A 110,000-nucleotide genomic window follows, 5' to 3' on the forward strand; every position below is an offset into this window, starting at 1 on the left:
AAATAGCCGTGTTTCCAGAGGAATATTTTAATTATTGCATGTTTAGAACTTCATTTAAAACTTTTAGTTTAATATACAGTTGAAAAATACAGTCAGAATTGTAAGCCCCCCTGAGTTATTAGCCCCCTGTATTTTAATCTTAGTTTAACGGAAAGAAGATTTTTCACTTTTCTAAACATAATAGTTTTAATAAATGATTTCTAATAGCTGTTTTCTTTGATCTTTTTTAATAATTATTTTTTTTTAGGGTTTTTCACCTTTATTGACAGGACAGTGGAGATTAACAGACAGGAAAGTAAAAGGAGCAGAGAGAGGGGAAGGATCGGCAAAAGACCTCAAACTGGAATCGAACTCAGGACGCCGCGAGCACATGCTATATGTCGACGCACTAACCACTAGGCTATTGGCGCCAACAGTACATACTATTTTACTAGATATTTTTTAAGATACTAGTATTCAGCCTAAAGTGTCATTTAAAGGCTTAACTAGGTTCATTAGGCAAGCTAGGGTAATTAGGGTAATTAGGCAAACATTTTAATTCTGTCATTAATTACTCGTCAAAGTCATAGCAATCCCCTGAGAGCTTTGTTCATCTTCGGAACACAACTGAAGATATTTTAGATGAGATCCAAGAGCTCTCTCATCCTCCTAGACTGCAAGGGTCCGGAGAAACCAAAAAGCCAATTTTTACATCAAAACTAAAAATGTAAGTTCTTTTCTATAAGTGTATCAATATGATGTGAAGTCTTGTTTGAAACTAAAACAGGAAGTAGCATTGAATACATTTTACTTAAAGAGCACCTATTTTACCTCTTTTTCAAGAATTAATATACGTCTTTTGTGTCTCCAGAATGTGTCTGTAAAGTTTCAGCTCAAAACACCCATCAGATTATTTATTATGCCTTTCTGGATATTGGATTTTCAGCTTTGAACACACTGTAGCTGTTTTTTGTGGCCGGTGACTTTAATGTTAGTTCTCCCCGCCCACCGTTCACATGTACCTGTCAGAGTGGGCCTCAACCATAGTTTCCTGCTGCGTCAGATAAACAGCACAGTGACAGACATGAGGGAAGCAGATCTCACGTAAAGTTTGTGAGAAATACTGCAGTAAGAACTTACCCAACAATTATTTAATGTATTTGTTGTGGAGTTGCAAGGATGTGTCACACACAATGTTGTTACAATGTTCACGTGCACACACATACACACACAGCCCGCGCATTTAACCTTGTACTGGTTTTGCACAGCAAATGTGACAGGATACATGTTAATATCCACTGCTGTATGGATATCTGTTATGTTATTGTACAAAATAAACCTAATCTAACATCCACAAACCAGGATTTAAGTGTCGTCTTTTATAATTGTGCTGACATGCAGCTGTGGTGATGAAGTAAAGACGGTAAAATCGCTGTAATTCATTACAAACATGCACTGTTTTAAAAACATGTTACACTTGTAAAACTCATTCTTGATCACATTTGATAAGGATTGATGATCACAGAGAGTTGAACAGATCTTTTAATCCCAGTTGCTTTGCGCACGTCCTGTCTTGTTGATATGATTATACGAGTTACGATGGTGACATGTTAATCAGCTGTCAATCAATTCAGTGGGCGGGGAAACATCACGTTGCGGTGGGCCTCATAATAAGGGATTTGCGTCCTATTTTAACGTCAGGGAATTTAAAAAAAAGAGACTTACTGTCTTTATATCACGCCAATATGACTGTGGACACACTATACATACACACAGTTCTGTCCAAAGGATGATTTCCCAGCTTCCAAAAGATGACTTTCATCATAGCTGCCCTTTAAGTACATTTTTGAGGCTGTACTTTTTTACTTGAGCATAAAAGTGTAGTCAGTACTTCAACTTTTCAACAGTCATTTTAAGTTTCTGTACTTCTACTTGAGTAAAGGACGTGTGTGCTTTTGCCATCTCTGATCAATGGTAGACAATAATGTCATTTTGAAGGACAAAATTACCATCCAATAGCATTCAGGTTCATCGGAACAAATGAAAACCTTTCATTTTTCACTTACCTCACACACTCAAATAAAATTACGTTTGTTGTTTGTTCAAACTACTTATTTAAAATGAGCTAAAATAAAAATTCTTCAGCTTTTTTTTTGTCTCCACTTAAGTTTGTAAAAACTAATAATTTAACTCAGGGATGTCAAACTCAATTCCTGGAGGGCTGCAGCCCTGCACAGTTTAGTTTAAAGCCTAATTAAACACACCTGATCAAACTAATTAAGTCCTTCAGACTTGTTTGAAACCTACAGGTAAGTGTGTTGGAGCAGGGTTTGAACTGAACTGTGCAGGGCTGCGGCCCTCCAGGAATTGAGTTTGACATCCCCGAGTTAACTTGATTCCTTCATATAAGGATATGGAACCCAGTATTTTGTAAAGTGCAAGTTCCAAACCTGTTTAAGTATCTCTCTTCTGTTCAACACAAAATAAGATATTTTGACCAATGAAAACCATTAATTAATTACTTTCATGGTATTTTTTGTTTTTTTACTAAAGACATCAATGTTCAACATTCTTTAAATTGTCTACTTTGTGTTCAACAGTTCAAAAGTGGCTTTAAACCACTTGAGGTTGAGTAAATGGTTCATATTTGAGGTGAACTTTAGCCTTTAGTTGAACAAATAACAAGATATTTTTGACGAATGAAAACTGGGTAACAGTGACTTTCATAGTATTTTATTAATATATTTTACTAAAAGCATCAAATGGCAACCCATTTTTAACATTCTTCAAAATATCTACTTTGTGTTCAACAGCTCAAAAGTTGTTTAGAATCACTTGAAGTGGAGTAAATTGTTCATTTTTGAGGTAAACTGTCCTTTAAGTTAACAAATAACATAAAAGAAGATATTTTTGATGAATGAAAACCAGGTAACTGTGACTTTCATAGTATTTTATTATTATTTTTTACTAAAGACATGGCTACCGATTTTGAACATTCTTCAAATGATCTACTTTGTGTTCACCGGTTGAAAAGAGGTTTAGAACCACTTGAGGTTGAGAAAATGTTTCATGTTTGAGTTGAACTATCCTTTAACAAAAGACATTTTGATGAATGAAAACCGGGTAACTAATGACTTATTTTATTTTTTTACTAAAGACTTCAATGCCTACTGATTTTGAACATTCTTCAAAATATCTACTGTGTGTTCAACAGTTCAAAAAAGATTTAGAATCACTTGAGGTTAAGTAAATGGTTCATTTTGAGGTGAGCCATTCTTTAAGTGAACAAATAACATGGAAGATGTTTTTGATGAATGAAAACCGGGTAACAGTGGCTTTCCTAGTATGTTATTGAATTTTTTTACTAAAGACATAATTTTGAACATTCTTCAAAATATCTACTTTGTGTTCAACAGTTCAAAAGTGGTTTAGAATCACTTGAGGGTGAGTAAATGGTTCATTTTTTAGGTGAACTGTCCTTCATGTGAACAAATAATAACTAAACCAAAAAACAACCATTTCAAAGCGTAACATATTCAAAGAATCCTTCAGGGTTACAAATGCAGCTTTCATGGTTTTAATCTACACACACCTCTCAGCATGTGGTGTTTCTGTAGGACTGCACGTTACACTTGGTGTCTTCAGGGTGTTTTGGACCTGTTAGCCCTTAATAATTATCCCCCATGTCTTTTGTTCTGTTCCTTCCGGAAACCACAAAGCTTCCAAGTAATTAATAAGGAGAAATCTGAAAAGCTGGTGTCCCGCGGAGAACATATGCATCAAAGAGGGTCTATTTTGTGTTTCCTATTGGTGTTGTCCATCAACACATTTTTCTTTTCCCCCTCCTCCATGTCCCCTTTTTTCTTATATCTCTCAGCAGGACCAGTCATTTTTAAGAGTGTCTGCAATTCTCTACTGTGGGTTCATTATGTATGAGCACGGCTGATGCGCAGAACGTTACGAGATGCTATCTTCCCAGATATAGCTCTGACATGATTATATCACACGTTCCAGATCAAAATCCATTTCCAGCAGCGCTTCTGATGTCACAGCGCTTCTGTACACACCTACAGCAGTGATGGTCGACCAAAACAAGATGATGATTACTTAAATATCACGCAAACGGGGCTTTGAAAATTAGCCAACGCTCTGCTTTTCTTTCAGACTCATCACGGCACAGTTTCAGAATTAAGATGAGTTTGCTCATTAGATGTACTTGCAGTGAAAATAAAGGTGAAGTTCCTTAAAGGGATAGAAATGAATATTCTGTCATCTTTAATCACCATCATGTACTTCCAAATATGAACACACACACGCACACACACCAAGGTTATTATAGTTTTATTCTGATACTATTTTTGAATTTGCTGAACATTTACTTTAGTTTTAGTTCCTTTCATTAACGGTTTTGCTAGTTGTAGTTTAGTTTGTATTTTTGAACACATAATTCTATCTAGTTTTGGTATGTTTTCAGTTTGGGCGACATGGTGGTTCAGTGGGTTGTGCTGTTGATTCACAGCAAGAAGGTTGCTGGTTTGAGCCCCAGCTCGGTCAGCAGGCATTTCTGTGTGGAGTTTGCATGTTCTCCCTGTGTTGCTGTGGGTTTAATGATAGTTACGATAACTTGTGTGCAAATCACTTATTAATAAAACTAAAAGAATAACTTGAACAGGAACCAAAAACCATACAAATGCAACTTATAACATTAAAAACATAATAATAAAAAAAATATATATATATATATATATATATATATATATATTTACTTTTTTGATTAATGAAGAAAATGAAATTGTCTGTAAAAGTGCCATCTACAGGTCTTCTCTAAACTGCAGGTCAGATTTTTCGCTGGTCGGATTATGAAATAATCATTGTTTTTGCAAAATTTTTTTATTTCAGTTTTTACTGACTGTTATTAGTTTCAGTTAGTCATAGTTTTTCATTTATTGGGATTTTTTTATTTCAGTTAAAAATAGTTTTTGGAGTAACCTTGACAAACATACATATATATATATATATACATATATATATATATATAATATATATATATATATATATATATATATATATATATATATATATATATATATACATATATATATATATATATATATATATATATATACATATATACATATATATATATATATATATATATATATATATACACATATATATACACATATATATATATACGCATATATATACACACACACACATACATGTATACACACACAAATATATATACACATATATATACAGTTGAAGTCAGAATTATGAGCCCGCATTTGAATTTTATTTAATTTTTTTAAATATTTCCCAAATTATGTTTAACAGAGCATGGAACGCTGTATTTTCACAGTATGTCTGATAATATTTTTTCTTCTGGAGAAAGTCTTAATTGTTTTATTTCCGCTAGAATAAAAGCAGTTATTAATTTTATAAAAACCATTTTAAGGTCAATATTATTAGCCCCTTTATGCTATATATATTTTTGATAGTCTCCAGAACAAACCATCATTATACGATAACTTGCCTAATTACTCTAACCTGCCTAGTTAACCTAATTAAGCCTTTAAATGTCACTTTAAGCTGTATAGAAGTGTCTTGAAAAATATCAAGTAAAATATAATTTACTGTCATCATGGCAAAGATAAAATAAATCAGTTATTAGAGATGAGTTATTAAAACTAGTATGTTAAGAAATGTTTTGAAAAAAATCTATGTACACATGTAACAACAACTAAGAACATGAATGCAATATTCTGCAAATAACGCAACTTTCCTGCATCTCCAGTACACGCTTTTCACCGTATGTACTGTATTTAGTTGAACATCAATGCTTCAAAACTGCATGAAAGGTCACAACCCCTGTGGTAAAACTCAGATAGAAAAAAAAAAAAAAAAAAGAGATTGTACGTTTATTTACCTTACTGTTGAGATCATTGCCGCTGATGGTGTGTATGGGCCACAAGCCAAACAGTCTGCATCATGATTCCACATCATTTAGTATACTTGCTTTTCCTCATATTTCTTCTCTTTACTTTTATCCGTTCTTAAGCCGGTAAGGCAGCAAAGAAAATGCCACCTTGAAATGCCCATTACAGCTGCTGTCAGTCAGTGTGTGCCCGGCAGCAGCTGCCAGCACGGGTGGAAATGTCACCTGCCCCTTTTGTCCTCAAGAGATGGTCAGTCTGAGAGGAAAAACAGACAGGTACTGAGAGAACGATATAACCAAGCAAGGGTAAATCATACCTTGATTTCATTGTCAATCATTGCAATGTCAAAGCAGAATACTGTTTTTTTAAAAGGAAACTGTTAATAGTTCAAAAATCCCCAAAAAATACACTGTATTATCAAGGCATGTTCTAATTATGTTTTCATAAATTATACTGTATAATAATTCTCTATTTCTTTCATTGCAATTGTAAGATTAAGGGCCCTATCAAACACTAAGTGCAATAAGGGGCAAGACATGTTTGGCACGATTTGTAGCTATTTTCAAACAGCGCAACTGTAATTTTCCCGTTTTGCATCATGTTGCTTAAAAATCAAATCCATTTGCGCCTCTTTGCGCACTCATGGGCGTGGCGGTCTATAAAGGAAGTGTGTAAAGGCGCATTGCTGTTGCGTTGCTATTTTTATGAACTGAAATAGACTGTGGCATTGACCAACTAAACTCCAGCGCAGAGCGTGTTAGTTTTGCACCTTAAACGCGTACACATTGCTTAATACACACAGGGTGTACAGCAATACACAAATATGTTTACAAATGAAAAAAATTAAAGGAGTAAAATGTTACAAAAATAATTTTCACATTATTTTCAGCTTTCTTCAAAGTATCTTCTTTTGTGTTCAAAAGAATAAACTCAAAGGTTTATAACCACTTGAGGCTGAGTAATTAGTAAGTGAATTTTCATTTTCAGTGAACTAACAAGACAAGAACCCTAAAGTATTTATGAAGAGTTTTCCTACTATACATGTAAATACTATGGTCAGTAATATGACTGATTTACAGTTGAAGTCAGAACTATTAGCCCCCTTTGAAATTTCATTTCTTTTTTAAATATTTCCCAAATGATGTTTAACAGAGCAAGGAAATTTTCACAGTATGTCTGATAATATTTTTTCTTCTGGAGAAAGTCTTATTTGTTTTATTTCAGCTAGAATAAAAGCATTTAAAAAAATTTTAAAAACCATTTTAAGGTCAAAATTATGAGCCCCTTTAAGCTATTTTTTTCATATTCTACAGAACAAACCACTGTTATATAATAACTTGCCTAATTACTCTAACCTGCCTAGTTAACCTAATAAACCTAGTTAAGCCTTGTCACTTGTCACTTTAAGCTGTATAGAAGTGTTTTGAAAAATATCTAGTCAAATATTATTTACTGTCATCATGGCAAAGATAAAATAAATCAGTTATTAGAAACAGGGGTGTAGAGGACATTTTAAAAGTGTGTGTGTGTGTGTGTGTGTGGGGGGGGGGGGGGCTGTATGAGATCATAAATTCATATAATTATTAATCCCCTGTTTCTAAATGGTCTGTCTCTAAAAGTGAGGGGGACATATATAATAATTCTGACTTCAACTGTACATCAAAGTTAACATTATAGTAGCACGGTGACATCACAGTGCTTTTTTCTAAAGATACAATACACATCCTTTACCTGCTGACACCTACAGCACTCTGTCGCACTCTCATAGAGTGTGCTATAAATCTTTCTCCTCCTTCTAAAGCTCTGAGCTTTATTATCTGATATCTGAAGGTCCCCTTGAAGCCCTGATGGATGACCACATGTTCTACATCTAGACACTTTAGAAAAGAAAAGCTGGAACGACTTTTAGAGGGGGATGGAGAACACTCTTGGAAAAACCACTAGCTGTTAGCATGTTGTGCTAAAGGCGTGAATGATGCCGTAAATTGTGTGGCTTGTTGAGGAGAGATGTGCTGTTATCTTTTCTAAGTGACAAGGCCTATCATTTTCACCTGGTGGATGATAAAATGACGAATTGAAAAAAGTCAGACAGACAAGGAAAGCGACGATACCAGAGACTTCAGCCTACTAGCATAACTAGCATCTACCCTTCTTAAAAAATAAATATATAGACCAATTTAGGAATCATTCAGGAGTTCTGAATAACAATAAAAACACTCCGACCACCTTAGGAAGTGCTTGACCTTACCATAGTAACACAGTAGCACACCTTACAAACCACATCTAAACATTAAGATGTTTAACACCTTTAAGCAAAACACAGAAACAAAACATCTAACAACATACTAAAAAACCCCATAGCACACGCTGACAAACATACTGTAAATCTAGATTACCCAGAACACCTTTTAACCATTTAACTACATGCTAAACAATGCACACAAACACCATTTGCCTTCCTTGTGTTATAAAGCACTTATGGTGAAAGCTGGCACCATCCAAAAGCTTTTCCCTTGAACTGTTACTTTAAATAATGAATCAAATGTATGCGGATATCAAATAATCTAGTAAACTTCTGTAACACCCAAAACAATGTAGTCAAGGTAAAAACACATGAAAATACTCTAGCAATCACACAGCAACAAAATAGCAAGTGTAAAAATCCAAAATCCAATAAACACTCCAAACAAATAAGCGATGACATAGCAACCCCCTAACCACCACTCAGAATATCAAATAATGCAACAAACATCATAGCAACAACATAGCATAACAACCATCCAGGGGTGCATTTCCAAAAACCATCATTTCTACCAACCAAGGTCGCAAGAACCTTAAACAATGCAACAAACACCCGAACATTTCAGCAATCACATAGCAACACCCTAGCAACCATTTAAAACCGCAAACAATGCAGCAAATACTTCAGCAGTCACATAGCAACACCCTAGCAACCACATAGAACATCAAATACTGAAAAACACTCAGAACACTTACGCAACCACATAGCAACACCCTAGCAACCACCTCAAACAATGCAGCAAACACTTCAGCAAACACATAGCAACACCCTAGCAGCCACCTAAAACCTCAAACAATGCAACAAACACCTGAACATTTCAGCAATCACATAGCAACACCCTAGCAACCACATAGAACATCAAATACTGAAAAACACTCAGAACACTTACGCAACCACATAGCAACACCCTAGCAACCACCTCAAACAATGCAGCAAACACTTCAGCAAACACATAGCAACACCCTAGCAGCCACCTAAAACCTCAAACAATGCAACAAACACCTGAACATTTCAGCAATCACATAGCAACACCCTAGCAACCATCTAAAACCACAAACAATGCAGCAAATACTTCAGCAGTCACATAGCAACACCCTAGCAACCACATAGAACATCAAATACTGAAACAAACACTCAGAACACTTACGCAACCACATAGCAACACCCTAGCAACCACCTCAAACAATGCAGCAAACACTTCAGCAATCACATAGCAACACCCTAGCAACCATATAAAACCGCAAACAATGCAGCAAATACTTCAGCAGTCACATAGCAACACCCTAGCAACCACATAAAACATCAAATACTGAAACAAACACTCAGAACACTTACGCAACCACATAGCAACACCCTAGCAACCACCTCAAACTATGCAGCAAACACTTCAGCAAACACATAGCAACACCCTAGCAGCCACTTAAAACCTCAAACAATGCAACAAACACCCGAACATTTCAGCAATCACATAGCAACACCCTAGCAACCATCTAAAACCGCAAACAATGCAGCAAATACTTTAGCAGTCACATAGCAACACCCTAGCAACCACATAGAACATCAAATACTGAAACAAATACTCAGAACACTTCAGCAACCCCAACAAACTATACAACCAATAATCAATCATTATCCAAGCAAAGCAACACTGTCTATGATTGTGACCTCTGTGTAAAAGCTTTTAGGTCAGAATTGAAGTATCTGTGCAAACACCTCACTCAATGTGGCATTTATACCAAGCACAATCCCTCTAAGCTGGCAGATTTGCCTGGTAGCAATGTGCCGAGACTCTTGGGGGCGTCCCGTAGACCGCCTCAGAGGCTCTGGAGTGCCATCTACGGTGTGCCGAAATACTATTGGCAACAGCATGTGCTTGAGAGGGAGAACAAGGCTAAACCGCACATCAGTATTTCGATATCGTTCCTCCTACACAAACAGCAACATTTGCTTACTCGTGTCGTGAAGCACTTATGGAGAAAGCCTACAGCCTCTGGGGGATCGACGAGTCAGCGATTTAGCCTCTGGAAGAAAGGGAGCCGGTTCCTTATCCTGACACGCTAATCTGATATCAGGTCTGAGGTGCTTTCCCCTGTGTGCTTTCACCCATCTGTCTCCAGCGGAGAGCTTCTGTTTGATCGCTCAGGTCTGAGATGGTGACCTGGATGAGAGCTCCACTCGCTCGTAATCTGGCTCTCACAACCGAATTCTTATTACAAAGGGGTTTTAAGGTCTAATAGAGGCAGGCTGGTCATAATATGGGACGGGTTGGTGTGAGCGCGCAGATGAAAGGGGTGAAGAAGTGGGAAAAGATACAGTAGAGAGAACGGTGAGAAGGTGAAAGGAAAGATAAGAAGATAAAAATAGGCAGTGTGAGGGAGTGAGACAGCCAGAGAATGAGACATCAAGTCAATGAGAAACGGCAATGACAAATGGTTTGATAATGAAGGCAAAAGCTTTAGGAAGGAAATTAACATTTTATCAGGAACACAGACACGTGGAAATTGAGTGCAGCTTTCATCGCTATCACAAGGGCTTCTTCATTATAAACTCCAAGAAATGAATCTGAGGAGGTCTTAGATGGTATCTAGCATAAAATGAAACGTAAACAAAATTCCTAAACATCTGCGGTTTAGAAATAGAGATGTCAAGATAAACTACTCTCAGACCATCAGAATGGGATGACTTACTGTTTGACCAGTCTTTTTGTTTTACTACCAACGAAATCAATCATCATCAGTCATTCTGTGCAATTTATAAAGCCTAATATTGCTGTTTGCCTGTAAAGTTTCATTATTCATAAGATTCATAAAATTCATAAACAATAAATATTAATATATTCACAATAAATATATTACATTTGAACATTTAAAATATCAGCTGTCATTGCTCATGTCAATCATATTAATAGCCTAATACTAAGAGTTTACGATACGGTATTACGATACCTTACAAAGGCAGATGTTTAATAATTTGTGCATCATGTATTGCATGACTATGAACATAAAAGCTATATATATATATATATATATATATATATATATATATATATATATATATATATATATATATATATATATATATATATATATATATATATATATATATATATATATATATATATAGTATAGGTGGGCATAGATATGTTTTTAATCTAGATTAAATGACTCATTTGAATTCTGCTGAAGGCATTCAGAATATGTGCTGCCCAAATAATAAATCTTTGGGAACGGATTTCTCAATCCAGGTTGCGCATTAGACCAGGGGCTCATCTCCTGTTTCCAAAATGCATCACAAACTGCTTGAGAAACTGTTCTACTATGATAATTGGTGATGAAAATAAATGATGTTCAATAAGATGTACTTGTGTTTACTAACTGTTTATTCAGTTAAACATGAATTTTGAGCTGTAGTCCTACATAAACTCCAAACAGTAATTTTTGATTACCTTAATCCCACTAAAGTCACAACTGAACTAAACAAAAATGAAATTAAGACTTGGAGTATGCATTTATTAGTGGCATTATTGAAGTAAACACGGCGATCAAACTATTACCGTCATGTAGGACTTTGCCATATTTTCTGACAAGATCCACACATGCGGCTGTCAGTACAGGACCGCACACGCACGCACACACACAGCGAAATGCGGAAGTTTATTTTCTTTATGTTTGCAGAGCGTTATTAAATTCCATAACACACTCACCAGTCCTTACTCCTTATTTGCGTCTAATACCCCAGTTTGTCACGGGGGCATGAATGAAATGTTCATGAGTTAAAGTGAAACTGCTGAACTGCAGTTAAAGTTAGGCATCCTGCTGATTTGATTCAGAAGGGCACTTTTTTTTTTTTTGTCAGATGGCTCACCGGTCAGGTATACATCCGCGCTAAAATATCAAGGTGAAAGACATCATAGCTTGCGTAGAATAGACCCAGCTCCCAACCCAACTTTGAGAATAGATTAACGGCGATATTTTTTCCGTGCGATAAGAGTTTCGCGTTAACGGCCCACCACTATTATCTACACACACATACCCAGAAAAAGTCAGAAATATTAGATCCCCCTAAATTATTAGCTCCTCTTTTATTTTCTTCTCCCCATTTCTGTTTAACAGAGAGAAGATTTTTTTCAACACATTTCTAAACAGAATAGTTTTAATAACTCATGTCTAATAACTGATTTATTTTATCTTTGCCACGATGACAGTAAATAATATTTTACTTGATATTTTTCAAGATACTATTATTGAAGATGAATACAAAGAATTTTGATGAACTCTGGGAGTCCTGCAAGAACGCTTTCCTTGCCATTCCAGATGACTTTTAATAAGACGAATAATAAGTTATTCGAGTCAGTGCAGAGATGTATGGATGCAGTCCTCCAAGCTCATGGGAGTCATACACAATATTCATTCGTTTTCCACTGCAGCATGACTTTATATTCTATACTGTACATTATTTCTGTTAAGTGACAAGACTTTTGTCTAAGCAAAGTCAGACCTTACTGTCCTAATTAAATAATTAAAAATCAAGGCATGATCATATTTTATTTTGGTAAAATAAGCGTAATCTAGAGGCCTTTGCCTTTTATATAAGCCACTTCTGATACAAAATAATCAACTAGAAGTCAAATTATTATTCAGTGTTCCTAATACTTGGATAGGCGACAAGACTTTTGTCAGGTAGTGTATGTGATATTTAAAAATATATATTTTATTCATATTTTTACGTTCATAGTCATAGTTATGCAGTAAAGCTGTATTTAATTTAGTATTTAATATATTTATAATAGCATGTATATACTTTATAGCTTTAAATACTAATAAAATCACTTGAAAATTGTGCATTTGTTTTGTAAAAGCAAAACTGATTTTGTGTGTGTATTATAAAAATACTACAAACTCCCATTTCGGGGCAGCCAGAAATCCCCCTGGTCTGTATAAACCTCTCAATCGACCGTTAAAAGGTAATTTTGTATCATGGATACGGGTGTTCAGAAAGTAGGAACTTCACCAAGCATCTTCCCGAGGCCATAATTTGCGTGATAACACAGCGTTAGTTATTTTATTCATCACAGTCCTCTCTCGGGGCCTGCCTCTTTGGATCAGACCACGCTCCATCACAGGAGATTAATGTCAAAGCCTCAAACACAAACTCTGCGGAACTAAAACACACTCAAACTTCAATTCTTTCAATTAAAACAGGACCGTCACGAGCGCAGACATGTATAATGCGCTGGTACACGGACAGACAGACAGGCCTGTCAGTCATAATGGCTTGAAAGCTTCACCGCCCAAACGTCTACTGTCTTGTCCTTCTTGAAACGGTGAAAAACTGACATCTGAACGCTCCAAACCCCAACATCAGTCCATCATTCATCTCCATCTTCCTCCTTCCTGATTCCCTGCTGCTGTGGTGAGAGAGAGTGTGTTATGATGGAGTGTAAGCTGATAAATGACAGATTTAGGACAGCCTGTTTCAGATAGTTTGTAATTGGACTGTGCGCACAATGTAAAATATGGCCGGGGAGAGGGACACTTTACTTTAAAAGCTACCTCAGTTTTCTTTGAGCTAATGGTTGGGAGGATCAGAAGCTTAATGTTCACAGTGAAAGCAGTGTAAAATTATCAAATCAAAGAGAATGATAGGGCATGTTTATACCTGGTCATGCATTTTCTCTGATCTGGTTTGTGAAAACGGTCACATTTACATTTGGCTACATAAATGCGCCTCTGATAAATGGATATGATTCAGATCTTCAAATCCAGCGCTTTATGCAAATTTAACTAGGTTACATCAAATAATGTGTAATATATACAGCATTTTATTTAATCAATATTATTATTTACAGAAATGTAAGCTATTTATCTTATTTGGCATACAAATGATCTTGTATGCAGGCTGTAAAACATCATAAGCACAAGGATACCTGCATCATTAGTTTATTCCATCATTTAATGCTCAAAAATAAAACGAAACGGAAAAAAAAGTAAACAAAACAAACATCTGAAATCGTAATCGATGGCCTTCCATTGCTTATGCATTTGCGCTTGTATATCTGATAGCCCACAACACATTTACATGGTGGTTTCAACAACCAGATGCATTTAGACCTGTTGACTTTTACATGGAATGCATCCCAGACCACATCCTGAAGGGATTTATATCAGTCTAGAAGGCATTTCGGAGGGCATTTACCTACACATGTTCTTTTTACAGTCGGATAGCTATCCGATCAGAAAAAACACATGAAGTGACCAGGTGTAAAGAGCTCATACACTCATCAGGAAATAAAAGGACATGTTTTAATGTCTGTTTTAATCTAGTCATTCCTAGTTAGCTTAAGTACTTTTCTCCCAACTGATTTCCATTCATGTGCATGCGAACATGCCAGACTGGAAACATAAGCTCATGCGGCAAGTTTTGCATGTTGCTGTGTACCAAAAGTTCAAGCCAAGTCCTTTTCAAGTAATGTCTGTTCACTTTGTGGCCATTTTTGGGATGCCTCTGGCCAGTTAATCCAAGATCAAGACCTATCTAAACAAATAGGGGAATACAGAAATACTCACTAAACTCCTTGTTAAATTATATATTTCAAATCAACAACACAGTCTGAAGTGTTATTTGCCGGATTGCTCCAGCTAGCGCACAAAGACAATATCAAACTCGATTACAACTTAAAAGAAAAGATTTTAAAGAATCTTGACATTAACAGTCGACCTCCAGTCGTTTTTTCCCCTCAATGGATGTCTGTGGCCACCTGTTTCACTTAAGGAAGAGTAAACGCCAAGCACGTTTTGATTTCTGGATAAATTAAGCCTTTAATTGTGCAAATGTAATGGGAGGGCTTTTTGATGTTTGTTTTCGTTAATAAATGTCTTTCATAACCAATCAGAAGTGATTTTTTAGGGGTTTTCACCTTTATTGTGATAGGACGGTGAAGATTTAGAGACAGGAAAGCATGGGGACCAAAGATAGGGGAAGGGTCGGCAAAGGACCTCAAGCCAGGAATCGAACTCGGGTCGCCGTGAACACCTAGGTGCCATGTGTCGACGCACTAACTACAAGGCTATTAGCACCAACAAGAAGTAATTTTTTAAAATATCATTCATCAAACATGGTCAAACGCAAAAATTGAGTTAAATAATACATTTAAAGTAGGTTAAAATTGTATCTAAGTGGTTGGGTTTGTTCATATTTGACACAAATTTTAGCTAAAAAAAAAAACTGAAGGAATTTTAATTTGTAGCATTTTAAGAGTACAACATGTCTAGCGATACCAAAAAATAACACTGGAAATAGTTGCTTGTATTTATATCATTTATATGGCACTTTTCTGGACACTTGAAGCGCTTTACACATTTTTTTTTGGGGGGGGGGGGGGTCTTCTCATCCACCACCAGTGTGCAGCATCCACTTGGATGACTCAATGGCAGCCATGTTGCGCCACACTGCACACCAGCTGATTGGTGGAGAAGAGACAGAGTGATGAAGCAAATTATGATATAGGGATGGATAGAATGCAGAGGTTAAACCCCTACTGTTTTCGAAAGACATCCAGGGCATTTTAACCACAGAGAGTCAGGACCTCAGTTTAACCTCTCATCTGAAAGATAGCCTTCATAATCCAATGTTGAGTCAGACATGGATAGACCCAACATTGGGTTAATTTTTTTTCAAGTAAATTTGAATAACACCCTTTAACCTAATGTTTGGTTTTGTCCAGTGGTGTAAAGTAACAAATTACAAATACTCATACAAATACCCAACTGTAATTGAGTAGTTTGTCTCAGGAATTGTAGTTTACTAAATGTGTACTTTTACTCCACTACTTTCCTTCAACCTGCAGTCACTACTTTATTATTTCCTGTCTATGGGGATTAGAAAAATCAGTCCTGCAATTCCTGTCCAATAAAATCGCACATAGATAGTAAATCGCATCATACTGAACAACCTTAAGAGATGCAAACTGTTTGGAAGCATTAAAAGTGTCCAAGAAGATACTTTACTTGCAATGACCCAGAGACTGTTTAGACTGAATGTCACTGATGAGAAGATGGCAGACGTTTACTGTATGATGACCGAAATGGCCTTAAACAATAGCTAAATACACTACAGAATGTTACGTTTACATACACACACGCACAAATTACATGTAAATTACATGTAACCTTTCCAGCGTAATACTCACTATTCTTGAGTACTTTAAAAAGGGCTACATTTTACTTATATTTTGAGTAATATTTACTACAGATACTTTAACTCTACTTGCACTTCATTTTTGGGCAAGTAATGGTACTTTTACTTGACTATGATTTTTCAGAACTGTTTGCACCACTGGTTTTGTCCATATTTGACCCACCATAGGGTTACAACAGCTCAGCATTTTAGAGTATACAATAGCGAAAACAACTCATTTATGGTTGTCAAATAGCATTACTAACACCGATCTCTACCAAATTTTCATCTTTTATGCCTAAATTGTGTAAAACCTGTTGACATCGAGGGAATAAAACCAGTGCACAGTTCATTGATCATATTCTTGACTTATTCAACATACTGCTGAATGTCACATTCATGCCATTATGCAATTGCAGTTGTCAAAAGTGATTTTTAAGTCTATGTTTTTTTTTTTCCCCCAAGTAACAGAACATTTCAATTTCTGACAGCCCCGACTTACAATTTTACCTGCGTTTTTTCTGTGTCGACATCAAACGGCGCATCTTGGGACTTGTTTTAAAAGCATCTACAGTGTCACATTGACTCGGGCAAAAACTGTTTTTGGTGACGATGCTGCAACTCTATCATCACTCGTTTTCAAAGCGTGCGCCAACCCAAAGCGTCTGTCTGTCCTGTCGCTTTCCGTCCTCATTAGCGAGCGGATTCGCATTTCTGCCATGTTTTTTTCCCATCTCTCCAAAGTCATTTAGTGTCGTTGGATGCTGTGAAGTCTTCAGACGGTTAATTCGGGTATGTGATTGGAAGGCATCAGTGTCGTGTCGGTGCACTGGAGTGTGGTTGTGAAGCCGCCGTAATGGATTAATGAGCATAGATGACTGTGAATGTTGGGAAGTACAGCGGTGCTTTTGGGAAGCGCACTCGCCAGCACTGGATGCTGTACAAACTTCAGGCTCTTGTGGATTCTGTGGTGTAGCTGAACTTGTTTTGCCCTTGTCTAATTATGCAATCTGTAGCCATAAATATGAGCCAAATAAGTTATGCATCCTCCTCTGGAAAATCAGACATGTTTTCTACTTTCTGACTCTTTGATGTTTATCAAAGTTTGTCTTAGAGGGAGAGATCACTCAATTTTCATTCTGTCATTCTATTATTATTTTGGTTCTGTCACGAATGCATAAATGAGGATTTTTGACAAATTGGGCACACCACTAGACAATACTGGCCACTATATTTTAATGTAATTTAGAACAAAAAGTCATTCATGACCAGAGTTGGGTGTAACGTGTTCCACAGTAATGTGTTATTGTAATCTAATTACAAGATTGCATTACGCAGTAATGTAACGGATTACATTTTACATTTGTGTAATTTGATTACAGTTACTAAAGTCAGTGTAACAGCGTTACTTATGTTACAAATATAATATTTAGAAGAAAAAAATGCTTATTTTAAATAATGTTTTCCACTACAAAGTCAGTTAATGAACATGCGCTTTTGAATTGCTGGAGAACTTGAGCTGAAACAGCTGCTGTCGAGAGTGGATGCTTCTTCAAGTGGAAATACAGACATTAGTTTGAATTGATTGAGCGTAAAAACAAAAATATTGTTTTGAAATGCAGTCTATGTCCAGTCTCTAAAGAACTATGGACTGCTTTTAACTCGACCTGCAACTTGTTCAAGCATTTGAACAGAAATCATTCTAAAGGCTGATTTATACTTCTGTTTCAAGCGGACATACAAACACAAAACACCCAACACGTTTTTTATACAATGGATGTCAATGGTTACAGCTATCCAGTTTTCTTCATGTCCTTCTTTTGTGTTCAAACTTCTTTAGATTTTTTTTGGAGCAAGTGAATGATGAGAGAATTTTAGGTTTTGGCCAAACTATCTCTTTACTTGTTTGAATATGTCAAGCGGCTGTGATCAACCCATTGTTGCAAGCTGTAATGTATTTTGTATTTTTATAGGTATTTTTATATGTTTTAACAGTAACTTCAAAGTAAAGCAATTAGTAATCTGATTACTTTTTACATTAAGTAATTAGTAATGTAATCAGATAAAAATTTTCCAGTAGTAATCAGTAATTTGTAATCGATTACTTTTTAAAAAAAAGTAACTTACCCAACAATGTTCATGAGAGAAACAGGACCTCTTTAACAACAAATAATGTGAAATTGGCACACAAGTTATAACTTTAGCAAAATTATTTAATCAGATATGTAATGTCATTTTAACTGATAAGCTAAAAGAAATACTTACAAAATTATGATGATTACTATTGTTATAAAATACCATTATTATTACTATCATTACACAATGATTACTATTATTTAAGATTACATTTTTAAAAGTTTGCATAGATAAAGCTTAAATAGGTGACAAATCTTTTGTCAGGTAGTGTATAAATGTATTGACACTTATTAGTTCATTTTATATGACTTTTTTGTTTCACTTTGGAGTAACTTTCAGTTAAATATGCTATAATAACCCTGGGAACAACCACTTTTTTGTACTTTTTTTGTTGTTGTTTTTAATGGTGTTAAATAAAAAAGTAAACTGGCTTTGAATGATTAAGATGAGTAAATGATTTAAGTGAATCATTCCTCCAAAAAACGATTTAAAGTGATATTTCACACCAAAATTTAAATCCTGGCATCAATTACTCTCCATCCACTTGTTCCAAAGCTGTTTGAGTTTCTTCAGTTGAACACACATTTTGAAAACCAGCAACCATTGACTTGCATTGACAACCATTGACAGTGACTGCCGGTTTTTGACATTCTTCAAGATAGCTTCTTTTGTGTTCAACAGAAGAAAAAAAAAGCTCACAAAGGTTTGCAATCAGTTGAGTCTGAGTAAACTGTCCCTTTAAGAGCATACTGTACGCTTGTATACAAACACACACTCCTCCTGCAGCAATGTTAATGACTTTCTAGCTTGATGCATCATCAGCCTTTTACCCGCCATCACTGTCTTTTCTCCCATAATCTTCTACGGTTCTTCTCTCTCTCTATCAATCTCTCCTGCTTCTTTCTTGTTCTCCTTCTCTCCCTCTCTCTTGTGTCCTTTGGCTCTGTCATTGGTGTAATCTTCAGTCAGACAGCGCACAGGCCATTAAAATCAGCTCAGCCTCTGTCACTGCTTTGCTCACTTCCTGTCTCTCCTCTGTCTTGTTTCCTTGTCAAATTCCATGACAGCGGCTGAAAATATTTTCATGCAAACACACGCTGATGTTTTATGCATATTACACACACACACACACATTCTGAAGGCCCATGGATAAAACCACACACAGTCACACATACACAGAGAGAGAGAGTGTGTGTGTGAGAGCAGAGTTGGTGGATTTGCTAACAGTTCATTTATTTTAAATTAAAAGCAACTCATCTAAACATCCACACACTCACACACAAACACTATCATATGAGCTCAGAAACATGCAATTACTGTTAATTGAGGAGAAAAGTCTCACTGAGGCAAAATTGATCAATTTCACACTGAGTGGATTCAGAGGAACAGATGCAGCAGGAGAAGGAAAGAAAGAGAGAGAGAGAGAGAGAGAGAGAGAGAGAGAGAGAGAGAGAAAGAGAGAGAGAGAGAGAGAGAGAGAGAGAGAGAGAGAGAGAGAGAGAGAGAGAAAGAAGACAACATAGGGAAGGGAAATACAGACAGTTAATAAATGGAGTAAACAACAAGAGAAACTGTAGATTGTGTCAAGTTTGAACATGAAGTAACATGTTTGAACCAAGCAGCAACCTCCTGCTCTCCCTCGTGAAGCTAATATGGAAGTAACTGAAACTGCAATTCATCAAAATTCCACTAGGTTTGGCTCCAAAATAGAGCACATTTCTATTGAGCCCACTGTTAAAATGGCCAACTTTACAGCAGTAAAAAGGTGTTTACTGCTTGTTACAAAAACTGTTTAGTGTATATACAGTAGCTCAGTGGTTCTCAAACTTTTAAACCAGCGACCCCCAATGTAAGATCGTCAAGAACTCGTGACCCCCCTCTACCAAAGCATATACAAACAATAAAAATAGCTTTAAGCTGTTTACAATGTTTTAACTGTATTTACTATACTATACAAACAGTTACCTGAAAATTCTGTCCCACAGCCTTTAAAGTGAATGCTTTAGTTATTTTCATAGCGGACTTAAAGCCAATGGAAGTCTTATCCACTCGTCAATAAGTGTAGCTGGTGGATTAACATTCACCACATGTTCAGTAATCAGATGTGCTATTATTTGTTGCTTTAGGTGTTTTTAAAACTAAATCTGTCAGTGTTGTTTTCATTCTCTCGTCTTCAGCGCTTTACATTTTCGCGGTTGTAGCTCCTGTCATCTGAGGACAGGTGGCGTTGACTGAGTGATTGACAGCTGATTTTAACCAATCATTCGTGTTCAGTTCTTAGAGCAGTGGGCCAATAAGAAGAACGCGAAGGCGGGGCTAGCCGTTGAAGGCTTTGTTTACTGCGGCAAGTTGACATGACAACAGTTTTAAACTGTTCCTGAGCGCTGCGTTTCAAGTACAAAGATGCATTCTGCATGAATGTGTCCTAAATACTTTATTAATCAGTAATATCTTTAAAAAAAATCAGAAAATATTAGCTTTCATTTGTAATACTGAAAAATATTTATTATAATCACTGAAAATTACACAATTTTTAAATTACTCTCGCGACCCCTTGAAATTATTCTGCAACCCCTGCAGGGGTCACGACCCCCAGTTTGAGAACCACTGCAGTAGCTAATATTATACTTCATGACAACTGTGAGGGGGTGATTTTTTTTAAACTCATTCATTTATATTAAGTTATACTTAGTCTGCATAATTATGGGGCGTGGCCACTTGGGTGACAGCTAGGTGTCACTGGTCACAGTCAAGTCACTTCAGCTGATTCCGACTGATTAGCCACTGAACTTGGCATATATATATATATATATATATATATATATATATATATATATATATATATATATATATATATATATGTGTGTGTGTGTGTGTGTGTGTGTGTGCGTGTGTGTGTGTGTGTGTGTGTGTGGCTTTACACAGTCAAATTCCATTTGGAATTATTTCCTAAAATTATCAGATAATATGGCATGCTGTGCGCAATCATTGTGCTTACAAACCATTAAAAGTGGCCTCCGTGTGGTGAGTGAAATTCTTATATTTGTACCATATCTATAAATATATTTGTTTTATTTAAGATAATTTATCATTTATTCCCCAGTATTAGGTTGCAGTTGGAGGGGCACCGCTCAGTAAAACATATGCTGGATAAGTTGGCGGTTCATTCCGCTGTGGCGTCCCTTGATGATTAAATGGACTAAGCCAAAGTAAAATGAATGAATGAATTTATCATTTATAATTTTCTTTAGACCTATAATGCACTCCAGAATACAGACTGATTAACTATAGAACAGTCGTCTAAAACGTTGTCATACAATGTTATGCCTGGATTTCATAAATAGCCTAGCATTTACTAACACACTATATTTGAAGTATTTGGAAGTAATTAGTGTTTTCCTCCTGTAGAAAAACTTAAGAATTTATACATAAGAACAATGCTTAGTGGCTCAATGTATTACAACAGTGTTTTTAAAAGTCTAAATGCTTTATTGATTTAGTGTACAAGCAAGCACAAGTGGTTAGAACACAAACGAGTCGCAGGTAAATTATTAGGCGTTTCTCCCAAGGAAAAGTCTGCCTAAGCAAAATGCTAGCAGGCATCTGTAACTCCGCTCACGCTCAGCCTCTTTGTGCTTTTTGGGTTACCCCCGGTCGGCACGAACAAAAAGGTGATGGTTGGCCACACCCACTTGTAGCTTAAAAAAAAAAATTATAAATTTTTTTTTGCTTTTTTAAAATTCTCAAGTTCTGCTGGTTGATGCATGTGCCCAATTTTCCTTGCCAATCTTTAGCCAATTGTAATCAATTTGGAATTTCCCTTGCAGAGCTCAGGGGATCAGAGTGACAGCTCCTGCTTGGACCCACCCTGATCCACTTGCAGCTTCCACTTGTGCTTTTCAGAAACCTATGGGTGACGTCACGGATACTACGTCATTATTTTTTTTACAGTCTATGGTTTGAGGACATGCATACATTTTTAAATTTATAGTGGCAAGCAAAATGAAATCAATACAAATAAGAAATGTTTCAGAAAACAAACATTAATAATAATGATAATAACAAAAAATAAATAAATAAATAAATAATAATAATAATAATAATAATAATAAAATAATAATAATATTAATATTATTATTATTATTATTATTATTATTATTATTATTATTCTAAACAACAACAACAACAACAATAATAATAATAGTAATATAAATATTATTATTATTAATAATAATAATAATAATAATAATAATAATAATAATAATAACAAACAACAACAATATTATTATTATCATCATCATGACTGCATGGGGATTTTTTATATGCTTCGATGCTCATATAAAAAGTTCTTGAAGTAATCCTCTATAAAAATGCCTCACAATTTAATACGAAAATGCAATATTAAATATTAATACAGTTAAAACTGATGCAATTGTATAATTTTCTCTTCATTTTTATAGAGATGCGGTCGCTCTAATGACTGAATGACCAGCATTAGAATAGCATGAGCTCAAATTGAATTGAATACTAAATTAGAGAGACTCTTTCATAATCATAACGCAGTTGTTGGACAGCAGTCGCACTACATGGGCCTAATAAAATAAGAGCTGCAATTAAAAATGAATTAAAACACTTGGCATTCAGCGGCATCTAAAATTGCATTATTGTGAGCTATAATAGTGATCATTTGTGCTCAGTAGTTACTCTCCAAAGCAAATCACGAGCACACGTCTAATGCACTGATGAGGTAATTGCTTTAATTGAACACTGCCATCACTGCTCAAGCTCTGGCCTTTAAAGTAGACACGGGCAACACAATGTATATAGAGAGAAATAAATAAAAATGGACCCTTTTAAAGGTCCATTTAAATATACCCTTTTCTTAAGATGCTAAATTAATCTCCGGTGTCTGTCTGTGAAGTTTCAGCTCAAAACACCCCTCATATAATTTATTATAGCTTGTCAAATGTGACCCGATTTCAGTGTAAACAAAAACACATTTTTGTGTGCGTCCCTTTAAAGAGCACCTATTTTACCCCCTTTTCAAGATTTAAGACAAGTCTTTTGTGTCTCCAGAGTGTGTCTGTAAAGTTTCAGCTCAAAATACCCATCAGATTATTTATTATACCTTTCAGAATATTGGAATTTTGAACACAATGTAGCTGTTTTTGTTGCCTCTGCCTTTAATGCAAATGAGTTAGTTCTCCCAGCACACCGTTCCCACATGCCTGTCTGGCAGAGTGTGCCTCAGCCCCCGTTTACACTAATACGTTTTCGTTTTAAAGTGCAAAAGTTTTGCTATGGTTACGCCATCTGTCCACACTACGCCGGAAAACGGAGCATTTTGGAAACACTGGAGAGGCCGTTTTCATTCTAAAATGCTGCTGCTCCGTGTCAATGTGGATGGGGGAAAAACGGAGGCATCTGAAAACGGAGGTGTGGCTGCAGACATATGGAAAACAAACTACCGATGACATGTGGGGTAAATCTTCAAAGGGAACAGTGTATCTTATAACCTTATTCACATTATCCTGGCTACATTGTTTCACTATCTTAACAATAAAATGAAAACATGATTTAAGGAACCGCTATCTTCATTTTGATATTAGCAACTTAACAGACACCAGAAATGCTGAGGCGTTGTGTAGCTACATATTTATACTGAGCGTCATCTTCACTGTATGCATATTTATAACAAAACGGAGCCTGACAGAACTGTGTCCTTTAATTTTCACTGGAAATGCGAAACATACCCTCTCTTTTGCTGAATATCAGTTTTATTAATCAATAATGGCCATTATAAAAGTATAGCGTACAATGAGTTTATACAATATAGGAAATAAAGGCAAACAATCAGTCAAATATGCAGAATCAGTGTACGTGGTTAAATTAATTATTAACTTACTGTATCTTTGCACTCAGCAAAAACACGTTACCTGAGAACAAGTAATAGATTCAAAAGAACACAGTCAAGGAATATGTCTTTAGATATAGACAACAAGATTAATTAAATATCACGTTTAACAAATATAGTGAGGTTAAATCCAGCGGTAGATCCTTGAAGAACAGTCCGACGAGCACAGCTCTCATCTGGGTAGATATGCTGCAGCGCATGCCAGAGTGTGTTTGTGTGTGGTCACGTGATGTGCGTTTTCAGGGGTGTGGTGTAGACAGAGTTGGGTGAAATGCTAGTGTGTACGCGGATCATTTTCATTATAAAACAGTTTTAAAACTAAAACGTACTAGTCTAAATGGCTGCGTCAGATAAACAGCACAGTGACAGACATGAAGGAAGCAGATCTCACATAACGTTTGTGAGAAATACTACAGTACTATCCCAATGATTATTTGATGTATTTGTTGTGGAGTTAATTCAAGCCTTTCTGCAACGATGAGTCATACACATTGTCGTTACAAAGTTCACACACACATAGCATCCGCGTTTAACTTGCACGGCAAATGTAACAGGATACAAGTTAATATCCACTGCTGTATGGATGTCCGTTATGTTAATGTACAAAATAAACCTCATTTAACATCCACAATACAGGAATGAAGAGTCGTCTTTTATAATTGTACTGACATGCGGCTTATATATTACGTAGAGATTTTTCCATCTTTACTTTATTACAAGTTTTAACCTTGTAAATCTCATTGATGATCACATTTGATGATGATTGATGATCACAGTGAGCTGAACAGATATTTTAATCTCAGTTGCTTTGCGCACGTCCTGTCTTGTGCCCTTTAAATGCAAATCAGCTGCTGCTTTCCAGAAGAGGCCAAGCCTTTACACACTATTCTGACAGAAACAACAAAACAAGCAAAACTTATGTAGCAAAACAAGGTGCGGATTAAAGCTTTAAGGTTTTTGCACACCAAATCCAAAATTTTTGGTTATAATTTTTGCACATTAAAAAATCATTTTGACAGGACGTTGTGTCAATTTGAATAGTGTTCGATTTCTTCAGTATTTTTGCACCCAAAAAGCTGCCTTGAGAGATGTTTAGACAGTTCAGGGCTGCTGTACAAGCCGAACAATCTAAAATGTCATCTGAGAAACTAATACAGAAATCGTTTTTTGCATTATATAACATAATAAAAATGTTTGTTTTCTATTTATATTTGTTATTTAGGCTAGTGTAAAAGAAGAGTGTGGGTTTCCTTACCTGAAAAATGGATTCATGTTAAAATAACCCAAAGAAGCAGCATCTATTTGGTCTATTTTAATATGTTACTATGAAATCAAGAGACAATTATTTACCAGGATATCAAGGACTGGTACCATTTATAAAGGAGTGGTACTATTTATACAGTCTTACAGTTATAGCATATTCATTTTCCTTCAGCTTAGTCCCTTTATTTATCAGAGGTCGCTAGAGCGGAATGAACCGTCAACTTATCCAGAAATGTTGTACACAACGGATGCCCTTCCAGCTGCAACCCAGTACTGGGAAACATCCATACACACTCATTTACACACATTTACTATGGCAAAATTTGTTTATTCAATTCACCTATTGCATATCTTTGGACTGTTGGGGAAATCAAAGCACCCAAAGGAAACCCACGCAAACATGGGGAGAACATGCAAACTCCACACAGAAATGCCAACTGACCCAGCTGGTACTTGAAGGTGACAATGCTAACCATTAAGCCACTAAGCTGCCCCTAGCACACATACATATTTATAAAATAACCAACCATTTAGGGGTAGCCATAATGCAACAAGCATTCTTCAAAATATCTTCTTTTGTTGTTTTCTTTTGGTTTAAGCACACGAGGGAGAATAAATAATGAGGTAACTTTAATTTTTATCCTCTTTAAAACACAAGTCAAGTCAGATTTTCCATTATATACATCTTGCGTAAAAGAAGGACGACTCTGGGAGCTTAATAAAGCTGCTCAATATAAGTAGGCCAGGAGGGCTGACTGGCCTCTCTCAGCACACACCTGACATATGGAGACATCCCGTCCGTCTAAACACCCTGCGCTCCCACTGATAATTAGGAGCCTTAATTAGTGTCTAGATGGAATTTGCAATCATCCAAATGACCCACTTACATGGTATAAAGAGCATGTTTTATTTTTGCTCAGTATGCAGTCAGAGTCGCCTGATGAACAGACGGTTAATGAGAAAAGCTCAGCGGCTGACGCGGTTGCGCAATAATAACTCGCAATATTTCGATTTTAGAATTTTGGGATATATCTAATGTATATAATGTGCATTGGAATGATTAGAGTTATGTATTTATATTGTTATTATTGAAACTACATTATTTTACATTGTTACCGAAAAAAGAACATCTAAAATACATTATTTGTTTAACTTTCTATTCAAAGAATGCGTCAAATAAATGTATCACGGTTTCCACAAAAATATTAAGCGTAACTGTTTTTGACATGGCTAGGAAGTTGAATAAATATGATATGAAATAAAAAGTAAACCAGAATAACAAACAACATAAAACATTGAATTACTAATAATACTAATTATTATTACCAATGCTTCTACTATGGGTATTAATTATATTATATTATATTATATTATATTATATTATATTATATTATATTATATTATATTATATTATATTATATTATATTATATTATAATAATAATAATCATAACAAGTATTATTACAAGAAATTATTATTATTATTATTGTTGTTGTTGTTGTTGTTGTTGTTGTTGTTGTTGTTACAATAAGAAATTATTATTATTAATATTATACTTATTGTTGTGATTATTAATATTGTACTTACAATACTACAATACTATTATTATTATTATTATCATTATTATTGGTTCTGATTATTAGTTTTCCTGTAATAAAAACAATATTAATATTATATTATTGATGTACTTATTGCTATTATTGTTGTTATTATTTATTTATTTATATATATTTATTTATATATATATATATATATATATATATATATATATATATATATATATATATATATATATATATATATACACATATACATACATATATATATACATAAATAATAATAATAACAACAACAACAACAACAACAACAATAATAGCAATAAGTACATAAATAATACAATATTAATATTGTTTTTATTACAGAAAAACTAATAATCAGAACCAATAATAATGATGATGATAATAATAATAATAATAATAATAATAATAATAATAATAATAATAATAATGCTTGTTGTAGTTGTTAGTAGTAGTGATACATTTATATTAATCTAAATAATATTTCAGGGTGATAAACTTTTATAATTATAAAGGTTCACCAAATATACTGCAATAATATATATTGATAAAATGTTACTCAACCTTTCCACCTATTCCTCACTCTAAGCATATAAAAATTCTTGGAGAAAATTGGAGAGAAAGAAAGAGCAAGAGAGAGGGGAAAATGAGCGAGAGAGAGATACTATAAACAGACATAAATTGGAGGGAAAGAAGAGCAGTGGGATTTGGAGTGGTGGGACACATGTGGAAGTGTCAATCAGAGAGATTTCACAGCTGGACGCCTCGCTCCTTACCAACACCTACACATATGTCTCTCTCCATATGCGTGTGTGTGTGTGTGTGTGTGTGTGTGTGTGTGTGTGTGTGTGTGTGTGTGTGTGTGTGTGTGTGCGTGTGTGTGTGTGGGGTCACAATATACATTCAAGCAGCTTTATTCACAATCTCCCTGATATGCATATGTCTATGGATCAGTGCATTTGTGTATTTCTGGAAATCCAGCATGCCTTTTGGTTATGTGATTGGTTATTAAGCGGATGTGTCTGCTTGTGTGTTTTCACAGCGGGTACGTTCCTCCTGTGGTATCACAGTATAATGCTGCTGTTCATATTGATATACTTTCTGTATCAGATTAACGTTGAGGACAGATTAGAATAAACCGGTTTGAGTATTTTGAAAATCCATTAGATCTAAAGCCTCTAGATCTGCAAAGCAACATTTATTAAGAGCCTCATATCACAATAGATTATAAAAAGATTATGAATGGAGCAAATCAGATAATGTTTTTAAGCTTCGCTGGTGGGCAGAGGTTTTTTCTGTATTACAGAATCCTTTATTAACTATATTTCGAAGCATCTTCCTTTCAATTAAATTCCACAGAAACAGGAAGTATGTTTTACATGGCTAAAAATGCTTTCCATAAATGTTTTTATGATAACTATTTGACCAATACAGTGAGTTAAAGTCACTGAACTTTATCTACAGGGTGGGCCATTTATATGAATACACCTTAATAAAATGGGAATGGGTGATATTATCGTCCTATTTGTGGCACTTTAGTATATGTGAGGGGGCAAACTTTTCAAGATGGGTGGTGACCATGATGGCCATTTTGAAGTCGGCCATCTTGGATCCAACTTTTGTTTTGAGAGAGTCATGTGACACAAACTTATTGGGAATTTTACAAGAAAAACAATGGTGTAATTGGTTTTAACGTAACTTTATTTCTTTTATGAGGCCCCTCACATATACTAATGTGCCACAAACAGGACGTTAATATCACCAACCAAGTAGTATATATTAGTATAGGGTTAGGCGATGTCGACCAATTTGGCATCGTACAATGTCTAATGTGAAACATTGCGATGGACGATGGCATTGTGAACAAATTATTTATAAATAATTAATTAATTCATAACATATTAAATATTTGTAGCCTACCGTTTCAACTGCCTGACCCGCATGGTCTTTGTTTTACCCATAATCAAATCATAAATTGATAAAGTTGCACAAATTATCACCTGTGAATCACTTTTCCACGGGATGCTGCATGAATCGGCAGAGTGATCTGCGTCAACAAACTTGGGTGGTAAAAAAAAAGTGCAAAAAGGTTTGTGCTAAAATTACTAAGAACAAGCATGAAAGAGAAAGATTAAAGCAGTGTACTGACGCTGTGACGCGTTACCTGATAGATTCAAAAGACCGAAGAGCAGTTAGATAGAGACAAGAGTAATTAAATATCACGTTAAACAACTATAGTGAGACGTGATCCAGTCGTCACGTGCGTATTTAGTAGTATAGTGTGGATGGAGATGTTTTCAGAAATGCTAGATGAAACGCCAGTGTGGACGCCGATCATTTTTGTTCTAAAAGGGCCATTTTAAAACTAAAACGTATTAGTGTAAACAGGGCCTAAGTGTATATTTTTCGTGAACAAGTTGCTGCTGTGGCGGGGTCAGGGCGGAGGATCGAGATGCCAGCTTAGCATCATGTAGTTGTGAAGTCTTCTATTTTATAGTTTTGATGTCTACCGCCAATGGCTGATAGACATCACAACTACACAATAGAAGACTTCACAACTACACACACTGTATACAATGGTAGGTCACATGGCAACAGCAACAACAACAACGACAGCAACAACAACAACAACAACTACTACTACTACTACTATTACTACCATTACTACTGCAACAACAACAACAACAACAACAACATCTACTACTACTACTACAACAATGATTACTACTACAACAACAACAACAACTACTACTACTACTACTATTACAACAACAACTAAAACAACAACTACAACTATTATTACTACAACAACAAAAACAACAACTACTACTATTACTACTGTAACAACAACAACTACTACTACTACAACAACTACTATTACAACAACTGCTACTACAACTACTATTAACAACAACAACAACTACTACTACTACAACAGCATCAACAACTATTATTATTACTACTACAACTACGATTACTACTACAACAACAACAACGTCTACTACTACTACAACAACAACTACTACAACAGCAACAACTATTATTATTACTACTACAACTACGATTACTACTACAACAACAACTACTACTACTATTACTACCATTGCTACAACAACAACAACTACTATTACAACAGCAACAACTATTAATATTACTACTACAACTACGATTACTACTACTACAACAACAACAACTACTACTACTATTACTACCATTACTACAACAACAACAACAACAACAACAACTACTACTACTATTACTACGACAACAACAACAACAACAACAACGTCTACTACTACTACAATGATTACTACTACTACTACAACAACAACAACAACTACAACAACAATAATAAAACTACAACAACAACAACAACAACTGCTACTACTACTACTACTACAACAACAACAACAACAACATCTACTACTACTACTACTACTACTACTACAACAACCGAAATTACACATTATTTGTATTACATACATTCATACTTTCAGGTGGTTTGCAATATCATTAAAGTCAGTATTTTTTTAAGGTTAATTATTTTAAATATTCTAAAACCTTTAAATATTCTTAAACTGACAATAATGCATCTGCTACTAAATATTTGAATTCATTTATCTCATAAAACCTGAAGTGATTTGGGTGATAAAATGACAAGCTATTCTCGGAGCAGTTGATTTCCCTCACAGTTCTCAAATAAGGCCAGCACCACCAAACACACATAGATATGATTCATCCGGTACACTCACAGCGAGGGGAAAAGTACCACCACATTCAGGACATTACACAACATCAAACCATTAACCTTGAGATGGGAACTCAGACTGAACTCCATCACCATCCATTAGCACACTCACGAGGAGAAGAAAAAAAGTTAATCTCTCTTTTCCATTGGTAAACAAACTGGGATCATTCGTAAGACAGTTTCAATGTCGGCCACAGAATGAGTGCAGGAAGCAGGAATGGAGAAGACGGTACAAGAATCACTCGTTACCCAAAGAGTCTTGATACAGTCTCTCAAGAAGCCCCACAGGTGCTGTTGTGGCACTGCATGTGGCCATAAAGTACTCCAATTACACAAGCCTGAAAGCTTGAGGGTCCGCTTGGTTTGGCGGACATCAGCATGATTGACCACTCGAAGTGTCTGGAGAGCAAACATCATGGACAGTCACAGGTACTCTTGTGGAAGTCCCTGTTCATCAAATGCTGGACATATGTTCACTAGGGGTGTTTGCCAGTGCTTAATCTGTAAATTAAAGGTCTCAAACTCGATAGTTTGTGGCCCCCGCCTTAATTTGAAAGTTTAATGTTAGTGCAGCCTGCAGGTTTGATATGCATTGCACTTTACAGTTTTGTGTGTGGAGCTGAACAAACCCACCAATCACAGTGGGGTATATGGCTTTCGGGGGCGGGACATCGGCTGGACTTAACGCAGGCAGAGAAACATTTCCCAATGAGTGAAAGTTACAGCAGTGTTGACATGGAGTGTTTTCCTCCGTGCCTGCTGGCTGCCTCGTTTCTATTGGGCACATGCGGACATTTGTCCCAGCGCGCTTCATTCACAACACTTTAAAAAAAAGTTACTGCCCAGCGGGAAATTAGAAATATATAAATCAGTGCTTAATTTTTAGCAGGATCTTGCCGGATCCTGTTCCGGGAAATATCAGATATTCATGTTTTTCTTTCCAGTATTTATTTTAATAGATTCTGCATTAACTAGTGCGCAGTGAATACCTGCATGTGTGTGAGGGAGAGAGAGAAAGAGAGAGAGCAGTGAATGCTGAGTAGATTGTGCATGCGCGCACACGACGGTAGTCACCATGCGCTAGTTAAAGCAAAATTCACATTTAACTATTGGTCCCAAATAATATTTTCAGCCAATCATCTTTCTTGCGTTTACAATCACTCTCATTGGTTGGTGGTTATTGTTTCGCGCGCAGTGAGCAGAAAAGAAATCAAAGTGATGCGTACACGGCGGGATAAAAGTAAGGAACTCAATGCAGCCTATAATGTAGTCATCTGCAGTCACACATCCACACCTGTCCATCGGCAATAAGAGTCCCCAGTAACCCCGACCAATTATAGAGTCGCACCGTTACTTGTGGGTTGCGTCGCTCTACCTGCATTGTATTTGCATTGCCTCACACAGTAATCATTACATATATTTCTATATGATGTAAAAGTTTAGTTCAGTTCAATGTGATTTAATTTTCACTGCTGAAAGTCCAAACACTAAAAAGAAAATCCATCAATGCACAGCTCCACAAGTCCCAGACCAAGCAAGCCAATGGTGACAGTGGCGAGGAACAAACTTCACCAATTGACGAAAGTGAAGGAAAAAAACTCAGTTGGGCATGACTATTTCTCCTCTAGCCAAACTTCTTATGCAGAGCTGCAGTCTAGGCACCGGAGGCTGGAGAACGCTGGACAACCATCGTGGAGAAGCTACAGGTGTGAGTAGGTCACCGGTGGGTGTTCAGGTTGGCTCACCGGATCAATGCAGAGATTCGTTTGTCACTGGGGTCTTTCAGCAATCAGTCTCATGCTCTCCACTCCTCCATAAGCACCACAGCATCTGTTCAGGATACGGCCTGGTCTAGGATTATGGATACCTCTAGAAGTGCTCGGTGGTTGGCATCATCGTGGTTAAATAAAAAAAACACATACCTTCAAATATAAATCTTATGAAACATCACTATTCAGTTTACTAACACCACTGACATTCAGTTCACTTCACTATTATGGTCACTTTATCTATTATTGAAAAAATAAATAAATTAAAAATAAATAAATGAAAAATAAATAAATAAATAAATAAATAAATACATATAAAAAAAAAAAAAACAAGAGCAGCCCACATTTACCTCCTCCATCATGTTGGTGCAGTTTAAATTTTTCGATATCTCTTTTGATCAGGCTCTTTATCAGATTTATTTGTCGTTTAAAAAATGAAAATATCCTTGACTGCCTCTTTGCTTATATAATATTTAGGTAGGCCACTTTGCCATTTTTTATTTCCGCTGCCCACTGCGCGAGAAACATTAATCACCAACCAGTGAGAGTGATTGTAAACATAAGAAAGCTGATTGGTCAAAGATATTGTTGAGGGCCAATAGTTGAACATGTCCTCTGCTTTAACTTGGGCATGATGGCTAACTTTATGTGTATGTGGGCACACACAATCCACACAGCTTTGATCGCTGTTCTATAAATTACACTTATTCACATTCTCTCTCACATCCACACACACGTAGGTTTTTACCACACACGATAATGTCAATCAATTAAAATAAATTCCGGAACGCACAACATTTACAGGAACAGGATCCGGCAAAAATCTGGCTCAAATTAAGCACTGGTGTTTGCCAAGACAGGAGTCATTATTGATAAAGCTTGTATAACTTTTAATGATTTGATAGAGCTGTGATATTGGGCATGTACTGTACATTGTGATACAGTAACATGGCTCTTGGAGAAAAGTTGTTGAGCTGTTGCTCATTTAAAGTTGGCATGAAATGGAAGTTGCAATAGTATTTTCCCCCCTATAGAGTGTAACAAAACTCCATTGATTTTCTTTATTCACCTTTAAAGACAGACCTGCTGTGAGCGCAGAGGTTGGTAATTGATTGTATATGCTTTTGTTGAGCTCATAATGCAGCAAAGCTGAATGTCTAGAGAAGAAAAAAAACATCACACAATGCTATGAACTCTGCCGAAATTTCAACTTATTATTAAACAACAGATTTTTTACCTTGTCCAAAAATACCATGAAACACCAGAAATCAGGTAATCCAGTGGGCCTTGAAATGCTCTCAAAACGAATATGAATATTTTTCCAATGGTAATACTTCTTTGGTTTTGGATTTACTTCATGTTTGCCGAAAATTCAACTTTGCTTTTACAGGAATAAATTGCAGTTTTAAGTATATTGAAAAGAAAACAGCTAGAGATTTTGTTCAAAAGTGATCGCTGCTACAGTAGATTCAAAACTGCTTTCTTGTAATGGCTCACACTAATCCAGAGAAAGACGTACGCGGCACGTCATAAATCCCAGCATTTACTTTAGGTTTCCGAAAATAAAATACATATACACTATTGGTGAAAAGTTTGAGGTCAGTGGGATTTGTAAATGTTTTAAAAAATAAGCTTCTCCTGCTCACTGAGGCTGCATTTATTTAATCCCAAATACAGTAGAAATTGTAAAATTGTGAAATGTTATTGCTCTATAAAATAACTGTTCAAAAGTAGTTTATCATTTAATTTAATCATTTATTCCAGCCAGTTTAAAGATGAATTGTTAGCTTCATTACTCCAGTCTCCAGACTCACATGATCCTTCAGAAATCACTCTAATATTCATTATTATTATTATTACTATTTTTACTATTATTATATGGTAGCTTTAAACGCAATAATGACTGGAGTAATAATTTCATTTAAAACTATGTACATTAGGTAATAATCAAATATTTAATAAATGTTGCCTTGATGAACAGAATAATTTTCTTAAAGCTTTTGACCGGTAGTGTAAGTGTTAGCAAAACAATATTTATGGTTTGTAAAACAAATGCTGATTTCGCTTCATTATTTCCTCAGTTCTATCATTTACTTTCATGTATTTTGGGAGAAGCTGATGAATTAACATGTTTTAAATCTAGCAGCTTTAATGTCTGGTGGCACCCGATCATATAATTTGATCATTATTATGCAGTTTAAATAATGCAATACATGTTCTGTAGTAGATATTTCCTCAGATATTTCACAATATAATTAGGATGTTTGTCAATATTTGCAGATAATAGAAACTATACATATGCATTAATCACTGGAGCTGTGGTGTGTCATGATATGCTTGACACGACACCATTGTAACTTTAAAATGTGTTTAAGTCACTAAACAACTCAAATGGGGGTACATACTGTATTAAACTTGCGTGTAAAAAGGGTTTAGTGCATGTTTTGTCATTGTAAGCTAATTCAAATGAAATACAATTTATTCATTCATTTTCCTTCGGCTTAGTCTCTTATTTATCAAGAGTCACCACAGAATGAACCGCCAACTACTGTATTTCAGCATGTGTTTTACGCAGCGGATGCCCTTCCAGCTGCAACCCAGTGCTTGGAAACATCCATACACTCTCGTACTCGTACACAACAGGCAATTTTGTTTATCCAATTCACTTAGCTCACGTCTACCCAGTGGAAACCCACATGAACACAGGGAGAACATGCAAACTTCGCACAAAAATGCCAACTGGCTTAGCCAGGACTCGAACCAGCGACCTTCTTGCTTCTTGCCACCCCATTTAACACAATAGTACATTTTTTTAAACCCAGCACAAATCTGATGCATTTTCTCTCCCTCTTTTTATTGGTAGGATGTAACCAGTATCGGAAATGGACTGTTTTTTTACTGATCTGCCATTATAGATTGCTTTTATTATGGTTAATCTCTAAAAAGAGTGGTAAAAATATTTCAGATCACTGCAGTTTACTTTCTTTGAATTTTAAATCATGCATTCATGTGCTCTGTAAACAAACACACCTAGTAACCAGCCAGAACCCCCTAGCGACCACACAGCAACACACTAAAACCACTCAAAGTCATTAACAGTTTTGCCTGTCAGCTCATTCTGCAAATCAAAACCGACTTTGTCCTTTAAAGCAGTTTGCAAGTGAAAAGCATTTCCTGGAAGCAAATCTCCATTGACAGGCTCTTCACAATATAATTGCAGCAATTGTCATAAACATAAGAAAATAATTCCCACAGATGGGATCATTTTGATGGCTTGTCTTAAAGTATTTCTCTAACGCCTCACAGAGAAATGCAGCACCAATGGTTTCTGACACGTTTCACTGATGCACAGTCGAATAATGTTTCTTTTGGGCTCAGGTGACGGATTTGACTTTCAAATACATGCGTTCATTTGCCCAATGATATACTAGCAAAAATCGTGGGATAGCAAGGTGTTAAAATACCTCGCTTATATGCAGTGATAAATATAAGCACGAGCACCTGACCATTGGCAGAAATGTAAGACTAGATGATCCTTGCTGTGACTATGCCTGCTTGAAAGTGTCATTTTTGCCATTTTTTGGGGGGGATGAATGAGTGGTAGAGCTGCTTCACCAGTAATTGGGAAAGTTTTTGAAAGAAATCTTTATTTTTGCTGTATTATTTGGTGCTGTTAATTGCTTGGATGCACTTCACCTTTTGAACATTAGAAGAAATTAATTTTCACTCCTTTTAAAGGTTATTAATATGCTTTTAAATTCCAGAATTATATGCCAGAACATGCCAGTGTCTTTTAAAAACAAACATGCTGTTGTTTAAGAATCCTGATCTGCCCGACAGAAATGGTGTGAATTTGATAGAGCTAGGGCTGCACTATATATAGCTTTAGCATTTAATGTGCGCATCCGCAATAGTCACATCGCGGAGATGCAATTTTGAGTCTAAATTACAGTTGACCAGGAGCTACACAATTGCATTTAATCACTGTATTTATATGGAATTTATATGATTTATTCAAAAATTGTGTCTTGTTTCTGGTCCATATATCTACATTCCAAAGCGAAAACAGTATCACCTTTATTTTGATGGTGCCTTTAACACATTTTGTTGAATTTAAGTTACATAGCATCTACATGCCAACTAATTCTCAATAGATTATATGTAGACTGTTAGGTTGGGGATGGGGTTAGTGTAAGTTGACATGTATTTGCAAAGTTTCTTATAGTCAGTTAAATGTCTGTTGAAGGAGCAGTATCAGCAGATGTTAAGCAGACTCAAATGAGAAGTAATTGGCATGTAGTTGCAGTGCAACTTTTAGTCAATAAAATGTGCAACAGGGAGCGTCAAAATAAAGTGGTACCCTCAAAACAATATTTTTACTTGCTCTAAGAATTTTTGGATATATTTGGACTGGAAATGAGACAAAAAGTAAGAAAAGCATTTTTTGCATTGTGGTTATTCAATATCTGTACCTTAATAATGTTAGACTCTCCAGAAAAACATCAAATAGTGTTATTCTAATCATCTTGTGAAACCCAGCATGACGATAAGTAGTTCAGACCAGCAAAACAATCAGTATGAGACAAAGATGAGCGTCAGGCCTCGTCCAAAATACTCTTGATCACCTTAAAAAAATTGGGGGGATTTTTAAAAATATATCATCCCACATTTAACTAACATTTTTTTGGTTTATGCTAGGTTGTACTATCGCAGATACAGTATATGCAATGTCGAGTCTTAATTATGGTTGACCAGGAGGTACAGAATTGTATTTATATAAAATTTATATGATTTATGCAAAAAGAAAGAAAAACAAAAAATCTTACTTAGACTTTTTGTTTTGTTTCTACTCCAAATATGCAATGTTGAGTCTGAATTCTAGTTGAACAGGAGCTACAGAATTGCATTTAATCATTGTATATTTAGATGATTTATGCAAAAAAAAAAAAAAAAAAATACTTAGCTTGTTTTAAGGAACAACTCTTAATTTTTACTCATTTCTTTTGACGGTGATAACAAAACATGTTACTTGCTGTAAGAATTTCTTGCTATATTTGGACTGGAAATGAGACAAAGTAAGAAAAGCATTTTTTGCATTGTTGTTATTTAATTTCTGTACCTTAATACTGCTAGACTCTCCAGAAAACCATCAAGTAGTGCTATTCAAACCATCTTGTGAAACTGTATTCATATTGCAATATTTATTGCAGAAAAATAGAATATCGCAATATCAGATTTTACCAATATCATGCAGCCCTAGCCAGAGCTATCTGACTGTCTTACCAATGACAGGAAACTGAAATCTTTAGGAAACCTGTCTGATAAATCATTATTTGCAGATCAAATTTACAGAGCTATTTGCTGCTGTTGAAATGAAAATTTCATTCACTTAGCCAAAAACTGAAACCAAAATAAAAAAAATACTTTAATAAAAATAAAAAACTTATTTTTATTATTATATTATAGTTATTTTTCTAATTATTATTATTATTATTATTATTATTATTATTATTATTATTATTATTATTATTATTATTATTATTAAACAATTAAAAATTGTCAATTAACAACATTTAACTTAAATTACACTCAAAGCCAATAAAATAACTACATTTATTGGGAATAAAATTATAAAATCAAACATAATTCATTCTCTGTTCCTCGGTATCAAGTTTTTTTCGCAGGTGTTTTGATTTTACACTGGGAATGCGTGCAATGCTACTTTAACACACTCATCATGGAAAATGGCAAACATTAAACAAAAAAAAGTTAAAACGTTCAACTTTAATCATAAAATAAACACAAAATTATTCACCTCAAGCTCCTCCATGGGACTTGACACTAGTTAAAAGTACTAATGAAATCAAATGTAATCTAAATTTAAAATTTGAAAACGCACTGTTTGTTTTCAGTTAAATTTTCAGATTACATCAGTCTGAGGTATTGAATGAGGCTAAGATACTTAACTACACAGAAATGGTGAGGAAGAGTCTTTCTGAATGAAATGCAAACTTTACTACATCCAATCAGCTCGCAGTAGAAAAACAAGCCACACCCACTGTTCTCATTTAATATAATTCCCAAACATAATTCTTATGTTCTGTACCTCACGATATTGCTGTTTGAGTATCTCAATTGACCTGACAAGAGTTATACTGCACTGTAAAAATGCTGGGTTCCACACAATAGATTTAAGTTAAATAAGGTTAACTTATTCGTTTTTACAAATGTAAGTGGATTGCACTTAAAACAATTAAGTTGTCCCCAAAAAATACTGAAGATTTGTGTTGATGCAGCTCAACTTAAATAAGTAGATTAAACAAACAGCAAGTGTCATTTTTTGATTGTGGCTCAACCAATGGTGTGACTTTAGGTGGGGCTATATGACTGCCTGACCAATGACAGAAGAGCAATGTTCGAAGAAACAGGTTATTTTTGTAAATCAGCATGGCTCCAAAATGACACTTCACCCTTAAAACATGGATCATTTATCATTGTTCCCTTTAAGGCTGGAAAACACACCTGTCCTGCCTCCCGTCGTCTTCCTTTCCTGCATTCTCTCTTTTCTCTCCACACTTTTGTCACTGTTGTCTCTTGATGTACTACACTGACATTTACCTTCTCGTTCACCGCATCATTTTTCAACCCTACACGATTCCCCCTGGCGTATCTGCTTTTTCAGCCGCCTGAACGGACAGACATTCATTCCTGGCTAGGTGCAGGAGCATAAAATTCTTTCCTCCATCTAAATGCCACATTCGTCCAGTTCAGACCAGCAAAACAATCAGTGGGAGACAAGGAAGAGCATCAGGCCTTGTCCAAAATACACTCAATGGCCTTTAAAAAAAATTGGGGGATTTTTTTTAAATATTAAAAACTGATGTAGATTTTGTAGTGTTATGAATGGGTTATATGCACAGAAGTGTTGTTCAGCCACTGGAATCTTCTGGTGAACAATTGATGTGACTATTTTCAATTTCATAAGAGGCTTTTACAGCATTGATAATGTAGATTATATTTAGTTTAACAACAAATTTTAAGTAAATAGCGCTGTTCCGCCTAGCCTGCTTTCCTGAGGTGAAGTTGGTTTTATATTCACATTGGTTTATTTTTGAATATTAACAACCTGTGACTCCCTATATTGTTTATCGTGCTACTCTGAATATTCGCTCAGAATTAGCATGCAAGTATGGCTTAGTAATAAGTATAATTCCTGCACGCCACTGCCCAACCACTAAGCATTCAGTAGTCGCTTCAGGACAAAGCATGTGAGAGAGTGAGACCAGTAATTCTTGCATGTATGAAATAAATTGCACATTATGACAAGTTTTTCTTGCCAACTACATAACTGAAAACGTGCTAGGAAAAAGGGAGCGAGGACTCAAGTGCAGAAATAATATAGGTTTTATTAAACTAAAAGAAAAGTAAACAGTAAAATAAACTACCCCGACGGGGAAAACACCAACGAAATCAATAAACAAACAAGACTGGGCAGGCTGGCAGGGATCAGGGCTGGAACACACAGGACTGGAAAATATTGACAATGAACTGGCCCAGGACAGCAGACATGAGGAGAATATAAGCAGTAGTAAATTAACACACAGGTGAACAGACAGGTGTTAAACGTGAATCTAATAAACTAATAAGGAGTTAACAAGGAGGGTGGGACTAGACGATAGACGGGAGAGCACGACACAGAGACAACACAAGCCATGTGCTCACATAAAACAAGACTAGAACACACAGCCAATGAGAGAACTCATTAAACGCGTGTTCGTATGACAAGACAAACACAACACTGAAGCACACAACAAAAGCATGCGACCACAATGTAAACACAGAGCCACGTGCTTTGACAACAGACGCAAGACACGAGCACACGATAGGTGAAAACACCTTTTCGTGCGCTCACACAAATGCAACGCGCATGTTTCATCTCAGTGCCACCCAAAACCGAAACCAACTGGACGGAGATGCTGAGAACGCTGAGACAACTGAGAATGAAACGCAATGCTGACGGAACAAAACACAAACACGAGTACAAGAGCACGCGTCCCGCACGAATGCATCAAGACAATGACTAAACAAGTGCTCGACCCAAGAAAACTCGAGCAGAGCACTACAGGACAGGAAAAGACAGAGCTAGTGTCCAGACTCTGCCACCAAATCAAGAATTTACAAGACCATAGTGGCAGAACCCTGACAATAATACAGTTTTTTATGCAGAATTGTAGTATTAAAAAGAACTATAAAGTTTTCTAAATGGCGAATGACATGATCTAGTGGGTTGTCCACTGTCATCTTGGAGTCTACTTTCATCTTTTGTGCACGTTCATGATTTCAGGAGGCCTGGTGCATTTATTTTTCAAATATTTCCCAAATAATGTTTAACAGAATAATACATTTTTCAAAGTGTTTCCTATAGTATTTTTTCTTCTGAAGAAAATGTTATGTTTTATTTTGGCTAGAATGAAAGCAGTTCAATAGGGTCAATATTATTAGCTTCCTTAAGCATTTTTTTTTCACGATTGTCCAATTCCGCTGTGTAAAACATATGCTGGAATAGTCAGCAGTTCATTCCGCTGTGGTAACCTCTGAAATGAAGACTAAGCCGAAGGAAAATGAATAAATAAATGATTACCCTAAATAAACTAGTTAAGTCTTTAAATGTTACTGTAAGCTGAATGCTAGTATCTTGAAAAATATCTAGTAAAATATTCTGTACTGTCATCATGGCAAAGATGAAATAAATCAGTTATTAAAAATGAGTTATTAAAACTATTATGCTTAAAAATGTGTTGAAAAAAAATCTTTCCATTAAACAGAAATTAGGGACAAAAATATACGGGAAGGCTAATAATTCAGACTTCAACTATATTTGAGCACAATTGAGCTTCAAGCTTCACATCTTTTGCATGAATTGTTGGACTGTATTCAGGACAGCGTTTTCCCAAGAGCCCCGACTCTCCAGCACGGCCCTACAGCTATCATATAAAACATTGGGCTCGTCATCCCTTCGCTCCGAGAAGAGTGAGATGGGCAGACGGGCTGATACGGGGGCCGTGTTTGGCATGATGCAGCGTTGTGTGTGAGGCTTTGATGTTGGCATGGTGGCGTGGGGTGGGATTGGCCTCAGACACAGCGGATTCGGGGGGATAAGTGTCTATCTCAAAGGTCCAGATCCCTCCTGCTAAAACAAGAGCCGGGGAACGGTCTGAAATGCAGCCCACTATGTTAGACTAGGAAAAAAAAAAAAACAATAGAAACAGCGTTTGTGCTTGCATGTGCAGTTTTGCGTTCTGAATTGCTTGTCAGCAAATCAAAGGTGCCTTTTTTAAAGTGGGACTGAAAGCAGAAAAATAGAGCTGATCAATACAGCTGAAGAAATAACAAGTCTTTCAAAATCTCAAGTCAATATTTATACATCAATGTGCTTTGAAATTGATTAAAGCAGAGGTAGTTTTTTTTTTCTTTCATAGGGGGCAGAAGGAGGCAGGAGCTGTTGCCATATTAAAAAAAGTTTTAGTTACCAATTTTAATGTTATAATTCATTTAAATGTATTATTTTCAACAAATAATACTTTCATGAATTACAGGATCTTAAAAAACATTGTAAAATAAATATAATAAATACTATACACAGTGCTCAGCATAATTGAGTAGACCCTATTTTGACAATGAATATTTTTATCCATTTCTCAGTGAATAAGTATATTTAATCACCAAACATATTTAGAAATTGAAATATAATAATTAAATTCAAGCTAAATATTGCAAAATTTGTATTTAATATTTTTCTATGTCATATACATTTGGATGTACTAGTTTTTGTACCGTGATCATAAGTTGTTCGATTAGCTCCAGATTTGGCTTCAGTACTGACTAATCTAATGTATATGCACAAATATAATATTGTAAAGCTTCCAATTAAAAATATGAATTTAAAAGATTTCTGAGGGGTGTACTTATATATGCTGAGCACTGTATAAATTATTTCAATAATTCATAAATCATTTTTAAAGTACTAATTATTAAATAAATTATAAATAAAATAATACATAAATAACTTGGGACAGTAAAGTACTATAAACCTCCCAAGTCTATTAAAACAAAATAAATAAATAAAAATGTGAATATTTATTAATAATTCAGTAAGAATATGAAATCATACAAGTTATCATATAATCATATATTCAAAAAAAATAATAATAATAGCAATAATATACATTGGGGGAAATAAGTATTTAACACGTCACCATTTTTACATCAGAAAATATATTTCTAAAAGTGCTGTTGACTTGAAATTTTCACCAGATGTTGATAACAACCAAAGAAATCCAGTTTATACAATATTAATTAGTTTACAATTGAAGTTGTGTGTAATAAAATAAAATGACACAAGGAAAAAGTATTGAACACATCAAGAAAAGGAGGTGTAGAAAGGCAGTGAAAGCCCAGACAGCAGCTGAAATCTCTCAGTAGTTCTTCAGCAACCCTCTGCCCCTTCCTCATCGTAAATGAATATTAGCAGCTTCAGTCCAACATCTACAATATCAGGATGATGAAGATTAAACCAGGTTGGACATTCCAGCAAGACAATGATCCAAAACACAGCCAATGCAATTCTCAAATGTTTTCAGAGAAGCTGTAGAATGGCCCAGCCCATCACCTGAGTTGAATTCAATAGAAAATACTAAATAAAGATCAGATTTGATATACGAGACCCACAGAACCATCAAGATATTCACACTCTGTTGAAGTCTGTGAAAAACTCACACCTGAGTAAGTCATGTGACTTCATTCTCCATATGAGAGGCGTCTTTAAGCTGTCATCACCAAAAAAGCTTTTTATACAAAGTACGTATCAGTAGTTCAGTACTTTCATAGTTCATTTCATTGTTATTACATAACTATTTTTTCCAATTTTTTTGTTTTGTTATATTTGTATTGTTTGGGTTTTTATCAAAACCTGGTTCAATTCCATGTCAACAGCTCCTTTAGAAATTCTATTCCCAGAAAAAAAAAAAAAAAAAAAACATGTTCAATACTTATTTCCCCCACTGTAAGTTATTCGAATAATTCATAAATAATGTTTAAACTGCTAATTAGTATATAAATTATAAATAAAATTATACATGAATAACCTACATACAAAATACTAAAATTTGTATGTTCACCAATAACTCAGTAAGAATATGAAATCTTATACATTATCATAAATTCATATAATCATATAATTAAAAAATAATAGTAATAATATACAAACATATATATTAATTATTCATAATAAGAAAGAAACGATCGGATTTATGTATTATTATTTATAATGTAACAATTAAAATACAACTCAATATAAACATCAAAAAGAACTTGAGGCGTTTAATTCCCTTCCTCTATTTATCTGGTAAAAAGATTAAATCAGAGAAGCTATTAAAATCTTTTAATGCTCTCATAGTCATGACACAAGGAGGGGGTTTAAAACTCCCTCACGGCGCAGTCTTTAGAAAACTTAATGGGCAAATAAAAAGCACATTAGGATCGTTACAATATTCGCAACGCTGCTCAGTTTAATATCGCCAAACTCATGTCAAATACCTCGTAAACAGTCAATATATATCACCCAAGCCTGATAGAACAGAGTGCTTCTGATTTATCTTTGGCCCTTTTTTTGCCAAATTTGTCCGCCGCAAACATCAATTTGAGTTGTTTATGCGGGTGTTAAAGTGTGTGTGTGTGTGATGGATGAAGGCTACACACAGAGCTCTGTCCTGATTAGCAGCGTTCAGCTCTGTGAAGTTAATGAATAGACATTACAGCAGGATCAATGGCATCTCCCTCTCAGTCTCCATATGAACAGGCCTAATGAAAAGGAATTACACGCGTCAAACCAAGGCCTCCGTCATCCTCCTGCTCCACTGTTGTCTTTTTAATCACACTTTTCTTTCAGCAAGAACAAAAACTATAGCAGTCCTATAGTCTTAAAATGAAACACTTCACTGGTTTTTTTAATCGTCTAATTTTACAACTTCCCCAAAAGTGAAACAGTTGAGTTTTAGCATTTCTGAATCCATTCAGAAGACCTCCAAGTTTAGCGGGAGCACTTTTAGCTTAGCTTAGCATGATCAATGAATCAGATTAGACCATAAGCTAGAGTTTTATTTTATTTTTCGTATTTAAAGCTTGACTACTCTGTCGTTACATTGTGCACTATTAAGACCTACAGAAAATGAAAAGTTGCTATTTTTGAGGTCGATAAGGCTAGGAACTATGCTTTCATTCTGGCTTAATATTCAAGCAACTTTGTTGTCATATCATGGCTGCAACAGGCGCAATGACTATTACACCAGAATGAGAGTGTACACTACCTGACAAAAGTCTTGTCACCTATCCAAGTTTTAGGAACAGCAAATAATAACTTGACTTCTAGTTGATCATTTGGTATAAGAAGTGGCTTATATGAAAGGCAAAGGCCTCTAGATTACACTTATTTTACCCAAATAAAATATGATCACATCTTAATTTTTAATGATTTAATTTGGACAGTAAGGTCTGACTTTGCTTAGACAAAAGTCTTGTCACTTAACATAAATAATCTACAGTATAGAATATAAAGTCATGCTGCAGTGGAAAAAGAATGAATATTGTGACTCCCATGAGCTTGGAGGACTGCATCCATACATCTCTGCACTGACTCGAATAACTTATTAATCGTCTTATTGAAAGTCATCTGGAATGGCAAAGAAAGCCTTCTTGCAGGACTCCCAGAGTTCATCAAGATTGTTTGTATTCATCTTCAATGCCTCCATCTTACCCCAGACATGCTCAATAATGTTCATGTCTGGTGACTGGGCTAGCCAATCCTGAAGCACCTTGACCTTCTTTGCTTTCAGGAACTTTGATGTGGAGGCTGAAGTATGGGAAGGAGCGCTATCCTGCTGAAGAATTTACCCTCTCCTGTGGTTTGTAATGTAATGGGCAGCACAAATGTCTTGAAACCTCAGGCTGTTGATGTTGTCATCCACTCTGCAGATCTCTTGCACGCTCCGATACTGAATGTAACTCCAAACCATGATTTTTTCTTTCACCAAACTTCACCAAAAGATTTCTCTGAGAATCTATGCGGGTTCCAATACATTTTCTGTAGTATTTGTGATGATTGCGATGCAGTTCGACTTTCTGCCACTTTTCCAAATGATCAACCAGAAGTTATTGTTTGTTGCTCTTAAAACTGGGATCGACAACAAGACTTTTGTCAGGTAGTGTCGTTCCTAGCCATATTAATATAAAAAATAGCACCATTTCATTTTTCATTGGTCTTGGTACACAATAACCGCAGAATAGTCAAGCTTAAATAGGAACATTATCTAAACTCTCTGCTAATAGTTCAATTCAATGATTTATGCTAAGCCAAGCAAAACATGCTCGCACCAGAATGGATTTAAAAATGGTGATACCTGACTGTTTAACCCAAGGGGACTTGTAAAATGGGCCTATTCCAAAAAAATAGTGGAGTGTTTCTTCAAAGAGGTTAGAATATTACAGACTTGCTTTTCTCAGTTACTTATTCTTATGATATAATACTGTGTTTGCAAAGTTGGTCACTAGAAGGTGAAAATCTGATTTAAAATATAAGCAATCCTTGTAAAATCAGCTGTCATTTAAATTGGACAAGGAATTTTTTGTAGCTGGATATGAATGTTCTGCCTTTTGTGAAGCTGTGCATAATTCATCATATCACGAACAAGACGAGCGTTTATCAATGCAAGGATCAAACGCACTTAGTGCTGGCACTTTCTGACTATTTTTAACATTTATTATTATATCATTCTGTGTGGGAGATAAAAATACAAGATTGTAAAATGGCTTGCAGTAACATGAACATCAATCATGGCTGTAGTGTCTCAGGAAATGGATCATGTGAGAAACATGAGTGTTCACTTATTGTGTAAGATAATATCATAATTGTTATTATCGATGTGTGAGCTGACATTAGGTCAAGGTTAATACACAAAAGTGAATTAGTTACAGATGAGAAATCTAGAGCTCTATGCTATGCTATTTATTAAATACACAGTCACCACTTGTTTTATTTTGTAAATGAATCAGCTGCTTTGAACAAATCATTTGAATGTGAGTGATTCAGTGATTCGCTCATTAAGACAGTGATGTCTAATAGTGATTCAGTGAATCACTCAGTAGGATAGGGATGCATGATAATGATTCAATGAATCACTCAAAGTGTCACAGTGACGCAGTGATGATCGCCTCACAGCAAGAAGGTCGCTGGTTTGAGCCTCGGCTGGGTCAGTAGGCATTTCTGTGTGGAGTTTGCATGTTCTCCCCATGTTCGCGTGGGTTTCCTCCAGGTGCTTTGGTTTCCCCCACAAGTACAAAGACATGCGCTATAGGTTAATTGAATAAACTAAATTGGCCGTAGTGTATGTGTGTGAATGAGTGTGTACAGATGTTTCTCAGTGATGGGTTACAGCTGGAAGGGCATCCGCTGTGTAAAATATATGCTGAATGAGTTGGCGGTTCATTCCCCTGTGGCGACCCCAGATTATTAAAGGGGCTAAGCCGAAAACAAAATGAATGAACGACCCATTAAGATAGGAACGTGTAATAGTGATCAGCTGAGTCACTCAAAATAGGGATGTGCTATAATGATTCAGTGAATCATTAGTATAGGGATGACTGATAGTTATTCTGTGACTCACCCATTAAGATACTGTAGGAATGTGTTATAATGATTCAGTGAATCGCTCAAGATATGGATGACATAGTAATTCAGTGAATCATTTATTAAGATAGGGATGTGTAATAGTGATTCAGTAATAGTAGATTGTGTGTAATAGTAGATTGAGTCACTCAAACTAGGGATGTGTTATAATGATCCAGTGAATCACTCATTATTATATGGATGATTGATAGTGATACAGGGAATCACCCATTAAGATAAGGATGTCTGATAGTGATTCAGTGACTCACTATCACACATCCCTATCTTAATGAGTGATTCAGTGAATCACTCATTAAGATAGAGATGTGTGATGGTGGTTCAGTGCGTCACTTATTAAGATAAGGATGTCTGATAGTGATTCAGTAAATCACTCATTAAAATAGAGATGTGTGATGGTGATTCAGTGAATCACTCATTAAGATAAGAATGTCTAATAATGATTCAGTGACTCACTCAATAAGATAGGGATGTCTGATAGTGATTCAGTGACTCACTCATTAAGATAGGGATGTCTGATAGTGATTCAGTGACTCGCTCATTAAGATAGGGATATCTGATGGTGATTCAGTGACTCACTCATTAAAATAGGGATGTCTGATAGTGATTCAGTGACTCCCTCATTAAGATAGGGATGTGTAATAATGATTCGCTGAGTCACTCAATTTAGAAATGTGTTATAATGATTCTGTCAATCACTCATTATCATAAGGATGATTGACAGTAATTCAGTGACTCACCTTAAGATAGGAATGTGTTATATTGATACAGTGAATCACCCAGTAAGATTTGGATGTCTGATAGTGTTTCAATTAATCACTCAAGATAGGGATGTGTAATAATAATTCAGTGAATCACTCATTAAGACAGGGATGTGTAATAGTGATTCAGTGAATCAATCATTAGGATAGGGAAGTGTGATGGTGATTCAGTGAATCACTCATTAAGATAGGAATGTGTTATAATGATTCAATGAATCGCTCATTAAGATAGGGATGTGTGATAGTGATTCAGTGAATCACTCAAGATAGAAATGTGTTATAATGATTTAATTAATCACTCATTAAAAAATAGGGATGTGTAACATTAATTCAGTGAATTATTCATTAAGACAGTGATATGTAATAGTGATTTAGTGAATCACTCAGTAGGATAGGGATGCATGATAGTGATTCAGTGAATCACTCATTAGGATAGGGATGTGTGATAGTGATTCAGTGAATCACTCATAAAGACAGGGATGTGTGATGGTGGTTCAGTGAATCACTCGCTGAGACTGGAATGTGTTGCCACCTACTGGCAGTTTTAATGAGAGATGTATCCATGCACAAAGTTAGCAGCCCAAAACACTCTAAAAATATTCTATAATTATTGTTTTTGAGGAAAAGCTAAACAAATACAGTAGTTTTTTTCTTGGTGTTAAAATGCTTAACTCTTATGAAAAACAAAGCAGACATTGATGAATGTGGGAGTTGAGAAAAGTATAACTATGCAAATGTGACGAAGGAGTTTACGGAAGTGAAGGCACTGCAGGAAAGATGATCCATCATTTGTGAGATAGTGTTGTTTAATGTAGCCAAGATGAAGAAGTTAATAGTAACTGTGAGCAATGACCCACTGGGATATTGTTAAAAAAATGATGCATGGAATACCATGCCAGCAATTGTCAGCAAGTTTGATTCATGCGTTGAAAATAAATCATCATGTGCACGATATGATACATCACGCACAGCTCACTTTCCCTTGCAGAATGTCCTGTTTTATTCATTGTCAAAATGGAATGACATTCTCATTTTTACACCCCATTTATGATCAGATTTTCTAAAGTTCCAGCCATTTGCACAGGCCCTGAAAAACATCAGAGCATCTTGTGCTAGAAATCAGCCAGCAACCGATAATGCAGTGCTAATGGGGATTAAATGTCCATGCTTTCTTTATGATTTGCATGAGGCACACACAAAATGTGATAAAATCTTGTGTGTCTGCATACTGAAAGTTGCTCCTAATTGCTTTTTGATTTTAGTATTTGTAATCTAAATCAATTTTCCTGTGTTAAATGGGCCGTGGATGAAAACGTGAGGATCAGCATGCATGTGTGTGTGCTGCGTCTCTGCTCTGAACGATGCTTGTAAAGACTTAAGCATAAGCCAGTGAGTGCTGAAAGATTTTAGAAGGGTTTTTTTCCACAAATCCATGGACATTTATAACCAGAAGTGTGCTCATAATCCAGCTCTGTGGGCAAACACCAGTGGCCTGTAGTCCATCTTGATGTGGGGCTTGACATCATGAGTTAAGAACGTCAGCTTTATACGGTATGTTGGATTCGCCTCAATGTTATTACTCTGCTTTTACTCTAAAAATACGACACATCGCTTCTTAAAATGATCCAAGCAAAAATGTCATTTCTATGAGCTCAAAAACAAGTTTTAAATCCATTCGTTTTGGTGTCATTTCTTTTTTGAGGTTCATATACGGGTTATTTATTTATTTATTTATAATAAATCCTCCATCATCTTTCACTAAGATGTATAAATGTGTCTGTTGTGACCGCTTTTTTTGTCAAGACCCTTCTGTCTTTCTTCATCACACTCCTACATCATCACAAGAGCATAAATGTGGCATATGAGTTCTGTTGAATGAATGAACCCTTGGACACATCTTAAAAGTGAATGGAAAATTGCAATGAGCAGAATGCGACAATGTGTGTGGCAAATGCAATTCGGCCTGTAATTCATGTTTTCGTACAATGCTGTGAAATATAAATAAAAGGGTTTGGCAAATTAACGCGTTATCCTGTTACGCAATAATTAATACCTGTATTCACATGTTTGCATTGACTTTGATGGAAGTTTACTCATGAGAATATTTAATATTGCTTTTGGTGTGAACCCAGCATATTGTGGTACATACAGGCAGTGGCATTGCACAAGTTTGTGAATGAAAATTCTGAAGGGAAGTAAAGATTTCCTGTGCTCTAGCTAGTAGGGAGCGATGAGCACTAAGGAACCTGTAATTCAGAACACAGTCCATGCATAAAGGTCTCATCTATCGAGAGCAGTGTTGTGCTAGGACAGGAACTGAGAACCGTTGCTACTTAATTATCACTAAATGACCTGGCAGTAGGTAATAGTTTTGGTTTTAGATTGAAATTGATTACATGAATGTTTAAGTTAAAACTGACAAGATATTTTAACTTAAGTATAGAGAATACTGCTATATAAATAGAAACCCAAGATGTTTAAAATATCTAAACTTTTACCAAATAGACCAATTCAATGTGGTGATGGCAGTGGCCCATAAACATTTCCTGTTTATTGTCAAAATATTTCATAACTGTAAAAAAAAGGCTATCCAATCAGAACTTTACATTAAAACAGCTACCATAATATTATTTATCAATATGTCAAGCTTTTTGAATTCCCAGAAGCTATGGAAATTAAAAATATAAAACTGGAAATATGTTAGGACCATTGTTATTGTTTACATCCCTCGAAATGGTCTATATCAGAACTTTTTATCAGAATTTATGATGAATTTCGCCTATAGATATGCAAATAATCACAGAATCACAGGGGGGGGGGGTGCAGGACAATGACAGGGGCTCGCTTGGTGATTTCCAAAAGTCAAATAAATTTTCTTAAACTATTACCATATTTTAACCATAAGCTACAAAAGATAAAAGTAGTTTTTAATAGTAAAAACAACAATATGCAATTTGTTTTTTATAGGATCAGTGTGTTTATGTTAGATTAACAACACAGCAATAGCGGCAGCTACACCAGATTGATTTTATAGCACTAGGTTAAACTTCGACACCTTTATGGCAATCAAACACATTAAAAATAACCACAGGCCACACCTGAACATTGAGAATGATCTCTGATTGGGGGTCTCCAAAAATAAACCAAGAATAGACTTGTGCTGAAAACATTGTGCCCACCAGTCTCATTAGTTGAGATCAATTTTAAATGAAACAAATTAATAAATGAATATAAAAATGATATGGTTGTTAGACTGTTGCACTTTTTTGTATTGTCAATATGCTCCTGTTTATATAGGCCTATTGTTGTGTGCGCAACGTTTGTATATTTATAACCAACTCCCGAGGAATTTGGGGGTTGCGAGTCACTGGCAGTGTTATTTTAGGGGCTGCAGACTGAAAAGTTTGGGAACCGCTGCGTTAAACTTTTGGTTAAGCAACAATTGGTTATAATTATTATTACTATTTTGACTATTTTTTGTAGTACTTCAATAGCAATTTTAAACTACCCCTTCAATATGTACAACAAGAAACAAAAGCTAGAGTTTTGACTACATCTACTGTGTGAAAGAATGATTTAGTGTGTGTCTAATGCTCGGCCACCAATGCCCGCCAGCCACAGATATATTTCAGCAGCTGCATGACACGATAAACATGCCGATTTACATAATCACTGGTGACAGGTATTGCTTGAAATATAAACGACATGTCTGTTGTCCTAAAATGGATCAATTAATTTAGGTTTCCATGCTTTTCGTGTTAAAATGTCCCTCCTATGAATTGTCAGTCACTCCAACGGCCTCCTGCCAGTTTGAGTTTGAGACCCCTGGTTTACACTATATGGCTGTTTACACCTGGTCACTAGCAATGCATTTTGAAAATTTTAGAATCAATGCAGAAGCAATTTCTTGAACAAATTAACCCCACCAACTCTACGGTATGAGACTTATTAGTCTAGTCCAACTAGTTATTCATACAACAAAGACAGAGATGGTTACATTTTCCTAAAACATTATGGATTACCTTTGAGTAGTAGTTTACTATTTAGTCTAGCATTTTAAAACAGATCACAAAGAGACTAAATGACTTTTTATTCATGGGTTCTGTCGTATATTAACTTGACTTATTTTGTGAGCAACACTTGTATCTTCTACTCCATCGATTGCCTAAATTTGAATCAATTCAGATGTGTCCCACAGAGCAGGTCTAGTTTGCTATCAATATGCAGACGATAAAACAATGCGATGATGCTAAAACACTTGCCATAAGCATAAAACACAACTGACTGATAAAGAAACCGACAGCGTCCCACTTCCTGCTGACAGGGGCAGGAAATTGAGTTTGTCCAGAACAAAAGGAGAGAGGGAGTGCGAGAGAGAGAGAAACAGCGAGGTTCAGTATTGCCTCTCATTAAGACAGACAGTCAGTGCTCATAAGCGCTGTCATTGATATGCATGCGATCGCCTCAGCCCGTCCATCTGCAGCGGCACACGGCTGCTCGTCTATTCACTCAGACATGTGGAAAAAAAAAATTAAAGGAGCCTTTATGTTTTATCTGTCTCGCTGCTGAAAGGACGGAAAGACACGTACTGACAGACGAGCGCTGAGGGTCACTAACACACGTCCGCGGCATCGGCCTTTCAATTAGTCTCTCTGCAACAAGACATCAGCTCTTTCACAAGGGTACAAAGCAGAGCTGAAAAAAAAACGACCGTATTAATGCAGTCTCACTTTCTTTGATTTATAATTTACACTTTTTGATATGACCACCTCAATCTTGGAATCAACCTGTATTGTTGAATGTAGAAGTTACTATTGCTAGATGTAGTAGACCCATTCATACACATACTCACAGCATTTGCTGGTTGTTTTCCCCTTCTACCCACTTTGTGTCTGTTTATGTTGCTTGTATACAGACCAGCATTATTTTGTCAGTGCCTTGACCTGAATGGAACTGTGGTTTTTTAAAGGAAGTGTAAGTGTAATAGAGGCCAATAAGTAAACCTCGTCTGACTTGTAGAATTGTTCCAGCAATGACACTAAAGACTGCTGTCTTTAGCATCCTAGTGAGTAAATGTAGCTCCCATGCCAGGGAAAATGGTTTAAATAGTGCTCTGATTAGTATGAGTAGAACTGGTTAAACTGGTGCCGTGACCCGGATGGAAGTGAGGTTTAGGGTTGAATGTAAAGGTGGCCCACTTTAAAGAGCTGTGTGAGCAATCTGCACTTGATTGGTCCGAAAAGCACACTAGCAGAAGTCACTAGAGTTGGGAAAGCCACTTTGAATCCCATTCAAAGTGATAAGAGTAGAACCAGAGGGGTTTCATTGGTGCCATGACCTGGATGTGAGTGAGGTTTGGGGGGGATGGGGGGGGGGGGGGGGGTGGTGAGTATAAAAGTGGCCATACAGTAAAAGCTTTACCTAAACCTCACTCTCTTGGGCTCTAGAAGTGAACCAACAAATGACATTAGAACCTGCACTCTCAGCATCCTTGTGAAAACGTTCATATATCATGACAGAGATGCCAATTAAAATTCCCACTCAGAGTGGAATGAGTGAAACACGATGTTTAAATTGGTGCCAGGACCCGTATGTAAGGTTTAGTGGTGATTATAATGGGGCCAGATATTAGTACTGTAGCTATGCAAGTGAACCTAACTCCCTTGGCCTCTATGCAAATGTTGCAACCTTTAGCATCATTGTGAGTGTGTCAACCTTCCATCTATCCTGACATACTCTGATGATATATGCATGATTAGAGAAATAGTCTTTAGTCTTAAAAGGTTTAAATACATTAGTATTGGTACCCAAGAATATATCCAAATTAGTGTTTAGGCACAGACTCATCCTGGACGAGCCCCCATTTTTTGTTATGCCAGGTTCAACAGCGCAACAAACCAGCAATGTGAAAGATTAGTCTTTCAGTCAACCAATTCAATATTAAATGTAACTGAGTAACAAACCCCAAGTGACAGTTTTGTTCTGCTTAATTTCAAACTGACCTGCCTCCTTCAAAACGTTCAAAGCTGATCTTCTGCACTCCTGCCTGCAAGCCGTTTCAGTTGACCTTTCTCTGGTGTCAATACTGAAAGTGTGGAAGAAAAAAATAAAGTGTCTGCCATTCTACAAGCAGCTGTGCATCACAACGTGTCAAAACTCACTCACTCCCATTATAATCAACAAAGCTGTCAGTCATCAAAAATCAATCGCGCACTTTTGCAGTTTTGCTGATTGTAATAGGAGCGATCTCGTTTCATCGTGTCGCTCACACAGATGGTGTGTGAAAGAAAGAATGAGACAGATAGACAGAAGTGGAGTGCCTTTAAATGGAGGGTCATGAACAGCCTGACAGGCTGCAATATGTGCTTGCACACAGACAAATTTGTTCTCTTTGGCCAATTTTGTTGGACAGGGCTGGCTGAGTCTAGAGATGTTTACTCAATCCATTACAGAGAAGGCACTGCACCAACAGGTCAGGGTTTGTTTGGTTAGCATGGCCAAGTTAACTCCCATTTCCTAAATGCTACATATAACTACAACTTTAACAAAACATTTACAACTTAAAAACTGAAGAATGAACTTGTGTGATGAGATTTTGAACAAAATCAGCCCAACGAGAAATTCATTTGATTTTTTTTTTTTTTTTGTAAAACTCACTACCATTCTCCTTCGAGGCGAACTAGCAAATCACACTAGAGGCTGTGGTCTTTAGTGTCCTTGTGATTGAATCCGCCTCCCATGCCAGAGATCAAATCCTGCAATTCGAATACCACTCAGAGTGGTATGAGTAGAACCGGAAGGATTACATTGGTGCCATGACCTGAATGGTAGTGTGGTTTAGGGGGAAGTGTGGTTCAGTGTAATAGAGACCAGCTAATAAGAGCTGTGCGAGTAAACTCTCTCCTCTGGTCTATAGAGGAGTTCTAACAAATAACACTAAATGCTGCTGTCTTTAGCATCCCAGTGAGTGCATCTAGCTCCCATGCTAGAGATCAAATCCTACAATTCTAATTCCTCTCTCATTGGTATGAGTAGAAATGTTACATTCGTGCATTGACTGAGCAATGAGATTGTGGTTTTAAGCAGGGTGTCCGCGGGGTCTTAAAAAGTCTTAAATTCACTGAAATATTGTGTTGTATGTCTTAAAACATTTTTAAAATGTCAAATATATATTTTTGAGCATTCAAGTAATTGTGTTTATGATAAATATACTTTTAACAATGTTAAACTTGTCATTTAAAAAGAAAAAAGAAACATTATTAAAAAAAAAGTATACCTTTCTTGTTTCAACAAATTAAAATATTTGGCTAAGAAATAACTTATCAAATAACATTAAAAAAGCAACAACACCTGGGCCATTCGGAAAAAAATCCTTAGTGTTTAGCCGTTGAAGTCTACAATTTCATTCAAAGTGGTCTTAAAATGTTCTTAAAAAGTCTTCAATTTGACTTGTTAAAACCTGCAGAAACCCTGTAAAAGGAAGTGTGGTTTAGGGGGTAAGTGTAATGAAGGCCAGCTAATAAGTAAACCACATCTGACTTGTAGAATTGTTCTAGCAAATGACACTAAAGGCTGCTGTCTTTAGCACCCCAGTGAGTAAATCCAGCTCCCATGGCAGGGAATATGGTTTAAATAGTGCTCTGATTTGAATGAGTAGAACTGGTTAAATTGGTGCCGTGACCTGGATGGAAGTGAGGTTTAGGGAGGAATGTAATGGTGGCCCACTTTTAAGAGCTGTGTGAGGTAACTGCACTTGATTGGTCCACTAGCAAAAGACACTAGAGTTGGGAAAGCCACTTTGAATCCCATTTAGAGTGATACGAGTAGTACCAGAGGGGTTTCATTGGTGCCATGACCTGGATGGGAGTGAGGTTTAGGGGGCGAGTATAATGGTGGCCATGCAGTAATAGCTCTGAGTAAACCTCACTCTCTTGGACTCTAGAGATTAACTAGCAAATAACATTAGATGCTGCAGTCTTTAACATCCTAGTGAGAACGTTCATATATCATGACAGAGATGTCAATGAAAATAACACTCAGAGTTGCATAAGTGAAACAAGAGGGGTTAAATTGGTGCCATGACCCAGATGGACGTGAGGTTTATTGGTGATTATAATGGGATCAGATATTAGTACAGTAGTGCAAGTGAACCTATCTCCCTTGGCCTCTAGGCAAATGTTGCAACCTTTAGCATTATTGTGAGTGTGTCAACCTTTCATACACAAGACACTGACTTAAATCCTACCAGGAGAGGTACGAGTAGAGCTAGAGGGGTTACACATAAGTAAATATTCAAATGGGTAGATTTTAAAATCCCATGCATCAACTGAAAATACCCTCATTAAGATAAATGGGAATTCTAGTGCATAGCTTTCTCCACTTATTATAGACCCCCTCGTGTTTTAGTGCTAACAAACACAGACAGATCCTCCTATTGTAATATTCCAATCTTCCCACCGTTTCTCTCTGCTAGTCTGTAGTGCTTTATCTCAGTGTGGATGTTTTTTCTTTGTCATTCTGCACAACATTACCCCCAGCATGTATGTGTCCACTCTCCCCACGCCGTTTATTCAGACTGACACTACTGCCTACACCCACTCACACATTCTTTCAGGCGCAGCTCTATTATATCAACCTCCAGCAGGGTAAACACACACACACACACACACACAATGTTGTTTGATGTAAAGCATGTATAGCAGAATAACATCCATAATGATGCACTTAAGTAGAGGAGGAATACCAAATAAACTGAAACTACACATGGGAATATACTTGATTTTAGATTTGTATGTTTATATAAGTCATTTCATATGCATATTTTGGAGCAAAATCTGAAGCAAGGTATTATTTAGTGTTCCTAAAACTTGGATAAGCAACAAGACTTGTCAGGTAGTGTACACTGTTTATACTACAAAATGGTGCAAATTAGTGCATACGTATGCGATTTGGTATGCACCTAACGTTGTCAAAATGATCCACGTTCACATGCCTCCATGGAAATGACTACAAATACTGCATCATGTATTTTAAAGATAGTAAATTTAAAGATAGTAAAATGTATTAGGGAAAACTGAAAATACTACACCTTCAAGTCAGCATGAAATCAAAATGAGCTTTTCTTATTTTAAATGTATAGTGTTTGTTACAAACAATGTATCTGTGCACTTCATTATTTTGTGAAGACTAATTTTCCCTCATATTTTTTAAATAAATACCATAACCTTCCCTCCTTTCTCGAAACAACTTCACTTCTGGTCATATGGAATGCCTTTAGGGCGGGGCTATCAGTACATGTCTCATTTCTGCCCTGTCTCAGCAGAAATCTAACAAGATCAAAGCTATCATTCCGGCAATAAAATTTAGCTCCTCATTCTCATCATCATTGGCCATCTCAAAACATTCTGCACCAGAGGGTGCTGATGGTGATTCTGGTGGACAGTAATGAGTGCAAACTAGCATTTAAAATGTTTGCCCATCTTCCAGCAATGCCAATTGGTTCCCAAAGGACAAAATCAAACACTGACCTACATAATTTTTTTAATCGTATGTACTTTACGAAAGGGGAAAAAAAAAAAAAAAAAGCACAATCTTCTGTTTCACGCCGACTTTAAAAACACATTGTGCATCTTTACAAAGTGGCATCACCAACTACTGACCTGGCATACATAATGCAGTATTTGTAGTCATTTCCATGGAGGCATGTGAAGGTGGATCACTGACAACGTCAGGTGCATACCAAATCGCATACGTGTACACCATTCTGTGCCATTTTGTAGTATAAACAGTGTACACTACCTGACAAAAGTCTTGTCACCTATCCAAGTTTTAGGAACACTAATTAATACCTTGACTTCTTGTTGATCATTTGGTATCAGAAGTGACTTATATGAAAGGCAAAGGCCTCTAGATTACGCTTTTCACAAAAATAAAATGACCATGCCTTGATTTTTTTTATTTAATGAGGACAGAAAGGTCAGAGTAAGGTCTGGTCACTTAACAGAAATAATGTACAGTAAAGAATATTAAAAAAAAAAATCAATATTGTGTATGACTCCCATGAACTCGGAGGACTGCATCCATACATCTCTGCAATGACTCAAATAACTTCTCAAAGAAAGCGTTCTTGCAGGACTCCCAGAGTTCATCAAGATTCTTTGTATTCATCTTCAATGCCGCCTCCTCCATCTTACCCCAGACATGCTCAATAATGTTCATGTCTGGTGGCTGGGCTGGCCAATCCTGGGTCTTCTGTAATATTTGTGATGATTGGGATGCAGTTCAACAGATGATTCATAAGAAAAATCTACCTTCTGCCACTTTTCCAAATGATCAACTAGAAGTTTTTATTTGTTGCTCTTAAAACTGGGATCAACGACTAAATTTTGTCAGGTAGTGTATGTATTGCATTCACACTGAAGTATTATTTTCATTCTAAAAATAATAAGTGCGCTTTAAATACCCGGATGATGCACTTATTCAACCATTAAAAAAATAAGAGGAGTGTTGAACACTTCATGCACTCAATGGCCACTTATTTTACTTATTGTGGGTTATGAAAGCAAAATTCTCTTACAGCACGTGAGTGAATTCACTGCCTCCAGTTGGTTAGTGCAGTTATACTGATAGCAGGTATTATTTGGTAGTTTGGTCATTTATTTCATTGATTTGGAACCCTCTGGGAAATTCTGTTTGAATTTCTGTTCAGTAAAAAAGCATTAGTGTTCCATTTGGGACAACACTAAATTCATATACTACGCTGTAAGGTGTGTAAGTGCATAAGTACATAATGTATAGTGTGCCATTAGGGACGCAGCGATCATTATAAAACAAAAAGCAAATGTAAATATACGCATGTTAACACTGCCATGTAAACATTTCCGTTAGAGACAAAAACCGCCTTCAAAACAACGCCAAGATTATTGGTTTGCCTCGGCGGAGTCTAGCAGAGTTACATGAACAGTAAATGATAAGGAAAATTCAAAGTGTGCACTGTAAAAAATGGTCATGATTTGAAAAGCTGTAAAAATGCTACAGTAAAAATCCATAACCTGGTTAATGGTATGTTTCCTTAATATATATGGTGGATAACTATAAATTGACCTCCCAGAATTCCCTGCATGGCACATCACTTTATGCTTTTTGTTGACATTACTGTGGAACTTTTTAGTTGTTTCCTCATCAGTTATGTACATTAGAGATTTATGGTACATCTAATGTTGATAAACAATGTTTATTTCATGACTTTAATTTTATGTGTGTTACACTGGTGTTTAGTAGCTGTGTAAATGACACTGAGCACCTTCTATACACTGATACACTTTTCTGCTTGTGGGAAAAGTTGTTTGTGATGAGCTTTGGTTCATTATGTATCTTTCTCATCACCACCTGCTTATGGCTGTGCTAACGTGTCTAACTGTGTAACAAAAGATGTGTAGATGTTAGTTATTAAAAATACAGACATATTACATCTATAAATTAATAAAATACAGTAGCTTACTGTAAAAATGAGAAATTACTTTTACAGTTGATACCGTATTTTTAACAGTAAAATACTCAACCACAGCTGCCGTTTTTACCGTAAATTTTACAGATTTATTTTTTACAGTGTGATATGAGATGATTCCCATCCTCTGAAGCCTTTTGTTGTACTGTTGCCCTCTGGAAGAAGGTTTAGAAGCATCAAATGCTCTTCTAACAGATATAAATTACTCTTTGTTCCAGAGGCAATAAGGCTTTATAACCTTACAAGTTTGACATTTTTTATGTATGGGTCCTTTTTTTTTGTATTATTTATGAAATTATTATGAAGCATGCTGGATTGTGTTTTCTAATATTGTTTGTAAGTGATTTGTCTGTGTTTGTTGTATCATGATGCTACTGCCCTACTTTAATTGCCCCTGGTGGGATTAAAAAAAGTTGTTTAACCTTAAACATACTGTAATTTAAGTCATTTAACAATGCTTTGCAAATTTCCCCGAACAAAGTCTTTCCAATACATACAGTACAGTATGGAACAACAAAGAGTTTTGACTTCTGTATGATCTGTACTTCATCACTATGCTATTGACAAAAACAGTAAATCTTTTGTTTCTGTATGCTGTACACTACATTTTGGTAACCGTAAGAATAGTTGTATCAAAATAATCATTAAACAAACCAGCAGGGGAAATGCAGAGCTTAAATGACATAAATCTGAATTCTGCTGAGCTTTCTGCACATGATCCTATAAGCAACTCCTATGAGCCTAATAACTAACATGAACACAATATCTTGTCCATGACAGGAAGGGGAAAAAATCCTCAGTGGAAATAATAGGAAATATTCTCAGTGACATTTGATGGCCGGGACCCAACTGGCGGGGGCCCTGGTGGCTGGATCTTGCTAAATGAGAAGAGACATCATAATATATTTAATTCAACCATTATCTAGTAGAGTTCTAATCCGAATGTGAGAGACAGAGGAAAAATGAGAATGTGAAGAGAGTGAGAGGTGACCGGAAGGTTTTTTTTTTTCCCCTCCACCTCCCAGAATGTGGAGGGATTTCAGCAGCCTCTGTTATGTGATAAGAGAGAAAATCAAAGAGGGTCATTATGGAGGAGCGAATGAAAAATGAGAACAAAGGACATTAGATACGAGGAAAAAAATAAAAGACTTGTGTGGGGTTTGTCAATTTTGAGTAGTCAAGTCAATGGACAATAAACAAGTACAGTACATAAAAAAGGAGAGAAGCTAAAAAAGGAGGGAAGAAAGGGAGTTAGATCATCATGGAAAAAAGAAAGAATAAATGAAGTGCTGGAGTCATTAAATGGGGAAAAAGAGGATTAGTGATCTGAAATAATAATGTATTAAACATGCTCGACTCCAATGACATATGTTTGACTTTGTCACAAAATTAAAGCATAGAAAATTGCATATCAGCATGGCGGCTCAGTGGTTAGCACTATCCCCTCACAGCAAGAAGGTCGCTGGTTTGAGTCCAGTTGGGCCAGTTGGCATTTCTGTGTGGAGTTTGCATGTTCTCCCTGTGTTGGCGTGGGTTTCCTCTGGGTGCTCCGGTTTCCCCCAGAGTCCAAAGACATGCACTCTAGGTGAACTGGGTAAATAAAAATTGGTATGTGTGTGTGTGAATGTGAGAGAGTATGAGTGTTACCCAGTACTGGATTGTGGCTGAAAAGGCAACCGCTGTGTAAAACATATGCCAGAATAGTTGGCAGTTCATTCCGCTGTGGCAACCCCTGATAAATAAGGGACTAAGCTGAAGGAAAATGAATGAAAAAAGCATATTTGCACAAATTAGAACTTGGCCAATTCAAATGTTATGTCCTTAATGCTCAGAAACGCTGGATTTATTAAGTAAAAACTACAGTAAGGATGTAATGACAGTGAAATATCTTTTACAATTTAGGATAAAATTACAAAATATATACACATTACTTAATATTTTTTAAAAGGTCTCTTTTTTTGGGAGGAATAGAAAGAAGAACATTTTTATCTTACTACAATATAAAAGTGTTAACTGTCACTTGATCAACTTTATAAGTTTAATAACCCTAATAACCATAATAAAAATTAAAAAAGGAAAATGAGTGAACAAATTAATGAACGGATCAAATTCATCAAACATTCCATCAAAATAAAACTTTTGGTTCCACTTTATATTCAGTGTCTTTAACTACTTCTACTACATCAAAATATAAATACAATGTACTTAATGTAGTTGTAATGTATTACAGAAGACTTCTGACGCTACTGAGGTGGGACATGTGTAGGGTTAGGGAAAGGTTTGGTGGCATGGGTAGGTTAAGGGTGGATTAAGGTCCAAGCACGGCTGCACGATTCTGGATAAAATGAAGATCACAATTTTCTCAAGATTCCGAAGATGTAAAATAAATGTTAATATGAGTACGCTATTGTTATTTCTCAAACATATGGTAAAACAACAATATTAATATTAGGCCTATGTGTAGATCTGCTGTTGGTTAAAATGTGAAATTTTAGACTTGGAACAGTGGACTTGAACAGACTTTAAATTTGTCCTGTTTGTATATTCATTTAAGTGGCAGCATCAGAATACAGCTATTCATAATTCTAAAGTTGACTTATTATATTTCAGACATATGCTTGTCATTTGTCACTGACAACATTATTAAGCCATTTTTTCACTGATAAAATCAGACATTTGTCATTATCAGGTTCCCTCATGAATGAACATGATATAGGCTACAGTAGTTATACTGACCCAGTGAACATTTATTTTCATGAAGAATACTCACTATGAAAGAAAAACCATCAAATGCTGGTCATAATCATAACTCTAAAATACGATATGATCATTAAAATAATGTGCATGCTTTCGGTTTCACTTTTACTGCTGAGTGCACTCATGTCATGGCTGTCGTCACTTTGCAATAAACTGAACGCTATTTGCAACTTTATTACCCGTTATGCACAGCCTATGCAAGTTCTGTTCACTAAAGTAGACATCATTGTGGGCTCGTGTGATTTTGCAGCCACGAATACATCATTACGTCAAGACAGAAATTACATTTTTGGGTGAATTATACCTTATAAATGCAGTATGTGACACTTTTAACGTCGTTTAGAGGTGTCCATGTTGCTTAGCAACATATATAAAACAATGTAAAGACTTGTGCGTCCGCCTTTACGCTTCTCTCCTGACCTTAAAAATATAATTGGCTGAATCGTAGAGATGCTGTTTTAAGATTGTGTGTAGGGTCGAATAGAGATTGCGATCTTTTTCCAATAATTTGTGCAGCCCTAGGTCTAAGGGGTGGTCAAAAGAGTAATTATAAATGTAATAAATTAATTACAGATTTAATTACATCTAGGTATTTAGTCAAGTATAAGTACAATGTAAAAACATGTATTTACACAATCACATTGTAATAGCCATGGGCCGTTATAAGATTCTGACTGTATGATAACCTTGGATATAAATATCACAGTTTCACGGTATCACGGTATTAAGATTACAGCTCTAAAATATGTTCTTTTTAAATGTCTGGGTAAAAAACCAAACCCTTTTGACCTTTGTACACAGTATATTTTTAATTTGGGAAACATTTAAAATATTTTGGAGCAGTAATCATGTCAGGCTAAATAATTCAAATGAATAATTGACTTCTGCTGTCTTCATTTGTTTCAAAAACACTGATTTTTTTTTTTGTTCAATTTAAAACAGCATCTTTGGAGATCTTTTCTGCTCGAGATACTGTTGTCCTAAAAAAATAAATAAAAAAATAAATGTAGATAAAAAAAAATTTAAAAAAAAACGTACTCGTACCTTAGCAACGGTATAGCAGAAAATTTTAACGGCTTAAAAACCTTGACTTTTCCAAACCGCGGTATACCTTGAATACTGTTATCGTCCCATGCCTACATTGTAACTAATTATTAATTAATTATTAAAATTATTAATTTCACTGTAAGTACAGTACATGCTATTTAAGGCCACTTAATATAAAGTGGCACCAAACTTTTAAATATTTGGTTACAAGATTCCTTTCAACCAATGCTCCAACATTTCAACCATACCACTAGAAATCCCTGCACGAAAACAAACAAACAAAAAAAAAAATCTACTAAAAATGCAAGCCAGAAATAACAGTGACTAATTTCAAAATAACATTTCCTTCAGAATGGTTTCAACTACATATCCATCACGAAACGCTTTAAACTAGCAGCTCTCAGCCAAATCAATCCAATCTGGAGTTTTCATTTAGTTGTAAAATAATGATCTTTGCCCAGAAGGTTAAATTAAAATTGTTCGAAAATCTTCCAGACAGTTAATGGATGCTAGTCCTCGCCGGTAGGTGCTATGATGTCAGACGGTCCTTAATCAGGCCTGTTTAACCTTTCCATAACCTGCAGAACTGATACTCAAATACATTTTCATTTGCAAGTGCAGCTTCAGGGGGGAAAAAAGAAGATGTGCTTTGACCTTTTATTTAAGCGTTAGTAATCTAACACTACTAAATCGACCATATTCATGCTTGCCGGCCCTTTTTGTGCATTAGGTTGAGTGTGTGAGTGTGTGTGTGTGTGTGTGTTTGAGGCTAAGAACCGATAGAATGAGAATGAAGGAGATAAAGAGACACACTGTCTAGAAGAGTTATTCAGGTGCAATACAGCATGGTAATACCCGCTGGTTTGACTTCAGTCCATTTTCATAATCAAATAAAGAAAAATCCTATCAGACAAATTCAATTCACACCGCCAGCAGTTGAGCTGCGCATTCAGCATTCATTTTCAAAAGAATACACTTCATTTCGCCAGCCAGAGAGAGCGTAATTTTGTTGACACTGTTGTACTGCTGTAATAAAGATAAAAGCAGAGTGAATGTTTGGGAGAAGGAAAAAAAAAAAAGTCCTGGCGCCAGACGCAAATGCAAACATTTAAACGCCAAGGATTACACATGTCATCCGAGGCCGTTTGCGATTTCATGCTGTATTAGGCATCGGGTGCTGATTGAAACAAAGCCTCGCTGGAAAAGGTCATCCGTCAAGTGTGCGTAAACAGAGGAGATCAGTGTAATCTTAAAATAAACACAATCACATATGTTGGCACGTGTACAAACACATGTATTTGGAACGCAATGACCCGACGACATTACTTAACAAGTTTGGAAGAATAGTTCAGCTGGATGAATGGCACAGTTTGCTTTCTTCTGTTGAACACAAAAGGACAAGAAAAATTAAGATGGTTGCTCTGTGATTACAGTAAAAGTTGCCCGAGGCTTTCAAGCTAGAAAATAATAATAACAATAATAATAATAAAAAAAAACACAAGAGTGAAATACGTAATAAAAATAGGTCGCTACGGATTATATGGTTTCAAAGCTCCTTAAATAATTACACAATCACTAATGAACAAAATGATGTATTCAATTTAATCTTTTGATTTAGGATTTGTTTGGCTTTGGAAGACCTGAGTTACACTGAATAAATAAATAAATAAAATCATATTTCTGTATATGAAGTATTCAAAGCTACAGATCTACAAATTTGGTCACTTGCATCAAACACACGCAAACATACATACGGATGATTCTAGAATTGAGGGTACATTTTGTGATTTTTTGAGGCATGTCTTGTTGTCATTAATTTGTTTAAAAGTTTTAGGCTATACCTATAGCGGATGATAAAATGGAGGGAAATGTCAACTCTGTTACTGTTGTTTCAAAAAGCTTAACAATAAGTTGAACAACAGTTAGTAACAATAAAAGGTTGCTCATCACATTAAAACACTGCCATTGTTTTATATTAATAATGGATTCATTGTACTGTAAATTATAAATTTGTTGCAGATCTTTACACCAAGGGAAATGAATGAAAAATGTCTGAAATGTATCCATAACTCTAGAATGAGTCCTATGGGCCAAGCCTTCCTTACCTACAAGCCTTACCTTACCCACCTTTGTGCTGTTTTTACTGGATATATTGATATTGATAATTAATGATGCACAATGACTTGTCATTCATAGGATCTGAATAATAATGATTTTGTGAATTACACTCATTTCGATATTGATCTTATAACATCAAGTTTGTTTGGTTTCAGAATAACTGAATTATAGTGAAAAGAAAAATCAATCAATTTTAATTAGAAATTCTGGCATGTTTCAAAGCTTCATTATTTCTTAATTTTACATTCAACTCCTTTCTTGTATTTTTTTCTTTAACATTTGTACTTTTGTTATGCATCATTCAGTGTATAGTACTATATGTGGACTAGGGCTTGCCATATATGTTTTTATACTAATATATATATATATATATATATATATATATATATATATATATATATATATATATATATATATATATATATATATATATATATATATATATATATATATATATATATATATATATATATATATATATATATCATTCAATCAAATCAATCAATTAATCCATCTATCCATCCATCTAATCAAATCAGTCAATAAAATCAAAGATTGATGTCAATCTTAATATGGGTCCAAGCGTTTTTTTAAGATTTATTTTAACAAAAAAATATACCTCTATCATTTCTGTTTGACTTCAGAATAACTGAATTATAGTGCAAAAATGACATCAACCAAAGCAAGTCCCAAGGCCTAAAAGCATCATTATTCCTCCATTTTATGTTCAGAACTCCTTTCTTGTTTCAGTCAGTCAGTCAAATAAATCCATCCAACCATCCATCTATCTATCTATCCATCCAATCAATGATTTAATCTGAATTTTGATTTTTGATTATATTACTTGATTAAATCGTAATCTAAATATTGGTTCAAGTGTTTGTTTGTTTTTTTAAGAGTCATTATAATTAAAAAATACAAGTCATTTCTATGGTTGCCGTCAGAATACCTAAATTAGTGCAAAAAAGTCACATCAACCAACTTTGTGATGATTTGATACAGCATGTTCCAAAGCCTCTAAAATCATCATTATTGTTTTGTTCGTACTGTTGTTATGTATCATACAGTGTACAATAAATCACAAAGTTTGACGTCAGTCTCATTATTGGTCCAAGTGTTTTTTAAAGATTCATTTTAACAGAGAAATACAATTAGACATTTCTATGTTTGGTTTCAGAATAACTGAATAATAGTAATAAAAAAAATGACATCAACCAATTTTATGATGATTTTACAGCAAGTTCCAAAGCCTAAAAGCTTCATTATTCCTTCATTTTATGTTCAGTGTTCAACTCCTTTCTTGTTTTTTTTTATTATTATTTTTTACATTTGTACTGTTGCTATCCATCATACAGTGCAAGGTTTCCGCTACATTCATTCTTCCATGGTGGGGTGCCACACCTAAATTCATCCTGCCACGGCTACATTACAGCTTCTCATTCAAAACATTCAGTGTTTTTTTATGTTTTTTTTTAATAGCAGGTAATTATTGGACGAAAACATTTTATAAAATAAGTGAATTATAACAGTGCAAACTTTTCTGTAACCGTAGTAATGCTGTGCGTTATTTGTTTAACCCTTTAATGTGACATGATGACTGACTGACTTGACAGGTGCGGGTTGCGTGAGGCTAGCAAACACAACGTAACTTTCAGTTAAGATGAACACAGTTTTCACAATTATGCTTCATAGATAAAGGTCTATGGCTTTGCATACAATGACTTTATCTTGCTGGAGTTTATAGCCGTTTCACTTCAGGATGCATTAATGCCGCTCTGTAGGTATATTGGAGACAATTATAAATATTCCTAGCAAATCTAATAAATGTTGAAGACATGCTTGTTACATAAATGCACTAAATCGGACTTAGGCAGCGTTTATTTGAGAGCGCATGAGAAAATCTGCGCTTGAGAAGCGTATATTGGAGGGCAAATAGAGGAAATCGGCACGCAAGCGAAGAGATTCACATGCTCGTACTACATAAATGCGATCTTGACTTGTAATACTGCGCTCACGACATTTGTCATTAAAATAAAGTCATAAGTAGATCTGTGTAAAGGGCCTGCCGCCACAGCTGGAAAAAACCCAATTGCAGTATAATGGAGGATTAGAAAAATCTGTCCTGTGATTCCTGTCCAATCAAATCGCACATAGAAGGTAAATCACACCATAGTGAACTACCTCAAGACATGGGCAATTTATAATTGTAACAAACTGTTAGGAAGCACTAAACGTGTCCAAGAAGATGTCCATGCATTGACCCAGAGAATGTTTAGATGCATGTCACTGATGAGAAGATGATGGCTGTTTACTGTATGATGACTGAAAAGGCCTTAAACATCCAGCAGGCACAAGACCTCAACATGACTTCAGATCGACGTTGTAGCCTTACATCTGGGAACATTTTGTTTTGCATTTTGTTTGGAATGAAAATCGGATTGACGTATGAGCTCAATGTCAGATTAACATCAATGTCCAACCTACACCAAATATCTACATCTAATGATGTTACAGCTTGACATTGTGTGGATGTCACCACTATGACGTCAATCAGATGTTGGATTTTGGTTGCCATACCTGTCGAATAAACGTCAGTATTTGACATCAATATGATGTTGGTTTATGATATTGGCTCGGCGTTGGATTTTGGTCACTTTATAACAACCTAAAATCAACCAAATATCAACGTCATTATAGGACATCAAAATAACATTGTCCTTAGATACTGGCTAAACATTGAATTTTGGTCACCTGACATCACAATCTAAATCTAACCTAATATTAACGTCTTATGACATTGTGTGCCTGCACTGTAAAACCCAAAAAGTTAAGGATGCTCAAACTATTTAAGGAAACTGATTGCAACTAACCATTTAAGTTCAAAAACTAATCCTAATAAGTTCTGTGAACTTAATCCATTTGAGTAAATGAAGCAATTAGAGCACAGTAAAACCAAATAAATGAAGAGAACTCAAACCAGCTGAGTAATGTTAAACCTAATAAGTTAAGGCAACTCAAACCGTTGGAGGAAACCGATTGCTACAAACCATTTCAGTTAAAAAAACTAAACTAAATGACTACTGTGAACTTACTCCATTTAAGTTGTAGTAATGAGGTATTTAATTAACTCATTACCTTCAACACAGAGTTCAAAACTCTTTTCAAGTGAGTAGATTTAACTTTCAGTAAATTTGGAGTGAACTACACTAATTTCAATTGGTAAAGTTGACTGTTGGGTTTTACAGTGTGCTGGGCAAGAACTAGATGCACTACAGAATGTTACGTTTGCACACATGCACAAATTACATGTAAATGCATCAGCTTTTAACAGTGTAATCCTCACTACTCTTGAGTACTTTTAAAAAGGTCTTTTTACTCTGAGTACTTTTTACTTTGAGTAACATTTACAACAGATACTTTTACTTTACTTGCACTACATTTTTAGAAAAGTAATGGTACTTTTGCTTGAGTATGATTTTTCAGTACTGTTTCCACCACTGCCTTTTTTTACATTTCTGAGTTTCTCAGTAGCAGAAGGCATTGTAGTTGGGTAAACTACGAATCTGTGTATACAAAAAATTTTTTTACAATCCTGTTAGCCGAAATAATACAAGAAAAACTCCTCGATGGTGTTATCAGGACTTTCAGAAAAAGGAAAAAATTCGGTGAGACTGATAACGGCTGCCAGAGAAGAGAATAACATCAACTTTACTCTCAGACGCTCATAGACGCTGCATTACAAACACCTCGCATAAGTGGTCTTTTGTTTTTTGTAATTTGACACAAAGGCAATATAATACATTGATAAATGCATATAAATGTTCATACGTTTTTATCAAAATATTAAAAACTTTCAAGGATTTAAGATTATGATGACTGTTATAACCGTCTTGTAAAATAAAAAAGGGTCCATCAATCCATCCATCTATTTAATCACAAAGATGTCAATCTCAATATTGGTCTATATGATGTTTTTTTTTTCAGATTCATTTTAACAGAAAAATACAAGTCATTTCAATGTTTGCCTTCAAAATTATTGAATTACAGTGCAAAATAAAAAATAAAACCAATCACAACCAATTTTATGTTGATTTTATGCCGTTCCAAGGCCTAAAAGCATCATTATTCCTTTATTTTATGTTGAGTGTTCAACTCCTTTCTTGTTCCACAAAAAAAATGTAAGTCATAGATTTGGAACAACATGACGATGAGTAAACGCTGAGAGGATTTCCATTTTCGGGTGAACCGTCCCTTTTAACACTAAGCAAGAGTCTCCTGTCACGCTCTCTTGCGTCTGAGAATGCTAATGTTTCATATCAGTGTCAGAACAGCCTGTATTACAGCACATCACTCAGCTCTGCGCCGAACTTTACTGTCTCTGTCAATATCAATCTCTGTCCGTCTCTCTCCGCGAGCTCATCCTTTTAGTTCTTGTGCATCTGAAATGACTCACACGTTGCATCTCTTCCTCGAAAAACTCTTCCCGCTGCGGTGCACCTCCAAAACCTCTCGCTCTCATTCCCATTTCAATTCCACATCAAAGAGGCGAATCAATGCCGAGCCACTAACGTTCACTTATACAACAGCGCCCTTCACCGCAACCTCATCCTCATGGTTTTATCATCGCTTCTTTTTTTTTCTCTCTCAGTAGCTCTTTCTTCCTCAGACATGAATGTTTTTCATGCACACATAAGCTCACTGAAATGCTCCTGCACATGAGTTTATTTTTGTTCTGTAACCTTTAGCATTGATTTTCTGCTGTTAATGTACAGGCTCATGGGTCGATGTATTCAGAGATGGCTATAGATGCACACAGGAATTGTATTAATATAATTATCACTATTTTTTTACGTTTGTACTGCTGCTATGCATCATACAGTGTATAGTAATACATGTGGACTAGGGGTTGCAGTTTACAATGCTCAACATAAATGATTACACCCCTCACAAATCTCTCATTTAGATTAATATTTGCTATAGGAAGCTTACATTTGTGCATATACATTAGATTAGTCAGTACTGAAGCCAAATCTGGACCTATTCTAATGGCATAACTTATGATAATGGTCCAAAGTTACAGTCAAATGTATTTGTTAGAGAAAAATTATAATAAAAAAATTTAAAAGGAGCAAAATTCAAGAAAAAAAAAAAATTATTATAAAATTGTTGAAATTTTTAAGGTTGTAATATTTTTCCAAAAGTTTGCATGAATTTAAATGCATTATCTTTCAATTTCTAAAGATGTTCAGTGACTAAAATATTATTTTAATAAATACATTGGTTAAATCAATTTGTTTTGTTCCAATGCACCAAAATATATTAGCTATATTCACTGAGAAATGGGGAAATAAAAACAAATATCCATATTCACAAATGAGCACACCCCTTTTTGTTGAGCACTGTATGCTGTTTTATATCATTCAATCAAATGGTCAAAGATTTTGGTCAAAGAATGATTGATCTCAATATTGGTCAAAGTTTCATTTGAACAGAAATACACAAAAAAGCATCTCTATGACGTCAACACTGATTTTGAGCGCTCTTACTTCAATCTCCAGTGTCAGAGAACATCAATATATATCATAATAAATCATTATAACATGCTGATTTGCTGCTTAATATATTTGTGGAAATGGATTATTTTTCCCATGATTTGAACAGAATGTTGCCAAAAATAGCATTTATTTAAAACACAAATATTTTGCAACATTATTATCGTCACTTTTGATCAATCAAATGTGCCTTATAAAAGTTCTCATTAATTAATGTGTCATTCTTTTACCTCAGACCTTTTCAAAGAATCATTTGACCACATTCAGACAATTGGTTTAAATAAGCTGCATCCTATAAATCATGTACCATTAGCGTAGGTTGAATTTACTTCACAACTGTTAGACATCGTATATAGTATGAATAAGAGTAGTATCAGAATTACTACATGCGTCATTTGTCACTATCACATGACCTAAAGATGCTGGTTTGTCACTTTATTGTATATTGCATATTATATTAAAACAGTCTCTCTCTCTCTCTTTCGAGATTATATATATATATATATATATATTAAAAAAATTTAAATGATCGCATATCGGCATACAGGTCTAATTTTGACCAACAAGGACAAGCTTTAGGATAAGTTAGGACATGACTAACCAGTCAAACTGATCTCCTTAACTCATCAATTCTCCTTTTGTGTTTTTTTTTTTCTGCAGGCTGTGGTCTGGAGTTTCTCCTGGTGTTGTGTGGTTTAGAGTTGACCCAGGCCTGTCCGCGTCACTGTATCTGCTACGACTCTCCCAGCACCGTCAGCTGCCAGGCTCACAACTTTCAGGTGGTTCCTGAGGGAATCCCGGCCCAGAGTGAGCGCGTGTTTCTGCAGAACAACAAGATCCAGCGGCTGCTGCAGGGCCACTTCAGCCCGACCACCGTCATGCTCTGGCTCTACTCCAACAACATCTCCTACATCCAGCCTTCCACCTTCATGGGCTTCACCCGCCTGGAGGAGCTGGATCTGGGGGACAACAAACACCTGCGCTCTTTGGCTTCAGACACTTTCCAGGGCCTGACGCGACTGCATGCTCTGCACCTCTACCACTGTGGCCTGATCACTCTACCTGCTGGCTTGTTTGAGGGACTGCACAACCTGCAGTACCTCTACTTACAGGTAGGAGCCATATTCAAAGTCATATTCAGTCACATTTACATTCTTGAAAAAACTAATACAGTAGTCAACATATGAAGTGGATTAAATAAAATTATAATAATTGTCCCATGACATGAATAGGTGTTGTTCAATAGTTCAAAAGTTTTAGGACAACTTTTATGAAATGTTGATCCAAATTCGAATGTTGACTACTGGATTTTGCAAACAAGTGTTAAGCAACAAAAACCTCATGTACAAGTGATAAATGATGAAAGTCCACATTTAAATGATATAATAATTTTAGATGTCCAAAACTAGGGCTGCATAATAAATCCAAATTAAATTGCTACTGCTAAAAGGCTGCGACTGTCATGAACATCTTGTAAAGGCTGACTTATACTTCCATATCAAGCGCACGCATATGCTCCGTCGCAGCCTTCACGCGGTCGCAAAAAGCCCTCACTGTGGCTGACGCGCACCTCTCAAAAAATGGAACCACACATCGCAACGACGCATATCACAAGCTCTGAGATTAAGTCAGCTTGGTAGCTTTTTTAATTGTCTACAGAACAAACCATCACTACACAATAACTTGCCTAATTACCCTAAACTGCCTAATTTACCTAATACCTAGTTAAGCCTTTAAATGTCACTTTAAGCTGAATAATAGTATCTTGAAAAATATCTAGTCAAATATTATTTACTGTCATCATGGCAAAGATTAAAGAATTAAATCTTAAGTTATTAAAACTGTTATGTTTACAAATGTGTGCAAAAATCTTATTTCCGTTCAACAGAAATCAGACAATAAAATGTACAACCTTTTGTCCAGCCGTGTGGGGGGTACATTAGTTTCCAGTGATTTTAATGTGTCTGTTCTGCTAGGTCTGACACTCTAATGTAAATGTATCATATTTATGCACTTCATTTATAAGATGCTTGACTTGACACAGTTCTGCTGTCACTTTAGGAAATCTGACCAGATATGATACAGTTTTTAAAAAAGCAGAACTGCCATCTTAAATGGATATACTATTTTTATTTATTTATTTATTTATTTTTAAATGGCAGCATTCCCAGTTCAAACTGTTGCTTGCGAATCATCTGACATGCCAAATAAATCTAGATAAGATCTGCTCAAAATGTTCAATATCAGCCTTGGCAGCAAAAAATGCTGCACTAAAACGATGACCGGAGACAATATTTCGCTCTAATGAAAATGTCAAAAAAATAACAGACTCTTCAGGTGCAAAGACCATTACAGAAGATCACAGAATCTGATTTATCTTTAAGGATAAAAGTTTCTGGTCTTTGAGGAGGTTTGGCATTTATATGTGAACGGCTATTCTAATGAAGATTTTACTAAAAAAGCATACATAATATTATTAACAGTCACACCTTCAGCACACTTGCCATTATTATTATTAGTAATATAAATACAAAGGGGTTAGGAATTCACACATACATCATAAATAGTGTACAGTGTACTGAAGATAAATCTGAGAACGCAATGTTTTGAAGGCACAAAGAACAGAAATAGAAATAGAAAGGGAAAAATCTAATATATCTAACATGGTCTGCCAATTTCGTGAGTCATCTTTGAACTGCCTTTAAAAAAATTGCATGATTTGATTTGGTGCTTTCCTCAAGATGTTTTTCAGTTTTAATCTCTTCAGCAAAATCTAATCTCATCTTATTTTGCACACAGTACAAAAAAACATTATAAATGAGAAAATATTTCAATCATACAGATGAAAATATGACAATTAATAGAACTGTGAAATATTGCAAATATTGCGTTTTCTCAGTTTTTTTATAATTTTTTTTTGCATTTTATCATTACTTAAGTAAAATTGCACATACTGTATCTCAACAAAAACACACAACACAAAAAAAGCTTAAAAGCTTAATTTAAAAAAAAAGTAAAAAAATAGGAGACAAAAACAGAAAAGACAGAAAAAAAAAAAAAAATCGACTGACAATTAAGAAACCTATTAAATAACATGAAATATGCCAGTTTATATGCCAAAATTATTATTATTATCATGTTAATTCATTCATTCATTCATTTTTCTTCAGCTTAGTCCCCTTATTTATCAGGGGTTGCCACAGCAGAATGAACTGCCAACTATTTCAACAAATGTTTTACATAGCGGATGCCCATCCAGCTGGAACCTAGTACTGGACAACATCCATACACACATTCACACATACACTATGGCCATTTTGGTTTATTCAATTCACATGTGCCGCATGTCTTTGGACTGCGGGGGAAGCCGGAGCATTATTGTGTTTATTTAAAATAATAACAATTAGTATGAACACTTTTAATAAGTACAGATCAGAATAGCACATGGTGTCATTTGATTTTTACAATAATAATTGTGTTGCACTGAATGACCATAAAACTTAAATAAAATGTCACAAATATGGGTTGAATTGTTTCACAGACATTCTTTGAGAAAGTAACTTAGACACTTGCATTTTGATACTCCAGTGGGCACCATGATGTCAAAATAACAAAGTGACATCAAGCATGACGTCAAAAAAACAAATTGATTTGATGTCAAAACCTTGATGTCCATTTGACATCCAGACGTTGATGCACTTCTGACCATCAAAGTAGACACAACACGTTTTATAGCTTAAGAAAATGTTCAATATATCTGAAAGCTTCAACTACAGACAAATTTACACTTGTGTATTCCTACAATTAGGGCTGTGCGATTAATCGAAACCGAATTGCAATCGTTATTTGAAACGTTGCAATTAACTAAAATCGCAAGAGTCTGTGATATGAAATATATATTATTTAACTTCCCCCACACAGAGCAAAAGTGTGACTGTCTGTGAGTGACAGACTTACTAGCCAATTGAGTGAGCACACTTTCGTTCTGCCCAATCAGAATTGCACTGAAAATCTGAACTATGCAGAACGCCCACAAAAAAAAACAAACAAACAGGAAAGCGCAATCGATTGGGATGATGGCGTCTGCCGCTTTAGAAGCAGACAGAAGAAACAGACTAATTAATAATCCAAGAAAAACAGCACGTCAGTAATATGGGAATATCTTGGTCTCAAAGTCACAAACACCGAACAAATCAAATCGAAAAAAATAAATAAAATAAATAAAAAAATCGTAATTAGATATTTTTCCCAAAATCGCACATCCCTACCTACGATGCATGTAAACTACCCTGATGTCAAAATTGACATCAAATTGTCCAAAAGTGCTGTAATTGTATTTTGGTCTGTTTCTTATGTCATTTTGGTGGTCAAAAGGCCATAAGTGTGTGGATGTTAAATAGACATTAAGGTTTTACACTGGATTTTGTATTTCTACGATGCATGTAAACTACCTTGATGTCAAAATTGAAATCTAACATTGGTGTCATAACAAAAACAGGCCAAAATTCAATTACAGGACTTTCCTTTTTAGTCATTTTCACATCAAGGAGCCCGTTCGGATGCTTTCTATATGCATTTAAAATAAATGTTGAAAATTGAATATCAAACCACTGTTGTACCCCTTAAAAATGACATTTCAGCAAAAGACTAAAGAAGACTTGCTTTTTCCACACCTGCTAACTAACTCAGTGTTCATCTTGCATTTTCAGAGCAACCAGCTGGAATTTCTCGAGGATGACATGTTCATTGATCTGCTGAATCTGAGCCATCTATTTCTGCACGGAAATCGGCTGTGGAGCCTCCACCAGAACACTTTCCGTGGCTTAGGAGCCCTGGATCGCTTGCTTCTCCATCAAAACCGGCTCCAGTGGGTCCACAAGCAGGCTTTCCACGACCTGCGGCGCCTGACCACGCTCTACCTGTTCAACAACTCGCTGCCGGAGCTGCCGGCGGAGAGTCTGTCGCAACTACCCGCGCTCGAGTACCTGCGCCTCAACGACAACCCATGGGAGTGCGACTGCAAGGCTGTGCCGCTCTGGGATTGGCTGCGGCGCTTCCGTGGCTCCACCTCCTCATTAATATGCACAGCTCCACCCGAGCTGGTAGGGAAGGATCTAAAACAGCTTTCAAAAGAACAGCTGCCATCGTGTACAGGATCAGAGTCGCTCCACCAGAGCAAATCCAGCAGTCAGGGGGATGTAGGGGTTTCGCTGAAGAAAGATCATCACCATCGATCACACAACCGCCATCATCATCATCCTCATCTGCCGCATCAGGATCAATACTACCCAACATCCCCATCACTGATCCCTCGACCGCCCAAGTCGGGACGCAACAGAAACTGCACGAGGCATCGTGGTCGCAAAGGTAACGGTCAAAACGAGGTGTATAACCTGAAGGACTTGGGCAACAAGGAATCAGACGACAAATACGACCCGACAAAACCAAGACGAAAGAACAAGTGCATCCCACGGACTTCAGTAGGGCCCCCTAGTGGCGTGCAGAGGGCAAACAGCAGGGCCACATCCCTCTTGGCTCCTGGTTTCATCAGCCCTCTTTGCTTATTGGTGTGTCTCACTGCCCTGATTTTCCGCTGATCCTGTAGAAGAGCCTCTACAAATGGTTTTTATGGAAGAAAAAAAAAACTAAACTCAGCCCTCTGTCTACTCTGGCTCCTACACTTCAGTGTGTGAATGTTTGTGTGTGTGCGTGTGTGTGTGCATATTTCGACGAGCCCCTTTTGAGGGACAGAGGACTTGCAGGTCTGGAGATACGAAGAAAATTGGGTTTTGTGAGCGAGAGATCCTTGATTAGCACTGTTTTCTGTTGCTCCAGGGCACGTTGAATAACAAAATAAACCCATTAGCATTTGCTACATGTAACAAAATTATTAGCAACCCATCGTGGTCAAGCTTGCCACCATGAAAAGACCTCTGTTCTGATCTTCAGCCTGAACTCTGGCTGCGTCCTGGCGGGAGGGGGGAATGATTGTGAGGGAAATACATAAACTAAGCATTTACTATACACAGGTCTGCTGCGCTAACATGTTAGCATCTCAGCAGTTTCTGTGGGAAGGTTGTTGTTGTTGTTAACACATTTAGCACCTGACAATGTGAAAGCAAAAGCACACAAGAGAAAGATTGTGTTATTTTTTTTTTTAAATATAAGAATTATTTGCAATATTCGCACATTAAAGCTAGTTCACACAGCCCCTACACTGCTAACAAGGTTAGCATGCTACTCCTTACAAAACCAAAACATGCTGTGAATTAGCGCTCTGTTCTGAAGCTGCTATTTCAATTTTAAAGGTCAGTGAGAGAAAAAGTCTGCGAGTTTGTGAAGGAATTCGGGATGGCTCTGGGTTTGTGTGTTGGTGTTATTCGTTGATTGTGCCCTTAAGATAGTATTTTGCATAAAAACCGGAAGGCAGACGTTATTAATACATGAAAAGGTCAAGTGGAGCTTGTGCTTTATCTGTTATTCAGCTGCAATAACGTGCTAACATTGAAGGGAAAAAAACAACAGCATATTTATACAGCGTGTGGCACAGTTTGGGGAAATAAAACGTCTCACAAAGCTGTCACCATCCCTCAAGGCTGGTTCCCTGAGGAAGTTCCTATGGGTTTTTAGAACAGCGTTTTTTTTTTTTTTGTTTTTTTTATGTAAAGCGCTGCTCTGGAGGAGGACAAACATCTCAAAAGCTTAGGCTTTCTTGACATTATAAATAGCACAAATCAGGAAAAGAGCAGATGCTGTGCTAGAACCTACATAAATTACAAGCTTTCAAACTACACATCATCCATCATCAGCAGCTAAATCTTTTTTTTCTCAGTACAGCACTAGGAAATCCTGTGAAAATATGTTGTAAAATCTAAAGTAGAAATGTAAATGTTTAAAGAAAATAAAAATAAACCAATATTAAATGTACATTTACGAATAAAGGACAAAATACATACTGGTTTGGTACAGCTTGAGACTAAAACATATTTAATATTTACACTATACGGAAAGAAAATAGTGTAAAATTTGGTAGTGTTTCAAAGATCCGCCATTATGGAACAAAATCAATGCCAAAAGTATTGAAATAAAAAGCTTGACGAATAGCACTAACTGAAAAAATAATACATTAACAACTGCTTGCATTTTAATGACTTGAATTGCCGGGATTTGTAATTTTAGGTCCTGAAATTTAACACCGATGTTTATTTAAGCTGTGAATATTTCAGTTCAAAACACAATTTCATACTTAAATTCAATATTTCATATTCAACTTCCAGATTTCACTTCCAAAATATTCAGTTCTGTTTAACAATACAAAGTATACCATTCAAAAGGCAACATTTAGCTCATTTTATTTCAATCTAAAAATTTGCTTCCATAAATTCAGCAGTTCAAGCTTAGCTGTTAAAATTCGACATTACATCCGGGAGCTGCTGCTAAAGCAATAGATTGCAGATTCAATATACTGCATGTTGCTTTTTCACCAGCAGGTGGAGTTGGACCAATTTAAGATTTTTTAACCAGAAAATAGGTGAGGAAAAAGGCTAATAACTGCACAAAATTGGCATTTAATAATAATATCAATGCCTTGGACATTATAAGAAGGCTAAAATGAGTAAATTTTGGACATTTATATTTGCCCTAATATAAAAAAAAAGCCAGCTGGTGATCGCATAAACCTCATTCTTCAGATCACAACAGGTTATCCAGTGATCTTTCGCCTCCTCGTAGAGCATGGGTCTCAAACTGCCGGCCCATGGGCCATTTGCAGTTCCCCAGCCTCTTGTCTCCGGCCTGTAACTGAAATCAAAAATATAACGAGATTCAGCCTGCCAAAACATGTTTTTGAATCACTATATTTAGAATCACATATAAACTTGTGGTTTTGACCCCCACCGACTGCACATTTAAAATACTGTACTATATATGTATATATATTTATATTTGGGTTACTTTCGATTTCTCTCAGTGTGCAGTCGAGAGTACACTTGCGGTTTATTTCTGAGGCTGATTTAAAACATTGAAATATGTCCGTAAGTGCTCTATTTTTACCAAAGCTCTATTTTTGTAAATATTCAAGGGTCATTTGATTATCATCAGTTTTATACCACCTGTATTTTGTTGTACAAATACCTCTTCATAGCTTACACGTTATGCTGGTGGTGTAAATATGATCATTTGGCTAATATTTTATTTAAATGGTCTCATTAATAGATTTTCCAAATATGCATATTAAGATTTGTATAAAAAAAAGTGCATTAGTAAAATTTGTACTGCTGGCTAAATTAAATCAGATTTCCACTTTTTTTCTTGCGCTTGAATGTTAAAACGGCCCTCCTATAAATTGTCAGTCACTGATATGGCCCCCTGCCAACTTGAGTTTGAGACCCCTGTTGTAGAGCATCTGAATTTGAACTGCCGAATGTATGGAAGTGCATTTTAAGACAAACAAAATGAGCTGAAAGTTCCCTTTTGAATAGTATACTTCGCATTGTTAAACAGAATTGAATATTTTGGAAGTGAAATCTGGAAGTTGAACATGAAATATTGAATTTAAGTATGAAATTGTGTTTTGAACTGAAACATTCACAGCTTAAATAAACAGCTGTATTAAACTTAAGGACCTAAAATTACAAATCCTGGAAATTCGAGTCATTAAAATGCAAGCAGTTGTTAATCCAATGTATTTTTCTCAGTTACAGCTATTCGACAAGATTTTTATTTAAATATTTTTGTCATTGATTTTTGCTCCATATGTCTTATTCTGGGCTTGGTATAAAGATGTTTGAAACATCTTCTGTTAGACTAAACTTACCATATATAGCCTTTTTTATTTCGACTACTGTGGCTTTAAATTGGTCACACACAAGACAAGTGACTGTCTGCATTGAATTTACTCAACATTTTTGTACATAGATTGCATATTAAAATGAAAGTAAAGAGGCTAATGCTTCAATAATATTTGTAAATAATCAGCATAGCAGAATTTCTCAATTAAACTAACTAAAATGGGTCAAATGTAGTGGTTTGAAGAACAATGACAATTGTTTTTAGGATTAAACTGTGATCCTTAATTTGAGTCTTTTAATGTCTTTAAATAATGTTTTGTTATAAATATGACTAGACTTGTTTAGTATAAAGAATAAATGACTGCTATGGCAGTTTAGTGAGTGTTTTCTTTAAATTATGGTAAAAATAATTTATTTTTGCTAAGAAAATAATATATAAATGGCACAAACTGTAATGTATGGAAAAACAACAACATTTAAGCTGTTTTATACTTGGTTAAAAACCGCTTTTCATCTTTGACCCATATACATAAGCCATCAAGTGCAGCTTTACTTGGCTGTGATGTAAAGTAAATCTTATCAGACATTTAAATACAAGCTTTTGATTGGTCCCCATTCAAAATCCTTAGATTTCTACATTACTGTAAAATGCCTCAAGACATGGACTAACATCTGCAGAGTTTGCATGTTAAACAGGTCAAACAGTTTCATAGTTTTCATGTAGCCACAGCAACTTTAAATGCAAAAAATATCAACCGTAGGCATTATTTTACTGCCAAGTTAAAAAAAAAAAAACACCTTTCTAAAAACCCATTACACTGTTAAAAGGAAAATACATGGCTGCCTTAAGTTGAATCAAATTAACATCAAGTCATTTTAACAAATTACATTAAACTGAATTAAAGGGTTAGTTCACACCATGTGGATTTAAACTTGGTTTCTTTCATATGTTAAACACAAAGGAAGATATTTTGTAGAATGCTGGCACCCATGGACTTCCATTGAGGTAAAGTTGGTTTTATATTCACCCATCCGCACGATCTCCTTAATATAATTTCACAAAAATATTCTTCGCAAAGTCTAAATAGTGAAATTACATTAGCAGCCAATGACTGTCAAAATACAGGCTTCTTTACAGTCAAATAAATAGTGCTAATGTTGTTTTTAAGTAGGGCTGCAAAAAAAAAATCTCTCACTATATCATGTTTCATATCACTCAATATCGATAATTATGGAGTAGTTTTAACAATACATTTAGGAATATTAGGACTAACCACTTTATTTTAATTTACCAACATTAGTAAGGCAAAAAGTTTAACAGTCAAAAACAAAAATATCTCATCTCTTCTCAAAATAAAATAAACATCAGTGTTAAAGAGACTCTTAAACTTGATAAATGTTACAAAGTGTATGCAAAGGTAAAGATAGTTCAACATCTGTAAGGTGTCAATAATAATAATACAGTAAACCTCAAACTCTGTAAACAAAACAGATCGCAATAATCAAATCTGAGCTTTCAAGTAAAGGAACCAGCCATCATTATTCAAATAGACATTGCAACATTGCAAATTGTGAAGTTAAATGACTATATTAACCCCATGCAAAAAACAAAATCTTTCAGATGGGGAGATAGTGACTGGGATGCACAAGAAAAGAAACCAAAAAGCCTCTCAGGCGACATCCTTGCATCCTTTTTTATTTACAATATTCTCACTGCTGTTATACGGCACTCATTTTCACGTGTGTTGTAATTCTGACCTTAAGTGACAAGTAAAAAGCGCTGCAGTGTTTGGATGCGCTGTGTTTGTCTGAGGTAATTAGTCTGTCGTTATTACTGAAATGTGTGAATTCCATACAAAGTGTGAAGCAGATTGGTCAGTTCTACTTAGATGAATTGTGGTGCACTCGTGGCATTCGGAAAAGTTCAGCTGCTTTTTAACTAGGTGTAACTCGAAAATGGGCGTTCATAACGTGGGTGCCGCTTGAACACCATGTGTATGTCGTGTAAGTCACGCACCTCCAATAAAAATGACAAACTTGCACCCCAAGCTTATTGGCATTCCTTCCGAAACGTGTGCTCAGCAGCCACATTTTAATATAAATATAGCACTTAATAGCGAAACTTCGAACCAATTTTCATAAATTTTTTTAATCGATATTGACAATGGTGTTCGGTCATGAAATATCGATACCAATTTTATCGCCCAGCTCTATTTTTAAGTCTTACTTACATGCAGTGCTTTATTTGTAAATTGCGAAGTCCCGGAACAGATTGGGGTAACTGATCTGGCATGTTACCAGAGGGACGGGGGTTGTGGACGAAAATGAAGAGCGAGAGGGTGGGGGGAGTCACAGTAGAAAGTGAAGAGCGGGGAGGGGGAGTGTGCATGTGAGGAGGGGGATCGGTAAAATGAGGTGCCGGATCAGATTTCAGAGGTGCCGGTGCCTTGTTCCGGCACAAATTAAGTCCTGCTTACATGTGATTTCAGACCGAATAATCAAAAGTACCATGGTAAACAATATAGGGAACATGTCACAAGCTGTCACTGAACGAATGTGCGAACATAAAACCAACTTTACCTCAATTTGACTTCAGTAGTAAGAAAAATAAATAAATACTATGGACTTCAATGGATGCCAGCAACCAGCATTCTTCAAAATATCTTCTTTTAACGTTCAACAAGAAAGAAACTCCAACTTTATATGAGTGAAGGGTGAAAAAACGTTTACAGTTATTTTTGGGTGAACAATTCCTTTAAAACCCCTTTATTAAGTTAGAAGTGTGATTAACTTAGTTTAATAAGTTATGAAAAACATAATCCAATGACTTCATGATTATATAATTTTTACAGTGTAAAAACTCCAAAGGGAACGAGTCAATATTCACACAACACCAACACATCAGGTTTTAGAAGCACAAACTGAACAACTCCATCCAGAAAGCCAACACAAGTTCTAAGGTAATAATCCTTGCAATTCTGATTAATCTTTTCAAGCCATAGTAAAACATGTCTGTCACTCACCGTCTCTAACCCTGTTGAGCCATCAAACACACACACATATGCACACGTATTTGGGATGCTAAAGCTGAGAGGTAAAAATAAAGAGAAAAAAAAGTCACAGAGCCCTCTTCTGGACAGGTGGAGTTATTCCCCATGAGAAACTCTTGAACTGAGAATATTCTAACATCCATCGTGGACATTTCTTTGTTTGAGACTTATTCGTAACAAAAGCCTGTACGTGTTGGGCATTGTCAGGAAGTTCTTTTGTATTCATGTACTCTTTCTTTGTACATTTGTCGTCAAAACCAGCCTGATCTCACAAGAAAACGTAAGTATTTTACGTTTTGTCAGTTTAGAGGCTAATTTGTACGAGTTCAGTGATACGAAATTGTACGGTTTTAAAAAGGAGGCGTGGCACCTAACCCCACCCCTAAACCCAACCATCATTGGGGGACGAGCAAATCGTACAAAATTGTACGAATTAGATCGTACGAATTAGCCACTAACTCAAAAAGTTACGAATTGCCGTGAGATTGTGTTGTCAAAACTGCAATTTTGAACATACAAGTGCACCGTTGCTGACCACCTTTCTTGTCCCCCTTGGTCTGTCGTTCATCTTTCTTCCTTTTTCATGACTTTGTCTGTTATGAACATCACCAGACTCTGTTTCTAAAGAACATTAAAGAGAAATGTTGTCTCACCACTTACGGTTTTTCGGCTTGTGCTTTGAAAGTGCCTGATTAAAGTAGAAATGGGATGATGTTTAACCAGAGGAATGATCAGACTAGACAGAGCTTTTGATTTTCTGGACTAAATTAAGTCACGGCAGAAACACTTCATAATAATTCACATGCTCGATTTAAATTCTGGAGACAAGATACAGCACTTTCTGAATTGCATACATTTCACATTTTCTCTCTCCCACACACATAGGTGGAGATAATTGAACGACTATATATTTCAAGCATAATTTCTTCAGGGATTTGCAGGACATCTTTCGGTTGACAGACATATTTTATTGAACCCTGGGGGGAATTCTGTAACAGACAGACTGTAAAGCCAGTTCAAACTGTTGCTGGGCTAAGACAGTTGTTGATCTGGGAAAAAAAAAGTGATTGGGGAGCAATATAGGCTAATTAGCGCTGCACAATATATCATATTGATATCGCAATGTGATCATTCGCAATAGCCACATCACAGGATCTGCAATGTTGAGTCTGTAAGTTATTTGTTAACTTGTTTTTTGAGCCCTGTGACTGTATGAGGACTATAAAAGCATTCAGGCATAAAAAATAATGTCATTTTAACTTTAATATTAATATTAAATTCATCTTTATTTCTGTAGCGCTTTTACAATGCAGATTGTGTCAAAGCAGCTTAACATAGAAGTTCTAGTAAATTGAAACTGTGTCAGTCCAGTTTTCAGAGTTGAAGTTCGGTTTAGTTCAAGGTAGTTTAATTTCCACCATACTGAAAGTCCAAACACTGAAGAGCAAATCCATCGATGTGCTGCTCCACAAGTCCCAAAGCCAAGCAAGCCAGCAGCGATAAAATACATTTTATTGACTTGTTCATACAACAAAGACTATGCAGTATTATTTTACATTTAACTATTCAATTACCGTATATATTAATGCAGTTAGACTCCTTTTAAAAAAATAAAGAAAAAAACATAAAATGTGGTTACTTAAAATATAACAAATAATCTACAAACAGAAAATTTCCTAAAATTTATGCAGATGCACTGCCCTACAGGATCATCCCAATCAATCTAAAAGTATTAATTCTTTCCAAAAAAGATATTGAAGGTGAAATTGTATTCATATCATAATATATAATTGTAAGGCTTGAAGCTTACCCTGCTATTCTGAACAAATATTTAGAAACAGAAAGCAGTTAAAGGATGGCATGTTTAAATCTATTATTTATCTGACTCCATTGTAATTATCGATGATACCAACTTTAATGGTGTCAGATTAAAGAGAAAAAAACTCAATGCCTTTTTCCAATATCGTGCAGTCCTATTGCTAATGGGTTCTTAAAAAGTCTTTAAGTGTCAAACCATGAACTGAACCAACCCATCACAACAAGTAAGATTACAAGACTAAAATGAGGGGAAGGAACAGAGGTGTGTGGTAATGAATTACATTTACTTTGTTACATTTAAAGATGTGTTTTTTACTCTTACTCAGGTCAATTTGCAGAGAGAGAGGAGGAATTTTTTTTTTTTATTTACTCTTACTTTGCTACATTTATTTAAAAGTGCAGTAGGTGATCGTCTTCAGAAACATTTTTTTGTTGTGCTGGTTGAGAGTCTAGTCACATTCCAAATGTAATGATTAAAGTAAATGATCTAAATGTATTTATTTGTATTTTTATATTCTGGGTAAGGCAAAGTGTTTGTCTAATAAAAAAAATAATCAGGGCCATAAATTACGACAGTTAACTCAAACTGTCAGTCAACAAATGTAACTTTGTATTTCTGCACAGCCTGTCCACGCAGACAGATACATCATTTGCGTGTGCACATGAAGCACGGGTCTAACAGCTGAAAGAGTGAGTGAAATCAGGTAAACTCCGCATCAATCTGAACTTTTGGTAACACTTTATTTTGAGGGTCCATTTGAGTATTAGTAGACAGCCTGCTTAATATCTGCTGATACTGCTCCTTCAACAGACATTTAACTGATTACAAGAAACTATGCAGGTACACGTCAACTTACACTAACCATAACCCAATCTAATTTATGATCTAATGATAATTAGTTGACATATGCAGTACTGTAGATGCAAGGCAACTTAAATTCAACAAACGGACCATCAAAATAAAGTGACCGAACGTTTTTCTGAAACACCAATGTGGCCTTTTAACCATGAAAAGAAAGATCATTTTAAAAGGGTTTTTGCCAAAAATGCAGAATCAGAACTTTTTGTAGTTACTTCTGCACACTGTAAAATTGTTTTAATTGGAGCCAGAAGGTGTTACAGTAACAGTAGAGCAGAACATCAATGGGGACTTACAGTATCTAGACTTACTGTATATGGATGGTTACTTAGGCTAACGCAATGCAAACTAAAGTTAAATGTTTGCGTCGCTGGAAAAAAAGGGCAAATCCTTAAATATGACTTTTACATTCATGACTACTTCTGTAAAACCGGTGATCTTACGTTTTTACTTGTCCTCTTCATTGATTAAAAAAAAAAAAGGCAAGCGCACGTTTTTGAGAACTCCGTAAACAATGATGACGTGATAACGTTTGATTGGTTTGTGTGATTGTTGTCCCTGGGTCATCATAAAAACATATTGGCCTCAGGGCAACTAGCACTAGGAAAATCACTGAACCACTTTAATCAGGTAAAAAACTACAATCCCATGAAGCATTGCAAATGACAACTGACAGAGAAATATTAAACCGTTCCTTGAAAGTTGTTGGTTGTATCTACAGAACAATATATTTGAAGGTTTTGCAGAACATGCATATACTCAAACATTTCAGTATTTTGAGAGACCAACTAAAGAGTTTAAGATACTTTGGTGTGCTTTTTTGCTTGCTGTGGCTCTCCGATTGGTAGAATTTCTGCACAGCATCATGGGTAATGTAGTTTTCACAAATTCCACTATTAAACACGATTGTTTTTAAAATATATTATGAGTTTATATAATCAACTAATAACCTCAAAACTCAAAAAGGCATGTATTTAAACTTTTATCAGTTATTAAATCTCTTTCATTATGGAAAAAAAAAAAGTTTTCACTACAAAAAAAATTCAGTGCAAAAGCTTAAATGCTTTCATTGCGTTTAGCTTCCTTTCCAAGTACAAAGAGACAGGTATTATGATGTATTACAACAAAGAAAGACATATTTACACACACAAGACAAAAATAGCTGACATTAGAAGGTCAGGGTGATTGTTAATGGATCTTGCGAGGAAAAATTCATCTTTTTCCTCTTGGCCACTGATCTGAGAGCTTGGATAAAATTGAGTTCTGTTTTGTCATTTACAAAAGGGCTTATGTAAGATTACAGTACACAAATACCTTAAATTATGAAATATCATCCTGTAATGGAGTCTCGAACTCTTTTTCAAAGCATACGCAACTGACCTTCGACGTTGGGTTTATTCTCGTGCTAAATATTGATCAAACTTCAGATATTTTAATGAGAAAAATAGAGATGCAATTGGAAGTCAGCTAACTTTATGTATTGACTGGAAAGGTAGTTCATGCGTCTTACATTTCTGCAGTTCATACACTGTGCACAGTTTGCAAATTGTCTACATGCTTGGAATATCTTGATGACCTTCAACATTTTCTAGATGTGCAAGAATGCCCTGGGGAAACACAGCTTAACATTCCCTCTCAAGAGCAGTACATAATCCGGAAGCAATAGAATCCCTTCCTCTGCTTTTAATTATAAATGTAATATTATTGCACAAACATTAATTAAACAGGCAGTTTTTGTTTCTAATAACTAAAATGTCACTAATACATGTCACTTGTTTCTAAAATTTCACTGATAATTTATCCAAAGTTAACTTTCCAGTTTAGCATATGATATTCCAAATAACATTCAAACATGAAAATATATAGTAATAGCTAAATAAAAATCTAATGTAACAAAAAATCCTCATCATCTGGCACTTCTACGAATATTTAAATAAATAAAACCCTTATAATAAATATTTTGTGACATTATAAAACGACTTTTGATCAAGTTAATGCAGCCTTGCAAGATAGAAGATATTCATTTTAGTGTAAATACTTCAAAAATACCAAAACAAAATGATATTATTAGCCAGCATCTACACTAGTAATCTCCTTTGGGTCAACTTAATTCCTAGTTTAACATGTAATTATTATATAGAAACATAAATTATTAAATTATTAATTGCTTTCACATCTCAAGTTGAACCACATCAATTTGCAATGGCAGCAACATTTGCTATCATATCAATGCTCAATTTGTTTGCATATCTCAGGTAAATAGACAACAGCTAATGGACTAAACCTATAGCAAGCTATTGGATTGTCTGACCAGTAGAGTGCATCAGTCTGGTTCTAGAAGTAAAAACTCAATTTGTATTCTCCATAGAGAAATTACTGATACAAAGACAGACCTGCTGTGAGTTAAGTTGTTATTGGGTGTAAATTCTGGTAAAAACAAACAACAAAAAAGTATTTTAAAACAATTATGTTAAATAACAGAATTTGTGCAGATAAACTACATTACCCATTAAGCTAAATTGTCCATAGTGTATGTGTGTATGTCCTGGTCATCCAGGTTGTGGGTTGGACGTTGGGCTAACGACCCACCTCCATGGTGCGGCTAAATATCAACTTGGATTTAAATGGCCCTGGGAGTAATTAAGTATGTACAACTACATACAACATAGTATGTGTAACTACATTACCCATGACGCTGTACAGATTTACACCAAAGAGTCTCATTGTGTATATTTAAATATTTCTTTACCATATACAGTTAAATAAACATGAAATACACTCACTGGCCACTTTATTAGGTACACCTTAATAGTACTGGGTTGGACTTCCTTTTGCCTTCAGAACTGCCTTAATCCTTCATGGCATAGATTCAACAAGGTACTGGAAATTTTCCTCAGAGATCTTTGTCCATATTGATGAGACATGAGAGCATTATGCAGTTGCTGCAGATTTGTTGGCTGTAAATCCATGATGCGAATTTCCTGTTCCACCACATCCCAAAGGTGCTCCATTGGATTGAGACTGTGGAGGCAGTTTGAGTACAGTGAACTCCTTGTCATCTTCAAGAAACCAGTCTGAGATGATTCGCGCTTTATGACATGGCATGTTATCCTGCTGGATAAAGCCATCAGAAGATGGGTACACTGTGGTCATAAAAAGATGGACATGGTCATCTAATATATATATATATATATATATACAAGATTTCCTCTACAGATTTGCATTCCTTGTTCACTGTAATCTCCATCTTTTCGTTAAGGCATCACAATGTGTGTTTAATTGAATACAAGCATATTAAACAGAAGAATAATAAAGCACAGGAGGACAGCACAGTGAACTAGTGCCCCGCATGGAGTCCTGGAGCGATGATGAGATGACACTTCAAAAAAAAATGAGTCTGAGAGTAAAAGGAGGCAGATAAGGACCAAAAAAGAGGTATGTGAAGAGAAATGAAAGCTCTTTTGTTTCTTCTGTCTACCTTCTCAATCCCTTTCGGCCTCCATCAGTCCCTGCCTCCCAGATCAATCATAAATCTAATGTCGTCGCTTCTCCTAAAGCGCTTACTTTCTATAATCTTTTTATCCTGGTTATTTACTAATTCAACAGTTTCCTTCTGAGTCCAAGGACACCTGACAGGGCCTGACGGAGGGAAAAGCTGATGAGAATGAAAAATGGATGATGGTTTGGGTGAGCAGCACCTCCTACAGGCAGGGGATGGTACAAAATGGCCAAAGAAAGTGTGATCAGGTTTAAAATAATGTCTTCACTTTTGTAATTAAAGAGATAGTTCACTCAAAAATGAACATTTTCACCCTCAAGTGGTTTTACACCTTTATAAAAGTGTCTTTATTGTTTTCAACACAAAAGAAGATATTTTGAAGAAAGCTGAAATACTGTAACCACTGACTTCCATAGTAGGAAAAACAAACAGTGAATGGTTACAGGTTGTTTTTTTTTCTTCAAAATAAAAAAAAATATTGTGTCCTCCATAATAAAGACACTCAAAGGTTTGAAACAAGTAAAAGGTGAACCTTCACTTTTAGGTGAAGCATTTTAACAATGCAAATTCACTTGTACTTTTAATTCTGTACATCTCTAAAAATGTAGATGTGCACACTACCTGACAAAGTCTTGTCGCCTATCCAAGTTTTAGGAACAACAAATATTAACCGGACTTCTAGTTGATCATTTGGTATTAGAAGTGGCTTATATGAAAGGCAAAAGCCTCTAGATTACGCTTATTTTACCAAAATAAAATTATCATGCCTTGATTTTTTATTATTTAACTAAGACAATAAGGTCTGACTGCTCAGACAAAAGTCATGTCACTTAACAGAAATAATGTACAGTATAGAATATAAAGTCATGCTGCAGTGGAAAAAGAATGAATATTGTGTATGACTCCATCATGAGCTTGGAGGACTGCATCCATACATCTCTGCAATGACTCAAATCACTTATTAATAAAATCATCTGGAATGGCAAAGAAAGGGTTCTTGCAGGACTCCCAGAGTTCATCAAGACTCTTTGGATTCATCTTCAATGCCTCCCTCCTTCGTCTTACCCAGACATGCTCAATAATGTCCATGTCTGGTGAGTGGGCTGGTCAATCCTGAAGTATCTTGACCTTCTTTGCTTTCAGGAACTTTCATGTGGAGGCTGAAGTATGAGAAGGAGCGCTATCCTGCTGAAGAATTTACCCTCTCTTGTGGTTTGTAATGTAATGGGCAGTACAAATGTCTTGATACCTCAGGCTGTTGATGTTTCATCCACTCTGCAGATCTCTCGCCCCCATACTGAATGTAACCCTAAACCATGATTTTTCCTTCACCAAACTTGACTGATTTCTATAAGAATCTTGGGTTCATGCTGGTTCCAAAAGGTCTTCTGCAGTATTTGTGATGCAGTTCAGCAAATCATTCAATAAAAAAAAATAATAAATAAATAAATAAAAAATTTAAAAAATAAATAAAATGAAAAAAATACAAAAAAAAAATTAAATTAAAAAACTAAAATAATAATAATAATAATAAAAAATTAAATTAAAAAATAAAAAATTAATAAAAATCGATCTTCTGCCATTTTTCCAAATGATCAACTAGAAGTCAAGTTATTATTTGTTGCTCTTACAGCTGGAATTGATGACAACAGTTGTCAGATAGTACACTACTCCCTACAGTCTTCTTCATGTGCTTAACAAGTAAGAACTAGTGAAGTTTGTTTTTAACACAGCATGGTTTCAGCTAATTATACAACTGTAATTTAATCTAATGATTTGGAAGTCCATAAAATAAACAATGACAAGGTTTGAACAAAGATGACAGCCAAACATGTAAATCTAATTTGACAAAGAAATGGAGCAATTACCTAAAGTCACTGAGGATATTTTTACTAAGATTTGAGAGTTTTGGGGGTACAGGAAAAAGTTGTTTTTAATTTTACAAAGCTGTGATTGAAAGCATATAATGCTATGGATTTACTGTTTGGTACGGAAACTTTACAGTTCAATCTAAAGCTAAGCTTGGAGGGCTGGTGAAGATGAGAATCATGGGGAAAAGGGAATTTTCGAGACGAAGCTTTTAATATATTAAAATATTAGCTGACCCCCTGCAAAGTTTATTTTGTGAGTATGAGTTACTGCCTTCTGGTCAAAGATACAGGTTGCCTTTGTGCAGATACAATTGATTTAAGAAATATTTTTTACCTACATCAATTAGATTTTTAAATATGTAAGATTTGTGTTGTTGATTGAACAAAAAACAGACATCAATAAACGCAACAAACATTCAGTGTATACAAATGTGGGCCTAGAGTCCAAGACAAATTCCCCATTGGGGACAATACAGTGTAAACAAACAAACAAAAACAAACAAACAAATGTCTTACCTATCTATTGCTACCAATAGCATGTATTTGTGTGCAAACTATTGAATTGTCTGAGCAATAGAGTGCATTTGTAGAGTTCTAGATGTCAAAATAAACAAACAACTCTATTGATATTCGCAATAGGGAAATTTATTTAACAAATAACATAAAAGACAGACCTGTTATGAGTTTTGAGGTGGTTAATCAATTGTAAATTGTTTTAAAAAAAAGTTAATTCTGCAAAGCACTAAGGAAGTGTAGAATGAAGGAATGTTGATGAAGGTTTAGAAGTATTTATAAAGTAGAATAAAGTTGGGAGTCATCACCGTTACAATTACAAACACCAAATTTCCTAAAAAGTGTGCCAATAGGTTAAATTTAAATAAACAGAAGAGGTCCCTAAAACGGATTCCTGTGAAACACTATAGGAAACAAAATGAGTCAGCTTTGATTTAAGCTGAAGTGTATATTTTTATTTAATCTGTAAACCGAAGAAATTTCTCCCCAATTTACCATAAAATATGATCTTTTAGGACTATTTTTTGGTTTTCCACTCAGTTGCAAGTCAAAAACAAGTGTCTAATGTGTCGCTTTTTTTGTTTCCCCTTTTAACAGAGCATTTGTAAAGTATGCCTGACAAATTAATTACTTACTTACAAATTACTTAATAACTTATTTAAAAGGTCCCATGAAATTAAAATATAAAGGTTAGTATCAGTGTTGTTAGTTATTAGGATATCTATAAGCTAGTGTGCACCAAAACAGTGACAAAATTAGCATTTCGAAAATCTAAAACTGATATAAACATGTAAAGCTTGTGGTTTGTCACTTCAAAAAAATGTTGATCCATTTAGGACGATGGAATCTTGGGTCCATGTTGGTTCCAATAGGTCTTCAGCAGTATTTGTGATGTAGTTCAACAAATCATTCATAAAAAATAAATTAATTAATTAATAAAAAAAAGACCTTCAGCCATTTTTCCAAATGATCAACTAGAAGTCAAGTTATTATTTGTTGCTCTTACAGCTGGAATTGATGACAACAGTTGTCAGATAGTACACTACTCCCTACAGTCTTCTTTATGTGCTTAACAAGTAAGAACTAGTGAAGTTTGTTTTTAACACAGCATGGTTTCAGCTAATTATACAACTGTAATTTAATCTAATGATTTGGAAGTCCATAAAATAAACAATGACAAGGTTTAAACAAAGATGACAGCCAAACATGTAAATCTAATTTGACAAAGAAATGGAGCAATTACCTAAAGTCACTGAGGATTTTTTACGAAGATTTGAGAGTTTTGGGGGTACAGGAAAAAGTTGTTTTTAATTTTACAAAGCTGTGATTGAAAGCATATAATGCTATGGATTTACTGTTTGGTACGGAAACTTTACAGTTCAATCTGTCACCTCATACTTCAGTTTCTCATCAAATTATGACCAATCAAATGCTCTCTAGTATCTGACATGCCCCGCCCCTTCAAATACACATCACATTTGATACACTTGAGCTTAACCACTCACTGGCAGAACGGTGAAAACAAAACGCTACTAGCCATTTAATAAAAAGGGGAGGCGCTTAACTCTCCCATCCTCTCAGTGTTAGGTTAGGTTACGTTAAACATCAAATAAAAATGCACATTTTAAAGTGCTTCACTGGACCTTTAAATGTTTCATTAGAGCATGCTTTGTTATGATGAAACAAGAATATCTTCTGTTTTTATTTTTGCTAGTCTACTTTTTACTTTGGGAGTACAATTAAAAACTATACTTTAACTCAAGAATATTATTTTTTTATGTATAATTGATTTTTAGGGGGTTTTACCTTTATTGATAGGACAGTAGAGATTTACAGACAGGAAAGTGTTGGGAGCAGAGATGGGGGAAGGATCAGCAAAGGACCTCGAGCCGGGAATCGAACTTGGGTCGCCGCGAGCACCTGGGTCCATATGTGTCGACGCACTAACCACTAGGCTATTGTAGACCCCAGAATGTGATGCAGCAAAATCTTCAATGCTTTACAGAGTATTGCCACAAAAGAGCATCCTTCAACTGGGATCAAACACCTTGGATAATGACAGTGGCTTATGGCTCATTCTTTGTGGAAATCTAACCGGAAACCATCTGGTTACAAGCCCTGAGGTGAGCAGCACCATCCCCATAATGCAACACTGCAAAACACCAGCTGTTCTGAGATACACCTTTGAGCAAAGTGTTTTAACAAGGGTTTTCCCACTAGAAAGAAATATCACAAAAGAAACAAATTAAATATCTCCACAGTTCCTCCTAGAAATGAGAATAAATTTCATTTAAACTTTGAGTTGCGCACTGAATTTCAATGGTGTTCTCTTTACGTCTGTGCTAAAAACTATCTAAAAATATTTATTACATTAAATAAAATGCAGTAAAAGTATTAAAATGAGATTAAATAAATGAATAAGTAAATAAAAACAAAACAATAATTGTATTTACAGAGGGGGAAATTAGTATTCAACACATCATTTTTCTCAGAAAACATATTTCTAAAAGTGCTGTTGACTTGAAATGTTTACCAGATGCTGGTAACAACCAAAGAAATCCATATATGAAAAGAAACCAAAACTAATTAGTTTCCAAGTTAAGTTATGAGTAAATAAAATAAAATGACTAAAATGACTAAAATGACTAAAATCTATTGAATGCATGAAGGGAGAAATCTCTCACTAGTTCTTCAGCAACCCTCCGCCCTTCATCAGTGTATATTAATATTAGCAGCTTCAGTCCAACATCAGGATGATAAAGATGAAACCAGAGTGGACATTTGAGCAAGACAATGATCCAAAACACAGCCAAGGAAACTCTCAAATGCTTTCAGAGAAAGAAAATCAAGCTGTAGAATGGTCCAGCCAATGACCTGACTTGAATCCAATATAAAATACAAAATAAAGATCAGATTTGATAGACGAGACTCACAGAACCATTAAGGTTTTTACACTCTGTTGAAGTCACACCTGAGCAATGCATGTGACTTCATTCTCCACGAGAGGCGTCTTTAAGCTGGCATTCTACAAAAGAAGAACATCAAGTCATTACCAATCACTCCTAAGTATGTTATGAAACTAGATTAGGACAAAGCTGACTAGAGTTTAAGTGAGTCTCTGAATGGACTGAATGATTCTCAATGGAGTCTCTGAAGCCACAGAAGCTCAACCTCTGGGTGATGAAACCGTCTTGTGGGTTTATCATAGTTAAACAATATCAGTTGAGTGTCACTGATCTAACGGCTTTCTCAGTAGCAGAGCGCAGTACAGTCTTTCATGTTCACGAGAGCAGAGCCGTGCTGAGAAGTCGAAAGTGTCGTCTAAAAAGCCTCAGCGAGGAGGAGCTCTTACTGAATTCCCAGAACTCCTTTCACTGACATGAGCTCAATGACTCCTCATCTGAACATGTGACTCCAGAAGTTTCGATGTGATCCTCTCTTAGTACTTCTAAATCCACTGCACTGTCAAGTCAAAGCAGTGTTTAACTCAGAGACCCAGAGAGAGAGAGAGAGAGAGGAGAACAAAAGAACAAAGTTGAAATGAGAGCCTGAATCTCTTCTTAGTCTCTCTATAAGTCAGTTGTGCTAAAGTGAAGCTTGATGTGATCCCTTATAAAAGCTTCATCACACTATACAGTACACACCTCAGCCTGGCTCACTGAGAAACTACAGGAACCTATTTACATCTACTTCACTGTAGACTTTTCTTTCTCACTCCATTCATCTATCATCCATCCATCCACATTTCCAACCATCCATCCATCCATCCATCTATCTAATCGTTTATCAAATGATCTATATATCCATCTACCCTTCCACCTACCTACCTCCACATTTCCATCTTTGGCCATCTATTCATCCACCCACCAACTCATCCATCTATTCATCCACTTATTGACCCATTCATCAAGTGGTCTATACATCCATCTTTTAATTTGTCTGTCCATGCATCCATACATCCAACTATTTGCCCATCTATACATTCATTTATCATCCATCTTCTATATCTGTCCATCCATTCATTCATGCATGAGACCTCCCTATTTCCATCTTTGACCATCTATTCATCCACCCACCAACTCATCCATCCATCCGCTTATTGACGCATCCATCCATCCATCCATCTTTTAATTTGTCCGTCCATGCATCCAAGCATCATTTCCTCATCTATACATTCATCTATTCATTTTTTTCCATCTGTCCATCCATTCAATCATTCACTCACATTTCCAACCGTCCATCCATCAATCTATCTGTGTCCATAAACTAGTTCATCATTCAATCAAATAAATTATTTATCCATTCACCCTTCCACCTACCTACCTCCGTATTTCCATCTTTGACCTTTGATCTGTTTATCCATTCATTAATCTATCTATTTGTCAATCCATACATTTATCAATCCATCCATCCTTGAACCCATTCATGCAAACATACATCTGTATCTTTTTATCCATCCATCCGGTCTTTGTCTGTGCATCCATTCATTATCTGTCTATTTATCTGTCTGTCCACCTATCTATTCTTCCATCCATCCATTTAACCCATCCGTTGTTCATCCATCCATCCATCCATCCATGCAACTATACATCTGTACCTTTCCCTCCATCCATCATTTACCTGTCCATTCAACCACGCACCCACCAACTCATCAACCTGTCTTTCTGTCTGTGCATCTATTCCTGTCTGCTCACCAATCTATTCATCCATTCATTCAACCATCTATCAACTGATCCATCCATTGTCCAATCAATTTGCCCATCCATACATGCACTCATTCATCCATCTGCCCATCCATCAAATAATCCATCTATTGCCCATCCATCCATTCATCCATTAATTAATCCATTCATAGCCCATCAATTCATTTTCCCATCCATCCATCAGTCTGTCAAGCTTAATTACTAATTGGTCCCAACAGTGTTAGTGTAGTAATAGAGGATTACATTTTTCCTAGTTCATTTAATTTCAGCATTTAAAAAAACACATTGCACAATGATATTTTTATTAATTAACACCAACATGGATTAAGTGCTTCAAAATTATATTGCTCATTGTTAATATTAGCGAATGCTATTAATATCAGCTAATGCAAACAAGCTCTTTACATTAAAGTTTAACTAGTTATAATCCGAACAATTTAAAAGACAAGCTGATCTCCATACTTTCCATTTGAAAATGACATTGCCTAATTTGAGACTGTACTGCAAAAGTAACCCAGACAGAAAACAGTCCTCCAGAAGTCTAAAAATGTGCACATCTTTTGTGTTCACACTTCACTGCTCTCTGCATTTCACTCAGTTCATTTTCAGAGACGCTTCTCAAAGACTAAAATAGTTTTGTTTGCATGGACTAATTTTGAACCAACACTCAGCAGGGACCACATATTAACAGAAAGCCCAGGAAATGATCAAATCGCTGTGCTCATTTCATTTATATTTATAGATATGCGATTATCATAGCCATTCTTGTTAGTAGGGCACTAATATTCTTTAAATTGGCAAGGCATAAAAATAATCCTCACAAATCTTCCCATTGGCAGCTAAAACAGAAAGTCTCCATGGATAATGCCTTACGTCACATTAATTGAAGGGATGGTTGAACCGCTGTGTACCATTTGGTCTGAAATTGATTATATTACCTTGAAATTCTTTTTCTATTGACTATAGTTAGTTCACTATACAAGTTTCCTTCAAACTCTTCAGCTTGTCTTCATATTAGACATTCAAACTGGTTGTAAACTCAAAACTGAATCCTCAACTGTATGAGAGAATGAATTTCAGATGCAGAAACTTGCAAAAACTTTCGCTTTGCTATTGAACCAATTCATAAGAGTCATTTGTTCATCATTTGAATTACTTTTTTAAACTATGCTTTTGGTTCACACACACACACACACACACACACACACACACACACACACACACACACACACACACACACACACACACACACACACACACACACACACACACACACACACACACACACACACACACACACACACACACACACACACACAAATAACAGTTTACAAGAGTCATTTGTTCATCATTGGAACTACTTTGGTTGTACTGTGTGTTTTTGATTCACTTAAAAAAACAGTTCATAAGAGTCATGTGTTCATCATTTGAACTACTTTGGTTGTGCTGTGTTTTTGATTCACAAAAAAAAAAAAAAAAAAAAAAAAAAAAAGAACCGGTTCATAAAATATATCTATTGCACTGTTGTTGATGCACTAAATTGGCATTTAGTGGCAATCGGCTGGGTCAATTGGCATTTCTGTGTGAAGTTTGCATGTTGCCCAGTGATTGATGGCAGCTGGAAGGGCATCCACTGTGTAAAACATATGTTGGATAAGTTGGCGGTTCATTCTGTTGTGGCGACACCTGAATAATAAACTAAGCAGAAAAGAAAATGAATGAATTTATTTGTTTGTGCTGTGTGTTTTTCATTCACTAAAAAGAATCAGTTTGTAAGAATCATTTGTCCACAATTTGAATTATTTGGTTGTGCTGTGTTTTTGATTCACAAAAAAAAGGTTCATAAGAGAGTCATTGGTTCATAATTTAAACTACTTGAGTTGAGCTACTATTTGACTTTGTTTTTTGATTCACAAAACAAAAAAAGAACCAGTTCATAAAAAAAATCACTCATTTATCATTTGAACTACTTGGGTTGTGCCATGTTTGTGTGTGTGTGTGTGTGTGTGTGTGTGTGTGTGTGTGTGTGTGTGTGTGTGTGTGTGTGTGTGTGTGTGTGTGTGTGTGTGTGTGTGTGTGTAGCTGCGTTCGAAACCGCATACTATTAGGTATGGAAAAAGCAATATTGATCATCATTTGAACAACTTTGGTTGTGCTGTTTTTGATTCACATAAAAAAAGAACTAGTTCATAAGAGTCATTTGTTCATCATTTAAAACTACTTGGGTTGAGCTGTTGGTTTTTGATTCACCATATAAGGAGTCATTTGATCATCAGTTGAAGTATTTTGGTTGTACTGTGTGTTTTCGATTCTCTAATGTGAACATTTATTTGTTTGTCAGTCAGAATAATCTGTTCTGAGTCCTTTGTGCATCAGTCAGACTACATTGAGCTACTGCATGCGTTTATGATTCATTAAGAAGAATCAATTAATAAGAGTCAACTACACTAGTTGTGCTGAATTCCAAACATTTTTGTAATTATTTGTTACTATATAGTAGAGAAATACACAAATGTGACCACAGTCTATCACTCATGAGACAATCAGAGCTGTTTTATACCATTTAAAGCAGCCATCCAGTATTTGCATAAGTCATCCAGCTGGCCACATTCATTTGTTAGTGGAAAGGGTGAAGAATGGCCCATATCAGCGTCCTTATTACTATTCATATATCACTGCTAGCGGTATTACCATACTGATTAGGGCCCTGCTCAAAGATTCGGAAAAGTTTTCGGTGGCGATATGAATATTAGAAATAGAAGAGTAATCAGCAATATTCCATCTGTTCCGGAGCCTCCTGGACCCAGTGTCTGTGTCAGAACCTGCCCAAGGGCTCAGCGCTTTCCAGATTGTTTTCCTTTTGAATCTCGACCAAGATCTGACGTAGCCCAGAGCAGGCGGATCCGAGTGCTGCTGATGCTATACTGTTAAACCGGCAGAGAAAACTAAAACTGTCTGATTTAACAGCTGTTCTGCAAATACCACCACTAAATTAAGTTAAAGGTGCCATAGAATTAAAATAAAGATTTTTAGATGTTAGTATCTGTTAGTTTAAGATATCTATAAGCTAGTGTGCTCTAAAACAGTGTGTTTAGAAGATATAAAACTATAAGGGCGACACGGTGGCTCAGTGGTTAGCACTGTCGCCTCACAGCAAGATCGCGGATTCAAATCTTGGTTGGGTCAGTTGGCAGTTCTGTGTGGAGTTTGCATGTTCTCTTCATGTTTGTGTGGGTTTTCTCCGGGTGCTCCGGTTTCCCCCAGTCCAAAGACATGCGCTATAGGTGAATTGAATAAACTACATTGGACAGTGTATGTGTGAATGGGAGTGTATGGGTGTTTCCCAGTACTAGATTGCAGCTGGAAAGGCATCCATATGCTGGATAAGTTGGCGGTTCATTCAGCTTGTTTTGCTGCTGGATGTTGCAAACTGATATTTTCTTACATTATTATTCTATTTTGTCTGTATAGCCATGCAAACTTGTTTGTAGAGCAAGTAGTTTGACCGTTTTCTGCCGTTTATTATCCCTTGTCATTTCTCCCATAGGGAGCTGAATCGGAAGTTCTAAAACAAAATCACAAAAACGAGCACATTGAAGCACATTCTGCATTGAAGAATAAGGTCAATACTGTAGCCATACCAAAAGTAATAAAGGAGAACTCATTTTTCGTAGTATGTGGAACCTCAGTTTCATTTACCTGCCTATCATTAAGACATTGGCTGTTTATAAAGTACATGCTCTGAATTCTGATATATTTTCAATCTCTAATTCTAACCCCAACTACTACTTTATAATTTAATAGATTTAATAAATACATTTAATAAAAACAATTATATTAAAAATAAAAGTGTGACCAAAAATATTAAAACAGGGGTCACCAAACTTGTTCCTGGAGGGCCGGTGTCCTGCAGATTGTAGCTCCAACCCTAATCAAACACACCTGAACAAGCTAATCAAGGTCTTACTAGGTATACCTTGAAACATCCAGGCAGGTGTGTTGAGGCAAGTTGGAGCTAAATCCTGCAGGGACACTGGCCCTCCAGGACCGAGATTGGTGACCCCTATATTAAAGCCTACAATTTACGTATAAAAATACCTTTTTCAAAAAGGTTGTGTTTACATACAATATCAACACTGATAAAATAATACAAACAGTAACTGAATTTAGTAGTTTGGGCTATTGTTAATTATGGCCTTTAATAATAATCAAGTAATTACTGTAAGCATTACATTAGAACATTCTATCATAATTTAGAAAGCAGAGTAAAGTTTTACTCACTAAAACAGCAGACAGAAATCTTGGAATGTGAAAAAGCACTCAAATTAAAATGAATGAAACTAGAAGATGCTAAACTACCAAAGCCGCCTATAATTTGCACCATTTCTCAGTCCAAAAAAATACATCTATAAATAAAGTGTGCAAGATACAGAACACCTCATCCATATTCCATTACCAAATATGTGTGACATTCTGTTTCCATACACATTTTGGAAGAGAGAAGAACTGGATGTGCCAATCAACAGCCTCTAGAAGATGACACAATAGTCTGTGAATCTAGCTTAAAGGGACAGTTCGCCCAGAAATGAAAATTCTTACACTTAAGTGGTTCTAAAGGTTTATAAATTTCTTTCTTCTATTGACCACAAAACAAGATTTTCTGATGAATGTTGGGGAAAAGACATACGCTATTGGTGAATGGGATGAACTAAAATTGGCTGTTTCTACTGTCGCGCCTATAGAGTGTGCTAGTGCGAGCCAAGGCCAGTCGCGTTTCCACAGTCACAACCGGGGCCAAATCGGGGCTTCCTTGGGGCCGGTGGGTGGCCTTTTTTGGCCCGCCAAATACCTTGGGCCAAAGCGAGACAATCTGGCCAAGAGGCAACATAAAAGCATATACCGTATAAAGCAGCGACAATACAATAACAATTTCACAGATGTAGATAACATATAAAACCAAAGAAAAACTTAACAAGCACAGTGATCTTGCACTATTAGCTGGATTGAGTTTTTAAAAGATGTTAGTGAAATACAAGTGTTGAGCTTTAAGGTCTGCTGCAGATGATTCCAAGCATCAGCAGCAGAAAACTGAAAAGAGTAGCGACCAAATGAAGTGCGAACTTTGGGTATGCAAAAGTTTATAAATATAAGTTTCAATTTTCCTGTGTCTGTGTGCAACAAATGGGCAGGGCTTGAGTTCCATATCAACGTCACGCCAACACGGCTAAAGATTAGTTACCAAGATGATTCATTTGAACAACTCTGAGTCGACTCTTTTATAGATGAATCAATAGTTTTAAACAAGGTGCACTTTCAGATTTAAACCTTAGCTGGACATTTCACTTCATTTAGAGCTGTGTTATACACTGCATGGAAGCTCATTTTCAAAAACCTATAATAGGGGCTCTAAGTTATACAGTGAAGAAAAGGTTAATGAAATTTGAAAGATCCCTTATTCTCACATCCCAATGTTGACAGGTATGTTTCTAACCCACTTTTCTCTTCTGCAAAAGCACAGAAATTATTACTATTTTCAAACACGCGTCTCATGTGAAGCTACAAAAACTTTTAGCATTTAAAAAAAAAATTACAGCATTAATTTTTAAATAAAAGACTTTGAAGAGAATAACACCACTCGACTGAAAAGATGAAATATTTAAGGCATTCTGCTCATGTCCACGTACAATGGAATGTATGATTAAGACGAGCTCATTAGCCGAGAGTCCAAACCGTTTCTCAAAAGCATGGATGAAAGGAGAAACTATCCTAATTAGCTGAGAACTGATAACATTAGAGCCACTTATGTCATAACAAAGAAGAAAAAATAACAGTGATGTCTTTACAGCGAAAATGTAAGACACAACCTCTTATTTTTCCCAACAATATCCTTTGAAGAAAAAACAGCTTTTTGCCTTCAGATAAAAGTCAAAACAACATATCCTAGTCAAAACATGGAGTCAAGCTAATCTACAGTAAACCAGTTCACTGTACTGCTTACTAACGCTTATTCATGTAATTCACTAGATGCTAATGCTTAATAAATGGTTCATAGTGTGTAGTTATTATAAAGTGTTACCGAATCTGCTTCGGTCAGAAAACTGACAATAGCTACAGTATGTTGCCATCGAAAAATGCGAATTAACTATGCGCAAAACTGGAATAATCGCATAAAAGACTTGCGAATAAAGCTGCGTTTCAGTTCAAGACAAAGCAAACAAAACAGTCACTTCCTGATTATCTGGTGCCAAATATCAACAGTAAAAATGGAATTTGTTGCCGTAGAAGAAAGCGGTGTGCATATTTTCTTCATTTAATAAATGACTTGTGCCTCAGAAGGCAATCCTGACACAGGACAATCCTGGCAGCTGCATTTTGTACTAATTGAAGTTTGTTAATAGAGGATGCTGGGCAGCCAGCAAACAGAGCATTACAGTAGTCCAGCCTAGAAGTCATAAAAGCATGGACTAGCTTTTCTGCATCTGAGATGGATAGCATACTTCGTAACTTAGCGATATTTCTCAGATGAAAAAAAGCAGTTTTGTGACATGGGATATATGATTTTTAAAAGTTAAATTGTTGTCTAATATGACACCCAGATCTTTTATAGTAGAGCTAACGCTAACTTTGTATCCCTCTAATTGTAGGTCGAGTTGTGAGATCAGCTGTGTACAGGATTTAGGCCCAATAAGTAATAATTCTGTTTTGTCTGAGTTTAAGAGAAGATAATTGTTGGTCATCCAGTCTTTAACATCTTTAATACACTCAGTTAGCTTGGACAGTTTAGACGTCTCGTCAGGTTTAGTTGAAATATATAATTGAGTATTATCTGCATAGCAGTGAAAGCTGATCCCATGTCTTCTAATAATGTCTCCCAGGGGTAGCATGTATATTGTAAACAGCAAAGGGCCTAAAACTGATCCTTGAGGCACCCCGTATTTTACTGGGCTGATTTGTGAAGGCTGTCCATTAATATTCACAAACTGGTAACGGTCAGAAAAGTATGACTTAAACCATTGTAGGGCCTGTCCCTGGACACCTGTAGACTTTAAGTGATTAATAAGCATTCTGGCATTTGTTCGGTAAAAGTGTTTTCATCGCAGTTTATGCGCATCTTTTCTTATCGAATAAAGAGTTTATTCCTACTCAGTTATGCACATATGTCTTTTTATGCGCATTTTCAAAAATGTATAAGCATCTTGGCGTTTCCATCAACTGTTTTTTATGCGCATATCCAAAATGTGGATAAAAATAGGTGGATGGAAACGTAGCTACTGATCACCTCAGGTACACCTCATGTGCTTTACTCAGTGCTAAATGCTAACAATGCGAGTTTGAATGTCATTTTACATGACATTTATTGCCATACTACTGAAACAGCAGCAGATAGTTCAACTCAGTTCTAAAGTTCATTTTCAAACGTTTTGTTTTGTTTTCAAGATCTAAACACACATCAGTGATTCAGTACATTTAATAATGTTAAAGAGGGTTAATATGTATTATATTGAGTTTAAACTTACTGTACCATTTCGTGAGTGAGTGTATATTCTGTGATTCTGAATGGCTGTATTTAAATTTCACCATGTTTCGTCTGGTGCTAACAGCGAAACTACTTATCACTGCATATCTCGTTACGAAGCGTGTTGTTAGGACACGCAGTCACAATGTAACTTGCTCGCCTAATGTTTATGTTCGCAATATTCATATCATTTGCTATTTAATAACCTTATGGGGAACTCTGAATCTGTCTCATTTCAGAGTCTGCTACTGTCCACCGGAGGTCGCATTTCAGTTACGTCCGCTTTCAGTCACGTATGCCTTCAGAGCCTTTCTGAATGAATGAATGAAATGCGCTGCTTGCCACCAAGGCAATCCAGGGTGCTGAAATATAATTGGCTAAACTGGCATTGGGCGGGTTAAAATGACCAAAACAAACACAGCTGTTCCGGCACATAACGCACATTTTCAAAGCAGAATATCTGACTTCAGTATTGTTTTTCAGATAAACAAGAATGTTCACTTAGCATGTTTCTTAAATATCTGCAAACAATGATATTTTTATGCTTTAGAAGAGTCAGTAAACTACATACAGCACCTTTAACAGGTTTTTGCATCTGAACTCTTAACTTACATTTCAAAAGGTTTGAAACAAGTAGAGGGAAAGTAAATGACAGAATTTAAATTTTAGGCTGAATTATCCCCTTTAGTGGTCTATGAGAAAGCCGCTTTTGTTTTAACAGAAAAAAAGAGTTTCCATATAAAATATTTCCATGATGTTCAATTACATTTTGCACTCAAACCTTTGCTTCATGAATTTTACATAAACAGAATATTACAAAAAAAGACTTAAAGTCATTGAGTTATTTTATTTGAGAAGTTCTTATTCATTCTAGTTTTATTCTCTCTTATTTGTTCTTTTATGCATTTGCGCTAGTTACATGCATACACACAGCTTTGTTCAGATTGACTTACCCAGAGATGGGTTACACACCACACACACACACACACACACACACACACACACACACACACACACACACACACACAATGATCAGAAAATGAGAAAGTGCCTCAAATAACACAAGGAGTCATTTCAGGTTTCGAAATAACGGCGTGGAAATGGAGTGTTAAGAAACATTGAGAGACGAAAAGAACAGAAAAGTGTGTATTTTTTATGATTTGTAAGACAATATGAGGTACATACACAGAAAAGTGCTTACCATAGACGGACTGCTGTCATACTGGGCATGCTTTTCCACTGGCGTTGTACAGAGCTGTTTTTCCTCAAATATGTCACATTAGCTGAAAAGAAATGAAAAAAAAAAAAATCCTTTAAACTAAATAGATTTTAGGATGAAAACTCATTCTTTTATTTACAGCAAACATGACACCTTTGTTACGGTTCGTATCACTGCTGGGTTTCTATCACCCTTTATCAATGTGCAGTTATCCCATGAGTAGGGCCGGACAGAATCTGCCATTTCTGCAGAGAATTTTGTAAAAATCTGCGGTTTTATGAGTTGAAGAAAAATATAAATTTATTAAACAGACTAATTAATGGGCTAAAAAAACTGAAAATCTGCAGAATTCGCATGGAATCTGTGTGCGCAGAAATATTTGATGTTAACGGCAAAAAAAATTACAAAAAAAAAAAAAAAAAAATAATAATACTTATAATTATAATTATTATTATTATTATTATTATTATTATTATTATTATTATTATTATTGTTATTATTATTATATAATTTTTATTAGGTTTGAAACACATTTGTAGAATAATTTCTGATGCCTATTGTGACCAATTAGCTGCAAGTGTCACCAACACATGTGATCAATCAGCCGTCTTCGTTACGGTTTACTATTGGTTACTAGGTTACCAATACTACAGCCAGCTGCACTAAAAACAAAAGAAATCCACCTAATTTACTTTTTCCTTATTTGTCTCATGTTGGGATGAAAACCTGGCTTGTAGCCAAGTGCTGAGAAAGCCTTAAAGTATGCATTAAATCAAAACTAACCAAATTTAGTTAGCTCACATTGCTAGTGTTGTGGTGAACAATTCATCTGTGCATGTCATTAAGAAAAAACAATTGTTTGCCCTTGATATCTAGAATTGAAATCTGAAAATGGACTTCCTGTTTGTTTTCAGTTAAATTCTCAGATAACGTCTGTCTGAGGTATTGGGCATGGCTAACATACTTAACTACGCTCCTCTACCTGTCAGTTTTGATAGCGCTATGTCAACAAACAGAAATGGTGAGGTGGAGCTGTCGGTTAGGTTGTAATAACTCTACCAAAACGCTTTTCTCGAGCTTTCTGAATGAAATGTCTACTTTATTACATCCAATCAGCTCGAAGTAGAAAAAAACAAGCCACACCCACTTTTTCTTATAGGTTGTCTGCAATCACATGGTTCTGGTGATGCACAAAATTTAGATGGAGGGCAGGAAGTACTGAATCAGATACATAGGGGAAAGTCCGTATTTTTGTGATTTATATCATAATCAAAGGAGATTTAAATAGAAAATTACCACAATCCTTATGAAGAGGGCCGAGTTTTCTACTCAACCTAAATATATTTGCCTGACATTGAGGCCGTAGATACTGTATGAGCTATTATGATACATGAAAAAAAATACTATAGTACTTGGAGGCATACTATAGATAATTACTTGAATTAAACTGTCATAGTAATTATATTGTTGCTGTGGTTCAACACAACTGTAGTAATAAACTAATTATTCAATAGGCTTTAGTTTTCTACACTATAATTATACACCATGATGCACCACAGTTTACACTAACGTTACAGTATTTAATACAGGTTATCAGTTTACTATACTACAGTATTCTGTAGCATTCATTAACCGTTATACACATTATACACTTTACTATGTGGCTCAAAATTATGCTTATTATTAATTACTATAGGTTTTTTCCCCATGCGGATATCTTCCAGAAACAGTCTAGCTACGTCCGACAGATCGAACTACTATGTTTTTCTCTTCTTTTTAATTCTTTTATAACACATTTTATCAGCTTTTATTTTATTTTATTTTTATTCTTACCATTTTTATGTTTGTTTTTATTTCTCTTATAATTGTTTCTTTTATTCCTGTTTATGTAAAGCACTTTGAATTGCCACTGTGTATGAAATGTGCTATATAAATAAACTTGCCTTGCCTTGCCTTGCCTAGTTTTGCTTACAAGGGCATTTCTTTTTTATTCTGTCGATGAACTTAAACATTCACTGCTGCTCTGCATCTTGATGTTCACGTTACGGTTGTTTATTCCACCAAAACACCAGTAACGACTTGGATTACTGAAACAAGATGGAAATGTAATTGCAGCAATTACATGGCAGGGTTAGTTTTTTATAATCTCCTGGATTTTGTGTAATTGTTGTGGTGTTTGTATCTGATTTTATATAACACTAGGGCTGTGCAATTAATCGAAATCAAATCACAATTTGAAACCGTGCGATTAGCTAAATCACAAGAGGCTGCGATATAAATATATATTATTTAATTTTCCCACCCAGAGCAAATGCGTGACAGCCGTCTGTGAGTGACAGTCTTATTAGCCAATTGAGTGAGCATACTTTCGTTCTGCCCAATCAGAATAGTGCAACAGAACAATGCGGAACGCCCACAATAAAAAAACAAAGCAGCAGACGAGTGAGATTATGGCGTCTGCTGCTTCAAAAGCATTAATAGACAAATTAATATCAAAAGAAAAACAGCACGTTGGTAATATGGGAATATTTTGGTTTTAAAAGTTAGACACCGAAGAAAAAACAGGTAAGTTGTCAGAGCCATCACAGAATTGTTGCCAGCAGGAAATACAACAACCAGCACCTAAAGAAACACCACAGGCAGCTATGAGGAGTGTGACTGAGCTGAAGCTTAACTAAATAAATAAATAAATAAATAAATAAATAAATAAATAAATAAATAAATAAATAGCAAATAAAAATAAAAAAATGTATTCAAAAAATTGCACTTAGATATTTTCTCCAAAAATCGCACAGCCCAATATAACACATTAACATATTTACACGCATATTTGGCCTGTATTCGATCTCTATTGATGCTATCAAACTAATTATCGCATTAAAAAAAAGTTTGTACACATGAATAAATTGAATAAATGTTTATTACATGCTGCCTTTTATTCCGTTTTTCAGACAGTTTCTTGATTTTTCCCCCCTTTAGAGGCAAAAACTTTTGAAGTCTATAAAATCTGTTCTGTATGTCTTATTTTGGCCAATTTAAACAATTATAAACAACATAAAACAGAAACATTTTGATGTTCTGATAGCCATTCCCATATATAAAACCACCTCCTGCCCTCCATTTGAATCATCCATGTCTCAAGGAACTGAATCACAACATGAAAAAAAAAAAAAAACAGTTGCAACTTCCAGTTCATGCGGATTTGAAGTGCTGGGTTTGGAACACAACCTGTAAGCAGTAGACCTATCACAACAGGCTTGGCCATGGTGTCATGATCACAGCAGAATAGGCTCTCAGAAAGCCCAAAAGCAAGTGTTTAATTACATACAATGTGATACATTTCTGTTAGTGAAGATTTCAGCAGTGACTGATTGTGTGACATTGTGTGACGTCTTTGAGCTCATTCAGTTGTAAGTTTGCGCTGAGGTGAGATTTCAGAGTTCTAGAGCTTGTTCTTTTCAGACGTCAGCTAAAAAACACAGAGATGCGGATTCTGCTGGCACAATCTGCAGTACAGCGTCTCTAATTTGAGCCTCAGGCAGGTCGCCCACAGTCCACCCACAGTCCGCCTGATGCTCACTGCACACTAAAACAACAAGTGCTAACTGAAAATTACTGCTTTCAATCCGATTGACTGGATTTACACAACTTCTGGCTACACAAGTCTGCTGAATTCATGTTGGCAAGATATGAGTTAAACAAGTGCTCGATTAAGGCCTCTAGGATGTTTGTAGATTTGTTTTGTTGTATAAAAGTACACTAGCATACTATTCTTGTTTATTTTCTCAGTTACATATGGAAATCTGTTTCTGTCATGGATATGAAACAAAAAAACAATATTAAGCAGATATGATCAAAGATTATAGAATACACAAGACATGCCACGCGTATAGTTTTGAATGGGGAATCTGTAACGAGGGGGGATGAATATATACAGACCGGATGTGTGCTTTAACAATGAACTTCAGCTAATATTAGCTTCGCAGACATAAGAACATAAGAAACATATCCACATTAAACTTGAATTGAGCACTGAATTAAGTGCACTTGAAAACAAGAGTTTTTGGTTTTGTAATCTGTATGATATGAACACGAGGTACGGTTACCACAATCAAACGTCAAACGCACATCACATGACAGCAACTACTCAAACATGTAAGCAAAGAGTCGCGGCAATTTCAAGAGGAGATTTGCTAATCAGACCAAGTTGTGAATTATTTCAGAAGACCAGCACGATCTGACGAGTCATTATTCAGAGGATGATAACATGTAAAATGGCCATAAATTAGGTCGGTGACGTGATCTTGTTCCTTTTTGTGTTGATTTGTTTTATTTGAATGTTTAGAGATTAAACTTAGTCTTGTCTTTTGTAACTTCATAAATATAGTTGTGTATAAAATAAAATAAATAATCACAGAAGGAAATGAATACTTAAATACTTATTCCACAATTTATAATAGTTATAATATTAATCATTTATACATTTATTATAACATGCTAGCTATCAATAGTATTTTAAAATATGGTCTTATTCAAAAGTCTTATTTTAACAGGATAAAAACTGTCGCAAAACTGCACTGATTTGCTCCTCAGGTTTCGGTACCGTCTGCCTGATGGCGCGAGCGGACAATGGCCAGGGTGGGTTGGATGCATTAACATGCCATTTGCCATAGACAAACATTGTTGTTGATAGTCCCTCAATAGATGTCACTTTGACTCCAATGGACTTTTTAATTCTGATTGATATTTATACATAAATTCAGTTAAATGACAAATTTGATGTATTCAATATAATTGACCTACTTAATATCAGTGCATAATCTTTTCATGGAATGTGGAAATTCCATGGTCCAAATAAGCACAAAATTGATCACTAAAAATCTA

At 35.6% G+C, this 110,000-nt stretch overlaps 1 protein-coding gene across 1 annotated transcript; it reads left to right on the forward strand.

The window, feature by feature from the left end:
• Positions 1-4,463: 4,463 nt before the first annotated feature.
• Positions 4,464-77,244, forward strand: LOC130235920 (reticulon-4 receptor-like 1). The gene is made up of 5 exons (XM_056466456.1): positions 4,464-4,529; positions 6,087-6,193; positions 9,906-10,126; positions 71,940-72,391; positions 75,989-77,244. Exons 1-5 carry the CDS (start codon positions 4,464-4,466, stop codon positions 76,874-76,876), a joined length of 1,734 nt encoding a protein of 577 aa, XP_056322431.1. The 3' UTR covers positions 76,877-77,244.
• Positions 77,245-110,000: the final 32,756 nt, after the last annotated feature.

The sequence above is a fragment of the Danio aesculapii genome, chromosome 10 (genome assembly GCF_903798145.1).
Source record: "Danio aesculapii chromosome 10, fDanAes4.1, whole genome shotgun sequence".
In the NCBI taxonomy this organism is placed as follows: domain Eukaryota; kingdom Metazoa; phylum Chordata; class Actinopteri; order Cypriniformes; family Danionidae; genus Danio; species Danio aesculapii.

What these genes read in the sequence shown, in the direction of transcription:
- LOC130235920 (XM_056466456.1), top strand. Translation starts at nt 4,464, where the DNA reads ATGGTGGTTCAGTGGGTTGTGCTGTTGATTCACAGCAAGAAGGTTGCT. An exon ending in CTGAGAGGAAAAACAGACAG is followed by an intron (nt 6,194 to 9,905) that starts GTACTGAGAGAA and finishes AAAAGCTTTTAG; the next exon opens with GTCAGAATTGAAGTATCTGT. An exon ending in CAAGGCTAAACCGCACATCA is followed by an intron (nt 10,127 to 71,939) that starts GTATTTCGATAT and finishes TTTTTTCTGCAG; the next exon opens with GCTGTGGTCTGGAGTTTCTC.